The sequence below is a fragment of the Carica papaya genome, chromosome 9 (genome assembly GCF_054855325.1).
Source record: "Carica papaya isolate Zhongbai chromosome 9, ASM5485532v1, whole genome shotgun sequence".
NCBI classification, from domain to species: Eukaryota; Viridiplantae; Streptophyta; class Magnoliopsida; order Brassicales; family Caricaceae; genus Carica; species Carica papaya.
In genome coordinates this window covers 6120075-6241970 of record NC_142317.1, presented here as the reverse complement: position 1 = coordinate 6241970, position 121896 = coordinate 6120075, and the positions used below count along the sequence as shown (strand labels likewise).

Below are 121896 nucleotides of genomic sequence, written 5' to 3'. Positions count from 1 at the left end.
CATGGCAATTTTTCTATTACAAAGTGCTTTAACTCGACTATTTTCTCTAACTAGGAAAACCTAAGAAAGAAATTAGCATTCGAGAGATTTTGGTAATCCGAAACTTCCTGGATGTATTTCCTGATGAACTACCTAGACTGCCAGTGGATAGAGAAGTTGAATTCACCATAGATCTTCAGCCAGACACCCAACCTATCTCACTTGCCCCTTACTGCATGAGTCGTGTTGAAATGAAAGAGCTAAGGAAACAAATTAATGAATTGCAGGATAATGGGTTCATCCGACATAGTGTATCCCTTTAGGGTGCTAGAGTCACATTTGTAAGAAATGGGGATGGGATGTTAAGGTTATGTATTGATTACAGGGGATTGAACAAGGTCACGATTAAGAACAAGTACTCCCTCCCCATGATCGATGACCTTTTTGATCAGTTGCAGGGTACCCAGATCTTCTCTAAAATATACTTGCATTCAGATTACCATCAGGTAAAGATCAAGGCAGAAGACATTCCCAAAATAGTTTTTCGAACCAGATACGGACACTACGAGTTCTTGGTCATGCCATTTGGACTAACAAACGCACCAGCCATCTTTATGGATTTGATGAATAGAATTTTCAGATAATTCCTGGATCAGTTCGTCATTGTATTTATCGATGATATCCTGATCTATTCAAAAAATAAAGAGAAACACGCTCATCATCTGACTCAGATTTTACAGATTCTTAGAGAAAGAAGTTGTATGCAAAATTGAGTAAGTGTGAGTTTTGCCTCGAGCAGACTACCTTCCTATGACACATCATATCAAAGGATAGAGTGTCAGTGAACCCCAAAAAAGTTGAGGTAGTGCTTGGTTGAGAGAAATTAACTTCGGTCAAGGAAATTTGTAGCTTTCTTGGAATGCCATATTATTACCACAAGTTTGTAGACGGATTTTCTAGCCTACCTACTCCTTTGACTCGGCTCACAAAGAAGAACATCAAGTTTGAGTGGAATGAGGACTGTGAAATGAGCTTTTCGAAACTAAAAAAGTGGTTGACTACTACACCCGTGTTGGCTTTGCCGAGTGGGACATGTGCATATACAATTTATAGTGATGCCTCATATATGGGGTTGGGTTGTGTTCTGAAGCCGCATATGAAAGTCATAGCTTATAGGCCTAGGTAGTTGAAGAGTCATGAGAAAAACTACCCCACCCAAGACTTAGAACTTGTTACGATTATTCACGTCTTGAAGACTTGGTGTAATTACTTGTATAGAGAGACTTTTCAAATCTATACTGACCATAAGAACTTGAAACACATATTCACTCAAAAGAATCTCAACATGCATTAGAGATGATGGATTAAACTCCTTAAGGACTACGATTGTAATATTTTGTATCACCCGCGCAAGGGCAATGTGGTAGCTGACTCACTCAGCAGAAAAAGTACAGGTATGTTAGTTCACCTAATAGTTTCAGAATGCAAGGTAATAAGGGTCGTACAACAGATACGACTTCAGGACCTGAAGAGAGTTCCAACTGACTGTTCAACCTGAGTTGATCCAGAGAATAAAGGAAGCTCAATTTGCTGATTCCATCCTAGTAGCTCTCAGAAAAGATGCAGAACAGGGAGAAAATTCAAAATTCGAGTCTCTACCGATGGGTTGCTCAGATTTCAGGACAAGGTGTATGTTCCATGTGACAGTGAATTGAAAAGGGACATCATGATAGAGTCTCATAGCACAAAGTTTGTAATGCATTCATGAAGCACTAAAATGTATCAAAGTATCTGATCCTGATTTTGCTAAAACGGGATGAAAAGAGATGTGGCTGACTTTATTTCCAAGTATCTAGTGTGTCAGCAGGTCAAGAGAGAACATTAATGCCCAAGTGGGCTACTTCAGCCATTACCGATTCCGGAGTGAAAGTGGTCATACATCACAATAGATTTCGTGACAGGATTGCCTAGGGCACGCTCGGGACATGATGATATTTGGGTAATTATTAACCGGCTCACCAAGTCTTCTCACTTCTTGGCCATCAAGATGACCAACTCCTTGGACAAGTTAGTAAGAATATATATCTGGGAGATAGTCGGTTACATAAAGTACCAGTGACAGTAGTATCTGACAGGGACCCTAGACTCACTTCTCGATTTTGGTCTAGTTTTCAGCAAGTTATAGGAACAAAACTGTCTCTTAGTACTGCATTCTACCATCAGACCGATGGACAATTAGAAAGGACGATCCGCACATTGGAGGATATGCTCTGACTTTGTGTTCTTAACTTCGGGGGCTATTGAGATGATAATTTACCCTTAATAGAGTTCAGTTACAATAACAACTACCAAGCAAGCATTAGCACGACCCCGTATAAGGTGTTATATGGCTCCCAATGCAGATCGCCAATCTGTTGGGAAAAGGTAGGTGATAGAAAATTGTTCAGCCCAGATCTTGTGAAGGAAACTACAGCTAAAATAGTTAAGATTAGGAAGAACATCCAGACAACTCAGAGCAGACATAAGAGTTATGCGGACACCCGGATGAGGGATTTAGAATTTGAGAAAGGTGATCGAGTGTTTCTCAATGTCACCCGTTTCGAGAGAGTCAGTAGATTTGGTAAGAAGGGGAAACTAAATCCCCGATTTATTGGGCCATTTGAGATCTTAGACAGAATTGGTACCACTACCTACAAACTGATACTACCTCCAGAACTATCCAGAATTTATAATGTGTTTTATGTGTCCATGCTATGCAAGTACAACTCGGACCCTTCTCATATCTTAGCCCACGAGCCATTTTCACTCCATGAGGATCTATCCTGAAGGAGGTACCAGTGGGCATTGTAGACCAAAAAAGCATAGTACTCTGCAACCGAAAAATTTCTTTCGTTAAGGTCTTATGGCAGAATCACACATAGAGAGAGGCAACATGGGAGCTAGAATCAGACTTCAGAGCCCAATATCCCAACTGTTTGATTGAGTGAGAGGGAGACAAATTTGAGGGATCAAATTTCTTTTAAGGAGGTGAGACTTATAATACTCGGGCCTGAAATTTGGTCTGAGATTAATTTTAACATTCTAAAATGTATAAAAAATTTATTTTTGAAATTAATAAATTTTAATTTAATGTGGAATTATGAAAAAATAGGTTAGAAATGAAATTGAAAATAATTTTTGGAATTAGTGAAAATTTGGGTTCGGATGGTGTTTTTGAAAGAAAAATAAGAAATTGTAGGTCAAAATACAAATAAAAAAAATTTAACCATGTAGGACCATCTAGTCAGCAGCCTTGACGAATCAGAGCGCGCCGCATGTCAAGGCACGTTGACTCAGTGCCATGTAGGAGGTCATGCTAGTGATCCGTGTGCCCCGCGATCGGACGACCCAGAAGCGATCCCGCACGCATAGACGGTCCGGATCTGTTTTTTCCTTAGGCGTGATCGGACAGTCGAGATCAAACGTGATGAACGATCCAGATTTATTTCTTTATTAGGCGCGATCGAATGGTCGAGATCAAATGCGATGAACGACCTAGATTAATGCGAGCTAAGTATAAATATTTTGCATCACACTGAACTCATGTGGCCATATCGGAGTAAAACAAATAGTGGATGAGTCAGAAACCGCAAACAAAGCTCGACGGAGCCACCGCATGCAAAATCTGCAACCTCCTCCGATGAGCCCCTTTTTGTTTTCTATTTTATGCGATTTTTTCACTATTGTGTTCACTGTTCTATTTTCTATAGGTTGACCGAAGAAAAAATTCCAGCTGTGAACGTGAGCCGATGGACCCGCTGCACCTGAAAAACTCCACCACCGATAGGTTTCTATTTTCTGATTTTTTCGGCCAACCGATGCTCTCTAATGTGTTTTTTTGCAGGGATATGTATAAAGATTGCCGAAAACGACCAGACCGAGCCAAACCACCACTGCAGGCGGTGGTGCCGTCGCCGGAGCACGACGGTGCCATTGTGCCGAAATACTGAAATTGGCCATAAAGGATTTTTAATATCGATTTTGAATTTTTGTTATATTTTTAGGTACATGAAGCGTGTTTTAATTTTCGTAGAAAAATTCAAGAAGTCCGGGGACCGCTAGTAGGCGTAGTAGAAAGTTTGGTATTTCGGACACCGATTCGGATAAAAATTCCTCACATTATTCTCTGTTATGGAATTGAAGATTAATAATCAATAATATGGTATTTTATAAAATTTAAAAAACTTTAAGAATAATTACAGGTCACTAATTGAGCCAAAACCGATTAGTTATTTATTTGTCTTGTTTAACTAATTATTTAATTTTACAACTTTAAATACATGATACTATATTAGAACGGTTAAATGATTCAGTTGTGCTTCTTTGATGCATATATCGCTTGTCTTGCATGATTTACGGTTGATTTGTAAAATTTAGAATTAATATCCAAATGGAAAATTGATTGGTTATGTGAGTTAATGAATGATTGTCTTACTGAATATTCTCGGAGATGGTGGACAGAATGGGTACATAGGGAACCCTACCGTGACGTTACATCATACTGGACGAGGTATCGAGGGATGATATTTTTGGCGCTCATACCGGACGGAGTATGAGGACGACTCGATTCACCCTCATATCGGATGAAGTATCGAGGGATTGTATTTTTGGCGATCATACCGAACGGAATATGAAAGCGGCTTGTTAGTTGACAAGTTTAAAAATTAGGTCATCCCTATAGACTCCTAGAAATACCAGTAAACAAAATAAACAAAGAAAAAGTTGTTGTTCTTGCTCACTTGAATATGATATCATAATATTATTTGAGTTATTGTCTCTATAGGTCAATTTTGAAAATCTCGCAACGGTAAATATACAATAAATAATTTTTCTTATAATAAATAAATTTACTTAAATTAAGAGTTTCATTGGTTGTTTTTATATTTTTTAGCAACATTCAGTTTCTATATCAGTGAGTAGTGTAATATTCTTATTGGGTTAGTGTACCTCACCCTCTTCTCTATTAATCATTTCATATCAATAAGATTAAAATCCAGATCTTGATCAGCAGAAGGACTGTGAGTAGGTATCCCCCCGGATCCTATTAAGAGGTAGTGGAGGTTAACCTTCCTCCAATACTTATTTACTATTTTCATATGTTATTACGTTTTTTTTATGAACCGCAGTGAAATGAACATTTCTGTAATTCTATTGGGCATGCTAATTTATGTATAAAGAATGTAAACTCTATTGTTATTATACACTTCCGTATTTAAATTATGATTTTATTTTATCAAAGGTTCCGAATTTTTATAAATAATCTTAAATCTTGGCTTGATTAATTAATTTTTTTTAATATATAAAACTGATAATATTTTTTGTTTTATAAAGGAGAGAGTTAAAAAAATATGATATAACATTCAAATAAGTTAACAAATATACGTCAAATTAACAAATTTTAAAACTGATATGACATGACATGTCCATATCACATACTATGTCGTTGCTATTAAATACCACTAAAAAATATGACTAAGAGAAATTTTATCATTTTTAAAATGTGCAAAAAAATTTAAACATGTTCATATAGTTAATAAGATATTTTAATGTTTTAGCCATTTGATTTGGAATGGAATAAAAAATTATATCCCAGATTGAGTAGATCAAATTTGATTCAATTAAATATAGCCTACTTTGGTTTCTAATGCATGATATTAGAACTTAAAAATTGGTCTGCTGATTCTAATTTTTTAATCTGAATTAGAGGTTATTAATTTATAAAACAGAAATTTATGAATTTATTATTTTTAAAATTTAATTTAATATTTAATAATAAATTAAAAATTAACATTTTCAAACTAAAATATTTTCAGAATATAAAATTTGATTAATGATTGTTATAAATTTATGATAAATAATTACAAATTCGGTAATTTTATCATCTTATTTCTTATATAAAAATGAAAGCACGTACTATACGTCATGTATATCTACGTAATTTGATTATTTAACATTGTCTACTGACTTCAATCATAAACTGTTTTTCTAAATAGCTAGTTATATAATCTAAACAAATAGATAATATAATTAAAAAATAAAATTAATTGATTTTAACTTATAAATATTATTTGATTACCACGTTTCATCTCCATTTGTTTTTGAATTAATAAATTTCCAATGTATTTTAATGAAATTAAAAAAAAAAAAAAAAAGGGACGCAATTTCCAGTTCACTTCCTCAATTGACAACGGGGTATTTGGACTCAGTGGTTTGACTTTGATAGAAAAAGTGAAGGCGCAGCGCCCAAGAGCACATTCAATGCGCGCAAAGTGTCAACGAGTTGCTGAGTTGACACGTTCTGTCAACATTTTGCCTCTTATTTTTCATATCCACGCCCACTCACTAAATCCGCGTCACATCCGAGTATTGACTCATTAGTATTTCCAGTATCGTTTAGCTCAAATTTGAATTGTATTTTTCTCTGTCTATTTTTCACTCACTCTCTCGTTATATCGTTTTCTTCTTGTAATATAATTTTTTATTAAAAAATATTAAATTAAATTTTCGTTTCGTTATAATTATTTTAATTAATATAAATTAATTTTCACATAATATTATTTTTATCCGAATATATTATAATTAAATGAATTTAATTATCGCATGTTTATTAATATATTACTTAATCAAATTCTTTTTTTTTTTAATAATTTAATCTGATTAAAAAATTAAATTAAATTAAATAAATTCAAATACAAAATGTTATCCATATATAATGAGTAGGCACAGTTATTTTCATAGCAACAAAGATAACTCCAAACCGATTTCCACTAACTTTTTTTTAAAAAAATAATTTTTTACTCATCAAATAAAATTTAAGTATAGGAGCCAATAAAGGTGTCTTATAAATAACAAATTTAATTATTTATTACAAAAATTTAATAATAGCTGCCATCAATCCGTAAATGATTTTATTTTATTTGTTCTTTATAAAAATGGTCGTACAATGTTGACTGCAATTTTTAATTTAAGTGCAACTTGAGAGGACTAATTAAGAGGTAACATATGCTAAACATCCCATGTGATTCCAGAGTAATTACTTGCATTAATAATTCTTACTGCACTTCAACACATCCTGAAAATCCTAAATTATAAAACATATATTTCTATTGGTAATTTTAAGTATAAAAAATATGATAATTGATACTAATGATAATATAGTTTTTAATAAAAAAAAATAAAAATGATTATATAAAAATTAAGCATATCTTAAAGAGTATATACAAATTAATTCACCAATTTTATCGTTTATACAGCCATAAAAAGCAAAAAAAAAAAAAAAAGAATTAATTTATTATTATATTAATTATTATTTTTACATTATAAAGTACTTGAAAATACCAATAATTAATTATTTCGTAACAACGAAAAAATAATCTAAAGAGAAAGAATTCTTGTAATTTTTATATGTTATTATTCTTCTAGAACCTTGCATGTATCTAGAGTTTGATAATTGTGGATCCACCAAAAATATTTATTTAAGAAAATATTTGATGAATTGATGACTCTCATAAAAAAAAAAAAAAGTTACACATTTCATTATGGTAAAAGAAAATCTGAAATGATATAATAATATATAAAGTGAATATATTGTTACTATTAAAAATATAAAATGTAATTCACTATAAATATGAAAAATGGTAAGAATAATATTTTTATATTTAATTTTTTGGAAGTAGCCTTTTTATGCATGTGATACAAATACAATTTGTTAATTCGTTAATCAGAAAGATTACCCACGCAATCAACGGTCCCTATGAAAAGGAGCACAAACCACATGATGAATTCCCCCACCTATATATATTGTGAGAAATACAACGCGGGAGATCATAATTCATAAATTCTTATCAAGGAAAAGCAATTACCTACTTTTCCTGTTAAATATTTTAGACATAATCATTTCTCTCATTTCATAATCCATTATCTTCTTCAATTGTTCTTCTTTCTGAATATCCTGATCTCAAACAGATTTTCATTTGCTTTTCATCGCTGCAACTGTTTCTAGTACTTGAAATAAGTAATCTGTTAGTTGAATTTCATTTTCTCTACAGATTCTGCTTTTCTGTTCTGTACACGGAAATCTCGGAAGTTGATGCAGGGAATGAGCACGGACGAAATGAGAGAGCATAACCACCATAATCATCACCACCGGCACCATTCTGATGCGGAGATCGCGAGCTCGGAGAGAGTTCCGTATAGTGGTCCTTTAAGTGGACCTCTCAACAAGAGACCAGCGGCGGGGAAGAAGAGTGCTAGATTCAACGTGCCGGCGGCGACGGAAGTTGGAGGATCTTCCGGCAACGGTGAGGCTTATGTGGAGATCACGCTCGACTTGCGCGAGGACTCCGTGGCTGTGCAGAGTGTGAAGGCCGCAAACGGAGAGGATTTAGGAGAGGATCCGGAGCTGACTCTGTTGGCAAAAGGTCTAGAGAAGAAGTCGACTTCGTCGGTGGTGAGGAATGCGTCGGCTCGTTTCAGGCAAGTCTCGCAGGAGCTGAAGCGCTTGGCTTCGTTCTCGAAGAAGCCGGCTCCTGCTCCTCGCTTTGACAGGACAAAATCCGCTGCTGCTCACGCCTTGAAGGGCCTCAAGTTCATAAGCAAGACCGACGGTGGAGCTGGCTGGGCCGCCGTCGAGAAGCGTTTCGACGAACTCACTGCTTCCTCAGACGGAAACTTGCATCGTTCGCAATTTGGCGAATGCATCGGTATATTACTAACAGTTACTACATTATTTCTTGAACATAATTGCAACAAAAACATAGACGCTTTAGTATTACTGAGTTAATTCTAATTGCAATTTGGTAACGCTTGCAGGGATGAATTCAAAGGAGTTTGCATTAGAGTTGTTCGATGCTTTGACTCGGAAACGAGGCATTAGCGGGGATGCAATCAGCAAGTCTCAGCTAAGAGAATTCTGGGACCAGATTTCCGATCAGAGTTTCGATTCAAGGCTACAAACTTTCTTTGACATGTAAGTTGCTTATTTCTTCTTTTTGTTTTATTACTTAATTTCCCTCCACTGTTTTTGGAAGGTTAATCAGTAAAGTTAATGCAGGGTGGATAAAGATGCAGATGGTAGGATCACTGAAGAGGAAGTCAAAGAGGTATCATTAACAATGGCTGAACTAACTTAAAAGTCTAAAAGTGAAAAAGCGAGCTAAATTTAGGAAGTTACTTCATATCTATTTTGTGCTTTGCGATCCACGGATCAAGCGCAGCTCTGTGTCCATTAAAACAATAAATGAAGAAATTGCTCTGTGTCTAACTTGAACTTGGGACATGTTCAACCACAGATTATCAGCCTTAGCGCTTCTGCAAACAGACTGTCTAATATCCAGAAGCAGGCAGAGGAATACGCCGCTTTGATCATGGAAGAGTTAGACCCAGACAATCTTGGATACATCATGGTAATGAGAGTTCTCACAGTTTATTACTCTACGCTATTTCTAGCTGTTGATGATGATGATTTATTATTATATTTCGTAACATGGAACAGATAGACAACCTTGAAATGCTTCTATTGCAAGCACCCAACCAGTCTGTGAGAGTGGGAGAGAGCAAAAATCTGAGCCAAATGCTAAGCCAGAAGCTTAAGCCTACGCATGATAACAACCCAATAAGGCGGTGGTGCAGAGGAACCAAGTACTTCTTGCTAGATAATTGGCAGAGAGTTTGGGTAATTGCTCTATGGATCGGGGTCATGGCTGGCTTATTTGCGTATAAGTATGTGCAATATCGACATAGAGCTGCATATGACGTGATGGGACCTTGTGTTTGCATGGCCAAAGGTGCAGCCGAGACACTTAAATTGAATATGGCTCTGATTTTACTGCCAGTCTGCAGAAACACCATCACCTGGCTCAGGAACAAGACTAAATTGGGTATCGTGATTCCGTTCGATGACAATCTCAATTTTCACAAGGTAATAGACAGTTATATAATTCATTTGTTTTGGGTAGGAAATCAGTTATAATATAATCTAAAACTGAAGTGGTGGAATTATACATGGTTGCAGGTAATAGCAGTGGGAATCTCAATTGGAGTTGGAATACATGGCATTGCTCATTTAGCTTGTGATTTCCCTCGCCTGCTAAGTGCGAGCAAAGAGAAGTATGCGCCTATGGTGAAATATTTTGGAGAACAACCAACAAGCTACTGGCATTTTGTGAAATCAGTGGAAGGAGTGACTGGAATCGTGATGGTAGTTCTGATGGCAATAGCCTTCACGCTGGCTACCCCTTGGTTCAGGCGAGGCAAACTTAATAACCTGCCCAAACCGCTCAAGAAGCTCACCGGTTTCAATGCCTTCTGGTACTCTCATCACTTGTTTGTCATAGTCTACGCCCTGCTCATTGTGCATGGTATTTACCTATACCTCACCAAGGAATGGTATAAGAAAACGGTTAGCACTCTCTCAAAATTTCCTTAATTTGGTTTACATATTCTTTTTGTTTTATGGTCTAAAATAGTCCATAATTGTGGAACGTAAGATTAAATTTTTTCATGGCAATCTCGCAGACCTGGATGTACTTGGCAATACCAATCACCCTTTACGCCTGTGAAAGATTGATTAGAGCACTAAGGTCCAGCATCAAGGCAGTGTCCATACAAAAGGTATATAATATAATATATACAGCTTTGATTGAATTAGTCAGGTCAAATTAAATGGAATTTAATTCTTTTGGGTTCACAATGAAGGTGGCTGTTTATCCTGGAAACGTGTTGGCACTATACATGTCAAAGCCTCAAGGTTTTAGATACAAAAGCGGGCAATATATGTTTGTCAACTGTGCCGCAGTATCTCCCTTTGAATGGTACGCAAAATTGATCGATAGTCATATCCACTAAGACATATGTCAAAATTTGCAGCTTCTTAGATTCTCATGCATATTAATTATGGTTGCTGGTGGTTCGCATGTCAACAGGCATCCATTTTCTATCACTTCAGCCCCAGGAGATGACTACCTCAGTGTTCACATTAGAACTCTTGGTGACTGGACACGGCAGCTGCGAACAGTATTCTCAGAGGTGTGTGATTCTTAATCATAACAACTACATTTTTTCACTATATAAATTAGAATCGAATTCAAGAACTAATTAATTAAGATTAGAAGGTCCAGCTGATGAAGTTTAGCTGCCTTACTAGTTTGGAGCTTTATTTATTTGTCCATTCCTTTTTTCAGGTGTGTCAGCCGCCTCCCAATGGTATAAGTGGACTCTTAAGAGCCGACGGCTTGCAAGGAAACTGCCACCCCAAGTAAGTAATTTATAATTAATAATATAATCAATAACTATTAATATCTAGGAGTTTTAATCTAGAAGGTTGGTAGTTCATCCTGAAATACGTGATATCAACTACTAAAGTCAACTTCTTAGCCAAGTGAATCGTAGTTGTTGGGATATATATACAACTATTTCAATTTTCACCAGTCTTATTGGCATTTCTTTATTGGTTAAGTGATGGCATCACTTGGTAGACAGCTAACATGCACCCACATGCCTACCTTAGGCTTTGGCTTTGTGGCCTTTTTTTTTTCACATTCTGATACGAACGAGTAGCTCACGTTGTAGATCTGCAAATGTCAGCGTTGAAAGCTACCTAGACTGGAGATGAGGTCTCCCGTATTGTTTCTTTGCGTCAAATTAAGATAGTTACTGTAGATAAGCCATAGGAAAGAGCCATTGTACTTTATGGAAGTAATCTGAGAAAGAAAGGTAAAATGCAGTTTATTCTAGTGTCCCTTTTACATACATAGAATTTTTTATTGTGGTTCAGATAATTTTAAAATCTTAGCTATCCGATTATTAAATTATAAGTATATAAATATGATAAACCGTTTGATCCAACAATAAAAGAACTTGAACTCAAAAAGTCTCTTTTGGCTTTTAAAAAAGTCTTGCTTCATGGTAGAATAAAATGTTTTGAACTTTTGTCATGTGAACAGTTTCCCAAGAGTGCTGATCGATGGTCCATATGGGGCACCAGCGCAAGACTACAAGAAATATGAAGTACTTTTGCTGGTGGGTCTAGGAATAGGGGCCACCCCAATGATCAGTATTGTAAAAGACATTGTGAACAATATAAGGGCCATGGAAGACGAAGAGAATGCTATAGAGAATGGAACGGCAGGAACCCCAACACTTAGCCCTACCACGCCGAAAAGAAGAGAAAACTTCAAGACTAGAAGGGCATACTTTTATTGGGTGACAAGGGAACAAGGGTCATTTGATTGGTTTAAAGGGGTGATGAATGAAGTGGCTGAGTTAGATCACAATAATGTCATTGAGCTACACAACTACTGTACCAGTGTTTATGAAGAAGGTGATGCTCGCTCTGCTCTCATTACCATGCTCCAGTCCATCAATCACGCCAAGAATGGCGTAGACATTGTGTCTGGTACACGCGTCAAATCCCACTTTGCCAAACCTAATTGGCGCAATGTGTACAAGCGCATTGCTGTTAATCATACAAATTCTCGAGTTGGTGAGTCCACTAATTATTAATACCAACTTTTTTATTTATGCATCTCTTTTTTACTTTTTGAATAATACCATTCACATTCCACCACTTGCATAAATATATATATAGATTCTTTGGCGTCTTTTTCATTCTTTTTTTAATAATGGAAACAAAAATGAACAGATAATCTCTAGTTTTAGGGAATCTTTTTCTCATGAGCGGGCATTATTGATAACGTGGTTTACTGTATAAATCATAACATTTTGGTAAAGCGAATTGCTCGGAGATATTTTTTTTTTTTTTTTTTTTGAAGTTTTTAAACATGCGAACTAAAATAGATACTTTGGATATGCAGGAGTGTTTTACTGTGGAGCACCGACGCTGACGAAAGAGCTACGTCAGCTGGCCTTAGATTTTTCTCACAAGACCAGCACCAAATTTGACTTCCATAAAGAGAACTTTTGATAAAAGAAGAAGAAGCCCACTTCCACTAAGAGTTGTTTGTAATTTTATCTCCCCCACTCTCTACACTGTGTAGTTCTTTCCTCCTTGCTTTCCCACTTTGGCAGCCATTATAAATAGAAATAGAAAATTATTCAACGTGATGGAGACAAAAACATTGACTGTGGACTGTGGGGGCCCACCAACACACAAACAATCGAAAGTTGGGTTGGGTTTTGGAATATGAAGCGTGTGAATGTGCCAAAATTTTCCGGTCCATGCTGTGCAACTAGTCCTGCCCGCCCTGCTGCTGATTCTCTCATTATCAATGCATAAATTCTAAATTGCCGACCAGATCCTGTTAACTTGTTATATCACTATCTTTTAATATCCACTCTCCTTTTTGACAACTAATTGTATGTATCACTTTCAGCTCTATTAATTGGATAATTTTCAATTCTAAATCGAATTTATAAAATTTTGTAAGGTCACTAGCAAGTATGGTCCCTCCCCATTGTAATTGTGTATTCAATCATTGTTTGTAAATATCATCTCCTTGTTTTGATGTTTATTTTGGTGACCATTAATAATTATTGGGGCTACAATAAATACTTGATGCCAGAACTTGAATGGAATATTCTCTTTTTTCTTTTTTCTTTTTTCTCTTTACCCGTTCAGAGTTCTATAGAATATAAATGTATATACGAATATACATTATTCACTTCTTTGTAAGAGCCTTTTTCTTTTTTACTTTATATTCATTCTGAATCTCTCCACATTTATCTTTCATTCCCCCGAAAATTCTTGTAATAAGAAAGGTAAAAGCATTGGAATTTTCTTTTTCACTTTTAAGCCAATTAAATGGGTCACTTAAACTCTCTGTCTCTTGGAGATAAAAGATAGTATCAACCACCTGAGCTAATTGGTCGGTGCAAGAACATTGGAATTGATCGAGAAAAATTGAAAAAAATAAAGGGAAAAAACTGCAGCTACCTTACGTTCTTTGTCTAATTGAAAGGAAAATTTAAAAAGAAAATATGAGAATTAAAAAAAAAAAAAATAGCAGTCAATTTTTAAGATAACGGATAGTGACAAGTTAGTCATGGACGTAGTGCCGTGTCTTTTCTCATTTCAAGTTTTCAATATATCTATCATTCACGTGAAAACCATACCGCAAATTGTTTGCCCATGATATTTACAACATGGGTGATATAGATGTTATGTCTCATTTATGTTTTCTTTTCAATCTCTGAAAGTTCGGTTTCATAAGCTGGCTTGAAGACACTCCCTGCTCTGAACTGCCAGTTGCCAAGAAAGGTATCAGAGGCTTCTTTGCTGGCATACACGCATCTGAATTGATGCGGCTACTACCTATGATGGTTGGAGAAACTACTTTTGCCTTCAACTGCCTTGGAATCTCCAGTCTCTCCAATATCCTTGACGTTTTTATATCAATCTGCTTATTAGAGTCTGGTGGAGATAAAATTGATTGATCCAATTTTGGTTTCAATGTGCAAGTTGGAGAATACTTCCTGGGGACTTCAGTGACAACTAGCTGTTCCCATTCTTGGGCAATGCAAGCAGAGTTTATGTCCTCTCCAGATGTCGGATCCTGTTGCAGGGTTTCTTCTTCCAAAACCACGAAATCTATCTGTGAATTTGTCTGTCCTTGTTTAGCCACTTCTAAAGAATCTGGTAGGGTTGCATTTGGTTCAAATGTCGTGTCTTTCAGTTTCAAAGGCAATGACCTGGAATTTTAAGTTGACAAGGCAAAAACTTTCAGGGTCTTTGAGTGCCAATAATCATGATAAACAATAAATTTACTTGACTTTAGAAGAGGGATCGAAATGGGCAGTAGAGCATATAAAAAAATGGAATCTTTTCTGCCTAATTTTCTCTGCTATCTGACACATTGTGCAACATCTAAAATAAAAGATATAAGAAAATGATGCCTCCTCCTTAATAATGCTGAAATTGAAGTATGTAAAAAAAGATCTTACTGCCTACAGTAGCAATCATTTATTTTACTTAAATATTTTATCCATCACGTGAAATACTAGATTACGTGGAGACATTCAACCTTATGAATAACATTCTTTCCCTTCTAAACAAAAATAAACAAGCAGAAGGCCATATTTTTGCTAAGCTTCAAAATCAAGTTCACTAGAAAAGTAACTTCTTCTAGACGTAATTTAAACAAGCAGAAGGACATACTTTTGCTAAGCTTCAAAATCCAATTCCAGGAAGTTCACTGAAAAAGTAACTTCTTCTGGACGTAATTAATGACTCCAGTATCAGATGGACACCGTACAGGATACAGTTAGTTAAGATGACCAAAAGAAATTAAAGAATAGTTCATAATCCTAAGTTAGGAGCAAATCCAAAATGTATGTCGAATGGAATTTATTTGCAAATATGTACTTATTTTACTATGAGAAATACAGATTCTATTAGAGGAGACTAAAAATTGAACTCACATGGATTTGGAATTCATCATTCTTATTTCCCGTGAAGTTCCATATGAGCTCAATTTTTGTTATTTTTAAGTAAATTTTTTGTTATTTTTTAGTTGAGATAAATATAAATTATAAATGAATTCGACATATAGTTTGGATTTATTCCAAACATATCATAAGAGGTAATAGCTGTATCATACTCTAATGCTGAAGGGAGACAGAATAGTACCCAAAGTGTAAGCTCTCCTTTACAAGCAAGCTTAGTTTTTGGTGGAAGCCCCTCTCATGCAGTAGTGGATTATAGTCTTTTGATGCAATCTGGCAAATCAGAAAGAAAGACGAGGGACAAGAGTGAGTATGCCAATTACTGCATGCGTACTCAATCCCCAACATGCAGTGACCTCAAGGCCTCTATTACCATATGAAACAGTCACAAAACTCTATGTTTTTATTGGATTAGTCTAAAGCCATCAAATATAGCCGAAACCTGAGTTTGATTGTTCATTTTCCTTTCAGGGTCTCATAACTGACAAGTTTTATTTTTTCAGAAGTTTGTGTATTAATTCATCCCCACATTATCCACCACTGATGGAACTAACTATTTAGTGACATAAATATTTTACCCCCATCTAGGCCTGATTCAGTTGTACTTGTTGGTCTATGGAACCCAAAGATAAATCCACTGTCAATCATAATCTCATCAAGTTGTCATTAAAAAATCTCTGATGCTAATGGCTGTTTATAGTGATTCGATGCAGCAAAATCATACGTCATTAAGAAAGAAAAAGCTGTTGGTAAAAGATAAAAAGTTAAATCTCAAAAGGAAAAATGAAAGAATGAAGAAAGCAAAAAAAGAAAGAGGCTAGTAAGACAAAATTCAACCTTCAACAAAGAGTTTCGAATAGAAGTCTCGATCTCTCCAGGTGGTGAGGATTCGACGAACCGAGTGGCATCAGGAATAGGCAGAACTTCCTCTGATGCAGCAAGTCTCTGCAAGTCAAATAATAGCTAGTTAAGATAGACAAGGCAGGAAAAGAACACAGGCTGAAAAGAATAAGAAGCAGATAACTACCACACATGCACACATATTTCATTAGCCATAGGGCCTTAAAGTTTACCCTTAGAAGCATCGGTCCATTATCTGAAGGTTGAAGAGCATAATAGCAGTGAAAGGCAGCCTTCCCCATAGTTTCTATGTTACAATTTGAAGAGCACACCAATCCTTGGTCCAGTGAACGTAGAGCACCACAAAGGCCCTGAAAAACTGCCAAATAATTGGTAAATCTCAGCAACTTGCAAGAAATGCAGCACCCACAAAGAATTCATTACAAAACCCAGGAAGAATACCAGATATGAAAACTTAAAGAAAATAACTATAAATCATTTCTACAGAAATCCAAATTTTCAAAGAAAGGTATTCAACAGACGTTGAGCATTCAACTCTGACTGATCTGTTTCATCTGAAGCAGCTTCCATTTCGTGACAAGATGCTGGAGTAACAACATAGGAAGCCCCCATTATGACACCTGTGATCAAGTTTCAGAAAAGGGAAATTAATAATAAAAGCATGACTAATCTAAGAAAAGAAAAGAGAGTTGAAAGCAGATCCTTATGGCATTGAATTTGTGGCAGAACCAGTGGATGTGGTAGACCATCATAATAAGCTGAGAGCTCGATCAGAGTTGAAAGATAGGCAAATTCAAGGGAAAGAAATAATTCTTCCAACACAATAGAAGAGTTGAAATCAGATCCTAGCAACATTGAATATTTAGCACAGGCCACAAATTTGAAAGTTCATAAAAGTGAGGCTAAAGAAAGCTTCAGAAATGGAGAAATGGCAAAGGGTGAAGAAAAGAAACTGGATGTTGGTTGTTTGCTCATACTTTTATATAGCATTCCTAGTGCATGCCCAACTTATTTTACAAACATTTCAACGAAAATTGAAGAAGAAACTGATAATTGATTTACATTCAACTAAAGAATTTATACAAAGTCAATCCATGAAGCCAACAGTTCAAACACAAAGCAACAGTTAAATTGTAAGATTTTCAGCTTCCACTTGCATGACCATTTTCCAAGACTCAAACACAGGATTTGGACGAGCAACAGGAGGCACCTTCTCAAACAGCTAAGCACAATTAGAATAAGCTTAATTCATTAATTACGCTGATTAGTTATGCAAACTAATACAGTTCCTGATATTGTCCTTTTACTTTTCCCTTATTGAATTGTCTGTTATCTGTTGACCTGTTATTTCGATTCAAAAGAGAAAGTAGTAGAAAAAGGATGATCACAAGAAGAAGGGTATGCATGGTAATTCCAGAATTCTCTTGTGAATGAATCAGCAATTACCCTCAATCTTCTTCTTCTCTTCTACACACTCGGATTCTCTTCTCTCTGTTTCAATCTATTTCTATCTCTATTCCTACTTAATTCTTCTTCACTCATCTGATGTACATGTCTATGGTACATGAAACCATCTTAGCTATGCTTCTAATAGATATTCTTTTTTGCTGATAACTTGTGCATGAGCATTAAGACTTTCTAAAATAAGGTGCCATAACATGTTAAACAGAGGATTTTCACATCCATGGAAATTTTGCCAAAACAAGCTAAGTGAAAGTGAAATTTAATTATCCGAAATTGTAAGTAGATATTCGCTAATACATAGAAAGTAAAGGTATATTCACACTTGAGAATTACCTTCACTTAGAGACCCCAAATTAATCCTCTCAATGACATTGAAATCAATGGGTGAAGAAACTTGCTGGAGAATAATAGAGCTCTGGAAGGAGGGCATGAACAGAATTGTCTTCTCTCCAACCTTTACAGAATTTTCATTTACCTCAAAATTTCCAAGATCATGGCCAGTGACTGAACAAGAAGGCCCTTTAATCTTATTTTTTGCGTCATCACCTAATACAATGCCATGGCATCTGCATGTCTACAGGCAGTGCATGTGATTAAAAATGTTCTACATCTAGACAGGAGTTGAGCAACTACAGAAATAGGTAAAGAAACAAAACATTATTGCAGTACAGAGAGACTATAGACGTAGCATAGCAAAAAAGATTTAGAGAGATAGGAAGACTAAAGGAAGAGAAGATACAATTACAGAGATTGGCAACAAGATTATCAAAACCACTATCACAGAGTTCACAGGCACTCAATTGAATGCGAGAGAATCAATAATATTATTCATGAGCAGTTTACTTAATAATGATGAACTACCCGTGTATCTATGGGTGTTTATATAGCCTATTGTGACTAGAATCTTTAAATAGGAAAACAATAACAAAAGGAGACTACTAACAAAATAAGAACTAAAATCTTAACAAAATATAAAAGACTAGCTAAAACATAATGACTATAATAATCATAGTAGTAGTACTATATTAGTAAAAACTATGTTAGATGGTACCATATCAGCTTCTGCTGTCATGCACTGAAGATATAAGAACAGAATAATGACACATATATCTGAATAGCAACAGATATGAATGATGTTAAAAAGTCTCAACAGTGGCAATTGAATATTTAAATGAAGAGCCATCTTGAGTGCCTTGCATTTAGAACCCAGATGGTTATACTGAAATTTGCACATTTTCGTAACACAAGGAGTCACATCTGAAGTAGTTGAGTTTGTAAATTTTATGAAGTCCAATTTCTCATAATTAATCAAAGCGTACAAATCCAAGGCTATTAGTCCATATATAATACAAGTATAGGTAGAACTCTACATACTGTAGATAACTATCTACGATAGTAGATACACTATGACTAGCGAGTAATGAGGCTTTATAAATACTTCTGGTTGAGATGATAGTAAGTGCGTATAATCTTCTAATCACTGGTTCACATTGTCAAAATGGTTGAGGATACTTTAGTATCCATTAATCATATCTGCAGTCTTGCAACATATATGATCCTATTAATAGTAACTCGCAGTTCAAAATTCCATGGCATGGTTATTGTGCAATGTGATAAATTGAATAAGCAAATCAAAGTGGAAGAGTAAGAAGACGAAAAATTCATGTAGTTCAGTCACAGCACTCTCACAAATCTCACAAAATAGCTTGGATTTCAGATTTAAGGTAAAATAATATATATAATATAGTGTTAAAGGGAATAACAAATCCTAAAGTAGGTTGTATTGTACTGGCTAGGCTTCACCCTTGCATTCCAAAAACTCTATTGACGGCTTTAACAGAATTTGAACCTTCAAATGGTACTGGAATTGCTCACTCATTCTACTATATGAAAAGACTCTGCTTAGTGCTTGCTAGTATTTAATTTTTCCAAATAAAGACACATTACAGACATGCTTAACTAACAAGATCAATCTTGAGCATAATGCAGAGGAAGAATGATAGATATTAATACCTGACAAGGGATGAACCCATCAATTATATGATTGGAGGAAGCATACAAGTTGCAGGTTATCTTGTTCACAAAGCCTATAAGGTCATTTTCAAATGTGAAACGAGCTTGCAATGCTTTCTCCATATCCTCCCTTAGATCCTGCAGCCATCGCTTTACTAGGCCATGAAATACTTTCGCATCTGCATATTTTAAAGCAATAGCACTTATTTGTAGGATATCCTGGAGTCTTGTTCTTTTCATGGATCTTATTCTAAGGTGTTATATAAAAAGCTATTGCAGCTCATATGAGTTCAACTAAATTGCAAAAAGAAAATGATTTTTTTTAGAAAGAAGTATCGTTAGAAAGAAAAGGAGGAAGAATACATGAAAATGTTACGGGAGGGTAAGGTTTCCTCCTATAATCATCGGATAAGAGCCAAATTCTTAGCAAAGAGAAAACAGTTAGTCCTAGGCCATAGCATGCAGAAGCAACAAAGACAGACTTACCTTCCTCCTCATTTATGTATGTCCAGTATTAATAATCCTATGACCAGTATCATTCATAATAAAAGAAAATTGGAAAAATTTAAATGAGAATATTCGAATTGCAAATAGAATGTATTACCGTAATAATCAGAGTAAGTAATTATGACCTAGATGCATCTTAAGCAGGCTATTATTTATTTATTTATTTTTTCTGAAATAACTTAAGCAGACTATTACTAATCCTGATCCAGGACAAAAGCCAAAACTACATGGGAAAATAAATATAACAAAAATGTTTTTAGTTTAAACCTGGGTGAAAGATATGAAACGAACAGTTTTCTAGTTCAGATATACTCCTAACAAAACAGTTGATCTTCTCTTGCGTATCACTGAGATGGCTAGATTTTCTCTCGAGGAAAACAAAGTCAACTGAAACACAATTATCTGCTGCATCCTGTCATAAAACAATTGGATGAGCCAATTGCATAAGGAAGTTTGTTTTAGCTAGAGCCAATTGGATGAGCCAAAATTAAAGTATCCACAAGATTTGGCTCACCATTAGTGTCTTTTTCAACTCGGAATCAGTATTATCAAACAAACACGAGCTCAATACAATCACTTTCCTCACGATTTCTTTGTTCTCCCAAGAGTACAAAGCTCGATCACTCAAAACACTTGAAAGTTTTGCATCTGCCACCAACCATCGCGCCAATCAACACAGAAACATAATTGAAAATGTGAATAAACTTGTGTGCTCACGTGCATAGGAAGGAGAGGCGTCTACCACGACAACAGATAGCGCCTGATTCATTGACTTCAGGCAAGAATTCATTGGTAGGCAAGTTGTTTACAGCGTGGTGGAAGTCTCGAAGATTAAAGTTTCCTCTCGGACAGTAACCAACTTTTAGCTTTTCAGACAGTCAAAACTAAATTGATTTGCTCAATTGTTTACTTCATAGATCATAATACAAACATACTCCTGTAGTGCAAATTAATGAGTTGGAAACCAAACCAGAGAAAAAATTAAAACCGTACCTCATCAGCGCAAGTGATACGATTTTTTAGGACATAGCATAAGCCGATCCTATCACTGAGAGAATCAGATTGAGGAATTGATATGGCATAGAAATTAGCGAGCCGCAATAAGGACTGAGAAATCAAAAACCAAATTCCATAATTCCATCAATCAAAAAATCTTCCAGTCAGCCAATTAGAGCAACGAGGAGCATATCGTACTCTTAATTTTCAGATCTCGTCTTCTGTATTTCGATATGTTAAAGAGAGGGAATGCGAATGTACCTGCTTTAGGTCCCTCAGCAAAGGAGGAGAAAGACAGCGTAGATCCAAAACGAAACAAATCAGCACCATTGTTTCTCCTTCACTCTTGTTCCTCTTCTTCGCTTATGATGAATTTCCGCTCTGGTCTTTTGGCGCGAGAATGGTTTTGATAAACTGGCGAATTTAAAAAAGGGGTATTTATAGTGCCTCCTTAACTTTAATATTTATAAAAATGCCCAAATGTTTCAGAAAATAGAGTTTTCCCCCCAAGGTTTAAACTTATTCGAATTCGAACCTTGTTTTTTTTTTTCTTCTTCCTTTCCGATTTTAGTATCAATGACTTACCAACGGCCTTAGCAAAATGATATTGACTGAAAGTTTACGTAGTATTCATATTAAAGATAAGACATTTGGACTCAAAAACATTCGTTTAAAAGCTAATTTTTCTTTTCTATTACTTAAACATCAAAGAAATTATTGAAATATCTCTTAATTAATTTGCAAATTAGTGTGAAAAAATTTTACAGTCACAATAATTAGTGTCATCTATAAAATTCTTTATATGTTGTATAAAATAAGATTGTGTAGTCATTATTATTATCATCTAATCATTTATATGCAATCAAAAGTTTAATAAAAAAATATATATCTATTAAATTTGGCACTAACGAACAATACGTGATATAATAAATTTATTATATTTATTTTGCGATGCAATAAATTTTTTATTTTCAGAGTTCTAATTATTTGTATCTCTGTATGTATGTATGTATGTAGGTGTATTAAGTGGCCACATAGTAAATACTATTGCCAACGAATATCATAGTGAAATTTTTTTTAAGATAACAAAAACATAAAATATTGATTTCTATCTTGGTATAATACTACAAACAAAGGTTCCCATAGCATTAATATGGTATATCAAAGTAAGACTATATTTTGGATGAAGATACATGTCTATATATAAAACATAATATTATCTTTTTTAAAAAAAAAAAAAATTGGGAAAAATAATTATCAATTATTAATTACTATAAATACGTGAAAATCCAGCCAGACTGAAATTTCCAAGGCCATTAGCCTCCTCGGTAGAAAGAGAGAGCTGTATTCTCCTGAGCAGGTATTTTATATAATTCTGATCAGGATCAAAATTCGCATCACTTATACTCACCACCCCTGGATTTTGACTGTTATGCACCGAATAAGCAGTGGCAAACTCATATCCACCGTTCAAGCAAAAATGTAGCAGTCCTCTCGGGAAGACGAACACGTCTCCTTCATGGAGTACCTTCTGAAAAAGCTGGTTCTGGGTGTCCACAAATCCGGCAATGACGACGCCTTTGTTGATAAATATCATCTCCGATGCTCTCGGGTGAGAATGGGGCATCACGATGCCACTCACCTCGAGGTCGGTTCTGCCGATGGAGAGACCGAGAGTGTTGAGGCCGGGGAACTCTGCCGCCGTCACCATTGTCACTGAGGATTGAAGGAAGTTGTCTGTGTCGCCGGGGTGGGCGACTTTCGAGGTCTTGAAATCTGGGGCGCTGATGTCGGCTGGGTTTTTGCACGGCAGGCCGTTGAAGAAGATTGTCTGTTTGCCTGGAGCTGCGGGACAAGAATCTTGGAGGTTGTCGCGGTCGGCTTTGCAGATTGTGATGAAACTGGAGAAGAGAATGGAGAGGATGATCAATGGATTCATTTTGGTTTTTATGGGAAGAATTTATGAATGTTTTTATTGGGTTATAGTGTTGGTTTTGTATATTATATATAAGCAGAGGTTTAGAGGTGCAAGAAATGGAAGTCAATTTTTTTTTTCAGGCTTGGAGTTCACTACTAGATTTGAAATTGATTGTGTTTAAAGAAGCCCATTGCTTTGAAGGAAGATCACTAGAAATTTATCTTTAAAGAAATAACTCTTTCACTGTAATTTTTTTTTTTAATTGCCGAAAATACATATATTTTATTAACTATGTAACAAATATATGTAAATTATAACACAAACTTCTAAAGAAAAAATAATACTTTTTAAATTTGGATTTTCTTATAGAGAGAGTCAAGTATTAACTTGTCAATTAAGAAATGACTGGTTTCCCGAATGCAAGTTAGATTGCTGTTAATTATTAGGAGCTCGGTTTCTGTGATTAGGGTGGAGGGGCCTGTAAGGATGAGCCTGTCTGCAAGCATCTTAAATCTATATATATTTATGTATTACACATATAGATGTCAAGGGAAAGCAATTAATGTGAATTATGTATGCATAAAATTGAAATTTAAACTGCAGCTTGATAGCAAAAGAAATGGAGAAGGGTAGTTCCTTTAAAATAATGCTATTAATTAAATCAGACTCAATCACAATGATCTATTGAATTCTTTACCGCACTTATCAGTACAGACAAATTTCTTCGAGTGATTACAAGAAATTAGATAGCCAACCACTGGTGTCTCAGCTGCAAAAAACAGTTGTTATTTCGGAGTATTATCCTTTACAAAACACATCGAAATTCTGTGCCAGCTTGATGCAAAATAAATGCAGGGGTGGATATCTTTAACAGTCATGCCATTCACTGAATGGGAGTCATCAGTGACAGTCAACAAAATCAAGTGTCATCAAGGACTGCCGTTTTCAGTACAAATGGATTTATTCCCAGAATCTAGTGAATACGATTTGGTTGAGTACTCATCTGGACTGGTAAGTATTTCGGAGACAAACTTAATCAAAGAGCACAGTCCACCCAAGAAGTTATGATCAATAACACCTCCTCCTTCCACAACATGTGCAAAATCCACAAGTTTAATTTCTGGATGGCCATTCTTTCCTTGCAGGAGTGGTTCCTTCTCATAGATCATGAGAACTGAACAAGAATTGAAATGATAAATTGTTTGATCCTCAAACCATGCCTTCAGCTCCAACAATTGTGCCAAAATCCCACTAGAACCACCATAAACACTTTGTGCAAAAGAACAGTCAGGATCCATATCTAAATTGGTAGGTGAGTTAGATGAGACATACTTCCTCAAAACTGATCTAACATCATCCACTGTAAAACCCAGGACAAGCTTCCTATCTGGTTTCCAGAATCCTGATTCTTTGCTGACATATATCTGCAAACCTGATATTCTAAATCCCAAGGACAAGCTGGTGGTTTCCCTATCTTTTTTTAGACATTTTTTGTTGTAATCCTCTGAAGATTGGGGATACCATGTTCTAGAACCAATTTTAACATCCATAATGGATGGATTGATGCGATCTGAAACAACATCTTGTAACACAAGGTGAGGGCGCAGACCAGACCCATCAGATGCACCTATAAGTTGAGTGCCATAGAAGACAGGAAAGAATCTGCGGATATGATCCGGAATTCTCTTGTTGGAAGAGAATGATGTATAGAAAGCCACCTCTTTGGAGCCTCGTTCATCATCCTGGAGAGGTTTGTAGAAGCGGCCCGAGTCATCTATGAGGGGTCCAAGCTGCCCATCACGGGCCTGGTGGCCAGCAACCTGATGATCTGGAACCTTAAGCATGGTATGGAATGTGCAAAATGTCCTCAATGGATCTTATACTTTTGAGACAATGCGTGGACTATGAAATTCACCCACCAACCTCCAGAAGCAGAAATTGAACTTGAAACAAAGATTAATCACCCTTGTAAAGAGAAGTGAGAATTGAAATGCTAACAAGTACTAGAAAGTGAGGAAGGAAATTGAGGCACAAAGAAACCTGTGATAGAGAAACAATGTCAAATATCCCTCAAATATTAACTGTTAAAACATTTAATTTATGGATAGCTGTATGAAAATAGAACAGTTTTGAGTATTGAGCTTATCCCTCAAAAGAATATCCAGTACCAAGGCCACCTTAACGTACCATGTTGAATCAAACCCCCGCCCATTTTTTCATTGTGCTTCAATGTGAGGCTGATTTATATCATCTGTGCTATATAGTAGATTTAGCTACTTAGTTTCCTAATCAATTAGGAATTATATTTCAGTCAGATATAGTGTTTATTGAAAGGCTAGGGGTAGGATATTGATTATGCTTTAAATGCTTTTAATTTTCTTATGAGAATTATTTAGTTCTCATTCAATTAGTATTATATTAAAGTTAACAAATAGATTTCACGCAAGCAAATGGATTAAGAATATTAGTCCATCCACATCAATCCTAATAATCAACAAAAAAAAAAAACCAACTAAACTGATTTATCCAAATAATACAGATCCAACAACCAACCACCCACTTAAGTTGATCTACTCATCCATCCAAAGAAGATAGAAAGCTAAGTACCCAAGAAAGAATCCAAGAACAAAGGAACCTTATCCAAGCAAACCAACAATCAAGGATTCTCTTAAAAAGGTAAGCAAAGATTTTTTTTTTTTAAAAAAAAAACCCTCAAAAGTAAACAATAAAAAAAAGTCAAATACTAGTGTACTAGTATGCAACACAAAATCAGTCTTTGATAATGCAACACCACAAAATAAATAGTTGCAAAACCTGCTTTTATTTTCTATTTTTAAGAAACAACTTATTTACCCCATGATCTGCTTAATATACTCCAATAATAATACTAGTGAAGTACAACATACTGAGAAAGGAAAAATGGGACTATACAATAGTTAAAGAAACAATCATTTTCAAAGGCCATTCATCAAACACATGCTGCAGGGTCTGAATCAGTGTCTTCTTTCGGATATTTGTCCCCAAGGCCTTAACATACAAACAAGGCAGGTGATTGAGCCATACTGAATATACCAGATTACTTAAGAGAAACGAGAACTTAGAAATAAGCTACTGGCAACCGCATAAAAAAACTTGAGAACTTCTGAATGAACTATGCAAATAATGAATCTGGAAATCAACTGGCTTCTCATTAGCATCTTGCCTTTTCGGCCATACTCACAAAGAGAGATCGTGACCACAAAGCGAATGCTCTGGTCAGCCTATCAGAAGCCTTTGTTCCAACATTAATCAAGCAAAACAAGACCTTGAAATTTTCTAGACTTTTTGATGGAAGCAACTTTCAAGACTTGATTAGTTAAATATACCAAAAGGAAGCCAATTTAGAACGGAAAACCTAACTCTATACAGTCCCAAACATAATGAAGATAAATCATTGAAGCCACCGGTTATTTTATGCCATCAGGCTGATTCCACCAAGAAAAAACAGTAAGCAAAATGGAAATAATCAAAAGTAAAGAACAATAATCACAAACTAAACCGGGATATGGAGACATACTCCGCCACAGTTACCAATTAGAATGTGAACAAAGAACATGGAGAACCATTAATCAAGAGATACAAATATTACATTAGCATTAATTCGAGAAAACATAGTTACTCACGATTGCCGATCGAATTGGGGCGCGGGTGTGCGGAAGCGGGGATGAGACGTGCAAATCGTGACACGACAGCAACTTCGGCAGAGAAGACAGTGTCTCAGCCCGCTGCCGAGGTGAGATCGAATAAACCTCGACGTGTTGGATCTTCGGTTAGCTAGAAAGTCAGATGGTGCTACGTTTCGCCTGAGAGAGTGAGACCTGTTCTAAGTAAGGAATAGAAATTTTAAAGAAAAGAGGGAGAGGAGAGAGGAAATAAGGTAGCGTACATCTCAGGTCATTGGTCGGCCCTACATGGTGGTCAGTGATCAGCTCTGCTATAAAGGCTAAAGCTGAGAGTGAAATGAGTTGTCTGTCTCATACGCTGCGACTCTGCAACAGAAGCAGAATCTTGTTCTTGTTCTCATAATTTTTTGTATTTTCCTTATCGTGTTTCCGATGGGCTCAAATCTCAATAAAGTTTAGTTGTCAAAATGGATTTTGAACTTTTAACGTGGGCTCTTTGTCACGGGCTTATACTTTTTAATAAATAAAAAATTAATTTAAAATTTTAATTATTTATAACTATTTCAATTAATTAAATTTAACTTTCATATAATATTTTTTTTTCATATATTTTATTAATTATAATTATAATTTAAAAAAAAAAAAAATTGGGTGTAAAATAAACTGTAATGTCTTGAATATAACACTAATTTTAACCATATTTCTTTTTGCTATTTCCTTAAAAGAGAAAAGAGGTCTAGAATTGTTCTCTCTCGTCTAAAATAATGTTCAATAAGATTTATTCCCTATTTTTCATATATTTTTTAATTTACTTATTTAATAATATAAAATAATAGTCACAAGGACTTGCCCCATTTTTGTACATAAATCTTTGTGAGAGTGTCACAAAGTTTTAGTAGTTTTTTTATTTTTATGATAAATTTTTTTTACTTGTGCCTTATAAAAAAAATTAGCAAGTTAATTAATTATTATTCCAATAATAAAATGATTCGTTTATTTTATTCGATAAAATAAGATAACAAATAATAATAATAATAAAAAGTAATTGAACAATGGTACATGCATTTTTTGTGCATTACATAAGATTTTATAATAAAATTCATACTTTCATCTCTAATTGAAGAAAGAAAAAATATAAAATTTATTAGACCTAAATCGATAAATAATTTAATTTTTTTTGAAATAGAGTTAGAATAGTACTATGATGGCCCATCGCTTTAAAATTATTTTAAAAATGACTTTAGTAGCATAAAAATTAAATTATCTTCCTCACTCAATTTAACTAGTTAAATTAAATTTTAAGAATAGATTTAAATAATATCTTTTTTTTTTCTAACAATAATATGATTAAAAAATTTAATGAATTATATTGAATAAAAAAAGAATTATTTGAAAAAATAAACTAAAAATTTAATTACCTTTTTTTAAAATAAGGTATTAAATATTAAAATTCTATCCATTTGAATCTGGACCGGCTGAAAATTACTTGCCCGACCTGAAAATTAAATTAGTTTTGTTTTTAATTAAAACTTTCAGCTTTAGTCAATGTTTGATTTGATCGGATCCAATTCACTTTTAGATTGATAAACTATGAAAAGAAAAAAAGATCGCAAATTCAATAGCTTCACTCCTCAAGTTCCACGCCGGCTGAGGAAGGATTGCGAGGAATGGTTTTTAAGAATTTTCAAATATATTTTCTAGTTTCTCACCACAACCTTGTTACTTAAACCATAGGGCGGCGCTGACGGAACGCCGCCGCTTACTTCTTCTTGAAGCTCGTAAAGCCGGCACCAATGGCGATGACAGATGGAAAACCAACACCCTCATCCAGCAACGTGGCACGTTCATGGCTCTCCACGCGTTCGTCATCTCCCCTACGATGGACGCGAATCAGTTTATGCTTCGCATTCCTACTCTTCTCTCAATATTTTGCAAACTCCACGGTGTCAATTTGTCAACTCCACCATCGAGTTCTTGCAGAGACAGCTATGGACATGGTATTTCTATTTCGATCTATTTGTACTCTTAGTATGTACCTTAGCTGTTCATAAATTAAAATTTCGTATCTATTCCGTCTCAAATTTTGTGATACTTCCATGGTAGCTTCCTTAGTTTTGTTGCTTCAATCCCTGTGTAGAGTTAGAAATCATTTCTGATATGACTGACCAAGCAGCCTCAAACAACGAAGCTTAAAAATTATTTAAAAAAAGAATTCCCTGGAGAAGGAAAAGAAATTTTAAGGAAAGAGGAACTGGTAAATGAAAGAAACTCTGACTTAGGCGCTTTTTTTTTTCTCGTTCTTTTTTCTTTTTTCCTGTGAGCAAAGCTGCTGTAGAGTGTACAGAATACTCCTAATTCTCAAAGGCATCCGAAGGAGAGACGTGAGTCGTAAGGAAGGGAAAGAAGAGAGGGATAAGAAAAGGAAAAAGAGGGGAATACTGAGAGATTAAGGAGACAGAGGAGGGAGAGTTACTGTAAAAGATTGAAAAGTTTTCTGCCAGGGTTTTGAAGCAAATGAACGGTCAAGATCGAAAGCAGAAAATGAAGGGCTAGATGAAGAGCATGTTGGGATTCAAGACAAATGGACGGTGGAAATTAAAAGATGACATTTGTTGAGGACAACTATAAAAAATAGGTTTTGGAATTTTTTTGTTTTTGGGTTGTTGAGTATTTGTTAGGGTTTGTTTTCTCATAGCATTCCTATTTCTTTATGTGTGTATAAATGCACATTTGTACACAATAAAAGTATAGATGAAAATATTATAAAACTTTTTTTTCGCTATCATTTCTACATGGTATCAGAGCAGTACCTGTACTAAGTACTGTTCCACTAAATTTTTTACTACTAACCTACCCTTACAATGGCCAACCCAAATACTGCCAATGATATACTGACCCTCTAAAGCTCAGATTAGGCTTGAATGCAGCTGGTCTCTGCACCTCTTGATGGCTCCAATTATCTCTCTTGGAGCCGAGCCATGATGATTGCTTTAAGAGCTAAAGACAAGTTAGCTCTTGTTGACGGCAAATTCGAAAAACCAATTCCCAATACAACAGAATATGAACGGTGGTAAAAGGCCGATAGCATGATGGTGTCCTGGATCCTTAACTCAATGACCAAAGCGCCAATGCCTTCCTGTACATCACATCTGCAAAAATATTGTGTGATAAAATCAAGTAAAGGTAGGGAGAAAGCAATGGTCCTCTGCTCTATCAATTAAAACGAGAAATTAGTTCAATTATTCAACTAAGCCTTTCAGTTGTTGCTTATTTTACAAAATTAAAAAAGCTTTGGGATGAACTAAGTTACTTAAGACCATTACCTGCATGTACCTGCAATGCTGCTAATCTGCATAGTGAAATTGACAGCACAAACAACTTAATCCAATTTCTAATGGGTCTTAATGATACATATGATCATGTGAGGAATCAAATCTTGATTATGGAACCATTACCCACTGTTAACAAAGTTAGCTTAATGGTGCTCAGTGTTTAGAGAAAAGGAGAAGTGCAAATCAGCAATGCATCCGAGGGGATGCCAACCATTTTTTATGCCAACCAGAAAGAAACTCTGAAGCCACAGAACCGAAGAAGGGATAAAGACAACAGAATATGCACTCATTGCAGGAATACAGGACACACTAGAGACACATGCTTCAAACTCCACGACTATCCCGAATGGTTCACAGAACTCAAAGGGAAAAAAGGAAAAGAAAAAGTAAATGCTGTTTCAAATGGAAATCCCACTGACATTAAAGGGGAAACGACGATCACAACTAGTTGGAATGCAAAAATGACTAACATTATACAGTAGGAAATCAGCAAATACATGAAAAGTTATGGAGAAAGCACAATGGAATCGGCAGAATGCGTGGGCTACTATGGCGCTGCAGGTAAACAGTCTAACTGCTACTTTTTACACACCTCGAATGATATAAGTACATGGATAATCGATATAGGTGCAACATTATACATATGTCATGATTTTAGCTTGCGCACTAAAATCACTAAATTAGAACCTATAGTATCTGTCTCTTTATCCAATGGAACCCTGAGGTATTCAACACATAAAGGTACCATAGAACTACGCAATGACCTGACCCTACATGATGTTCTTTACATACTAAAATTTGCATGTAACTTGATCTCTGTCAGAAAATTGACTCAAGTCTCAGATATCTACGTTTCTTTCTATCCAAACCATTTTTGTATGTGCAGGATTTGATAACTAACAGAAAATTAAAGAAGGGTAGAATAAAGGGAGACCTGTACACCCTGAGCAAAGACAGAGAACCAGAAAAGGCATGCACCAGCCACACCCTACAACTTTGGCACAAAAGACTCGGCCACACATCAATGAACAAGCTACTTCATTTTCCCACCCTGAATTTTTCAAACAAAATGGATTCATATATTTGTAAAATATGTCCCTTAGCAAAACAACAACGTTTACCTTTTTTCAAGAGTAGTATTACTACTAATGATGTTTTCGAATTAATACATGTTGATCTTTGGGGTTTTTATTCAGTTCAATATATTTCAGGAGCTTCTTATGTTTTACAATTTTGTGTCAAATCAGTTTAAAAAAACCATTAAAATTGTTAGAACTGATAACGGTACTGAATTTGTAAATAAATTATGTAAAGACTTTTTCCAAGAAAGAGGCATTGTGCATCACAGAACTTGTGCTTACACGTCACAGCAAAACGGTGTGGTAGAAAGAAAGCATAAGCATCTTTTACAAGTTGTTAGAGTACTAATGTTTGAGTTAAATTTGCCAAAAGTTTTTTGGGGGGGAATCCATTCTCATGGCTACATATATAATAAATATTTTGACTATGAAATCTTACATAAAAAACAACCGGATTATTCTATTTTAAAAACATTCTGTTGTTTGTGTTTTACTACATACATACACCCTCAAAAGACAAAGTTCGATGCACAAATTTTAAAATGTATTTTTTTGGGGTATGAAATCGGTGTCAAAGCATACAAATTATATGATATTTCAAACAAAAAATTATTCATGTCAAGGTATGTTATATGTCATGAACATGTTTACCCATATCAATCACAGTCACCGCAAACCAATTATCAAGATACACCATTACCGATATCCAATGTAATCATATCAAACGCCAATGAAGACCAACCACATAACAGAAGGGAAGTTACCTTACCTAAACCTAGAATTCAAGAACTAGAAATTCGAAGGAGTACTAGGGTGAGGGTCAGGCCTTTCTGGATGGAGGATTTTGTGGCACACATGACCGAAACACCATCTCCAGACTCACTTTTCTTTATGTCAAACCCACCTGTATACAATCATAACTATGTTAATTTTGTTGCACATGTCTCGATTACACAAGAACCAAAATGATATGAGGTTGCTAAGAAGGATAATAGGTGGGTTAAAGCTATGCAAGTCGAACTAGCTGCGCTAGAAAAAAATAAAATGTGGGAACTAAACTTGCTGCCTGAAGGAAAAAAGACAATTGACTCAAAATGGGTGTACAAAATCAAACACAATCCAGATGGAACAGTAGACAAATACAAGGCGAGACTCGTCGCCAAGTGCTATAGTCAAGAATTTGGAATCGACTACCATGATAATTTTTCACCGGTAGCCAAAATAGTAACTATCCAATTATTTCTTGCCATAGCGGTTGCAAATAGTTGGTCTGTCCATCAATTGGACATAAATAATGTATATCTACATGGCTACGTAAAGGAAGAACTATACCTAAAACCTCCAGAGGGCTACACTAAAGCAAGTAAAGGACAAGTCTGTTGCTTAACCAGAAGTCTATACGGGCTAAAGCAAGCTGGATGCCAATGGAATAAAGAGCTCACTTCAAAACTTCATTCCATTGAGTTTACAAAATCTGAAGCAGACCATTGTTTATTTACAAAAGAAAGTAAAGAAAATTACCTTGCAATAGTCGTTTATGTCGATGACTTACTTATCACAGGGTAAGATGAGAAAGAAATTAGTGAAATAAAAAAAACACTGAATGAAGCATTTACGGTGAAAGATATGGGATAGACACGAACTTCTTCGGTGTTGAAATAGCTAGGTCAAAAGGGGAATTTATATCAGCCAATGAAAATATATCAAAGACGTACTACAAGACACAAGCATGCAAGGGGCAAAAGGAAGTCACTTCCCTTTACCAACAGGGTTGAAATTAAACACGGAAGAGGGTGAAATCTTACCGAACCCAGAAAAATATAGACGCTTGATCGAAAGGCTGCTTTATCTCAACTTCACCAGACCGGACATCTCTTACTCCACTCAATACTTGAGCCAATTCATGTAACAACCTAGGAAGTCGCATTTAGACGCCGCACTCCATCTTGTCAGATACTTAAAACAGTACCCAGAGCAAGACTTGTATTTTCCAAAGGAGAACAACTACAAGATTCAGGCCTTTTGCGACTCGGACTGGGCATCATGCCCGATGACTCGTAAATCCACCATGGGTTTTTGCATTTTTCTTGGGCCATCAATGATATCCTGAAAAACAAAAAAAACAAACGACAGTCAGTAAATTATCCGTAGAAGCCGAATATAGAAGCATGTCTTCAACTGTGTGCGAGCTACAATAGATTACCTATCTACTCAAGGACTTCATGGTCCTATTTTCTTTGCCTATCATATTACACTGTGATAACAAAGTCTCAGAGCACATCGCGGCAGACCCTGTGTTTCACGAAAGAATAAAACACATCGACATAGATTGTCATATTGTTCGCAACAAAGTCTTAAGTAGTTTTATCAAAACAGAGCGAGCAACTTGCTGACCTACTCACAAAACCACTAGGCACAACAACCCACCATCATCTTCTTTTCAAGATGAAACACTTCTAAGGCGGATTCAAACATGGATCCATTTGAGAGAATGGGTGTTCAGAGAAACAGAACTACAAGCGTATTTCACCTTGAGAAGCGGCTGTAAAAGATTGAAAAGTTTCCTGCTAGGGTTTTGAAGCAAATGAACAGTCAAGATCGAAAGCAGAAAATGAAGGGCCAGATGAAGAGCACGCTGGGTTTTAAGACAAGTGGACGGTAGAAATTAAAAGATGTCATCTATTGAGGACAGCTGTAAAAAGTAGGTTCTGGAATTTTTTTGTTTTTGCATTGTTGAGTATTTGTTAGGGTTTGTTTTCTCTTTCCTCGATCAGAGCATTCCTCGTTCTCTGTGTTATATAAATGCACATCTATACACAATAAAGATATAGATGAAAATATTACAAAACCTTTTTTTCACCACCATTTCTACAGTTACCAGCTCAGGGTCGTGCGGTCAAAGTAACACCAGCGAGAGTGAGAGGTAGCGGTGACTGGCAGTGGAGAGAACCTAAATGGGAAGGAGGCTTCTGTTACTCAAGAAGGCGGCTAGTCAAGTAGGTAAAATGAGAATTAGAGGAGATGAGCAAGGGACAAAAAGCAAAAAGAGAAATGAGTATGGGGAAATAAAGAAAACTATTAGGGTGAGCTTCAATTTGTTCTGCCGATGGAGAGACCGAGAGTGTTGAGGCCGGGGAACTCTGCCGCCGTCACCATTGTCACTGAGGATTGAAGGAAGTTGTCTGTGTCGCCGGGGTGGGCGACTTTCGAGGTCTTGAAATTTGGGGCGCTGATGTCGGCTGGGTTTTTGCACGGCAGGCTGTTGAAGAAGATTGTCTGTTTGCCTAGAGCTGCGGGACAAGAATCTTGGAGGTTGTCGCGGTCGGCTTTGCAGATTGTGATGAATCCGGAGAAGAGAATGGAGAGGATGATCAATGGATTCATTTTGGTTTTTATGGGAAGAATTTATGAATGTTTTTATTGCGTTATAGTGTTGGTTTTGTATATTATACACCGGCAAGAGTGAGAGGTAGCGGTGACTGGCAGTGGAGAGAACCTAAATGGGAAGGAGGCTTCTGTTACTCAAGAAGGCGGCTAGTCAAGTAGGTAAAATGAGAATTAGAGGAGATGAGCAAGGGACAAAAAGCAAAAAGAGAAATGAGTATGGGGAAATAAAGAAAACTATTAGGGTGAGTTTCAATTTGTTTTCACTGATTTTTAAGATTTGATTGAAGAAGAAAATTGTGTTTGTATGGGAGCCCTGATATGTACGATGATCCCCTTTAAATGGAAAATCCAGGTTTTGTTCCTATCATTTCTAAAGTAGGTTAAATGGGGTAAATACATAAATATATTCCCTAAATTGGACCACGAGATCATTTATTGTCATATCATGTCCATGAACTTCATTGTTATTATTATTTTTTTAACGGTCTTTTCATCAGGACAGCAATAACAATACCAAATATCCAGAAGATGAAGCTTCGCAAATTAGAAGGGCTTTTAAGCTATTGGATGCTGATTTCTTCAATGATACCAAGGTGATTTGGTTCATTTTATATAATAGTGCATAAGGAATTAGGTGAACTATTTTGATTATAGAATTCTTTGATGTTGTTTATATGAATTTCTTTTCTGGTTTAGATTCTGGAGATTGCAAGGGGAGCAACAGAGTTCAATATACCTATAATAAGAACAAACAGGAAACTAGTTGCTTCTGTTGATGGAGGATTAGAGAATCCATTCCCCTTGGTTTTTAATCCTAGGTGGGATGAGGAATATGCCGGAGAAGAAAGCAAAAGATTTACTCACCCTTCTATTTCTGGTATACAAAGGCCGAAAAGTGAGGAAGATATTGCCTTCATGAGTGTATGTCCACTGCTATAATAATATTACTAATATCCTGTAGTACACCGGATCTTTTCTATCATTTTTTTGACTTTGTCAAAATCCTAACCAGGTTCTTGAACTTGGTGAAATCATTAAGACCAAGCAAATTACATCTAAGGAACTCACTAGAATTTATCTTGAGAGGTTAAAGAGGTAATTGGGAAAAACACAAAGGAGCTTCTTTTTGATATGCAAGTTCTTTTTAAGATAATAATAATGAATCTCTTGAAAAACCCAGGTATAATCCTGTTCTTGAAGCTGTGGTTACTTATACAGAAGAGTTAGCTTACTGGCAAGCAGAAGAAGCTGACAAATTGCTTGCTCAAGGAATATATTTGGGTACCATTGTTTTGTTTAACATTGTCATAATTATCTGAGAGTAGTTATAACTTCATTTCCTAACAGTGAAAATTTTTTTATGTCAATCACCTGTTGACTGTCTCCAGAACCTGAAATATTTGATTTGGTAAAAATTTTATATTTCTGCTTTCGAGTTAAAATTGTGCTTTACAGGACCTCTCCATGGAATTCCCTACGGGTTGAAGGATATAATATCAGTACCCCATTACAAGACCACTTGGGGTTCAACAAGTTTTATGTCTCAAATTCTTGACATCGAAGCCTGGGTTTATAAAAGGTCTCTGTTATTTATGTTTTGTGATGCTTTTAACTTCTTGTGGGTAGGTTGAGCACTCATCGGTCTCATTTAACCAACTCACTTTTTAATTTTGTTGAATAAGATTGAAGTCTACGGGAGCAGTCCTTGTTGCAAAGCTTGTTACTGGGTCATTAGCATATGATGACATCTGGTTTGGGGGTAGGACAAGGAATCCCTGGAACATTGAGGAATTCTCTACAGGTTCCTCAGCTGGACCTGCTGCCTGCACCTCTGCTGGTATTCTTTTTTCTTTTTTTTTTTTGGCTGAACCAATATGTGTTCTCCTCTCTAGTATTGTTTTTTTACTATTCTCGAATAAATCTTCCTTCACACAGCCATGACAAAAACATTTGATCACCGAATGAATTTGCAAGAACAGTAACTGATACTTATTCATTTATATTCGTCCTTGCAGGAATGGTTCCATTTGCAATTGGTTCAGAAACAGCTGGGTCGATAATCTACCCGGCAGCTCGTTGTGGTGTGACAGCATTACGTCCAACTTTTGGGACAGTTGGTAGAACTGGAGTAATGAGCTTATCTGAAAGCCTGGTAATATCATGCATATCTTCCTCTTTATGTTGAGTGTCCCCTCAACCAGATGGCTGTTGATTAATTTACAAATCATGTCTGTTTAACAGGATAAGCTTGGTCCTTTCTGTAGAAGTGCTGCAGATTGCGCAATTGTTCTTGATGCCATTAGAGGGAAGGATCCAGGTGATCTCTCATCAAGAAACATTCCCTTTGATAATCCATTCTCAGTTGACATCACAAAGCTAAGAGTTGGATATCTTAGTGATGCTGAGATGGAGGTAAGTGTTTAGTGCTCATCAAAAAAGGAAAGAAAACCGCAATAGGAGTAATTAAATTTCCAGCATTTTGTTGAATCTATTTTATTGTGAGATTGTTTTGTGGCATGGACAGTTGGGGTTAACACCAATGTTTCCAGGATAGCATGGAACTACATGAAATTTAGGCCAGAATATAAGGATAGGATAAAGACAGAGAAAATAGTATATGTTGAGAAAAATCGGGAGAGACAGATAGAGGGAAGAAGAACTGAAGAAAAGAAAGCAGCAAGCCTAAACAGGAGACAGAATCTTGGCAAACGATTCAATTCAATCTTATCTATTATTTTTCAAAAAGCCTAAAATATATTTAAAAAGGAACTGAAAATGGTAGCATCTGGTCGTTTGAGGTGACATTTAGCTTTAAAAAATCTTGCCAGTGCCAATTGATAGCCTTTGTGCTTTATGGTGCGGTGGTGGCAGCTTAACAGTGGAGAAGGATTTTGGAAAGTAAAACAGCAACGGTAGCTAGTCTTTGCATTTTTCTTTTTTCTTTTCTAATTTTTATTTTTTCCCGTAATAGAAGGATTTTGTTTTATAGGGTGGGGGGGAAATGGAAGAGTGGCAAGTGGGATAAGAAAGTAATACCAATTGATATATGATACTGTTTGAATCTCGAAGGGCCTAGAACTGAAGGATCTTTTTCATTTTTTTATTGTTTGCTTTTCTTTAGGTGGGTGGAAAGTGAACTTATGCTCTAATACCAATTGATATGGGACAATGTTTGAAATCTAGAAAGGTCTAGAACTAAAGAAAGTTTTGGTGAGAAAATATATGAATTGGAGAAAGAAACCAACAGAAGCTAAGGAATTAAGATGGAGATATATATTGAGAGATGATGGAATAGTTAACTCCAAAGAAGAAGAACCAAAAAGAAAAACACTAGTAAGAGATAAAACTGGGACTGGATAGTAGCAAGTTATTCTCAATTTGACATTTTTTATTATTGTGATATCTCTTATATAGGCACTAATTACAATTGACAAGAAAGTTGTCAATATATAAACATAAAATTGAAAGTTTCTAAATCCTAATTGAATTTAGAATCAACTAAAACCAACTAAATAATGCAGAAGTATTAAATAATCATAGTAATTTCAAGAATATTTCTTATCACTGAATTAGTTCTTCTTCTTCTCTCCATTCGTCATCATTTAATGTTTGGATGTTGAACTTTTTTTTTATTTTTGGGGGGGTTGGAATGAAAAAAGTTGAAACAGAAAAACTGAATATTGAACTTTTATTTTCAGGTTGTTGATGTCCTTGCATCGAAGGGTGTAAAGATGGTTCCTTTTGAGTTGAATTACACAGTAGAATCAGTTCAAGGTATCCTAAATTTTACTATGGATGTTGATACATTGGCTCACTTTGACAAGTGGCAACGCTCGAACCAGGATGATATTTATGAATCTCAAGACCAATGGCCTCTCGAATTACGCCGTGCACGAGTCATTCCGGCAGTAGACTATGTGCAGGTTTTGTTCTTTGTTATCTCATCACTATTTTTCTTGAGTTTCTGATGTTCATGATGGTGTTTTGCAAGACTATCTTCCAGTCTATTAAATGACAGAGAGAACGTCCAAATACTTCATTCTCCAAGATGCATCATTTTGTAGGATGTTGACAATCAACACACATCATTTTTTATATCCTTAGTATTGAGATATGCATGATTGTCTACAGGCACAAAGAGCTCGGGGAAAATTGATTTGCGAAGTGAAGAAAATTTTTTTTGTTGATGCATTCATTGGCAATGCAACTGATTGGGAGAAAATTTGCTTGGGCAATCTTGTTGGTTTACCTGTAATTGTCATTCCAACTGGATTTAAAAATATTTCAGATCCTCCTCCTGGAGGAACTCTTAGAAGGACCACTATCAACACTGGCATTTATGCTCCTCCGGATCATGATCACATTGTAAGCTCCATTCATCACCATATCCATCTACCCATACCATACACAAAATTACTAATTAATATTTTTTTTATACATCCCACTGCCCACCTTTCTTACTCCAAGTTTTTCAAGCCAAGTGCCGTTGGGAGCCATGAATTATGTCATACTGTGGAAGCTTACCTCTGCTAACATGATGCTGACACTGTTATTCTCACCCTAAATCTCCCTCTTACGAATGCAGGCATTAGCATTGGCCATGGCTTATCAATCAGTCACAGAACACCACAAACGCCGCCCACCCATAGATCGATTAGGCCCAAATGATCCAATTCCAAGCCTGTCGACAGCTACGGTATGATTTTCTATTTTGCTTTGCTATAGCTTTTTTCTGTCATGTTATCAATGTGCCAATGCAACTAGTCCACTAGTTGGGTGAAAGATTTGTCCTGCCGAAAAGGGAAAACTAGGGGGATTTCCAAAATACAATTTGGAAACCCTTTCTTGTTATAGTAGGGACCATATTGATGAACTTTTTTTATAATCTTCCTGTATATAGAAATAAAAATTTATGATGCACACAGGACGTATTTCTGGGAAAAGTTATGTGATGGGTCTCTCGCCTTTTACCATAAGATTCTCCGAGTAATTCAGTGCTTTTTTAGGTGAACAAGTGCCCTTTTTTTTACTCTTTGAAGATAAGATTTTTCGATATTTTGCCACTACATAAGAAAATTGTGCAATGAAATGTTTGGAAAGTGAAAAACGTTCCTAAAAAATTATTTCTTTAAGGAAATTGACTTCAAATCTTAATAGTTGTATGTTAAATAATTTAATGTAATTCTATATTTGATAAGATATTTTTACTAATAGTTTAGTTTAATTAAACTATTAAATTTGAAAAACAGTGCTACTTTTTTTTTTATTTACATAAATGCGTAATGGGCGTTGTGCAACCGTGGAGTTGTAACATTTTGGTAGTGATGTCAACAAAACAAAGCAAAATAAATAAATAAATAAAATTCACAAATTAAAATAAAAAAATTTAGAGACTAATATAATAGTTTATTTTAATGTTTAAATAGATTAATTATATAACTTTTAATTACATCAGTTTTAATTTAAATAAAATTTAAACTAAACAATCAATTTAGTTAAACGTTTCTAAACTTTATTTTAGAGTATGATTCTAATAACTTGTATAACTATGGTATTCCTTTATCTTATAGCCAATTCAAACGGCTACTTAAACGGAAGTGGAACTTTCGTGCCCCTCGCGCTTACAACAACGATAGAAGAGTCTCCAATTTTGGTATGTTTCATCATTTTTTTCTTTTTAATAATTAAAAATTACTCAACGGTGTTCATATAAATATTTACCCAGATAAATGGTATTATCCTATTTGCAATTAAAAAATAATTAGAAAAAAGATTTAATTTTTTTTAATTCTCCATTCTTTTAACAGAAGAAATCCAATATAAATAAACACCATGGTTTCCTTGTGATACCCAGCAAATTGATTTGTACGCAATTGACACCACTCTCACATGCGCGGCACGTGATTACAATATTACAATAAATAAATTTAATTATCTTTTTTTTTTCTTTATAAAGAGACGTACGATAAGTGATTATAATTTTCTTTTTTAACAAAAAAAAAAAAAAAATAGTGTGGCACGTCACACATGAATTTTGGGCATGCTGTATAGCTTAGACTATAATCATTTAATTTAAACAAGAGAAAACTTTAACCCACGGATTAATGGGTTCAATTTCACTTCTTTTAATAGTGCTTATTACCCTGATTTTATTATTATTACACATAAGATTATGATTTATTTTGGTCCTTAATTAACTTAGGTAAATAAAATTACATTTACCCATATTACATAGTTTGCTTAAATAGTTGTAAATCATTTAGATTTTGTTATTATTGCAAATCCTGTTCTAACAAAATGGAAATAATCATTCAATGCATCAAATCTTCACTTTATTCCTATTATTATCATCATTATTATTATTATTATTATTATTTTACACTAAGCTCACTTAGTTAAATCATATATACTTCATTTTTACTCTTAAATTTCAAAACAAAAAAAAAAAAGATTTATTTGATATGCGCCAATTAATTTTAATTAACCAGAATATTATAAACACCAATTTTAGATCAAAGAAAATGAACACCAGATATTAGTGTCCAAAATTAGAATATTGAAAATGGAAACAAAAAGGTGGTGAGATTAGAGTTGACGACAATGCAATTTAAAGAAAGAAAGAGAGGTGAATTAGGAAAGTAAAATTTTACCGTGCATAAAAAAGGAAAGTGGTTTGTTGCGGTAAATGGTAAATTAACTGCTTAACCAACGCAATGCTAATCTACTACTTATACCATTCTATTTCTAGCTACCACCTCACTGACACGCTATAACTGAGGTGGAGCACTTAAAAGCACCACCATATTCCACTCTCAAGTTTTTATATATATATATAAACTTGGTCAACAAAAATCCAAAATACAGATACGTATATTCAGTAATATCTCGCCCATTACTTTTCTTTTTTTTTTTTTTTTTGAAGAAAGAAAAGTCAAATATGGAGAATCAATTTTCTCTCCTAAATAATTTTTAGGCGTAACATATAAGTTGACATACATACAACGGTCTGAGTATTATTTGAGATATTGTCAGTTATACATATATATTTATTAAGAAATTAATAAATTATATATTTTTTCTTGTACTTTTACGTATGATAACAATTGATGGAGTTCAAAATAGGTTTTGTAAAACTCTAACACCAATTTACACTAAAAAAAATATAAAACTTTACTAAATCCATCTAATTCGTTGAGAAACTAAAAATTAAAATTAAAAAAAAAAATTTGAGGTTAAATAATTTCGAGCATTAGAACAATGAAAAATTTATTAGGTTTAAATAAGTTAAACAATTAAAGAATAGACCGAATAAAAATAATATTATAATTTAACAAGATTTTTTCTAACGAATGATAACAACAAATATTTCTATTATACATTACTTAAATCAAGAAAATTACTCTAATAGAGCATCGGAGTAATTGAAGACTTATTAGTTATAAACAAATAAAAAAAAATAGATGGAATAAAAAGAGAATAAATTAAACAATATAATAAACCAAAAAAAAAAAAGAAAAAGAAAAAGAAAAAGATTAAACAGATATAACAAAATAAAATAAATAAGACGGCTCACAAATAATCCAACGGGCGATCATCTACTAATTTTTGGTAGCATATATTTCATAACATGAAAATTATTTTAGTCGAAAATCAATAACAGTTAATATATATATATATATAGAGCATTTATGTATTAATGGCTAATTCTTTTACTCGACCCTGTTTTAAAAGAAAATTAAAAATTATGAATTCGTTAATTAGTCAAATTAGTCAGTGATCTGGTCGATTCAGACCATGGGTCTGTTGAAGAAAAATAAAAAATAATTAATCATTTTACTAATAATAATTAGCACTAACGACCGGCTCTCGTTGTCCAAACAGCTCGTCGTTGAAGGGGACCCGTCGACTCGCTGTCCGTCTCGGTGTCTCAAAGTTGGGTTCAGATTTGGATGAATGACTCGGCGGCAGTCAGTGGAGCATTCATTTTCCCAAGTCTACATAATATATAACCCTTTATAATGGATTTATTTATTTTTTTCCTCTAATGGTATTTTAGTAATTTTACAACTTTATGAGGGTATTTCGGTCTCTTTACTCCCCCCGCTTCTTGTTTATATCTTCCTCCTCTGCACGCCCCACCCGACCTCTCTCTTCTCTTGAGATCCGCCGACCCCGTAAACAAAACCTCTCTCTCTCTTTTCTTCTCCTGTTAATCTAGGGAGATAAGAGAGAATAAATTAATCTCCGTTTTTTTTTTTTCGTTCTTTTGTAGATCCAATAAGGCTCCGACTCCGATTGTATTCTGAATAATCCAGGTAAAATTATCTCTGTTGTTTTTTTTTTCTCTCGTAGATCTCTCTGTTTTACATCGTCGCACTTGGTTATGGATGTGGTGATTTTTTGGAGTCTTATCTGATTGTACGATAATGCATGTCGTAATTATGCGCGAACTGATTTGGATTGCTCTCTGGTTTGCTGTTCTCTGTTTTCGTTTTGTTATTGCACGTATTCATTTTTTTCCATTTCTCTCTCGGAAGGAATTGTAGTTCAAAAGTAATGGAGAAATTTTGTTTTTATCGTTGATGGATGGATCAGATTCGATCGGTGTTTGAACTTGTGTGTGATCGGCCTTACGGTGTTTTGTTTATGTATGTAGTGATTCGTGTGGTTTAATGATAATTCTGGCCGTTCCAAGTTTTTTTATTGATCTGCGGTGATGGATCTGATTACTGTCCTTGTAGTTTTCGGCCTTTTTGTTTATGAATGCATTTACCATCGTTTTGGTCGATTCTGTTTGTTGATGAATTGTTATTTTTCGTCGTTGCCGAGGTTAAAAAGACTCAAAACTATGTTTTCCGTTTGTTGAATTGTTCTGTGGCATAAGTTTGTTTGCAGGCTGAAAGTATTTAAAGAATGTCCTATGATCAACCAAAAGAAAGTTAAAATTTTTGTTGTTAATTTGTGAAAGTTAAATATTATTCGGACTTTAATTGTTGAAAAATTATGTTGAATTAGCTTTCCTTTTGGTTGTAGATCTTCGTTGAGATGGCGTCATCAGCAACTGGAGCCAAGGCAGTGTATAGAGGGAGAGTGAAAGCTGTTCCTTCAGGGGACAGCTTGTTGATAATGTCCTTGGTCACCAACAAGTCTGGTCCCCCGCTGGAAAAGACTGTAACTTTGTCGTCGCTTATTGCTCCAAGATTGGTATGCTACTTTATTCACCCGCTAATACTGTTGATATTTATGTTACTGCTCTGGAGTTAATTAATGGGAATTTGTCAGATGAACACGTGTTTAGAAGATTCACGACTGCTTAAATTGTATTGTTTTGGCAAATCTGTTGTTTGCCACTTGTTTGAATTCGTAGTTACCTTTCTATTAATCTTCAGTTCTCTCACCCCACTTGTTTGCCGCTTGTACTCTCTCTCTATTTGTCGTAGTTTTTGCTAGCCAGTATGATGGTCGCTAACTCCTGTTGTAGTTCCAGCTTCTTCAGAAAACATCTTCATTTTAGCTTGATTATAAAAGATTTTAAAAGTATTAAAAGATCTTCTGTTTTTCGGATTCATTTTAATATTTGTAGGCTCGTAGAGGAGGACTTGATGAGCCATTCGCTTGGGACAGCAGGGAGTTTTTAAGGAACCTCTGCATTGGGAAGGTGCTTATTTATAAATATTCTGCTTGGTTGTTAGATGACAACCTATTCTTTTAGAAAATAATTGTAATTAGAATTAATATGCGTTTGAGCAGGAGGTGACTTTCAAGGTGGACTATACTGTTCCCTCCATCGGCAGAGAATTTGGCACTGTATTCCTTGGTGACAAAAACATTGCAATGCTGGTTGTTGAGAAAGGCTGGGCAAAGGTTACATCCTTGTTTTCCAAGTAGAACGCGAAGCTTAATTTTTGACATCGTTCTTTGTTGCATTAGCTGAATCTTCTATATTCAGGTCAGGGAACAGAGTCAGCAAAATCAGCAGAAGGGGGAAGCCAGTCCTTACCATGCAGAGTTGCTTGTCCTTGAAGAGCAGGCTAAACAACAAGGTCTTGGTCGTTGGAGCAAGGTTATCTTTTCTAATCCCTGCTTCCAAGACAACAAATCCAACTTGTTACGCCATATATAAAAGCAACTATTTATTTTTCTGAATTCTTATCAAATACTTTGGCTTGTGATTACTTGTGTTAGATGGTCCTCTCTTTCTCTCCTTGTCTCTTTCTAGTCTCTTAAAGAATTAGTATCATACCATGAATGGCAATAGATTTCAAATTGGTTGCCATGTGGCACAGAAAAGGTTGGGGTTTTGGTGGGAGATTGTTAGCAGTTAATTTGCTCCCTTGTTCATATTACACTTCTGATATATGAAAGCATTCTGGATGGTGTTTATACTTGCTTATAGGTACCCGGTGCAGCCGAGGCATCTATCAGAAACCTTCCTCCATCTGCTATTGGTGATCCTAGCAACTTGGATGCTATGGGCTTACTGGCTGCAAATAAAGGTCGTTCCATGCAAGGTATTGTTGAGCAAGTTCGTGATGGCAGTACCGTCCGGGTCTATCTGCTTCCAGAATTTCAGTTTGTCCAGGTGTTCATTGCTGGAATCCAGGTAGAAGTTCTGACCATGATTGCCATATTATCTATGATGAATTGCATTTTGAATGTCTCGTCGCTAATTATAAGATGTTAATTTTCAGTATTTTTGTTCTTTCTTTCCCCTTTTGAATTAGTCCCCATCAATGGGTAGAAGGCCTGCAGCAGAAAGTGTCGTTGAAACAGATGTTACCTCTGATGAACAAAATGGAGATGTTTCTGCCGAATCACGTGCCCCGTTAACATCTGCACAGAGACTTGCAGCTTCTACATCATCTGTTGAGATTGCTCCAGATCCATTTGGTCTGGAAGCCAAACACTTTACAGAATTCCGTGTTCTTAATAGGGAGGTAAATTGCTGCTGCTGGAAATTGACGCTGAGATTCCTATTCTTTAACGACCTAAACTTAGTATGAACTTTATAGGTCCGCATTGTCCTGGAAGGTGTCGACAAATTCAGTAACTTGATTGGTTCAGTATATTATCCTGATGGGGAATCAGCAAAAGACATAGCATTGGAGCTTGTGGAAAATGTATGTTTCTGAACTTTGTTGAGTCATGAAGTTTCATGTGTGTGTATGACTAAACACATGTTATCCGTAATGGAAAACAATTAAGCTATCTTGTTGATACATTTTTGTCTTCTTGTATGAAAATAATGCAGTTGTGTTTATATTGTGCATCTCTTTATACATTGCTTATATGTAGGGCCTGGCTAAGTATGTTGAATGGAGTGCAAATATGATGGAAGATGATGCCAAAAGGAGGCTGAAGTCTGCGGAGCTTCAAGCCAAGAAAAACCGATTGAGGATCTGGACGAACTATGTACCACCAGCCACAAATTCTAAGGCAATTCATGATCAAAATTTTACAGGAAAGGTAATAGTTCATGCTTTAAGTAAATCTCTCTTTCCAGCTTCCCCTTTCTTCCCTTCCTATTATATTCTTATTAAATTATCTTTGCTTTCTTCTCAGGTGGTGGAGGTTGTAAGTGGGGACTGTATCATTGTTGCTGATGATTCCATTCCATATGGCAGTCCATTGGCAGAGCGGCGAGTTAATCTTTCAAGTATTAGGTGTCCAAAAATTGGCAATCCACGTAGAGAGGAGAAGCCAGCACCCTATGCTCGTGAAGCAAGGGAGTTCTTGAGGACACGTCTTATTGGCCGACAAGTATGCATATTCACTGATTTTGTCTTCTTAGTTTGCTATTATAGTAAACATGCATTATCGTTTGGCCTTTTTCTTTCAGGTGAATGTTCAAATGGAGTATTCCAGGAAGGTTGGTATGGTAGATGGACCCACATCTGGTGCTGCTGATTCAAGAGTATTTGATTTTGGATCAGTTTTCCTCCAGTCTCCTGTTAAGGGTGATGGTGAAGATGCAACTTCATCTGTTTCTTCAACTGCTGGCAGTCAGCCTGCTGGGGTGAATGTTGGCGAGCTTGTGGTTGCTCGTGGCTTTGGCACTGTTATTAGACATCGTGATTTTGAGGAACGATCAAACTATTATGATGCTCTTCTTGCTGCTGAATCACGGGCCATTGCTGGGAAGAAAGGAATCCATTCTGCCAGGGACCCCCCAGTCATGCACATAACAGATTTGACCATGGTTTGAAATCTGACAATAATAGTTGAGCTCTTCACTTCACTTTATTATTTGTGTTGTTTGTTTGATTATTTCTTTTATTTATGTGAATCTTTCAGGCATCAGTTAAGAAATCTAGGGATTTCCTGCCATTCCTGCAGCGGAGTAGGAAAATTCCTGCTGTTGTGGAATATGTGCTCAGTGGACATCGTTTTAAGCTTTTGATTCCTAAGGAAACATGTAGTATTGCCTTTTCGTTCTCTGGTGTCAGATGTCCGGGCCGTGATGAGCCGTATTCTGATGAAGCGATTGCTTTAATGAGACGAAAGATTATGCAAAGAGATGTTGAGGTAATTCTTTCTGTATGCACCTGATCATCTGCCACTTTGCCTTGTTGTCTTCTTTGATAGAATAGCTCTATAATCTTTATGCACAGATTGAAGTGGAAACCGTTGATAGAACTGGAACTTTCTTGGGATCTCTATGGGAGTCAAAGACCAATGTGGCAGTGGCACTCCTTGAAGCTGGTCTTGCCAAATTCCAGACTTCCTTTGGTACTGACAGGATCCCTGATGCTCATCTTCTTGAGAAGGCTGAGCAATCTGCCAAAAGGCTGAAGCTGAAGGTAAGAAACAGAACAAATCTCATTCATCTGTTATTTGTTGCAGAAACAAGTTAGCTGAATTTTTTTCTTCTCAGGTTTGGGAGAATTATGTTGAAGGAGAGGAAGTTTCCAATGGGGCTCCTGTAGAAAGCAAGCAGAAAGAAGTGCTAAAGGTTCTTAAGATATGATTTTGCACGGATTATCCTCTTTGGTTTTTTTTTTTCAAAAGTACCCTTCTCTTTTTCTGCAATCTTGTCTTTGACATAGAAGTTGCAGATCGTTACTTAATCTTTTTCTTTTGTTTTCAGGTAGTTGTAACAGAAGTCTTAGGTGGCGGTAAATTTTATGTCCAAACAGTTGGTGACCAGAAAGTGGCTTCAATTCAGCAACAGCTTGCATCTTTGGATCTGCAAGAACCTCCTGTAATTGGTGCTTTTAATCCTAAGAAGGGTGACATTGTTCTTGCTCAGTTTAGTGTAGATAATTCCTGGAATAGAGCAATGGTGAGCTTCTTTTTTGATCTTCTTCTCTGCTTGTTTGCATTTACACTTGCTACTGTTGCATGCTTTGAGTTTGGGCTTTTTTGTCGGATGTCTCTCCATGATTGCATATATTGCTTGTGAGATTAGTTGTCCCATGAGATTCTAGCATAACTTTGATGGTGCCATCTCTTACAATGTCTTAAATTAAAACCATGTTGTTCATCCTAGTGACTTGAGGAAGTTTTTTTCATTAATTACATTTGGAAGCAGGGTTGGTTGGCCAACTCTCTTATATTTTATGCTATATTCCAAATCATCTTAAATCTTTCGAGTACTTGTGTAGTTGCCAGAAAATATATGTCATCTCTATATATTAATACCGAAATCCCTATTTCAAACCTGGGGTCTCAGCATGTTTTCCATCATAAGGCATTCCTATTGGCTCTAAATTTAATGTATTCTAGTTTCTAAATAAATTTATTTGTTTGCTATGTGAAGATTGTAAATGTACCCCGAGGAGTTGTTGAATCCTCAAAAGACAAGTTTGAAGTGTTCTATATCGACTATGGGAATCAAGAGTGCGTCCAGTATAGCCAGTTACGCCCTCTTGTTCCTTCAGTATCCTCATCACCAGGCCTTGCTCAGTTATGCAGCCTTGCGTACATCAAGGTTCCAAGCTTGGAGGAAGACTTTGGTCATGAAGCAGCTGAATATTTTAGTGCTCGCACACTAGAAAGTGGAAAGGAGTTTCGGGCAAAAGTTGAAGAAAGGGATACTTCAGGAGGAAAAGTCAAAGGACAGGGAACTGGGACAGTTCTTGTTGTTACGCTCGTAGACGTTGATGCCGAGATTAGTGTAAATGCTGCCATGCTGCAGGTTTGAACACTAGCTTTCCCTCTTGTTTTGTTATTGTTAATCTCAAGTGATCGCTACTAGAAAAAGAAGAACCTAATCAGATGGGAAATACAGTTATAATTTATAAACCAAGGCAATGAAAAATGCTCTTAGGTTTCTTATCTTAGGCAATAAGATTAAGGTTGTAGTCTAAGATGACTGGTCCTCTATTAGGTTTGTTATCTAAGATGTATGCATTAAACATATATCTTGAATCTGTTTTTAACAAGTCATGATGTCTCAACTTATACTGTTCTTTTTTTCCTCTCTAAGTTTTAGTGTTTGTGTTTATGACCAAGACTCATGAATGTCTTAGCTGGGACTTTTAGTTCTAATATTTACCTCATTGGTTTCCAGGAAGGACTTTCTAGGATTGAGAAAAAGAAGAGGTGGGACTCGAAGGACAGACAAGTCGCCCTTGATAATTTGGAGAAGTTTCAAGATGAGGCGCGGACTGATAGACGAGGCATGTGGCAATATGGGGATATCCAGTCAGATGATGAGGATGTGGCTCCCCCAGTTAGAAAGCCTGGTGGTCGCCGATGAATGTAACCTTAAATCACACCAGAGGTAAACTTATGGTAGGAACAACTCAAGCAACTTAAAATGAGTTAAATTATAGGCGTGATTACCCTTTTTGGAGTGAGAACAGAGTAATTTGCAGCATTAACTTCTGGAAGTTTTTAGTAGCCAATTTCATTTTTGGGTTTTTGTAGGCGAGTGGACAAATTTTGTTTTCATTTTATCTCTTTTATAGATTTCGTAATAAGGTAAACTCTCCCAGTCTTTCCTGTCTTTATGCGGAAACAATATAAACAAAAATTCCAAAGCTTAGTCGCTGCATACTCGATCATTATGCCTGGTTATTTATTTCTTTATTTTTGTAACTGTATCAGTTCTTTCTTTGGCTAAACCGTGAAAGGATCTTTTGGCAGCTGGCCTTGCTCATTGCAACCTTAGCTCGAACTTGACCAAGTTCTGAGTTTATATTTAGACTTGTTTGAATTGAAACTTGTCCGAATCTTGATTTAAATATAGCGTTTTAGGTATTCAGTTAAAACTTTTTACAAACGCCATGATTTATATAGAGAAAATGTATACTGTATATTTTTGCACATGCATTGATATTATGGATATAAAGTGTCGTGCTTATACTGTATTTGTTTATATAAATAAAGATATAAATATGGAATATAATGTGGTTTATTAAATTATTAAAAAGATAGATGCTGAAATTAATTTGAGTTAGGAACTTGGTAAGGCGCACATAACGCGTGCAGATACATGTTGCAGTAGCGTTTTGGGAACACAGTTGTAGATTAGAGCTGCAGAACCCTCTCGGTGGCAAATGATTTGTTTTCGTAAATTATCATTTCAACGATTTGTTTTCTCTCCAATCTTCTATAGAGTTTGATTTTGATATATATATATATATACACACACATTTATTATGTCATTCTATGCAAATTTATAATTATTAAACGAATCTTTTTTTGTTTGTGAAGGGGTCTATTAATAATGTTTCTTTTCTTATCTCCAGTCGTGGAAAATAATATTCTTCTCCAGATGACAATAAATCGTTTTTCAATTATCTATTAAGTAGTTTTTCAATAAATTGTTTTTTGCAATTCTGTAGGTTGGGTATGTATGAGCTTCTAGTTTTTGTCATTTCCTACGAAGGAATGAAACACATTTACTGTCAAACTGCCATTTTTGTTCGATAACATGTTAGAGCCTATTATAGCTGCATGTCTCCAACAATGGTCATAACTAATTCATTGCAAAAATGGAATTTCTTCAACACCCTGTGTCTAGAGGAGGCAATCTGCGAAGAACAAAATCTCAGATTGATTAGGACTCACTCAGCAAATATAACTTCACTGTTGAGCCCAAAACTAACCTTTCAAAATCCTAATATACATATACGTATACGTGTGTCATATATACGTACTAACCTTTCTAAATCAATAAAGGAATTTCAAAAATACCGAAAGATCTTTAGCAGTAGGAATGTTAATGACTGTAATTTCACATTAACCAAGCATCTTATCTACTGATTTATATATTTAGAAGGCAATTCTTTCTAATATCGTATGATGTTTGATAAGATTTTAACATGTTATGACAGCTACAGGATCTTGTATTAAAATCTTGATTGCCCTATTTCTATCAAAAAATTAATTTTGAAAAAGGTTCAATAAGTCTGCATGTTTGAAGATCTATACTAATAACTACAAGAAACGCGGCAGAATTTGGGCAGGGTGTCTTCTGCACTTTTGCAGCGACTTCTAAAGAAATTGCCGGTATCTTCTGGTGTGAAGCTGTCCCGATCGAAGTGGGAAGAATCAGCAAGAGTTTGAATATTTTCTAATTGCAGTGAGAAGATGATACTGTTTGGGTTGTTTTGGAAATAACTGATCTCCTCTTTTATTCATCTACAGTGCATTTAAATACAAGAGGAAATAACCAAAACTCCTACTTCTACATTTACACTATTAAAACAAAATCAAAGGAAATCACAAAAATTCCATAACGGCTAAAAATCCTAACTGGGCAGATCTTTTTAAGCTGACTGGGTCCTGCTTTTCTTGTTCTTCGTGGCTGCGTCATGGGTCTGCAACATGGATAGTTCAGTCTATATATTTTGGGTTCCGACGTGGTTGCCTTTGTGATCGACGGGGCTTATGATCGCTCTCCCTTTTTACAGGAACTTTGTCCTCAAGGTTTAGTGAGACAAATTGTTCCAGCAGATCTTAGGTGTTTTCCCACATGGCGTCTTCAGTAGGTAAGTGTTTCCATTTCATCAAACTTTTCTCAATGAGCTTAGACCCTTGTTTTAACCCAGCGTGTGTCCAATATGGTTTCTAGATGCAAGATAACATTGCCATCTTCAGTAGTCGTTGGCAGCTCGTTGGTGTGGAAGGTTGTTAAGTCCCCAACCTTCTGTTTGAGCAATGAAATGTGGAAAACAGGGTGAATGCGGGATCCTTATGGAAATTTGAGTTTATATGCTACTACACTGATGCGTTGTTCAATTTGGTAGGACCTGTAAAAGCGACATGCTAATTTTTGAAGTACTCTTTTGAAAACAATCTGTTGGCGGTAAGGTTGGAGTCATAAGAAGACCCAGTCCCCTTGTTGAAATTTAATATTGTGCTTTTTTGTGTCGGCGATTTGTTGCATGCGGTTGTTCGCAGCATGGAGATTAGCTTTGAGTTGTTGGAGGAGGTCATTTCTTTATGTTAATTGCTGGTCAACATCATTAATAATTGTGCTACCCTTATGATAGAACGAAATGCTTGGGGGTGGCCGATCATAGAGGACTTGAAAAGACATCATTCCAATAGAAGAGTGGTGAGTGGTGTTATACCAAAATTCTGCCCATGGGAGTAGAGAATGCCATTTATGGGGCTGCTGGTGGGTTAGACATTTTTGGTATTGTTCCAAACATCTATTGACAACTTTAGATTATCCATTCGTTTGGGGGTGATATACAGAACTCATTTTCAATTGGGTTCCTGACATTTTGAAAAATTCATTCCAAAAGTGACTGATTAAAATTTGATCTCTGTCGCAAACAATGGTTCGTGGCATGGCGTGGAGTTTAACTACTCCTTAAACAAACTTTTCAGCTACTGATATGGCGGTGTAGGGGTGGGATAGTGCTAGGAAATGTGCTAATTTGCTCAACCTATCAACTATCACAAAGATGGTATCCTTTTTATTAGAGTTTGATAGCCCTTATATGAAGTTCATAGAGATGTCATCCCAAACTTGACACGGAATGAGAAGAGGTTGTAGTAATCCGGCAGGTGCAAGAGTCTCAGATTTAAGCCTTTAGCATGTTTCACGTGTTGCCACATATTGTTGTATGCCTTGTCTTATAGTTGGCCAATAAAGTTTTTATGCCAGCCGTTTGTAAATCCTTAGGACCCCGGAATATCGTCCCAACGGGGAGTCATGGTAAGCTTATAGCAACTGCAGAATGATTTTGGACCCTAAATAGATTATTACATGGTTTTTGTAGTGCAGGAGACCGTTTCTCCATTAATATGGACTGTCGGGGTTGGCTGTGGCTAAGTTGCCTATTATTTTCTGCATATAGGGGTGACTTACTAATTCCTTTTTTATGTCATTCCAAATATGATTTTCACAAGCAAATAAAGCATCCAACGAGGGTTCGTCAGGTTATCATGAGAGGGCATTTGCTGCTTTATTTTCCTTATCAGGCTTATAAACAATTTCATAATCATACCCAAAAAGTTTAGATATCCATTTTTACTGTTTAGGTGTGGTGACGCTGGTTCAAGAGATGTTTTAAGCTCTGGTGGTCAATTCTTATCACAAATTTATGCCCCAACAGATATGATCTCCAAGTCTGAACGAAAATGACAACGGCTAACATTTCCTTAGCATATGTGGACCACACTTGTTTGGTCGTCCCTAGTGCCCGACTCATATAGGCAATTGGCTTCTCATTTTGGTTGAGGACGATGCCAATTCCTTTTCTTGAAACATCTATTTTTATGGTGAATGACTCACTGATTTGGGAGAGTCAAAGTAAGGGTGGATGTCATGGTCTGTTTAAGTTGTTTGAATGTCATTTCAGCCTCCTCAATCTATTTGAATTGTCCATTTTTTAGTAGCTGCGTGAGGGGCTTGGCCAAGATTCCATAATTGAGTATAAACTTCCGATAATATCTTGTAAGGTTTCTAAATTCCCGTAGCTCTGTAATAGTTGTTGGTTTATGCCAATCTAACATAGCTTGCATCTTTTCTTGATCCACCTTAACCCCTTGTGGAGTGATGATGTGCCCCATGTATTCCAACTTTTGTTGTCCAAACACACTTTTTTATCTTGACGAAGAATTTATATTGCCTTAGGATTTAAAAAGTCTACCTTAGGTGTCCCTAAGTGAGAAGTCCAGTTAGGACTACATACCACTATGTCATCGAAGAAAACCAAGATAAACTTTTTCAAATGTGGCCGAAATATGGTGTTCATAATGGCTTAAAATGTAGATGGGGCGTTGCAAAGACTGAATGGCATTACGGGGTATTCGTAGTGCCCGTTATGAGTTCTGAAGGCTGTTTTTGCTGTGTCTGGTGGGTATACTCGAACTTGGTGGTAGCCTGATGTAAAGTCCAATTTGTTGAAGAAGGTAGTGCCACGCAACTCTTCTATCATGTCCTCGACTGTTGGCATGAGGAAACGATCTTTAATGGTGAATAAATTCAGCATGCGATAATCCGTATTGAATCTCCAAGTACCATCCTTCTTCTTCACTAGCAGGACTGGTGATGAAAAGGGACTGATGCTCGGCTTAATGATACCCATATCCAGCATACTTTGTACTTGTTGCTCAATTTTTGCCTTCTGAAACTAAGCATATCGATAGGGTCTAACATTAACATGTTATGTCCCTTCTTTTAGTGTAATATGATGATCGATGTCCTGGGTCAGTGGAAGTGTGTTGGGTTCTTGAAAAATATCGGCAAACTCATCTAACAGCTGCTGGATATCCTTTTCAGCCACTGGCACAATCCTTGCCTAGGTGGTCTGTATATTAACTGCAAAGAGGGAGGAAGGTTGTCGTAACTCCTTGGTTGACACCATCTGTGGTGGTTGTTTCAGTCTTTGTAGAATTTGTGGCGTACCATTCCAGATAAATTCCATACTCATTTTTTTCCAATCATAGATTACTTACCCTAATTATTTAAACCAATTGATCCCTAGCACCAAATCAAGATCAATCAACAACAAAGAGTAGAGATTCACAGTAAAAGGCATACCTTGGATGTCAACCTTGACATTTTCAAACCTCTCTTGCCATTTTAGTGGCTATTCGTTGGCTACTTTAACCTAGAAGGGAGCGGTCGGCACCACCTGAAGCTGCAATTGGTGCGCGACCTTATCACTGATAAAGTTGTGCGTGGACCTGTTATCAATGAGGGCCACCACCTTTCGCCTTTGTATAGTTGTTGGGACGCGTACCGTCCAGGCTTATGACCACCCAATGAGTGCATGGAGGGAGATCTCAGGTTCTTTGGTCGCTGGCTCTATTTCATCTTCGATTTCGTTCCCCCACCATCGAGCAACAGTAGTTGAGGTTTGTGGCAACAATGGCCGATTGTAAACTTCTTATCGTAATTGAAGCACAACCCTTGGGATCGCCAGCGTTGCATTTCCTCCCACGAGAGGCGTTTTGGTGTAGGTGTCGTAACGATCAGGGCACATGGGGCTTGTTCAGGTAAAGCTGCTGTGGTGGACAGGTTTCAACCCGACCGAGTTAGTCTGCTTTGCCGGTCCAATTGTTCTTTCTGCATATAGGCCAGACCTATAGCTTTTTTTTAGCGTATTGGGTCTGAACATATGGATCCCATCTGCAATCTCAAGCTTGAGCCCACCAATGAAGGTCCCAACCAGGACCTTTTGGGTCCATCCGCGAACACAATTGCCTAGGCACCTGAATTCCTTCTGGTACTCATGGAGTGGGTCGAACTGGTGGACGCAGGACATGGCTTCATTAAAATCTTCGAATTCGGTCGGCTTAAAGCGGGCCCATATCTCGTCCTCAAAAACGGCCCAAGTAACCTCCCGACCCTCTTCTCTGTACGCACTCTAGAGCCACTGCCACCATTAGTTAACCTCTCCCTCCAGGTAGAACGCCGCAAGGGAATCCTTGTGTGATGTGGAACCTAAGATCAACCAATGTAATTAATAACTCACATAATTTTATTTAACAGCATCAAAGGAATTGATCCTATAAAAATCCTTCATACTGAAATCCACTATCAAGAATGATAGGAACTAAGGTCATTGGAAATGAAAGAAATAGAACGGAAAAACGTCACAAAATCATACATTGATAAGTAGATCTACTCCTTACTCAACAAGATGATAGAAAAACCTCTCTTGAAAAGAAATGCTATTATTGAAATAGTTTCTGAATGTTTTACAATGAAGACTTGGTGACATATTTATAGGTTAAGCTAAGAAAATAAAAAGAAAAATAAAATCTCTTAATTTAATTTGCAATTACATTAGAAATAAATTAAAAATTAATTTTTAAAGTAAAATAGATTTAATCTTTCCCTTTAATTAAAAGAGATTGCGGTCAAATTAATAAGAAGACATAAAAATTTAAGGTCATAAGATATCCTTTTTGGCCTATTTCCTCCCCTTTCTTTGGATTGAACATTCTATTTCTGATCCATGTCTATGCTCACATCATTGTATGGTTCAGCCGTGCCTTCAAATTCAAAAAACTGAGCGGTACAGTTAAACCATTTTGTAGGGTCGTCACCGGAGTAAACTGGGAACTCCAATTTGGCAAGCTTGGAGTAAAACAAGTTTTGCCCCGTCTCTTCTCTCTCGGGGCCATCGTCGCGAGGTAATCACGTCCGGTTTGATCGGCTAGCCGAGTTGCTGCTGGAACCTTCACGATTTGTCGTCATTGATTCGGTTAGATGCCTAAGGGCTTCTTTGATTTGTTGGAATTTATCAACCATCCTGACTTCAAGTCGGCTCATGCTGTCTTGCAGGCCACGGAGTCCCATATCTATATTCTCGATACGCTCTTTGTTGGATACCATGTTATTTCTGTTATAATACCAATGATAAGTCCCAATCAGAGTGGGAAGAATCAGTAAGAATTCAAATGTTTTCTGGTTGCAATGAGAAAATGACATTGTTTGGGTTGTTTTGGAAAAAATTGATATGCTCTTTTATTCATCTGCAGTGCATTTAATTACAAAAGAAAATAACCAAAACTCATACTTCTACGTTTGCACGATCAAAACAAAATCAAAGGAAATCACAAAAAATCCTAACTAGGTAGATCTTTTTGAGCTGACTGGGTCCTGCTTTCCTTGTTCTTCGTGGCTGCGTCGTGAGTCTGCAATGTGGATAGTTCAGTCCTTATATTTCGGGTTCCGATGTGGCTGCCTTTGTGATCGACGGGGCTTATCAACACACTATTTACGTACCCAACTTCATAATTTTTTGCTATAAAATGTCGATAATTTTCTTTGAGAGTAAGAACTACATGCTTTTCAAATATCTATTCACATTAATAAAAATAAAAATTAACTTTCATAAAAGTCATAGACAAATAAGATAATTTATGGATAAAATTCTATCAAACTTATTAGGAATATCCTACAAACTTTTATATAAATGTTAATTCACAATATACATCAATCTTCCATTAATGTATGATAACTTGCATTCAATGATCTAACTACCAGTCTCTTAATAAATTAAAAATATAAATATTTTAGTTAATAAAATATAATATAATAAATTACAAAATTATTAAAAATATAAACTGATAATTTAAAGAAATATATCGAATAAAAAGATAAACATGATTTACAAATTGTATTGTTTTATTCCTTTCGGATTGATCATCATTATTTCTACTTCACTATGCGACAGTTGCATTGAGTTAAAAGATAAGCTTTTATGCAACCATTGTAAAGAGTTTTATATATATATATATATATATATATATGGGATCGTAAGACGATATATATGCTACCAATGCCTTTGTGATTGACAATTTATATTTTGAAGTTGAGATTGCTTGCTGTTTTTACTTATAACTTGGACTATATTATCTATAAGTTTTTTTTTTCTTCAAATTTTCAAACAATAAACAATAAACTCATCAGCCACCATTTCGGCTCTCTTTAACAACGGAAAGGCACAAGGCTACGAAAATGGAAGCTTGAGAGCTCAAGGTGACAGACAATGCCATCTTAACAATATTTTTTTTTAGATAGACAGACGTATACATGCAGATTTCATCCATATTTTCAGATGGCTTGGAACCTCAGCAATTTCAAATTAGTTTTGTCCACTTGAAACACTGGAGAAGTAGTATCAGTCTGATAAGAGACTGTCTCATTTACACTCTTTCGTACAATTTAATGTCTCAGACAAAACCTAACCAAGAATCTTTCATCTAGAACAAATCTAACCTCAAAATTTTACCAAAGGTGAAACTAATAACAACTGCTGCTTCTCCTTCATCACTTCAGTTATCGCGTCTCCTTCTACGTGGAGCAGCAGCTTCCTCCTTCTCGCTTTCTTCTGTCTTCTCCTCCCCACTTCCCTTGTTGTTCGAAGACTCACCAACTTCAGCCTTTTTGCTCTCAACTTTTGCCTGCAAAATCTCATCCATCAACTTCTTCTATATGGAACAAAAATCAGATACATCAAGAAATCGAGAACAAAGAGGACTTAGGACTCACCGCTACTTTCTTCTTCCCACCAAAAAGGATTTTGAAAAGAATTGTGAGGGTTATCACCAAAATGGAGACAATGATGCCAATTGTGAGATTTGGCTGTGTCTCTCCCTTTTCAATGAGATCCTGAAAGACAGTTTGGCATTCAGTACGAATCCATAAACGTGAGTTACAGAACAATAATGGTTACCTATTACTTACAAGAATCTTAGACTTGTGGGAGCTGAGGAAAGGAATATCAGCAACCTTGTACAGGACGTCAAACACTTTCTTCTGCAAAAATTTGAAGCCAAATGGTTATATGGTTATAATAAACTCATATGTATATCTTAGGAAGGAGACAAAAGGTTCCTCAGCATTACCTGGAAACCTCGTAAGCCATCTGATCCTGCACTTTCATCCTCAGCCTTCTGTTTCTCTTTCTCAACTTGAAACTTTGGCTTCCAAGTAGTCTCCCTATATGACTCTGCAATCTTCTCGTCATTGGCTATCAATACATTGTCAAATAATATACCATCTTGCATTGTCCAAATCTCAATCCCAACAGCAGCAATAGGCTCAAAATCAGGTTTCTCAAGGTCAAAGTAGTTTGGATTTGGAATCTCCCTAGGCTTCCAAATACCCTTGTAATTGGGGTTGTCAATAAGGGGTGCATGCCATTTTCCCTTGTATGCTGGATTCCGCTTCATAGGCCTCTTCCACTCACCACAACCAGGGGCAGCTTCACATTTTGGGTTATCAATCTTTGGAGCTTCCCATTCACCATCCTCCTCATCATCCCAATCCTCTGGCTTGGTTGCCTCAGGATCATCTATCTCCTCAGGCTCATCATCCAACCATCCTTCAGGTTTCACAGCATCCTCATCTTCAATTTCCATTGGTGCATTCTCATCCCAATCATCTGGCTTTGTAGCATCAGGATCTGGAATTTTTGCCCTCTCATCCCAGTCCTCAGGCTTCTTATCATCAGGGTCAGGAATTGTCTTGGGAGGAATAAGGGCAGGCTCAAAATCGTCAGCTACGAGGAAATTTGCTTTTTTCTTCTCCTCCCCATCAATCAGAATTCGCAGCTCATTGTCAGGCTTCAGAATAGCAGTGTATACATGAGAGAGCTTGTCAGATGGCACAGTGGGTGGGAACTTGAGATGATGTTCAACATACTCCCCGCTCTTTGGATTCTTATGCTTTAAGATGAAGTGGACCTTATTTGTGGCTCCACACTTGTCAGGTCCAAACATAATAGAATATGGGGACTCGTTATCAAATTCCTTAGCAATCCATCCAGCTTCTTGAGGACGGAGATATTTAAGATATGCACCACCACATTCAAGCCCATTCTGTAGCCGGGTCTCAAATTGCAAGATAACAGTCCCATCTTTGAGCTTAACAGGCTCATCAAGCTCTTTAACTATTGCGTACTTCCTGGCCTTCTCACTCACGAGAAGTCCATAATCATCATGTCCCTCACTCTTTGAGTGCTTCCATACACCTGAAACCAAAATAGCACCTCAGCGAAGTCTTCTTGTAGACGATAACCGGCCACCAAATGGTAAAGAACAAATAGGAAAGAAAACAGAACCATTCATTACAACAGAAACCTAGTTTCACTCTTCATTGCACTGGAGAGAAACCATATATATAAACATATCACCCCTAATGTTCAAGATATCATATTGATGAAACGAAAGCTTTAAAAGAATACTGTAAATTTAATCTCAAGTAAAATCCAGAAGAAATACAGTGGCTTTAAACAAGAATAAGTACACAAAAGCTCTGTTCCCCAGAAACATACATGAAATGGCACCCTTCCCCCCTCCCTACTGCTTCTTGGGTAAACAATAATGTAGATCACATAATTGCAACTCTTAAATAAAATGTTGAACTGATTATCCAAAATACTTAAGGTGGTGGGAAAGAACACAATTTATAACTTATATGTTAAGAGCAAGCAGATTTTTTTTATCTTTCACTTAGTGCGGGTTTGAAAATGCAGAAAGCATGAAGGTACAAAAGCATGATACAAGTAAAATAGAGATTTAACAAACTTTGCGTAACTAGATGCTTGAATTATAGGCAAAGAAATAAGTGAACAAATAATAGGAGAGAGAAAGAGAGTTCTTAGAATTTGAAAACACAGTCTTTAGCTCTGGTACCATTTTAAATAATAAATTGACCGACCATCCCAACAGTTAAGCTGATAAAAATAAACACAATCTATTTTTGATATGTTAAAAGGTAACAATTTAGAATCAAATAGTGAAAGCAGCATGTATTTATGATTTTAGATCAATATAGAGAAATCTAACAATATTTTATTATCTCATTTCTTAAATAGTTGATACTACTGATTAAGTAAAACCTCAGGCAAAGTCCGAGCCAAACAAGAAAACTACTTATGCGGACTCCATAGAAAGATACTCTACATTAGTATGAAGTAAGCACTGATTTTAGTAGACATTTTTTTAATATGTCATAAATCCAGGTCCTATTACGTAGGAGTTAAACGAGACCAATATCTAAAGACAAGCATATAAAACCATGCATGGATTGAAATCCCTATCAATGATGTCATCAAAATCACATTCGTTAGAAGAACATTAAAGATATTATTAATGGTGGCGCTAAGTTGTTCTGTACATCAAACCTAAGTATTCATTTGCCACGTCTTTCAAGCACGAATTTTCAGTCCCATGCTCAAATTTACTGATCTAAACACGTACGTTTATGCAACATTGATACAGAGAACATGCTAACAGACAATTTTATACGGCAATTTAGTTTTTCATTTTAGCTTAAATTCCATAAATACTGCTCAAATAAGAGGACAGGCAAATAAAAAAGGTCACGTGTGTCAAACCTCTACCTTCATTAGACTTACCATAAAAGGCAAGGTAACATTAATTGTTAATGACTGATATTAAGAACTAAGTATTAATCATCATCCACTAAAAAATTAATTATGATCATTATCCATTTGAGTAACAACAGAAACAGCAATAAGAGAAGAGAATAAACTATATAAATAGATCATCAAGACTGCCGAATCTGAGAGAATAAACTATATAGATAACAATCGGCAGATCCAGAAGAATCACTCACCTTTGTAGTCGTCTTTCTCAGAAACAACCCAGCGACCTTCAAATAACTCGTCAAAAGACTCATAAAAGATCTGCACCAGCTCGAAAAATAAAACATGAGAAAAAAGTAAATAAAATATAGATACCGAAATGATTTGGAGAGCTAGAGAGGAGCCATTACCGCATCGTCGTCACAGTAGCATAGCTGCTGAAACGAAATGAGAGCAATTAGAAAGAACAGACTGAATCCAAGCCTCCCTCCTCTCATCTCTCGCCGTAAACGACGATCGATCTGGATCTGAATCTAAATCTGATTTGAAATCCGAAGATAAAAAGATGAGAGAAACGAACAGGTTAGCTTTTACCCTTGTTGGGTCCTTCTAGATCGTTTTATAGAACAAAAGGGCGAGTAACCTGGTGGTGTTTCGACCAATGGTATTATGCGCCACGTGAAATGGACCAATCGGAGAATGCCACGTATACAAAATACGTGCATATATTCTTTTATGATGTGTATAATGTTGTGCGTGAGACTTTCATTGAGTCAGCTGTCGTACTTACAGGGCTTGACTCATTCTATGGGCTAAATATTTGTCCTAACCATAAGTAGGTCAATCATAGGCCTTGGCCCATTTAAAATAGACAAGGGATAGCCCATCATAATACATCTCATAACTTACATATATATATATATATACACGTACGTAATATATATTTTTATACACATTTATGATTCGTTGGAAAAGTAGTCATATGGATGAACTTAATTCATAGTTATTTTTAGATTAAAATATATAGTTATATGATTTTTTTTTTATCGGAAAACAATTAATGTTATTTTATTAAAATTTTGACATAAAAACCTTATAATTACTAAACATTTCATAGAATTGTAGAGTTTAAAAGTTAAATAAAATATATTTTTCTGATAAAAACTACTACTTAGGCAAATGGTTAATCCGTTATTTCTTTTTATAAGTGATTGCGAGTTTGATCATTATCGTATATAATATATAATCATTAAAAATTATTTTTATTGTATTATAATGATTAATATATGTACATTACTCAATTAATAAATATATAATTGTACTAATTACTTTCAAGAGTTATAATTTTTATTAATTTTAATGATTAGTTACATTTAAAAGTCACGAAATCAAATTATTAACTTCAATCCCCGAAATTTAAAGCATATAATTTTATACACTTATAACCAAAATAGATTTGACATGAAAAGTTCATGTTGTATGATACGATAAACTGAACAATAAAACTAAGAGTAAAAAATAAACAAATACAAAATTTATGTAGCTCAATTAATATGATAATACTTTATAAAATAAATAAGATTGAATTTAATATAAATAATTCTAAAATAACTCAAGTCTCAATACACTCAAATATCATAAGATAAAATTAAAATAAAAGTTAGGTATAAAGGTTAACACACATATATTAGCACTAATGAAAAAAAAAAGACCCTAAAATAGGGTATAGTATACGTGAAAAAATCTTAATTACTGATATTTAATCTTAAAAATTAAAACATGTGCAATAATTTTAAACATTGGAGAGAATTGAATAATAATTTTAAATAGACAGATAAATTGAAAATTAAAATAAAATAAAATAAAATTATCAGCTTAATGTAAATATGAAAAATATTATTTACAAATAAAGATAGTTGAGCAAAAGAGAATCAAAGAAACTAAGAAGGGTACGTACTAGGGTTTACGAGTTTGTAAGACTTTTTATTATTGTTCTTAATATTAATAGAATATGTTAGAATATATGTATATATATATATAAAAGTAGAATGACATGCAAGTAAAATGGTATGGTTTTTCTTTTTAACATATATAATTATAATTTGTAATCCACCCAAAAGTTATACTAATATTTGTTGCATGAAATTATGGGGCAATTTCTTGGAAATATGTTCTGAATAATTAACTAGATTTACCTTGTAATTTTGGAGATCGGCCATTGTAGACACGATCACCTGCTTCTTTTTCTTCATACGGTGAGTGTCCTCAAATGATCAACGCCTGCAAACTCACACACACACACGCTCTCTGATTAAGAAAAGAAACCGGGAGAGAAATTGTGTCGACTGTAACAATTGCTATATTTACACGTGTAAGTATTAATAGAGACCATTATATACATGTGTGCAAAGACATCATATACACATACATAGAATATGTATTAATCATGGCCAAAGCCAGCGGTTTATATATATATATATATATATATATCACTAGTTCATGCGTCTGCCTTGGGTTTAGCAGTACCTAGCAAGATGTAAACCATAGCAGGTGTATATATCTATCTATACATATATATTATATATACTTATGGCTGGTTGGGTGATTAGGAAGAGCTGGGAACCAACACTTTCTGTAACTCTCTTACCTCAACCGCTCCTCTCGGGAAGGAAGCCGAGTGGAGCCATTGAGGAAGAGAGTTATAGAATGTGGGCTCCCGATTTTTCAGATACAAAGTTTATATGAACGAAAAAACAAAACCCTCATCCTCATAACACACACACACACATATATATATATGCTCTTGGTTGGTTTTCTTGATGTAATGAAAGCAATTTACAAAGAAACTTTCGGGAAACAATATTTCCATAGTTGAACTAATATGATACACACGATGTCTTTGATGAAGTTGCCTTCAGTAACATCGCAATATAATATATATGTATATATATATATATATACACATATATTTGCAGCAATTTCCTAGACATTTGATTATTAATATTATTTTGGCAATACTTAATAAGATCAACATTAGAGATACTTCCACTCTTCTCTAGGTTCAAATTGTATTGTGTCTTCAATATATGTTCTTTTAGTAGATTAATTATTTTGTTTTGTTTTTTTTTTATTATTAGAAAGTTAAAATTTTATTATTAGTGGGTGAGTATTAGTAAATTTAAACAAAATTAAAAAAGCTAATTGTGTTATTAACTATTTAATTATTAAAATATATAAATATGTACTCAAAATCATGTTTAAACTATAACTAATAAATTTTACTCAAAATCATGTTTATACTTTTATATGTCTGTTTTAGAACTTGGAATTTTTCTAGTTTTAACATTTGTATAGACAAGAAAGGGGAAGAAATAGATAGAGAAAAATCCAAGATGGTGAAAATGAGTAGGAGAAGGGAGATGGATGGTGTATGGAAAGTATGAAGAAATTTTCGATTTGGCCCATATGGGCTTAAAATCAACTTAGGGTTTTGACAAGAACAAATATTCCAAGTGCTTTAGCATTTAACCCCTCCAAGATTGAATTGACGAGGATGTCAAAGTTTGGTGCTTTAAACTATTGGGTTCCAAAAGTAATTGGAGTATAAGGTGACAAAACTTGTTTCTTCTCCGGGTTTTCCACAAGGATTCCTCAATATTTTTACCCAAATTATTATTAATTACAATTTGATGCTCTTATTACCATCACAACCATATCTTCTTTAAATTACACAATTAAAACCTACATGTACCCTAATTTTGAGTGCCTTTGTCGTAGTAGTTTTATTAATTTTATATTCATATTTTTAATAATTTATTGAGTATAAACCTCTGAATTTCTTGTTCGTTTAGAAAATAATTCTAAAAATCTTTATATTTAGATATAAGATAACATATTTATTTTGTGTATAAAAAAATCAAAAAGGTGAACTTTTAAAATAATCGTGTGTGCAGTAAGATTCTATGTTAAAGCTAATAGTTTTGAGAATTTTCTACACTCGCAATGTTGTTTCTTTGGTGCTAGGGCTTGGCCCAGGGACAATACCTTGCACGACTGTTTTAGATTGGATAGTTTAGACCTCCAAAAATGGGAGCGCATCTGGTGTAGTGGTATCATAGTACCCTCCCACGGTACTGACCGGGGTTCGATTCCCCGGATGCGCATACATTTTTCATTCAAAAATTTTCCTTTTTTTCCTGCTCTCTTCCAACTAAGTCCCCGCGCTACATTAACTTACAAGTAGTTCTAAGCATCTACACAAGCAATTACATTAGCTTTTATACATACAACATTATCCAAACATGATTATTTCTTTCGTCTTCATCTACCAAACCGACATGAAAAGGATTTTCCAAAAGCCAAAGTAACAGAACCACCAAATTATATGGTAATACGGATCAATGGAGTTTAGGATCGACCCCAACAGACTTGAGCGTCTCAACATGACTTCTGAGAACAGAATCATCAGCACAAATGGGATCAATTGCAGGTATCTCAGTGAAATCATGTTGTTGCACGTGTGCCAAGTTCCTGAAAAAGGATTTCCTCACAAATTTATCTGCCTCCTCCACCACCTTATCTGGGTCCTCCACCTCCGGGAGCGTCTCCCTCATCTTCTTGCTTACCCGCACTCCCGGCGAGTACATCAGTTGCTGCTTCGCCGTGTACAGTCCCATCATGGTCGACATGGCTATCATGCCTAGAGCCACGTAAACCGGCACGAAATCACCTTTCCTTGCTCTTCCCTTGCTCGCCTCCGCCCTTCCGATCAGACCCACATCGCCGATTTGTGAGAACGCCTTTGGTTTCGGTGGTGTCCAGGTGGCGTACTTTGCATTTCCTCCCAACTGGGTTGCCACAAACTTATATAACCTCTGCAACTCGTTAATCAAATATGAAAAGATTTAAGAAACATGAGTTGAGAAGAATAAATTTTGAAGAAAAGAAGATTGCTTGCTTACCGTTGATCTGAATGCCATGTTTATGTCACAAGATTCTCACTTCGCTTTGCTTGTTTCCTTGCTGTTTGGAGAAAAGTTGTGGACTTTTTGGCCTATAAATAGAAAGTGTCACTGCAGGTAGAGATGGATAAGAGAGGGTTCTGGAGCCACGTAGCATAGTGTAAAGTAAGGGACACTTGTCGAGATTTAACAGAGTGCAGATCAACGTAGAAGCCTCTTGAAGCTCCACGTCTTGTCGCTACAGTATAGTTTAATTTTATACTGATATCCTGTAGGGACAGAGAGAGAAACCGACTCAAGGGTATGAATAAAAAATAACAGACGGTTGCCATGGAAACTGGGAGTTGTTTCGGGTCATGCTTGAAGTTGATGATCTGTAATTCCATGTAGAACTAGGTATATCTCCTGGGTTTGAGGATGCAAATCATCTCCTGCAACAAACTCATGAGCAATACCATTTAGTTTAATCGAGCTCCAACCAGCGTTCCTTTTCACCCTCTTGCAATCCATGGATTTCCTAATCTCAACTGGGAGTTGTTTCGGGTCATGCTTGAAGTTGATGTTCTGTAATTCCATGTAGAACTAGGTATATCTCCTGGGTTTGAGGATGCAAATCATCTCCTGCAACAAACTCATGAGCAATACCATTTAGTTTAATCGAGCTCCAACCAGCGTTCCTTTTCACCCTCTTGCAATCCATGGATTTCCTAATCTCAACTGGGAGTTGTTTCGGGTCATGCTTGAAGTTGATGTTCTGTAATTCCATGTAGAACTAGGTATATCTCCTGGGTTTGAGGATGCAAATCATCTCCTGCAACAAACTCATGAGCAATACCATTTAGTTTAATCGAGCTCCAACCAGCGTTCCTTTTCACCCTCTTGCAATCCATGGATTTCCTAATCTCAACTGGGAGTTGTTTCGGGTCATGCTTGAAGTTGATGTTCTGTAATTCCATGTAGAACTAGGTATATCTCCTGGGTTTGAGGATGCAAATCATCTCCTGCAACAAACTCATGAGCAATACCATTTAGTTTAATCGAGCTCCAACCAGCGTTCCTTTTCACCCTCTTGCAATCCATGGATTTCCTAATCTTAACCACGTCTTCCCATCTCCCTACATTGGCATAAACACTTGCCATGACTGAATAAACTCCACCATCTTCAGGTTTTAACTCCATCACATGCTCTGCTGCCTTCTCTGCAATCTCAACATTTCCATGTATCCTGCATCCTCCAAGCACACCACTCCATACAAACACATCACCCCCCATAGGCATCTTCTTTATCATCTCCATAGCTTCTCCAATCAAACCAGCTCGCCCAAGCAAATCAGCCATGCATCCATAATGTTTCAGCTCTCGAGGAATCCCGTGGATAGTTTCCATCTCATTGAAAATCTTCCTTGCTTCATTGACTAGTCCTGCATGGCTACACCCCACCAAGACTCCTAAGAAGCTGATCCCATCAGGTTTAACTCCAGAATCAATCATTCTCGAGAAGTAATCTAACGTAACCTGGCCATGCCCATGCATTGCAAGACCAGTAAGCATAGCATTCCAGGTAAACACGTTCTTCTCTAAACTGGACTCGAAAATTTCCATGGCAATTTCGATAAAACCACACTTTGCATAAAAATCAACCAGCCCAGTTGACAAAAACGAATCTACACGAATCCTGTTCGTTTTTATATAATTATGGATGGCCTTGCCTTGTTCCAATTCTCCCAACCGAGCACAAGCAGAAAGAGCAGCAACCAGAGAGATATTATCAGGTCGAAAATCTGAAACAATCATTTGATTGAAAAGCTCAATCGCCTCATTACACTGATTTACTTGGGAATACCCGGCTATTAACGTACCCCACGAGACTGCATCACGAGAAGGCATGCAATCAAATAATTCACGAGCACGTATAATCTCACCAGCTTTAACAAAACTATCGATCAATGAATTATAGGTAACAACATCTCTGTGAGAACTTTCATCGAACACCGTGTACGCTTGCTTTACGTTACCACTAATCGAGTAGGCCCGGAGGAGAGAATTCGAAACAAACAAATCAGAAGTAAAACCAAACTTGAATGCTTGACAGTGAAGCATTTCTGCGACGGAAAGCGCACGGGTTTGAGCACAAGCCTTGAAAGCAAAAGGGAAAGTGTGAAAATCAGGAGGGAGAGAAATACGGCGCATGTGGGAAAAGAAACGCAGAGCGGGGAAAGGAGATGAGAGGATGATATGTAATCTGATTATAGCATTGTAGCAAAAGGTTGATGGGTTGGGGATGGAAGTGAACACAGAGAGAGCGTAGCTTAAAAGTGAAGTTGAAGAAGAAGATAGTGATGATGTGGGTGAGGTGGAAATAGAAGCAAGGTTGGTGATAGTGTAGAGGATTTTGGTTAGGACATGAGGAGTGAGAAAGAGAAGTTCTGTGGTGATGGTGTGGGCATGGAGTTGGTGAAGCTGGTTAATGGTTTTACATTGTTTTACGAGATTGTTAATAGTGAGATATAGAATAGATTGGTTTCTTGTCAACATTCAGCTTCGCTATTTGTTTCTGGTTCTTGAATTCATTCATCAGCGATTGGTGAAGATAACTGAGAAGCAGAGCTGTGGATGAAGAGAGAAGCAGAAAATGGAATATGGACGAGGAAAAGAAGAAAAAAACGTGAACGGCAGGATTCGAACCTGCGCGGGCAGAGCCCACATGATTTCTAGTCATGCCCGATAACCACTCCGGCACGTCCACAGCTTTTGCGTTGAACTTTTCAAATATAATATATTAGCTATTAAAACTTTTAAACGTGGTATAAATCATTAATAAGTTACTATTACTATTATTTACTTTTTAGTATGATAAGTTATGGCCTATTAGATAATTGCTATATTGAATTCATTTTAGTTTGTGGTAAATCAGAAATAACTTAAATTAATTCAATAAATCTTAGAGGGTCATCATAGAACTCATGCTTTAAGGTGATTAAATATATATTTTGAAAAAAAATAAAATGTCAAATAAAAATATAACATGAATAAACTTTACTTTTTGTCGTATTTTAAAAGAAGAAAAAAAACATATAATTTTTTATATATGAATATATAAACTTAAAAAGTAAAGATTATGAATATTTTTATGTATCGAATAAATTTTGTTTTTTAACTTTCTTAAATATTGTGTAATTATATTAATATGTCCATGGACGGACTCGATTTATCATAAGGTGTAAAAGATTTTAGAGTAAATTCTCAGTTCGCTCTTTGAATTATATAACCTATAGCAATTCATAATTATCCAAATTTATTTTTCTCTCTGTAAAAATAAAAGTTTATTTGGTTTAATATTTAGTTAATACAACTTCAAACTAACGGAGAGAAAAAAATTTCTTCATTTTCTTTCAAAGAAGAAAAAAGAATAAGCATCATAGCTCATTAGAAATTCATCATTTAAATTGCAAACTTTTATTCAATTCATCATTTAATAACTCATAACCAGATCTCTCTTGTAACTTGATAATTTAAATCAGATTTTTGAAGTAATTAAATATTTACATACAGAACCCGACCAGGCAAAGGCATTAATGGTAAATATCAGAACATTCCAGCAAAGATAACCCACCATCCTCTCAAGTGGGGTATATGGAGAAACCAAAACAATTCAAGAATACAAATTCCGTCATCACATGAAGAACTAATCCAAAACATCTTCATTTAATCCCATGAGAAGAAAATAAATAAATGAGACTTTAAATTTGTTGAGCAAAAACTGAAATTGGTAGTGCGATTTCACTTACTGGGGAATGAAACAAATTCTCAGTGACAGTCATAGAATTTGCTGAACTCACAATATTCTCATTCTCACATCTTGAACATGCTGAAAGCTTCGGATACAACCTTACCTTACAAATGCCTCATCGTTAAAACAGGACAATTTTGAACAATATCTCTGAACCAAAAGTTTCCTTTACGTGTATGAATCTGCCACTCTAAAAACATCCCTCTCCTTTTTTCTGGTTCAACTGCATGAATCATGCAACAAAAGGAACTGTTAGCAACCAAAAGTTCTGAAAATTTTTTAGTGTTGCAATTAAAGTTGTAATCCTATAATGTAATATCATTTATTCTCATCATCACGAAATACAAGATAAAGAGAAGAGGACCCCATAGAGAAACAAGCAAACAATACAATACCAAAGATTTTCCACAATCTGCCTCTGATGATTAACAAGTTTACATGCATGTTTCAGCATAAAACACTTGACAGTCAAATTCACTTCAATTTCGTTAGAACGCTACTACTATGGGTCTTCGTCATTTGATTCTAAGGAAAAGAAATCTCAGACCAGAAGAAAGCCAATATATTCAACTGGCTAGAACATACAACACATGATAAAATAATTTATTTTACAAGGCCTAACTGCAAATGTGTTCATCCAGCTTAATTGTGTGATTTTTGGTACAAAGCCAAAATGTACATTGCAAATCAGAAAATTGCAATCTGTTTGTTTCCAATGCCTTTATTACTAACATCCCCATTTCACGATTCGACAACTATTTTCTCATCATATCCTGCTACTACAATTTGAACACATTCATTAAAATTTGACACGCACAAATAAATAGCTAAGAACATCTCAGCTCACCTGGCATCATCCAGATACCAATTTCACAAGGATGCAAATCAAGTTGAGTAGTATTAGAGGAACTCTCAAGTACTGAGTAGCATAAATGAGACCAATAAGCTGCCCCTTAAATGACTTCGTCTGCCCAGCAGAAAATTCAGAGAAACTCCATCCTCTAGGTGCAAGAAAGCGATCTTCATTTAATATTGCCAATGCATTTGCAAGAAGCAGACAGCCTTCCAATAATGTCCACAAACCCATTTCCTGCAGATAAAGACTTATAAGTAAATTTCGAAAGAACCTTCAACAGATGCGTCTTCTTCCCCTGCCCTACATATTTCTAGATGATTATTTCTCCCTCTATTCTAAATACATCATAACATAAAATTAAAATTCCAAATAAACATCATGGCATCTAAATAATTTTGCACAGAAATACCACAAACTCGAGAAAAAAAGGTTTCTAAGCTTCCATTTGCAATGTGGGTATTGAAACATGTGATGAGTGAACAAATTCTTGTAGCCAAGTTTTTAATCCAACTCATTTACCAAACTTTATGGCAGCGTTAACAAGCATTTTCTCAAGAATATGCTGCCAAGGAGTTTCCAATGATTTACAAATAAACAGGCCTGCGTCTTGGCCAGTTTTCCAGCAGTGTTGGAAGTTTGTGGATGTATATGGAATCTCAGAGTCAAGATGCTCCAAAAAAATTCCAAGAGTGTTAAAAAATCCGCTGCTAAGATAAACACGGATATTTCAAGCCTGTACCAAGTTATAACAATAACTTAATTGCAAGAAACCTAAGCTGTCTCACTAACAAATTTACAAAGAACAGATGAAGCTGGAGCTAGCATCTCCAAGTCGTAGGTAAATAAACTCCAAATAACGACATCAAGGAAATGGAAAATTATTGGTCAATGTCTAGAAGATGAATGTAACTGATCCCCTTGATGGGAACTCAAATTTGTTAAGATTTCGAAGAGAGCGATAGAGAGAGAGAAAGCGCAGAAACAAGATCGATGGATCCACAAAATATATTCATAAAAATGATACGACAAAATCATATATACGTAGAAGATAGAGTGAAGGAGATCAAGCAACCAAGCGATTCAAGAAAAATCTGCAAAAAAGAGGATTTACCTATTACGACTGACAGCTGGAGAAGGTAAACGGATCGACGTTTGTAGCTGGTGGTAGGGCTGATAGAACTGGAATCTACCTGATTTCGAACGTGCTTATGAACGAAAACCAGGAAAGCTTTGGTGAACGAAATTAGAAGCGGGCTGATCCGAGCTTTACACCTTGGAGTAAGAAGCGGGGAAGTGGGTGTTGCGGAAATCAGAAAATGTGAAGAAGCTCTGGCGTTGGAGAGAAAATAAAAAGGTTTTGGTGAGGGATTGGAGGTGTAAAAATGAGGGTTTGAATCCTAGATGGAGAATAACAGAGCAAGCAAAAGAGGAGGGAAGAGGTAGAAAAAGGACTGAGATCTCATTTACCGACGATTATTCAACCGGAATTCACAGTGATGACGAGCTTCCTTGGATTGAATTTCTTTTTTTGTTTTTTTGTTTTTTTTCCTAAAAGAAAATTCCAGGTTGCTTACTGATTAAGTTTAAATAAATATTTAATTCTACAGTAAAACTTTTAAAAATTAACTAATTAATCAATATTAAATTTTATCCAAAGTAATTAGTCAACAATTTAATAAAATTTGTATTGCTTATATGAGTTTTTTTTTTTTTTTTTTTCAATACTTCAGTACTGAAATTAATTATTAGTTTTAATTTAATATAAATTTATATTTTTTAAAAATTAGTACGAAATATATTCTTATTTATTAATAAATTTTTGGTCCAGACGACCGCAAATATTTGTAAAAAAACCTTTTGTAATTAATTGTGTAGGAGTCTTATGTTTTTTATTTGATAACCAGTAGTTTTAAAATTTCAGAATTTGTTCGAAATATTTAATAATTTATTCGTTACTTTGTGTGCTTTTCTATTATTTGAATCCCAGTTGCTAAACCTTTTTATTTAAATTAAATGTATGTTTACACATAATTTTATTTCTTTTAAGCCGTGCTCCCTACTCTTTTTTATTTCTTTTAAAAAGTATAATTTTATATATTTTAGTAATTATATAACACAGTCAACCTCATAAAAAAAAAACTACTAATTATTCAGGGTTGGTATATTCTAATTTTACTTCAAATTTAATTTAATAATATAAAATTTACTAATTTTCAAATTCAAGATAATCAATTTAGTGATAATAAGATTAAATAAATCTTAATTAATTATCTAATAATCTTCTTAATTCTTAAAATTTGTAGTTTGGATATTTTTCCTACTTGAGAAAATTAAATATTTTATATGACTCTTGGTCTTAAATAGTCCCTTAACTAATAAAGAAAAAAAATATCATCATATCGTAAATAAAGATAGTTATGCGAGATGTCGAGGCTAAACTGAAACTATTATTTATGTTATCAGATATTATTTCAAATCTAAATATGTATGAATTAATTAAATTAAAAAATAACTATATTAATTTTTTTTTATTCTCTTTCATAAGTGGATTAAATGTAAGAGTATATGATATTGTTAGTTAAAAGATGATCTTTCTAAAAACTGTTTAGTTCATATAGAAAAAGATAAATGAGTTCATTCATGATTATGAACATGGAATTAAGATGTTGACTAGTGAGATGAGTATTCCCATAACTTTGGAGTATCAAGATAGACGCAAAAAACTTGGTCAATACCCCAATGAGGGTGACCATGCTAGAGATCCCAGAAAGGTCCCCTTAGAAGGTAGTACAATTTTTTCGATAGTACCCTGACTCATATAGTAGTAGAGAGACTTATTTATAATAAACAAAGAAGATAAAAATTTAGCTTTACGTGTAACATTGTACGAGCACTTCAACATCCATTAAATCGCACAGTATAAATAAGGTGGTCTCAATCTCGCGTGGGACATTGAGATTAAGAAGTTTATTATAGAGGTGTATTCCTTCAGGTTAAGCATATTCTCCATATAATTTTAAATGTAATCACTCTATCAGCATGATAAGTACCATATCAATGAATTTTTTAAGTAAGGATTAACACATCCATATTATTTGCATTCATTGGAAAGTAAACACTTGTAGTGATTGTTTTGCTTGCATGATCCACAATACCCTTCAAGGAACCCAAAAAATAGAATTATATAAAACTTGAATTATCACTGTTCATCCAAACTTTTATAAATAAATTTTATAAATTTTTTCTAATTTATCTTATTAGTTAAATGAAGTTATTAATACTAATCGACATTATCATAAATGAAATTAAAAAATTATGAGATTTGTTTTGTATAAATTGAAATAAATATCAACACATATTTAACTAGAAGTAACATATATAATCAAAAGGGTAACAGCATATATTTTTAAAAAATAGAAATTAATCATAGTTTACTAAATTTAGTATCATTAATTATTCACATGCAAAGCTAGAAATATACATATACACACATATATATATATATATAATTTGTTAATTAAATGGATCGAGAAGAGGAATGGAATAATACCAGACTTATGATGGCCCTCGTTAAAGTTACCTTATAATTTATATTATATGGTTTTTGAAAGTCTATCTATGAATACACGTATCTCTTACTTAAATGGGATTAGTGGTATTTGACACATTGATTCTCACAAACAATTTTCCAATGGGGAGGCAGTAAGTGGACGGTCCAAAATGTTTGAACCCTAAAAAAGTAAGCGTCATATCCATTTCCATATTCTCCCGCCTTTACACTGTTTAATTAATTAATTAAGTTTTATTTTAATTAATTGCCCGTAACTACTTTCCTATTTGTTTATGGTTTTAATTTTCTTCTTTCCAGAAAAGGAATCCTTCATTTTTGGTCTTAATCTTTATCTCCTTTCCTTTTTTCTGCTTCTGCTCACTAACTTCTTCCTTCCTACACCTACAATTTTAAACCTCTTTTATTTTTTACGAGTCACACAACCTACCAATCTGATTGAAATCTAGAATCCCAAAAATGTAGGGCTGAAATTTCTACACGTTGAATTATATATATATATATATAGATATCTATATGTCCCTATATTTTTATTTTTATTTTTTTTTTGCTTTTCGAGGCGGCTATATTATATGATAATAATAATATATTTATGGTAAAGCAAAGAATAACATGAGCATATAAAAATGACCCAATGAGGGAATATCAGAGAGGGGACCATTTAGAAACGTGGCGGCTAATGATCTTTTTAGCTTCTTTATGCTCTTATTCTTTTAAGAAGCTTTTGGAATAAACAATTCATATAATTACCTATTGTGGGTATGCTAATGGTGATTATATACACACAAGCTTACCAAAACAAGCACAACTTCCCCACAACTTACCCATTATTGTTTCAGTTTATATATACTATATAGATATGCTGTATGTGGTGGGTGAAGTTGTTAGAAAATCTGCTGCAATGGCCAAGAAAAAGAAGAGGAAGAAAATAGGGCTTATGAGAATTTCATGCAGTACTGGATAATGAGTACGTAAAACTCATCATCTTCTTCCTCTGATCGTGAGTAGTGGAGGAGGAACAAAAGGCAAGTCATGGAGGCAAAGGGAAGGCAACGCCTTTCTTCAAGTTTTCTTTTTTGTTTTTCTTTACAATAATTAAAGAATATTGAGGGGTTTGAAGAGAGATCAGAAAAGGAAACCAAAGTGCTGCTGTTTGTGGGTCAATCCAAGAAAATATTCTCAGATGCTTGTTTGAGAATAATGTAGGGTAGAATATATAGATCGTGCATGTGTATGTTAATTTTGATTTAGTTTGTTTCTTGATCTGTTTTTAATGGTTTGATCGATAGAATATTGACTTTGTATGGTGATCGGACGCTTGAGATCATTTCTATCACTAATTTCTATTGGATTATCAGTTTTTAGTTTTAATAATCATGTATGAATAAACTGTTTTATTTTTCTTTCAAGTGATATCACGTGTGTATATATATATGTATGTACGTACGTACATCACTACTTGATTAATTTCTCTTTTCCGTTTTGTACAACATAATACAAATTAAAGCATCATGTGTGTACGCATCACACGTATATCTATAACATCATCATCATCATCCTCCTCAAGTTCCAGCAAATCGCTAAGAGGATGTAGCGAGGTTATGTTTGATCATGCAGAAAAGAAAAAAGTTTCAATTAAAAGAAAGTTAACTCAACTTCTAATGGTTGTTGGTATTATTGATAAATTCACAAATAAAATTTAATATTTGGTTTTTTAAAAGTAAAAGTTGTGAAGAATATATATATATATATATTTTTAAATGTTTTAATTAACTTTGGAGTGAATTATCTATTTATAATCAAATATAAAAAGTTAATTTTATTAAACTAATGACTGTCAACAATATAATTGGCAGAGATTTAAAGAAGTCAGATTATACTTCATATAATTGGAAATTAATTGAAATTCATGAATTATGGTCTTTATTTTCAAAAAAAAAAAAAAAAAATGAAGAGCAGTGAGAAGCTTTTTCATAATCATATCTATATACATATATATATATATAATTAAAAAATTAAAAACAAGGGCTATACATTTTGTAAGTTTCTTCTTCAAATGCAAGATAGACCAGAGTTTTGCCCTAATGGTTATGTGGTAACAAATCAATAGCTTTGTTGAGTCAAAACTCAAGGTATGGTTAAAATTAAAAAAGAAAAAAAAAAACTGAATAAGTTAAAGAAATTAGCTTCGTTTATTCCGGATTTATCGATACTCGTTTTCAGCTAATTCGATTAATTTTCAATCTCAGAAATTCGAAATGAAAACCTACAGAGAAATCAAGTATCTCGTTTTACTTTTATATGTACGTATTTTTATATTATTTATAAAAAATAAAATTTCAAAAATTATTTATTACCTTTCTCGTTAAAATCCAACACTCAGTTCAATTTTTGGCCTTCAGCAAATTCCCATATATATGTATATATATATATATAACACAAATGGTCACCCCTGTTATAAGCCATAGCCTTATATGAAGCAAAAAGGGCAGGAGAGTGAAGAAGAAGAACAGATTCAGATAAATGCTGCATCTCTTGTATTCATTGTAGAGACAAATTGTAAACAGAGAAGAAAACTGACTATACCCTAATCACTTCACAGTCAGACAATAATTATTCCAAATTAACCTTGTTTTTCTCAACATTTTAATTCAGATAAACCCCGTAAAAGAAAAGAATTATTTGACTACAAAATTATGTGTCCTCATATTCTCCAGAGGAAATATCATCATCTACCTCAAAAATAATCTCATGCGTATCACCTAATTCTTTTACTCAAATCATCTTATTCTTCGTTTCTTTTTTTCATCATCAACATCCAGCACCCTTAACCCTCCCCTAACTCAACTCAGACCCACTCACAGGTCTAGACTCTTTTTCATGGCTTCATAAACCAAATATGTAATGCTTGCTGCGGGCACAACCTTCAGCAGGTTTGGAAAAAGTCCCTTGTAGAAACCCCTATAACCTTCTTTCTTAAACGTTCTCCAGATTACATCAGACATCCCCTTATATGCTGTAGCTGTATTTGCCGGTTGAGCTTGCATTCTGATAAGAAATAATAAAGTTGACCTCAGCAAGCAGAAAATATAAAAAGGATGTATTTGCAAGGTTCAAAATCACTTCAGGTTAGATTCTAGAAGCAAAGGCCTTTTTTTGTCAAGTACCTGGTCCTGATAACTTGCAATGGGTAAACACATGTTGCCCCAAGAGCTCCTGAGATTGTTCCGCAACCCAGTTGCACAATAGGACCAGGCTCTACAAAAAAGAATTAGCAGCTTTCATTAGATCTCAAATGCATAATTTTCAGAAATTAGCATAACTAGAAGCAAACGAAAACAAGACTTCAAATCCAGAAAACTGTACCATTGTCATGAAGAATATATGTCTTTGACAAGTCTTTTAATGTCTCATATGCAGCTAGATCAATGCCAGCATATGGAATCATCCCAAGAAGAGATGGAACAAGACCTTTGTAAAATGCCCGGGGTCCCTCCTGAACCCAGATATCCTTGGTAAGTGCCCCCAGCTTGGGACCCTGACCACTTTCACATGGATAAGTCTGTAAACGAGTTTTGACGAGATCCAAAGGGTATATAACAGCTTGTGCAACTGCACCGGCCAAACCACCCGCCAGAAGTCTCCCAGTGCCACCTATATCACATGTGTTTTCCCCCATACTATTTGCAATGACAGTTTTCAACATTTCATAAGTGTAAAACTTGATGGCACTCTCAGGTGCCACTTTCACAACATTTAACCCATTACCTCTGAAGAACCCTAGCAACCCGTCTTCCTTCAATATTTTTCTGATAGCTGGCACAATACTAGCACGTGTTGTCTGAACTTGCAAAACCACCTTTAAGCGATCAAGAGGAGCAGTTGCAGTGCGAGATGCAGCTCCTGCTATCCCCCCAGCAATGAAAAATTTGGTTCTTTGAACATGTTTACTGATGCCCTCAGGAATAACAGCCTGCTCCCCAATATCAACTAGGCATAATCTTTCCCAGTGGTGATATATGTTTTCAATGGTAGCCTCATGTGGGTAAAGTAGCAAAAAATCTCTCCATTCTTCAAATGTTATAATTCCATTATTATCCTTGTCAACATGCTCGACAAAACGAGCAAGCTCCTCATCATCAATTTCAATTCCTGCAAACAAAAACTGCCAGGGCTTATAAGATGAAAACACCAGTAAACTGACGAACAGGGAAAGAAAAATGTTTCCACCAAATATAGGAAAAGAAAAAAGAATTCTGAAATATCTTATTGCAAAGGCTCACTGAATTCTTATGGCATGAGATAAAATCAGGCAAAGAATAAAAGAATGGAAGTATGGAAGAACACACTGAGAACCAAGAATTTGATCCTACTAACAGCAATCAAATGATGTGCAAAGCAGCTTGCGACATGGTATGCTCAGATTGAAAAAGACCAGATTTGGTCATCAAGAAATTTCATTTATATTTCTGGCCTATGTCCTTGGAAACTGCAATATAGAGAGAGTATCTTGAAAACATCATGGATTTGAAGTTTTGGTAAAGATAAACCATAACAAATTTATGATAAACTTTGAATTTATCTTTTGTTTATTGCACTTAAATTCATTAAAAATATATATTTCAACACAGTATGTGTCCCTAACATGCCATAGAGACCCACTTTCAAATAATTAAGATTCCAATTTGGATGTGCCATACATCCTTTTCTGTAGAGATCTGTAGATTAAGAACAAAGCCTTAAATTTACTGTATGACAAGACCAAAAAAGAATTCTTAGATATGAAAGCCCCTTCCAACTATTGCAAAACTTTAACAATCTGCTTTCATGTACGCTATTAGGAGAGAAAGAACAGAAATCATTGCAAAATTTTAACAATGTGATACAACTCAACTCAATTGTCATGCTTTCCTATTTGGATTTGCATAAGCGATGTGCCTTGGCAGGTCAACAGAACAATCATGGATTACATGTGAAACTCAAAAAGGAAAAGGGAAAAAGAAAACCAGTTCCCTATTCAAAGCATATCTTAGCTCCTATGTATACCTGCTTACAGAACCCTAACAAAATTTAACCACAACTGGGGAAGCACACATATAAAGCCTGCAAATATACAATGAACTGCCAAACATTTATTTTTCAAAACATTCAAACCGAATCTCATTCTTATCTTGCCAGACTCTGAAACGCACAAACCATAGAAGTATGCCTGCCTGAGATTTGTTTCTAGTGGAAGATAGGGGAAATTTTTAAAGCAACAATGATCGACATTATGATTTGTTCCCATGAGCTGCCATAATAAGAAACAGAATGCAAAAACTGCCTACTTCTTAGTAAATGTTTCATATTTCTCTCCAGCCTACTCATTGCAAATTTAAGCGCGTAAGTTTCTTGATAGTTCCCTATATTATCCTATGTAGATCAAATACCCATTAGATCACTATAGTTATGTACGAACTTATCCTCTGGGATCTACATATAGGCCTACTTGCTTTTATAACAGCAATCCTCTCTATGGCTTTACAAATCAAAAGTTCACATATAAATCAGAAGACTGTATCTGTTTGCAATTGGCCAGGCAAAAGGATCGATTAATTTAGATGTCAACTACCTAAAGAAAAATACCATATGAAGTGATAGAGCTAAAGCTACCTCCCTTCACCACCTCCATGGGGGTGGTCTACAGGGTTCATAACTACTCCTACTACTCCACTCTTTAAAGACTTGTCAAAGCAGCAAATAATGCAGTAACCTATGTGATTCTGCTCCAAATGCAACTGCTTCACTCACAGACTTCTAAATATGTCAAGACACATTTCAACCTGAGTCTGGCCATCTTATAAATTTTTAAGACAAACATTAGTTGACTATATATTTTACCAGTTCTCATGAGAAAGCATCAGAAATCAGCGTTGAATCTGCAAGGAGAGATAAGATGCCTCAAAGCTACCAGTTCAGATACATATCAGCAACAAAAATTATTCGTGTGGTTATATTTTTAAAAGATGAACTGGGGACAATCAGATACGTCCAATGAGAAAGGACCAGAAATTAAAGTTAAATAGCAAACAGAGATAACATGTCCCATAGCAACCATAATAACCACCCATTTGTGACACAAATTATTCATATGACACTGTCTTTTACAAAAAAAAAAATGGAGACGGTCTGACTGAAATTGATGAAATTATCACCAAATTTCTCTTGAAAAGCTGCATTCACAAATTGCAGTGAAATCTAATACTAAAGCACCACACCATCATAACAAATTATTTATAAATGGATATTGATGTTGATAAGAAGTCAAATCACAATCACCAAATTTCTCTTGAAAAGCTGCATTCACAAATTGCTGTGAAATGTACTACTAAAGCATCACACCATCATAACAAATTATTTATAGATGGATATTGATGTTGATAAGAAGTCAAATCACAAGAGCAACTGGTGATCAAGTACTGATGCAAACCCAATGCACAGACCACCAAAGTTTCTCCCAATACCCAATGGGTAACAAGCGCAAACATAATGGACAAAACTATTAAACCAGATCACCAGTTGGTTTTTCTTAAGATTTTTTACCATCTTCTTTATTATCATTAATTAACAATTATGAATCTTTTCAATGCTGATGTTGAGTTCTTTGATGCAAAAATCTATTGCCCCCACTATATGTTATTTCATACCTGATTCTTTAAGATCTTATTTTCTTTCTTTTCTTGGCATTACAGCATGCTAAGTTTTCCAATCTAACAAGGTAAAAACAACTCCCTCTAATTAAACTAGCAACATTTCAATCAAGGAAAAGGACAATGACATGCAAAAGCAATAAAGCAAACACCTTCTGCAATTAATAAGCATTGAATAATTACAGTCTAAATACGCTCCACCAAGAAAATTCACTATCAATACGATCACGTAATTCCCAAAAAGTAAAGCATTGAAAAGCATGGTGTACCAGCCTTAACCAGGGCGTCCCATAGCTCCTCAGGCAAAATGCAACCGTTATGCTCCACATCAATAGCCTGAAATATCCTATAGAGCTCCAGCTCCTTATCATCCATATATCGACGAAACTCTTGGTAATCCACACGCCCATCTCTATTCGCATCACAGACTTTCAACAAATCCTTAGCATACTTATACTCTGCAGGAATCTGCAAAGCAGACAAACCTTTGTCGATTTGGGCATAATCCAAGTATCCCAAATTCGCGGAATCGAAGAAATTGAACAAACTCCGGATTCTCATATCTCTTTCTTCCTTGGTCTCACGCAATGCTAGAAGCACATGTTCCATTGAAACGGGACCCGATTTCTTAACCGGGTTACAACAATCGGGTTTGGATTTAGCCTCCATTTTGGGCAAGCCTACATGCTCCACGCCATGTCCTGCTGCCCCAGACATGATACCACAAATAACACCAAAAAAAATCCCAAACTTCTATGAGAATTCGCACCAGGTTTCAAGCATGGATTGCCCCTTCAGATCTATACAATGGACATGAATATGATGAAGCACAGATACAGGTTTCCATTAAAAAAAAGGACCCAATCTACCCAACATTTAAGATGGCTTGATTTGAACCGAAAAAGAGAAGATAGATTCAAAAATCTTGACTGAAATAGTGAGACAAAGATAGGAAGGCAGCACTGGACTATTTCCCAAGATGGGTCAAAAGCGCAAGGGTCAAAATTCCAAATGGACGTGAGGTAGGTTTATGGGTATTTGCTGATTTGAGATCAAACAAGAAAAAACAACAGTATAATAAAATGTGAATGCAGAAGAAGAAAAGGTGAGGTACCTTTGTTAATGGCCGGTTTCAGGCGAAGAAAACCGGCTTAACCCATGCGGCAATCGCGGAAAACAGGGACGAGAGAAAGGCTAAGAAGGATTCTGCGTCTTATTTACCGCTAAAAAGGAAACAAAAATCGGCACGTGCAAAATCGTTGGTACCCATGAAAATTTTTGCCCAGAAAAAAATCAAATCAAATCAAATAAAAACAGTTTGCCCACAAAAGGAAATTATTAAATATGCACATACAAAGAGGAAGGAAACTGAAGATTGTGTGATGAGATAACAGAGGAGGGAGAGAGTGAGAGAACCAAAAATATCCTGTTGGATTGGCTCTGCAACCTCAAACAAATTTTTGGGCTTTTTTTTTTTTTTTTTTCTTATTTATTTTCTTTTTATAGAAGGTGAATAGGAGCAGGTGGACAATTCGAAGGCATATTCTTCGCTTGTTTTTTTTTTTTTTTTTTTTTTCTCTCTCTCTCTCTCTCATTAAAATTTGGCACCTTTGAATGTGTTCTTCACTTTTTTACTTTTTCTTTTTTCTTTTTTGGGCCGGCATTCTTGCTTATTTGCTAATTTACCCCTGCCTTTTCTGTACTCTACCCATTATGAGTGGGCACGAACCATTCAAATTTACACTGTGGCCCAAAGCAGCTTCTTTATTTATTACCATATATTTAAACTACTTATATAAATATTAGTTGGCAGTTTGGTACGTACTGCTAAAAAGACTAATTAGCATGATCGAGTGATTTGAAATCTCTTATAAACATATTGTTTATTATTAAAAAAAATAATAATAATTTGTATTTAAGACATAATATATATCAAATTAAATGCAGTGATTGAGTGACCGTCAATATCATTTTATTAAATAAACATATTATGATATTTTTGTAGCAGAAAGAGATAAATACGTAAAATCAAATATTATATTCTATTTTATAATATATATCAATTAAGACCCAAAACTAAAGAAAAAATGTAAAAGTAAAATATTTGGTTGTATGTAATTTTACATTTCTCTTTTTATAAAATGTCTAAAAGACCATATTTTGCTTGGGAGGGAAACTTTCTGTTACCCCAAATTTGTTTATTTTTTTGTTAAGTTCTTCAAAGTCCTTTAATGCTTTAGATTGACTAACTAACTAGTAGTGTCAGAAAATTCTAGTGAGCCTCCATTAATTGTACTTCATCTGTCACTAATAAATAATCTTTAAAAATAAATAAAATTTGACCATATAATATACAATTATATTATTTATATTTTAATCAAAATTTAATTTAAATTGAGCAAGTCGGATTAACTTTTTTTTTTTTTTTAAAAAAAATCATATCGAATATATAAATTAAATAATTAAATCACGTTCAAGTCTATCAAAAATTGACTCGAATTTTATTCGTTTCAAATTAATCAGATCACGTTGAAGCCCATCAAACTTCTACACGAATTCAATCTCTTTTCATATCAATGATAGTTGGTTCCTATCTAAAGCTCTCCCCTTCCCCGCCTTTATCCTCTTAAGCACAATCCAAATGATTAATCTCAAGCTTTGCTTTACCATAAATCCCTTTTGGTGCGCCTCTCTCAACCTTACAAAAGATATTTTTAATCACGCTTCTGAATTATTCAATCAAACCTGTAATGTTTTCTTCTCTCAAAAACAAAACTCTAAATTAGTGAATGAAGGATTAACGACTCGCAGGACAAAAAGAGGCAGTCTGACATCCACCTCACAGAACGAACAGAGGCGATCTTGTCAGTAATGGAATTATAGCATTCTAAGAATGACAAAGGATAAAATAAAGAGAGAGAAAGAGAGAGAGAGAGGATGAAGAGGGAAAAAGGGTATCAATTCTGTACTTGGATTTTGAAATAAGAACTTATGTGATAATTGTTAAAAAGGAAGAAGAAGAAGAAGAAGAGGAAGAGCAAAAAGAAGAAGAAAAATCATATCAAATTCTTTTATCTTTTCAAAACAAAAAAATATAATCAAATATGAAAAAATCATTTATACATTACTTTTATTATTTAAGGACAGACTATCTGATTAAGAAAATTGAGTAAATCTTAAAATTAATTACTGTGACTATTTTTATAAATTTAATCGTCTAGACTTCTTTGATTAAATAAAGTAGTTGAATTGAATGATGGGGAAAAATATCCGAGGAAGATGTGATTCAGTAATTTCATATTGGGATGTTATAAGGAAAATCCATGAAGATAAACAAGTCTCCTCCGTTTATGGCTACTTGCAAAGATAAGGATTGCCTCAAGCGATAAGAATTTTTATCTTCCAATATGGACCTCCTTCTAGCCCATAACTCCAACCGGTTTTGAATTATTCAGTCACATGCTTTTTACAATAATTATTGAGAAAGAAGTAGATCATATCACAATACATATATATATATAACTACTAATGGGTTTTATGAATCATACATGCATACATATATATATATATAGCTAGAAGCTCATATAAAAGTATGTCCTATGCAAGTCTATATTGGAACTGATAATTATACGCGTTGAAAGAAATATGTTTACAGCACAAGTGACTGGTAACCACCTTGTTCTTTGTTCTGATGTCGGTATTGCATGCCAATCGCAATAGCTATTACTGCCACACCCAACAAAGCCACTCCCAACCAAAGGGAAGAAGAAAACTTCATGTTATCTTGCATCTGAAAAGCAATAAATGTTTAGTGTTTAACAGTTAACAATCAAGAATGCTAAGCTTGTTGTTTAGTAATATCAAAATTATGAAGCATTTTCAAAGGATACCCTTTTTTCAAAAGCTTAACATTTCTTCTCAAGGAAGGGAAAAAAAAGTTTGGGACTTTACTCGGGAAGTGAATCTTACTTGAACAAGTGAATAGAAGGAGTGGACAGGCTTCGGCAATTGTTCTGCTACCAAGAGGTAGAATAGCCCCATAACTCCTGTGTGATCTATGGTGCTACTGTAGTTAGATTCCAGAATCAGAGTTTCATCATTGGTTATTTTTATAGAGCCGGGTTGAGGAAAACATGTTGACATTCCAACAATATAGCCCGCCTCGTTCCCTGGTTCATCTCCTTTTCCATATGCTGGTATAGAAGAGCATATAACTTGACCATCCTGAGATTATTGAAAGATTGCAATACCAAAACTTCATCTCACATAATCACATATAAGTTTGCAGTTTGGTTTATGGAAGATGATAAAACACAATTTGTCACAACAAATGCCAACTGAAAAAATGCTAACTAAAGCACATTGGTGATGGCCAAGGCAACCAAAGGTTCAACAATCTTTGTTAAGGCCAAATTGGCACTGATCCACGAATATAAACCACAGAAGCTAGAGAATGTAAATGGCGTCCTACATCATACCAAAAGAATTACTACTGACCTAAAGCAAAAGGGTAAATGGATAAAAGACAAAAGCATGTTATGATGACTTTTAATTAAACATTAGATCACCTCTCTGTAAAGGGTGGAACCAATGCCACCTGAATGCTGATGGGCAACACCATATATAACATAACCGCCAAATGGCATGACAAGACTTATTCTCTTGGAGTGAACACACGCATCACCAACCATTCCGGTGCTGCTGCATGATTCAACTTCATATTCGACCTGCACAAAGAATAATATGTTTAATACTGAAAGAGAGGAATTTTACAAGTACTTGTTGGATAATCATGCATGAATTATCTGTTGGCTTCTGAAACAGGCAACAGTTTTAACTACATAGGATATGTTGACATCCAATCAGCAGGAGTAAAATGCTAACTTACCTTGCAATCATGCTCCATTTTAAGTCCAGAAGAACCATCAGATTTTTTCCATGTATCGGTGACATCAAATATGTAGATTTTAACTGGCACAATGAAACTATTCCAATCAACCCACTTGACTGTATATCTCAGGTAAAGGCTCCTTCTTGCACCCACAAAACCTTGTTTTAGTCTACACTGAGTACCATCGTAGCAACATTCTAAGCCCCCTTTGTATCCTGGTTTCAGCGGTCGGCCAAATTCACTGACTGTAACATTATATAGTTCACACCTGCATTCAGTGCATCCCAACTTATCTTCTGCACCACGGGTATCTATTGCATGGACATTAATCATCCATCTTTCCTCATAACCGTCAGGAATTTCAGCAGGATTGCCAACCTCTATCCCATAAGGATCGGGAATATGCGTTGCAGTTTTCCGTGTTTCAGATCCAAGGCCAAAATACTGTCCAAGAAGTCCTTTCTGGCATATCCCACTGTTTCTCCCAGATATATAACCTGGTCTTTGAAGCTTCTGATTTCCATTATAGTTTAGAACTTCCTTATCATCTTTAGGTGCATAGTATCTCGCAACAACCCAGTGGTGCAGATAAGTTTCTTGCAAGGAAACAGGATTTCCTGCCTCGTCAACCACTTCTGCATTGAAACTCTTGAGAGCAATATGACCTTTTGGAAAGTCAATGTTGTAATAGAATTTGTTCTCTACAGAGCCTGGTCCCAATACAAACTTAGGTGACAGAAAAACAGCAGACTTCATCTTACTTGCACTTTTTGAAATGGCATGCGCACATGTTATGCTTAGTGCCAGTAAAATTGGCACCAGAAGCAACCATCTTTGAGAATGATTTGCCATTTTTCCCTGTAAGTTTCAATATGTTGAGTTAATAAACATAAGCAGCAAAATCAAAATACACAACTAAAAGAATCGCAAAATCATCGAGATGCTTTCAAGAAATTGCTGTTTTCCTCCAGTGAGTTTCAGTATGTTGAGTTACTAAACATAAGCAGCGAATTCTATAAACAAAAAAATTGCAAAACTACAGAGATGCTTTTAGATTTATTGAAGTCGATGATTTAACATTCGCAGGCACTAAAATTTCAACGAATTGCTTCATTTTCAAGAGGTAAATAACCAGCAGTATAGATCAACTTTTCTCTTTACTTCACAAAAGAAAAAAAAAGCAGGAAAGGGAGAATGGCAACAGCAAGGCAACCAAGTTAAATTGACTCTACTTCAATTCAGTCTTCAAAACTCATAAGTTATAAAGTGTAACTACTAAGAATTATCACAGTGCATATCCAATCAATTTTAAACAAAGGGGGAAGAAAAATAGCTGTACGAAGTAACAAACAGAAATTCAGGAGTACAGTCAAAGAAATTAAAGCATGTGAACTCAGCAGCCAGGTTATAAAGCACCTAGAGAGCTTTTCATGCTAGAATCAATGGAAAAACAGAAAAAATACCATTTGATTCCGTAGTTGCCTATGATAATTATATTTCACCTACTATGTGATGCTTACCCAGAATGGATAACTCATATTTCCTTTCATCCGTATATTATCGAAAAGCAATATTAGCTCTTACTTCATCAAAGCTAAAATCATTAATCACCCGTATTAGTAGGAGTATAGAGCTAAAGATGGAATTTAATTTAATTGGCAGAAAACTTCTTCACTTTTAGTTTCCAATCTTAAAACTTATATGTATAAGTATATATATATATAATCCCATATTCTTATTTCCATTCTGCAGATAATGAAACAATATCGACCTTCATCAAGTTCCATAAAAATAAATTATCACTTAGTACAACAAACACTGATCATCAGATGAGACTTGAAAGTGGGTAAGAACACGAATTTTTTCCTCAAAAGAAAAAGTCAAAGAACATGAATCTCAGTCATTAGATATGCAAGAAATTTCATCCGGGTCTTCTGAAACCCTCTCAATTTTTCCAAAAATGCACCATTAAGTATGCAAGGATTTCAGATAAACTTACAAAATAAATGAAGGGGGAAAAGTGATGGCGCCTCAAACTGCAACTTCACTGGGATATTGTGAGAGAAGTTTCTTCCTTTTAAGCTTGGATAAGAACGAGACAGAGAGTAGTACATGGACAAATGTGAGGAGCTTTGCCGACGACATTGCTTACGTCTATGGACGGAGAAATCCACTCTATTCCGTCTGAACACGACACGACTGTAAATCTAAAAAATAAGGAAAAACATCTCCTCGCCAATTATATAATTTTTTGGTCCACATATTTTTGTTTTTATTTTTTAAATATATATTTATGTCATATAATTAAAATAATAATAAAATAAAAAAAAATTAAAATATTATATCACGTGTTATAATTTTAATAAGTAATTATATAATATATAATTTCTAGTTAATTAAAATTTAAAAATATATCATATTAATTTTATTTTTAAAATTTTAAAATTTAAGTAAATAATAATATTTTAAATTTGTTCTTAATATAATGCTGATGTGAATATTACTTAAATATATATATTACTAAAATTAGGTTTAATTTTAATTTAGATCTAATCAAATACCTAAAAAATTAATAATGAGAAATAATTAGATGAAACGGCACTTTTTGAAATTATGGTGTGATATTTTATTTTAATTTTTATAGAAGTTTTAGTCTTAGATATTATCTAACACCTAAATAACTAACAATTAATTACGTAAACTCATCAAAGAGACACCCACATTCCGTACTCCCACTCCAATAATTTTTTTTTTTTTTCAAATTATCGTCTGATATTAATTTTAGTTTGACTGAAATTTGGTTTAATTTTAATTTAGATATTTTAGTTAATTAATTATGTACACCCGTCAATAATTTTTTTTCCTTTTTTCATATTATCGTGTGATATTAATCTTAATTTTAATTTAGTTATTATCTTAACACCTAAAAAATTAGTAATTATAAGTTAGTTGTGTAAATTCATCAAAAGTTAGGAATTAAAGATTAAAAATTATGGTATCTTACTCCTAGTAGAAAATATGTATGTTACATCATGCACTAAAAATAAATAAAAGATCAAGAATTTATATAAAACATAATCTTAGAGTTTGTAATTAATTAAAAGTTTAAATAATTAATTATTATATATAGATAAATAATTAATAAAAAAAATTATGAAGAATTGGCACGTGACAGTCACTCGTTTTAGTTTGATGATAGGTATTTTATGTTTGGCTCATTTTCTCATTGTTTCTCTCTTCAAATTCTACTATTAACTATTGCATTATTTGGTGATGCTCAATTGATGATAGTATTTACATTAAAATATTTTTTAAAATCAAACACTAACAGAATGATAATATACTCTTTGAGTTCTACTGAATATCAAGAGTTCGAATTTGGTTAAGAACGTAAAATTTATAATTTTATAAATATGTTATAGATTGACAGTAATCAATATATAATACTTAAATTAATAGAACTGAAATTAGTAAATTAATAAAGTTATGATGACTCAATTGAATTTAGTTTTAATAAATTTATTATATTTTTTTCGTAACTATAATAAAATAATTAAAATTCTTCATAATAATTAATAAATAGACAATACTAATATATTAGTGGAAATCTTAGAGGTTTATACATTGATGATAATAATATAACTTAGCAAATGTTCAATAAAGGAAAACAAAGCAAAATTAGATTTCAATATGTGATGGGATCCACTTGAAAATGATTTGCCAAAACCCAAACAAACTTCTTCTGCTTCCCAACAATTCATTCAAAAAGCTGATGCCTTCATTTCCTCATCATTCTCCAGCTTATTATTATTATTAAAACAGTAATCAGGCACCTCCCACTTATCCACATCCTCAAGCACTGCCCCCACATTGAATGTAATCACATGAACACTTTGCTCTCCTGCAAAGCCAAAGAGTTTCTCATTTTAACTTTTATTTTACCATATATTTGTATGGATCGAACTTACAAATTATCTTCGTTTGCAGATTTGCGAAATTACCTGGAAAAGGGATCCAAGACCAATGAACAGGCGTCTTAGTAACCGCGTCTTCATAGTACCAAACCACGCCAACCTTCTCCCAAACATTGCAGAGGAAGCCATCAACGTATTGCTGGCCGTGGTAGATGGCACCTTCCATCCAATTGGGGCGGAGGATACCGGGTGGAATATGCATGAGCCAACATGGGCTGTGGATCTCTGAAGGGTAGAGGTAGGAGGTGCCATTATCCCATGACCGCTCATAGGTCAGCTTCGCCAACTGGTTCTGGGTTATGCGCAGACTGCCTCCTCTCGACCAGTCATACCAGAAATCTATTACGTGGAGCTTGCCACTGCTATTCTCAAACAGAAGTGCATTGAATTTGGGAGGCCATTCAGCTGGAGTTGGCTCTGCAGGTTCTGACCATATTGACAATGGCAAGAGATGGAAGAAGAAAGATAAAAGGAAAACAGAGAGAGACCAAGAGATGGCAGATACCCTTCTCATCTTCCTAGCTTACAAGCATTTACATGGAACACGAACAACCAGAGAAAATATAGGATAAAAAGAGCGAACGAGATAAGACCTCTGCGGATAGCTTTCACTTTCACCCTATGCAATAATTGTTCTATAAAATACGGCCCAGTATTATATCTAATAGTTTCTTGTATTTCTACCGCTGCCCCAATATTACTTAATTTTTGCTATTCAGCCCCCTCCCCCTACAAAAAGCCACTCAACGGTTTAAAATATTTTCTTCATAAGAGTTTGGAACAAAAGAAACACATACCAGGGAGCAGTTAGGTATCAATGTTTTCATTATTACAGCTTCTTAACACATAAATGGACCTTAAGCTTTCACTATAGCCTCTCTTTATTAATATATTACAAAATATTTTTGGTTGCATTCATTACAACACACTCTAAAAGCATTCTAACTCAATAACAAAATCAGCTCTACTGGTTCCCAGTTATTGGGCTATCACGACCTTTCTTGAAATCATCCCATCCTCTTACCCAAGGTTCCCCGGGCATTGCTCGTGTCCCAGGAGCTGCATGATTTTTTAGGTTTTTCATTACCTTGTCATGCACGGCAAAGAACACCTGTAAAACATCAAGATAGGAGAACATATAATGAAGAATTTCTTTTAAAGGAATAGTAACTTCAAATGTTAACGATGATTCTCACAGGATTTCTGCTCACAGCTTCTGGGGGTTGCTCCTGACCTGTTAGCCACTTCCAGAGATCTGGGTTTTCCTGCAGGAAAAAAAAACAAGCTCAGACGGCAACACACTAATCTGGACAAGCATCACTCTTTCCCTTATCAAACTATTTGTCCAACAGTTTCCAAATCTTTTTTCTCTTTTCAAAATATCATTTTTCATATCAACTTTGTAACTTTTGTGGCAGGGAAGAACAAAGATGCAATATGTTACAATGACAAAAAGAAAGTTTGAGGCCCTAATTTCAATTTTATAAGTAAATTTATTTTTATGAAAAGAAAAAGTATTTCTAACTGAAATTACAAGACAGTTTCTTCAACAGAATTTGTAGTTTAAACATTCCAAAGTCAATAGGACCAAGCGCAGAATCCTGCTTTCTTCTCTGTGAATATAGAAAAGAAACCACAGTAGCAGATGCAGTTACAACTTGAAAGACATAAGAGAAAAGAAGCATATTAGCTTTCTCTAAACTGAATCTCAATAGATTGGCTGCTTTTGATAATCTGTTCATGCATGCTGGAACTATGGCCACGTTCTTCCCTTCAATGGTTTAATCTCAAGTCAAATGTTCACCCCAAAAAAGTATTAAAATTCAGGGAAAAAACTCCTTGTATTTTTATTGTTTTGTTAAGTTACTTCTTATATTTTCAATTTAATTAACTAGTCCATATGTTTGCAGATTGTATTAAATCATACCATGTAATAAATCTGCTAAGTTTTAAAGATACCATTTATGAACAAGAGCATATAGACATGATAATTGCATAATAGGGTTTACCAACTCGAGTTTGAGTTTTTTTCCTATCCAATCTCAGAATATGTGTGCACAACTACATTAAACAAACAAAATGATAAAATAAGAATGAATGTAGTCAATTCAACTCTCCATTCACAGTCATGGCAAAGAAAATCTCCATTCACAGTACGTATATATAGTGTTAGTGTAAGGAACCTGGCCTGATCTGGGAAGAATTAAAGAAAGAAGAAGAATTAGAGCAGAAGCAGAAAAGAATTTAGAAGAAGATGAGAGCAAAATTAGAATCTACGAGAAAGAGTAAGGAAGAATAAAGAGACAAGACGAATTATTGTAGAGAGAAGTTGTAAGTTCCATTCATATCTTTTGGATACAAAACAATTCCCAACTCTACCTTTTAATTAAAACTAATTCTTAACTAATTTTCCAGTAATCCCATAAACTCCACTAATTATTTTCAACAATTACTAATTGGGTCTTGACCAGTTAGTCACAGGCATCAAGGCATGAATTCATTTATTTTTATTTTGCCAGCCCTCATAGGGCTTCTAAGAGTTTAACTCCCAACTTCATGGAAAAAAGGTGAGGACCATACCAACTCACCTAGCTGAGTTGGTTATCAAGGCATGTATTCTTACCCAAATTAAGATTCCAACTTGCTACTAGTCAATCCATGTATGGAGTCAAGAATTACCACTAAACTATAATGATAATAAGAAACAGAAACTGTGTCATTTTCAATTCAACTTATCCTCCACTTAGATTTAGGACATAACTGCATCATTTCCTTAGATGAAACAGGGAAACACGAAATTTCAAAATTACAAACTGGATTTAAGCAAATACATTAAGTGGATAAGAATTTACCAAATCAAGGACATGAATAAGGGCTTTGATTCCATTTTCATCCATGGAATGAATGTTCTCCTCCACCCATTTTCCCAAAACTAAATCCAGTTCCAGAAATCCTCTCTGTTTGCTTCTATACAACAATCTATTTACACATAAGCCACCCCAAAAAGGGAATATAAGTTGCATGATTTATGATTGAAATGAATAAAAAATCATAAATACTAGGCTTAGAAAAGAAGCAAGCAAGAAAATCGAACACAAAGAAGGAAAAAAGGACCTGTTAACTAGACGCCGCTTGCTCTCTTCATTGGATAGATCAATATCTAATGATTGAGCATTTGAATGCTTCTCGGAATAAAAGCGGAAAAGCCAAGAACTTTGAGGACTTCAGTAAAAAAGAAAGTGATCACAATGCTGCCAGACGACAAGTCCTTCATTTAGAAAATCAAAAGAAAAAAAAGAACTCATGAGCAATTAATTACCTGAAAGGCGTCTCTGTTCGAATAGGAGAGGCAGCTAAGATAGCTCTCTGATTGGATACAACTGAAGAATTGAGGACCCTGCCGACTTTAAGCACAGCTGTCCTAACGCTTGCCATTTACTTGATGAATGGATAACTTTTCAGTTAAAAGAAAAAAGAAATCCCTTTACAAGAAGCTTTCACCAGAATCACAAAGCGGAAATTTATATAACAGATATGGGCAACAAACAAGTGGGCCAAAGTGAAAACTCAATGGAAAAAGAAGAAATCTTCCCTAGAGGTGAACTAAACCCTATTTCCATTAAGTATTCGACGAGTAAAACAAAAACTGATTAACAAAATGGAAGAGTTCAGACTTTTGACAGGTTAGTGTGTGTGCATACATACATGTACCCCTTGAGATCAACAAGTTAAAACAAAATAAAACCGGTTAAAAAAACAGCCATAGGTTTTCCCATATCAAACTATAACAGAGAACCCATTAGGATGACAGAGGCTGCAAAGCAAAAAACTTAAGAACTATATTCCAGGAGATTTATACTAATATAAATTTTAGGCGATTAAGTTGAAAAGATAGTGCTTGATATATCACAAAATTAGCTAATCCAGAAAAAATTCGAAGAATTAGATATCCAAAAAAAATGCTGTTCTCTAACAAAAATTATAGCGAAGACCTCATTCAGAAATATTATCGAACACATCATGGACAAGAAGAATATTTACCTTTATCAAACTTAGACTTCTCCCTTTCACACTTTTCCCCTGAGATGACAATCCTCTAAACGGCTAGCAAATGTTGTCGTCTGGTCGATATCCTTCGATCTGTGAGATGGGGAAGAAATTCTTGTTTCCCAGTCAGATTGAAAACAAATGCCCGTGCGACATTGATGATGAAAAATTGATGTGGAGGAGAAAGGATGACGTGGTTCAAAACTGAGCGTTAGATTGATGGCTGATAGAATCGTCTAGGATTTGGATCTAAAATGACCAAATTAGCCCCAACTATCAAATAATAAATAATTTAATTAATCAATTAATTAAAATTAAGTTTTGTTAATTAATAATTAATAATTAATTAAAAGAAAAATGACCCACTGCAACCGTGAAAAAGCTAAGATGGTGGAAATCCCCTCAAAAATTTGCAAAATTTGACCTAAATTTTTGCTCAAAATTATTTGACCAGTGACAAGGTAAAAGAGAAAGAAAGAGTCCGTACAACCAGGAACCAGTGTTTGATTAACAAAATCCCCGCCCCCAAAAAACCAGAAAGGAAATTCAGACTACAAGGAATGAAATGACGGGAAAACACAAGTCCAAGGAGAGAAGAGAACAGAGACGCCAACAGATTTCCCTTCTCCGCACCATTCCCTACTCCGATCACCAAAGGTACCTATTCAAACTCCATTGCACTCTCTCCTCTTCATTACTTTCTGCCAATTCCAATTCCCATTTCAGATTATGTTGAATGCTTCTTCTTCGATTCGTTTTTGTTCTTTCTAAATTTTCCTTGTCTGTGTTGGAAACTGTATTAATTTCATTGTTCCGAGTAATGTGTATGCATGTTTTCTGTCTGCAACTATTTGTTAGCGTCTAATTATATTAGGTACTTGTTCTGAGTAAATGGTTTTTGTTTGGATCTGCATCATTAGGGTTTGTAAGGAGGGATAGAAATGTATTGATTCTTGTAATGTTGGGGGCTTTTAGGTGGTGGTCACCTGAAACTGTTGCTGTGGTGACGGGTGCAAATAGAGGCATAGGATTTGAGATTGCCAGACAACTTGCCGGCCATGGACTCACCGTTGTACTCACAGCAAGAGATGCCCCTGTTGGCCTTGAAGCAGCTAAAGTCTTACAAGAGGGTGGTTTGAATGTGGATTTCCATCAACTTGATATCTTAGATTCCTTATCAGTCTCCTCGTTTGGTGAGTGGATCAAGGAAAGATATGGATTCATGGATATCCTGGTAAGTTTTCTGATGGTATTTTTATTTTTGGTTTGTTTTAATTCAACTCTGCATTTTATGATCATTTGAAAAACTTGTGTCTTCTGCAGGTAAATAATGCAGGTGTTAACTACAATCTTGGATCAGATAATTCTGTTGAAAATGCCAGGATGGTCATTAATACCAACTACTATGGCACCAAAAATATTATCAAAGCTATGATCCCATTCATGAGACATTCTGCATCCGGGGCTCGTATTGTTAATGTTAGCTCTCGGCTAGGTAGATTAAATGGCCGACGAAATGTAAGTAAACAGTTTTTTGTATTATGTTACATGGATTTAGAATTTCCCCCTTCATTTGCAAATTACTTGCGGGTCCTCGGATCCTTCTAAACTGGTGCTGCCTGGTAGCAGAACTTACAATAATCTACCCATTGAGCAAACGCAACTTGCCCTTGAGAATACAAGGGATGATCGTTGTCCTTTAAAATGCTCCTATGAGATGCTTAAGTTTCTGTAAAGTTAGGATAGGTTGCTTTCTGGTGAATTAGATTTCCTTGTCTCCTGCACTTCCTGCAATTCTAATTGAGAGAAATCAATACTTGTGTTGGTTCTTTATCAGACAGCACCAAAACTGCTGAATTTTTTGGGGGTGTTACTAACATTTTGATCACAATGTTATGAAGGTCCTACATTGTAAACGCGCATCTGTCTGTTTCGTTCCAAAAATTTGTCACTGGATTCTATCTTACTTTATACTGAAGCACTAGAATATCCTTAACATGTAGAAATAGATAATAAATTTTCATATTTGAATTTATTTTGCTCCTATGTCCTATCTAGCCATGAATTGGGAACCCATCAATGAAGCATTCAAGTTAAGGATGGAACTAATTGAAACAGTAAAGATCTTATCATAAGTGAAAGAACAGAACAGAACTTAAAACGCTATATGTTGTTTCATCTCGAAAGGTTTCTGATTGGAGTACTTGGGAATTGACTGATTTCTTTAGTTTTGCTTTTCTTCCATACTTGGGAATCAACTGACTTATTAGGTTTTACTTTGTTATATCCTGCTTCATGAAAATGTTAATATTGGTTTATTCAAATTCTGTCAGAAACTCGGAGATGTGACTTTAAGAGAGCAGCTGGGTGATGTAGACACTCTCTCAGAAGAACTCATTGACAGGACCATGTCAACTTTCTTACAACAAGTTGAAGATGGCACTTGGCAAACAGGTGGATGGCCTCAAGTAAGCACAGACTACTCATTATCAAAGCTTGCTGTTAATGCTTACACGAGGCTACTGGCGAAAGAGCTCTCTGCCCGACCAGACGGTCAGAAGATCTACATCAATTGCTTCTGTCCAGGGTGGGTAAGGACTGCTATGACAGGTTGGGCTGGCAATATTTCACCAGAGGATGGAGCAGATACTGGAGTATGGCTTTCTCTGCTTCCAGACCAGGCTATATCGGGGAAATTTTTTGCAGAAAGACGGGAGATAAGCTTCTGATGGGGACACTACAATTTCAGCTACCATCACAGAATCTGAGAACAAGTTAATGTTTTCTTTCAGAAGGAGTTGCCTGTTAATAGGCAAGTGGAAAAAATGGCAGAGAAAGTGTTTCAGGCTTTTTGTTACAGTGGGAAAAGAGAAAAAGTTTGGAATGGATGGATGGGAATGTAATGTGTGTTGAAATGTAGAAAGCAATGATTGGGAAATTAATGCTACTTAATTTTTTAACTTACTAATAATACGTCATTAATTTTTTTATTTTTGCAGTTTGTAAATGTTGTTTAATTAAGAAAAAAATTGTTAATTCAGTGAAAAAGGGAGAGCTTTTATAACAAATGGGGGCAAACAAGGAGAGGAAAATTCAAAAATAAATAACTAAATTTTATTCCATAATCAATTAGTTATGAATACAAAAATTAATTAATTGTAATTAATAAAAAAATTAAAAGTGTTTATGGTGCTGGAAATTATTATTATTATTATTATTCTAAACGTTGTTGGAGGAGACTGATGAGGCAGGAGGAGGAGGAGGAGGAGCCGACTCCTTTTTATTGTCGAAACACTTTATGACGGCCCACAACAGAAGCACGATGACAGTAAGAATTGCAAACACAATTGAAATCATCCATAGACCAGGATCCTCGAAAAACGACATCTTCTAAATCCTGTTCATCAACCCACCAAATTCATTAAAACATATATATATATATATACACACACATAACATATATGCATATTATTTTCTATGATTTTTAACTTAATAATGTATTCATATATATATATATATATATGTATATGACCAATATAAGATCAACAAGTGAAAGAATTTCATGACTGTCTAAACAGATTATAATTTTTTTTTATTATAAAAAAAAAAAACATGACCAAAGAATATCTTATGTATATTAGTTATTTAACACAATAAATATATATAAAAAAAGATGGTATCAGCTTTTTATTTGCAGCTCTTATGATCTCGACTGCATATATACATACATGTATATAAACAAATTATATTAATTTGTGGACATGCCTATTTTATTAATTAACCTTTGCATGCACTACGATTATATAGAAAAATAAAAGAATATTACATAGTAATCATAAAAAAAATCTTACCTAGAAATATGATCTCTGCAGACGTACGGGTAGTTAAAAGGCTCTTTAGAAATTTCAGTTTATTCTTCAACGTTGACGCATCTCATGTGTGTGTGTGTATATATATATATATATACAGTGTGGGAAGGTGGTATACTGCAAGCTTGAAATCAAAATTTTCTTATTTTAGAATAAATCACTGAATTACGTACCTTATTTTTCTTTGATTTCCCAAATTTATTTCTTCCTCATTAGTTTTTACGAATAATTATTTCCCAAGTTGGAATTATTTCTTATTTAACAAATTTATTTCTAATTTCCCCATTAGTTTCTTTTTTTTTTTTTTTTTTTTTTTGTCCAATTTAGGCTTGGAACTGGTTTAGGGTGTTTCGGAAACATCACGCAGCTTTTTCTGCTCTCTCGAATTACGAATTTTCACAAACAAAATTAACCACGATATGGTGATGTTTATACATGTTATTCTATTAATATACATATACATATATATACACTGTAGAAATATATAGAAATTTTAATTCAATGGAGAAAGCATGTATCTGGGAAATTTTCTGCAGAGAAATGGTAGAGAAGGTGTTTCATGCTTTTTATTACAATGGAAAAAAAAAAAAGAGAGAAGTTTAGAATGATCGGATGGGAAAATATTGGACTGGTAATGCGATTTGTTGAAATGTAGAAATCAGTGATTTTGGGAAGGAAATTTCAAGTTCATATTGGTCATGGTTCGAGAGCAGAAATTAAACTTTACGAGATTTATTTATTTATTTATTTTTATTATTCTTTAATAGTTTAATGATAGAAATATCGACTATAAACTGATTATTTATAGATTCGAATTCAGAATATAACAATGAACATGTATACTTTAACTGTCATTTGTTATGTTTTTATTTCTATTATTTTTTATCTCATCATATCGTATTTTATTTTGTGATGTTTGAAAATTACCGTCAATATTTTGATGTAAGTTCCGAATAAATAATGCTACTCAATTTTTAATTTAAATAATTTAATTTTTTAATGAATTTATAAATAATAATATTTTTTAATTAGTCAAGACTAAATATTAAACAAGGGCTTATAACAAATAATCAGTCCATAAATTTTATTGAACGATCAAATAATGATGTTGAACATAAAAATTAATAAAAAAAATTAAAATTGGTAGAAATGAATGAGATTATTATTATTATTCTAAACGTTGTTGGAGGCGGCTGATGAGGGAGGAGGAGGAGTAGGCTGTTCTTCATCGTCGAAACACTTGAAGACGGCCCACAACAGAACCACGATGATGGTAAGTATTAAAATAACAACCGCTATCATCCATAGACCGAGATGATCCAGCATCGACATCTTCTAAATCCTGTTCATCAACCAAACAAACATACATATAATATATATATATATATATATGCATGTGCATATTATTTTCTATACATTTTAGCTTAATCATGTATTTATATATATATATATGTGTGTTTATAATTATAAGTAAGTCATGCATTTGAAGTACTTTACCAGTATCAAATCTACTAGTAAAAGAATTTCATATTAAAAACATAATAAAAAGTATCATATGTATATATATATATATATATATATATTATTTCTCAAATTATTATTTTAATTGGGAGTTACCCAGAAAAAAATATAAAATATAGATGGGTATCAGCTTTTTATTTGCAGCTCCTATGATCTCCATAACATATATATATATAATATTCATATATATAAACAAATCATATTAATCTTTGAGCATGCATATCTTATTAATCAACAAGTTTGCATGCACTCAAAAAGAAAAAAAAACAAAACAAAACAAAAAGGCATGCACTCACAAGTATATATATATATATATATATATATATATATATATATATTTAAGTACCATTGTATTAGCTTTTTTTTTAAAAAAAAAAAGAAATTGAAATTAATTAATTAGTTTTAAACATGTTTTACCATGGATCATATATATTATAATTATACAGCAAAAATCATTATAAACAAACTTATTATATAATAATCATAACACAACCTTACCCAGAAAATACGATCTTCACACACACGTACAAGTAGCAAAAGGCTCTTTAGAATTTTTTCTTTATTTTTTGAAGTTGACACCTTTCTCATATATATATATATATATATATTATAGTGTGGGAACGTATACTACAAGCTTGAAATCAAAATCTTATTATTTTAGAATAAAATTTAGTTTTTTTATTTTTTAATTTCCCAAATTTATTTTTTCCTCATTAGTATTTACCTGTTGGAACATTGAATTATTCTTTTTTAATTTTTCCCAATTTAGGGTTAAAAACTAATTTAGGATGATTTCAGAAAGATCGCGCCGCTTATTCTGATCTCTCAAATTAAGAATTTTCACAATCCACATCAACCACGATATGATTATGTTATAATAATAATAATATATATATATACTGTAAAATATGTAGAATTAACTGTTTTAATTTTTTTTTTAAAAAAATATATATATATAGATCTCAATGACAATCATAGCCTTGAAAAGGAGACGTAATCTTGTAGTTTAAGTTAATTAAGAAGCTTTTAAGAATAAAAAAGAAGGATATTTAATAATTTAATAAAGAAGAAGTTGACTGAATAAATTCAGAAAATAAAAATTAATGATAATAAATTATTTATATTTTTATAATAATTCATCAGATAAGAACAGGAGAGCAGTAGCCTTACAGTTGTCTACCTCAGCCACAAAACCCTCATCCCCTGCATTATCACATATGCCGACTATGGCGTCTGCAATCAATTTCATTTCCCTCTTTCTCCACATCCTTTTCCTCTCTCCTTCTCTTTATTTTCCACTAACATCATCGAAACCTGCCGAACCAACTCCATCGCCATGGCCTCCCCAATTCCACTCGATCCTCGTAATTGTCAACAAGAGCTCCAGTCTTCAAAAAGTGGACCTCTGGTACGACTGGCCTAACGGCCGTAACTTCAACATAATTCAGCATCAGCTCGGAAAGCTCCTGTACGACCTGGAATGGAACAATGGCACCTCCTATTACTACACATTTGGCTCCAAACCAGAGTGCGAGGTTATCCATTTCCCCGTCGGTATACTCCGCCCTAATTGGCTTGAAGGCGCCAAATACCTAGGCCAGCAATCCGTCGATGGCTTTCTCTGTAATGTGTGGGACAAGGTGGAATTCATTACCTATTATGAAGATGTAATCACCAAGAGACCTGTTCAATGGGTATTCTACACAGGTATCTATACATATTATTCTCAGCGACAATCATGATTTATTGTTGGATCTATTGGTGGACATTTCGGTTTATATCTAAATTTTAGTGAAACTGGGGAAGATTTGAAGGAGACAGAGTTAAAGTTTTAGTTTGTTTTTGTGGATTGCAGGGAGGGCTGTTCATGTAATGACATTTGAGGTGGGAGCGGTGCTTGAAGATTCTGCCTGGCAAGCGCCTGTATACTGTTTTGATGGGCGTCAGAAGGAGCATTTCTTTCAAGCTTCGTCTGGTTCTGATCATGAGAAGCTGACGAGGGTTCTGATGGATGTTGAGTGATTATCTGATCGTTCAATGGAGAAGAATATATATATATATATATATATATATAAATAATAAAATCACTTGGGAAAATTGAATTAACTATGATAATCTCCTTCTTCATTGCTATCCCCTTAATTTTTTTAATCGTTTGCAGGCACCATCTGGGATTTTTTTTTTTTTTTCTATTTGAATTATGACCTAAGCAACCAATAACTTATCTACTTGAGGTTTAAATTCAAATGCCAATAAGAAATTATACGTGTGATGGTTAAATCAGTGGGTGGGTAATTAAAGGGTTAATATTACATTGTGTAATGTAAACATTGTTGGGGCTCCTAATTATCCCACTCACTAATCATAGTCTTCATTATTTTTCCAAATAATTTATGATTCTGCCTAAATATACACATATTATATATTTGCTTAGATGCATGTAACTTTCTGGGTTAGTGTTTGTTGATTATTACTTACAAGACCTTTTTAGGAAGTAATATCATATGTACCGAGATTTATACATAAATTTTATGCCAACATACACGACGACACTCCATGTAAATAAGTTCGGCCTACAAAGAATTAAAATTTTTGCTACTTGAGCTTATTGTCAAATAGAAACGTGTAAATTTTTCCAAGTGTATCTTATTTTTGTATGTTTAGCTATCTGTTTTTCTATACAAATGTTTTTTTGTTGTTGGAATATATATATATATATATTCTCCCTATTCATATGGGAGAAAAAATAAAGATATTTAAAGTTGGAGCTCCATATTTTTTATGTATAAATAAAAATTCATACATTTCTTAAATAAATTTTTTGTTTGACTAAATATCATTCGTATTCAACTCATAATACATTTACAAAATAATAAATTTTATATTTTTAATGAAATTTGAACACGTGACATTCAAGTAAAACACAAGATCTCAACTATTAGATCATTGTGTTGTCAATAATTAATAATATTTGATTCAGTATAACTGAGAATTTATAAAATGTTAATGAGATTATATGTAAAATTTTATTTATAAATAAAAAAATATTATATAATAATTAAAATTTTATATTTAGAATTATCATATTGAGTTAAAAAAATACATTATTTATTGTGATAAAAAAAATAAAAAAAACAAAAGTTGGACTTTAGACGTGCAAATTGGCTGGTAAGCAAGCAAAGCCATTAGCTGAAGGTAAAAGTTAATGAAGATAATTTGTTACGCGATCCTCCTACGGCCCCCGCAAATGCAAGCAAGATAGTGTGAGACCTCAAGCCACCACCTAGTTTTCGTTGATTCAAAGGAAACACCAATAAGTTTAATCTACTTTTAAATTGAAAAAAAAAAAAATCATCTTAGTTTATAATTTTTTCATTTATTAAAATTATATAAATTAATATAAAACTTAGCTGGTCCCTACCATTTTTAATCTTTTTTAAAAGAATTTAATCGTATAAAATATTTATTTTTTAAAAATTTATTAATTTAAACTTATAACTTATAAGTTATCTAAAAGTATGTAAAATGATACAAAATATTTAAATATTTAAGCAGAACGAACTAATAAAACATATTATATTTCATTTAATTTTTTATAAAATTTTAAATTATTTTTTTCTATTTAAATAACTATAAAAAGATAACAAGACAAAGTAGATAAAAGTATTATAAAAAGCCCAAATTCCAATCCGGAATTTCGAGCGTATAATTCAGTAACAGTAAAATAAACAGTACTAAAACTTATTATTTAGCAGAAGCAATTAAAGTTTGAATATTATATTCCTTACACGTTTACTTAAAATGTCCAAATAGAGGTTATGTGAATGCTTTTGAAACTCAAATATATATATATATATATTAACTATAAATATGGTTAACCTCTACTCAAAACTAATGAAATAGAAGAGTTAATTCTTTAATTAGTCTCTTGTTGTTCAGGATCTAAATTTTAATCGTCCTGATCTAAAATTATTAATAAGAAATGAGTAAACTACACAAGTTTAGTAACAATATTAGCGTTTTACTACTAATACGGAAATCAAAGGGTTATAAAAAACATAAAACGACCAATGGAGCTAATTTTTAATAAAACTCAAAAGGTAGTGCATTCGTTATTCGTTTAATTGAAAATATTAGTATTTTCTTCCCTATCTCGTAACTTTTCAAACGTCATATATTAAGATAAAAATCAGAATAACAATATAATAGTATATATTTAAAAATACGTATAATATTTAACTCTTCACTATTTTTCCAAAGTTAGAATCCTTCCATGTCCATTACTACTCTATCATTTTACCTTTCCTTACCGGTGTCACTAGGGGTCCATAGATCCCCTGCTACACGTGGATATAAAAACTTTCTTGCAATCAAACCATCGTTCCCATACCCCGTCCAGTATTGGGTGTTACAGCTAAAAACCGCCTCAATGGTCTGTTTGGTATTACCGACACTTATAAACTCCTAACTTCATCTGGTATGGGACTTCCTAACCCCGTACAGTTAAAGGTAACGTCCACGATAGAGTTCACCTTATGTAGTTAAATTTGTACACTCTTTTCTATGACACCCAATAAGTCATTTCATTCAACAACATTAGTTCCCGTGTATTTTTTTTTATTATTTAATTTTTAGCCTCAAACGACAAGTATGCTTGTATTCCCAAACAACACAAGAATATGAATGATATTCTGGATCTAGATAGATATAAAAGTAAGAATAACAACAAACATATTATGCTGACTGAGTGAACGTAGATTAAGACAATTAGATTGAAGTGTTTAAAATGGTATGAGTAAATAAATAGGCACAAAAAAGGGATTGTAGAAATAGCTAACACAATTAAATTAATGACAAATATAAACTGACTGGTTACTGACTCTATCGGCAACCTATACTTATTGATCAAGGAATCGCCAATTATTTAAAATTTCTGTTTATTATTAATTTAGCTTTAATTTAACCGTAACAGAAAAAAAACGTGAGAGATTCTTACACTGGGTCAGTGTCTAGAACAACATCTTTTTTACTACAGTTCTTGACGGTTCTCAATTATTAGATTTCTTGAGTTTTCCTAATAAGATTGAAAATGTATGTCAAAATGGCGTAACATACGCAAGGAATGGCAAAAAAAGGGCAAAAATCTAACCGAGGACTGGGTTAGTGTTTTGGCGGTGCGTCGCCACCGTACTTTACCATCTGGTCCTCATTCTATGACAGTTCTTCCTCTTGGTTAGACCGATTTCGGCCAGTTCTTGGTTAAAATATGTTTAAATCATGTTTAAGAGGTGTTTCTTGGCGAAAGAAGGGGAAAAAATAGGTGCTTACTAACAGTTTTGGTTTTTCGGTGTGGCAGCTCAACTAAGTTCCATCGTCCCTCCCTCGCAGTTTACAACTTTTCTCGGTCACCCTGCATCAAAAACATGTTAGGCAATTAAGGGTAGAGAAACGGGAAGAGCATGAATAAAATTCGACTTACCAGAGTGTTTTCGGTGTTCCAGCACGGTGGCATCGACATTCCTCTAGTGGATGAGTCCTTTTCTGGTCGCTCCTATTCTTCTTCTCTGGCGTCCCTGCATCAGCTAGGGTTTTTAAACGATTGAAGAGAGGTTTAAATACCTCTCTTCGATCGATCTCAGCCATTTATCTTGGGAGATGTAGAGTGCGAATAGTCGTTCGATTAGGCCTAGTTGGAAAGCCAATCTGGGTCATTCATCTGGGTTCGAGTGGGGTGATAGGAGTTGTTCGATTAGGGGCCTATTTGGGAAATTGATCTAGGTTGTTCGTGCACACAGGAGTGGATACGGACTGTTCGATCTCCCTAGCACACGGATCGCCAACGTGGCTCCCCGCGTGGGAAGGTCTGTTGTCATGTTTGTCATGCAGTGCGTCTTGATTCGCCGTGCTACTGACATGGCCATCCTACGTGGTTCATTTCTTCTAATTTGCGAAGTGGTCCCATTTTTCAAAAATTCTTTCAAGCAAGCTCCCTTTTATTTACATATTGACCCCAAATTTTTTAATAATGTTTCAAAATGATCCAAAATACATATTTCTCAAAAGAAAAATAATTAAAATTAACCCTACACATTATTATTATTATTATTATTAAAATAGATTTAATCATTCCTAACCTAATTTTTAAGCTCAGAATGTTACAACTCTCTCCCCTTAAAGAAAATTTAGTTAATCAAATTGTTGTCTCTTAGTCAAAAAATTGAGGATACCTAGCCCTTAAGTCTGATTCTAACTCCCATATGGTCTCGTTCTATGAGTGATTTCGCCATAGAATCTCGATAAAGAAAATTTCTCCATTGCGAAACACCCTACTGTTTCGGTCCAAAATGCTAACGAGTACCTCCTCATAAGATAAATCTTCATGAAGAGGAAGTGCCTTGTAAGACAAAACATACAAGGGGTCAGGGTTATACTTGCGCAATATTGACACATGGAAGACGTTATGGACTCTAGATAGTTCTGAAAGCAGTGACAGTTTGTAGACAAATATTCCAATTCTTTCTAAAATTTCAAATGATCTGATGAACCAATAATTCAATTTTTCCCTCTTTCTAAACCTAGTGATGCCCTTAAACGGGGTGACTTTAAGAAAAATCAGATCGTTTGTCTCAAATTCTGAATCCCTTATTTGGGTGTGTACATAACTCTCATGTCTGCTCTGGATTGTTTGAATATTTTTCATAATTTTGGCAATCTTCACTGTGGTCTCATCTATAAGATTTAGGACAATTAACTTTTTATCACCTACTTCCTCCCAACAGATTGGTGACCTACAAGGTCGACCATACAATATTTTATATGGAGTCATACCAATATTTGCCTGATAACTATTATTGTAAGAGAACTCCACCTAGGGTAGTTGATCGTCCTAGTGTCCACCAAAGTCTAGAACACAAGCTTTAAGCATATCTTCTAATGCACGGATAGTTCGTTCCAATTGTCGATCTGTTTAAGAGTGAAACTGATGTGGAACCCCAAGAACCTTGCTTGAATCTTAGAACTCTTCAATTGGTCTAAAACAGAATTTAGATCACAAGTAAAAATGAATCAAATTTGTTCAATCACCCAAATAGTAGAAGTTAAATAGAACTCAAGAAGATAAATGATATCCCTTGAACCCAATCCAAACAAGCACCAAGAACAATTGAAATAGGAAATCAAAATTGAAATACAAGTGATAGCAATTGTATTCCAAATCAACACCTTGTGCATAAAGTGAAAAGAAAGCCAAAATGTTCTTAACTCAATTCTGAAATATTTGATTACAACTCTTGATGTCTACAAAGAAGAGTTCCTTTAGTATTTATAGTGTAACACCCAACTATTTTCATTATTTTATTTTTATTAATTCTATGTAAATATAAATATGTATTAATTGAATTGAATTGAATTTATTTTATTTTAATAAAAATAAAAATAATAATAATAATAATAATAAGAGGTAAAATTTTTTTAGGGATTTAATTGAAAACAATTTTGGAAAAAAAGGGTGAAAATTTGGGTTCTGGGGGTATTTTTGAAAGAAAAATCAGAAACTGGGGGTCAAAATATAATTTTAAAAAGCTGTGCCACGTCAACTGCCCGGTCAGCAGTCCCGATCAACCAGGATGCGCCAGGTGGCAGAGACGCTGACGCGAGAGGCCACATGGGAGGGAGCCACGTGGGCGATCCACGTGCGCGCGATCGAATGGTTCAGATAAAAAACGCGCATGGACGGCCTAGATTGCATCGCGCACGGACGATCCAGATTGAACCGTACACGGACGGCTCAGATTGAATCGCAGGGACACTCCTATGGATCTCCATGGATATAAGTGGGCTGGTGAAAACGAAAAACGGTGATAATCAGTTATTGTTAATGAGTACAGATTTATGATAGGTTTTATGTTACTGATTATGCATGAAATTGTGATTTGTATGATGTTATTGTCTTCATAGGTTGTTTTCACAGGTTCTCCAAGGGTAAGAGAAAGGGTAAATGATTTTATTTTAAATAAATGTATTGCTTTAAAATTTGTGCTCTATTTGTTTTTTTTTTTTTATTTTCTACCAACCTTTGCTTCTGTGACGGTGATATAGTGTGATGTTCTTACTGGGCTAGTGTAGCTCATTCCTTATTTAACCATTTCAGATCAGGAGGACCTGGTTCCCGGGCCCGATCCACAAGAAGACGACGAATAGATGTTAGATGCTTTAGAGTTTCTTTTATTTTTCTTATTTCTCGTATTTCTTTGAGAGAACTTATTTTGTGATTTTGTTTAGTACTTTTAAGTTATTGTGTGAGGGATGTTAACCTTAATCTTTTATTTCACTTCTGCACTCAGATTATTATATGTATTTTCTTTTGAATTTCTGAGGCCGTTAATGTTGGTATCAGAGTCGTGTTCCTCGGACCCGTCCCTTACACAATAATACTTAGAGAAACACCAAACAATGAATTATCACTCAACTCTTCCTTGTGAAATGAAGGTATAAAGAGATGAGAAGAGAAAGAACCCCACTAAACCGGGCAGTCCGAGAGGATTCGCTCAGGGAAAACGTGGATAGGACATTTGAGATGTTAAAAAGACTCATTACGGCCCAGCAGGGCCGAGAGGAGATGGGGAGGGACCTGATCCTCTCCCGCTACTACAAGTTGAGCCACCACTGCAGCGAGAGGATCCTGAGCCACCTCGGTACGACTCTGCTCTTCCATAGTACCACCTGGTGCCACCATTGCAGTATAATCCAGTGCTCCGGCCATAGTACTGCCTGAAACCGCCACAGTATAATCCTGTGCCCCCACCATATCAGCAAGTACCACAGGGCCCCCCAGTCTATCCTCAGCGTGGCCCAGTCCCTCTTCTGCGGGACCCAGCTCCTTCTATGATTGACTCAGGCTACATAGAGAGGTACAGGAGACTGAACTCATCTACTTTTGCAGGGGAATCCTCTTTTGAAGATGCCCAGTACTGGTTGACGGAGACAGAGAAGGCCTTCAAGACCTTAGGGGTGACTCCCGAGCAGAGGGTCACCCTTGCTACTTACATGCTGGTGGGAGAAGCAGACTGTTGGTGGGAACTCAAACAGACCACCCTGCCTGTTCCAGTTACTTGGGAACAGTTCCTAGCAGCCTTTCATGTAGAGTACCTCTCAAAGCACATCTGATATCTGAAAGAGATGGAGTTTGTCCAGTTGGTCTAGGGGAACATGACGGTGTCATAATATGCCCGTAAGTTCCTGGAGTTGGGCCGATACTCCCCTAAGACGTTGATGGATGAGGGTAGGAAGGCTAGGAGGTTCCAGTGGGGCCTCCACCCAGAGATCAAGTAGCATGTATTTGTACTGGAGCTTGGGACTTACTTGGCCGTTCTGGCCAAGGCACAGTTAGTGGAGAGGAGCCTTCACACCCTCCCTCAGTTAGCAGGAAACCATAGACCCTCAGCTCCACCCTGCAAACCAGCGCCTGTCCAACAGAACAAGAGGCCCAGACCGGTGATCCAAACTCCCCCTCAGGCTCTAATAGCAGGACGTGGTAAGATTTATCAGCATTGCGGCAGGGATCATGGGGACCGACCATGCTACTGCCTCAACAACACCTGTCGCATATGTGGTAGTGTTCAACACTATGCGAGAGAGTGCCCAAGGAACCAGAATTAGGAAAGACCTCCTATCCAGCAGGGCTCACAACCTCATCCAGCAGGATGCTGAAGCTGACCTAGACGTGGTACAGGGTATGTATACTATCTGTAACCATCTTGATCATGTTTTGATTGACACTGGTGTATCACATTCATTTGTTTCACCTATTTTTGCATCCAATTTTAATGTATTACCTGATAAACTTGATTCAATATTATTTGTGTCTATTGCTAGGAGTGTAACACTATTGGGAGAAGTTGTCTACAGGGCTTGTGCAGTGGAGATAGCAAATAGGAAATTGGATGTAAACCTAATAGAATTAGACACGGGGGATTTTGATGTAATCTTAGGGATGAATTGGCTAGCGGCATATCACGCCACCGTAAATTATTTTAACAAGAAGATTGTATTCAATCCTCCTAATGAGGAGCCATTTACAAATTGATAAATTCATTTAATACTTGTTCCTTGATGACAAGTTTTCTTATTTATCGAGTACCGTAACCTTGCTATTTTCTCTAATTAGGCAAACCGAAGAAAGAGAATTGTATTCAAGAGATTCCAGTAGTATGAGATTTTCCAGATATATTTCCGGATGAACTACCCGGATTACCAGTAGACAGGGAAGTCGAGTTCACCATAGATCTACAGTCAGGCACCTAGCCTATCTCGGTTGCTCCTTACCGCGTGAGCCGCGTTGAGATGGAGGAGCTGAAGAAACAAATTACTGAATTACAAGACAATGGTTTTATCAGACATAGTGTGTCCCCTTGGGGTGCCGGAGTCACTTTTTCAAGAAAGGGAGATGGAACGTTGAGACTATGTATTGATTACAGATAGTTGAACAGGGTCACAATCAAGAACAAGTATCCCATTCCCAAGATTGATGACCTCTTCGATTAGTTGTAGGATGCGCAGGTCTTCTCCAAAATAAACCTGCGATCAGGTTACCATCATGTGAAAATAAGGATAGAAGACATCCCCAAGACGACTTTTTGAACCAAGTACAGACATTATGAGTTCCTGATCATGCTATTTGGGCTAACCAACGCCCCAACCATCTTCATAGATATGATGAACAGGGTCTTCAGACAATTCTTAGATCAATTTGTTATCGTGTTCATCGATGACATCCTGGTCTATTCAAAAAGCAAAGAGGAACATGCTCACCATCTAGTTCAGGTTTTGCAGGTTCTCAGAGAAAAGAAATTGTATGCAAAGTTGAGTAAGTGTGGATTTTGGCTTGAGCAGACCACCTTCATGGGACACATTATATCAAAGGATGGAGTATCGGTGAATCATGAAAAGGTTGAAGCGGTGCTCGGCTGGGAGAAATTGACATCAGTTAAAGAAATTCGTAGCTTTCTAGAAATGACGGGCTATTACCGCAGGTTCGTTGAAGGATTTTCTAGTCTGGCTGCTCCCTTAACCCGACTTACAAAGAAGAATGCCAAGTTTGAGTGGAATGAGGACCGTGAAAGAAGTTTTTCATAAATAAAGAAGTGGCTGACTACTGCACCTGTGCTGGCCTTACCGAGTGGATCGGGGGGGTATACAGTTTATAATGATGCCTCCTATCTAGGTCTGGGTTGTGTTTTAATGCAGCATAGGAAGGTTATAGCCTATGGGTCTAAAAAGTTAAAGAGTCATGAGAAAAATTATCCCACCCATGACTTAGAGCTTGCCGCAATCATACATGCCTTGAAGACTTGACACCATTATTTATATGGAGAGACCTTTCAGATCTATACCGATAATAAGAGTTTAAAACACATATTCACTCAGAAGGATCTCAACATGCGTCAGAGAAGATGGATAGAACTTCTTAAGAACTATGATTGTGACATCTTGTACCATCCGGGTAAGGGCAATGTGATGGCCGATGCACTCAGCAGAAAAAGTGCAAGTATCTTAGTCTATTTAATGGTCTCAGAATACAGGCAAATTGGGGCCACACAACAGGTTCGACTTCAGGACTTGATGAGAGTCACATGTTTGGGCCATCTGACCGTTTAGCCTGAGTTAATCCAGAGAATAAGGGAAACTCAGTCAGCTGATCCCACCCTAGTAGCCCTCAAGAACAATGCAGAATAAGGAGTTAGCTCAGAATTTCAAGTCTTCGCTGATGGATTACTCCAATTTTAGGACAGGGTGTTTGTTTCAGGTGACAGTGAGTTAAAGAGAGACATCATGACAGAGGCCCATAGCTCAAAATTTGTCATGCATCTCGGAAGCACTAAAATGTACCAAAACATGCGACCCCGGTTTAGGTGGAATGGGATGAAAAGAGACATAGCTGACTTTGTGTCTAAATGCTTGGTATGTCAGCAGGTCAAGGCAGAGCATCAATGCCCAGGCGGGTTACTTCAGCCTTTACTGATCCCATAGTGGAAGTGGAAACATATCACCATGAATTTCGTGATAGGGTTACCTAAGGCACGCTCAAGACATGATGCCATTTGGGTAGTTGTTGACCAGCTTACCAAGTCTTCCTACTTCTTAGCCATCAGGATGACCGATCCCTTGGACAAGTTGGCAAGAATGTATATCCAGAAAATAGTCAGATTGCATGGAGTCCCAGTGACAGTGGTGTCCGACAGGAACCCTAGGTTCACTTCTCGGTTTTGGAGTAGCTTTCAGCAAACCATGGGAACGAAGCTGTCCCTCTATACTGCCTTCCACCCTCAGACTGATGGACAGTCAGAAAGGACAATCCGTACACTTGAGGATATGCTCCGAGCTTGTGTCCTTGACTTTGGGGGCTATTGGGATGACCATCTACTTTTGATAGAGTTTGCCTACAACAACAGTTACCAAGCGAGCATTGGCATGGCTCCGTATGAGGCGTTATATGGGTGCCCATGCAGATCGCCGATTTGTTGGGAAGAAGTGGGCGATAGAAAATTGTTCGGCCCGGAGCTGGTAGAGGAAACTACATCCAAGATAGTTAAGATCAGGAAGAACATTCAGATGGCTCATAGCAGATAGAAGAGTTATGCAGACACCCGGAGGAGAGATTTAGCGTCTGAGAAAGGCGACCGGGTGTTTCTTAAGGTCACTCATTTCAAGGAAATTAGTAGGTTCGGCAGGAGGGAAAAACTGAACCCCCGATTTATTGGACCATTTGAATTCTTAGACATGATTGGTACCACCGCCTCCAGACTAACACTGCCTCCAAAGCTTTTTAAGGTCCACAATGTGTTTTATGTGTCCATGCTACGCAAATACAACCCGAACCCCTCTCATGTATTGGCCCACGAATCTCTCCCACTCTAGGAGGAATTATCCTACGAGGAAGTTCCAGTCGGCATTACAGATCGAAAGAGCAGATTACTCCGCAACCGAGAAATATCCTTTGTAAAGGTCATATGGCAGAACCACACACCAAGAAAAGCTATATGGGAGCTAGAATCAGACTTTAGAGCCCAGTACCCCCAGTTGTTCGATCGAGAGTAAGAGGCAAATTTGAGGGATCAAATTTTTTTTAAGGAGGGGAGAGATGTAACACCCAACTATTTTCATTATTTTATTTTTATTAATTCTATATAAATATAAATATGTATTAATTGAATTTAATTTATTTTAATGAAAATAATAATAATAATAATAAAAAGGGGTAAAAATTATTTAGGGAATTAATTGAAAATAATTTTGAAAAAAATGGATGAAAATTTGGGTTCTAGGGGTATTTTTGAAAGAAAAATCAGAAACCGGTGATCAAAACGTAATTTAAAAAAATTATGCCACGTCAGCAGCCCCGACCAACCAGGACGCGCTAGGTGGCAGAAATGCTGACGAGGGAGGCCACACGGGAGGGAGCCACGTGGGCGATCTGTGTACGCGCAATCGAATGGTTGAGATCCATTCCCACGCGTACGGACGGCCCAGATCAAAAATGCACACGGACGGCCCAGATTGAATCGCGATGAACAGTCCAGATTCACTCTCTATTTAATCACGAACGGACGGTTCAGATTAAAAGCGATGAACGACTCAGATCAAAAGCGAATGGGTATAAATAACCTCATCTGCACCCAAACCCTAACCCTAGCCGCTAGAGCCCCTCGCCGGAGAAGACAACCCAGCCGTCGAGGAGCCGATCGCCGCCACCCGCCACCGTACCAGAGCAATTTTTGGCCGCCAAACGAGGTAAAAATTCTACCCTTTGCTCAGAATTTGATTCTAAACCCACTTATGACCAAATCGGAGCGAAAACACCAGCCAATTGGCCAAAAAATGCTGCTAAAGCTCAACGGTGTCGTCGGGGGGTGTTTCGATGTTCGTCTCTGATGAAGCCCTTTCTGATTCCCATTTGATGTGATTACCGTTTCCTTCTCTACAGGTTGACAGGAACAAAACACCCAACCGCAACGTGAGTCGGAGGAGCCGCTACACCGAAGAGCTCCACCGCTGGTGAGTTTCGGTTTTCTACGTTTTTTCAGCCCACCAAAGGCCCTAAGTGTGTTTTCTCACAGGAATTGATGCAAGTTTGGCTGAATTTGATAGAAAAATGGCCAAAAACAGCCAACCCGAGGCGAATCGCCGCCGTGAGCAACGATGCCGTCGCCGGAGCACGGTGGAGCTGTCGTGCCGAAATTCCAAAATTAGCTGAGTAGGCCATGGGTATGATTTTTGGATTATTTGGGACATGTGTAGGTACCGTAAGCGCGTTTCAGTTCCCGATGAAAAATTCAGGGAACCAAGGGACCGCCCGTAGGCGCAGTGACAATCTAGTTTTCGGCGTCGAATCAAGTAAGGACCCCTCACCCTATTTCCTATCATGGAATTAAAGTTTGAATAAATGATAATACTGTATTTTGTGCAAATTAATAGATATACATAATTAATTAAGATTGCTAATGGAGCCCGAACAAGACATTATTCTCTGTCGATTCCTGCTTGATTTATTTTATAGTTTAAATGCATTATGGTATATGGTCTATCTATTCTATGGTTTTAAATACATGTGTTACTGTCTTATTTGACCACTGTGTGATTTTGAAATTTAAGATATGATTGTATTACCGGGTGCATGTTTATTGTTTATGTGATTATGTTTAACTTGGTAACGGAGACTAAGGAAAAACAGATAAGGTGACAGCCTCACTAGATATCCTTGGAGATGGTGGACGGACCGGGTTCATAGGAAATCCTACCATGAACGTCGTCTCATACCGGACGGGGTATGGAGACTTGGTCATTTGGCGCTCATATTGGACGGGGTATGGGACCGGCCCGCTTCACCCTCATACTGGACGGACTATTGAGATTTAATGTCTTGGTGCTCATACTAAACGGGGTATGGGGACGGCCCTGGAATTAAGATTGTTAAGAATAAAGGTTCACGTGTAGCGGAAACACCCCTATAGATCCCCATAGATATTAGTGGGCTGGTGAAAACGGAAAACGGTGATAATCAGTTATTGTTAATGAATATGGATTTATGATATATTTTATGTTACTGATTATGCGTGAAATTGTGATCTGTATGATGTTATTGTCTTCATAGGTTGTTTTCACAGGTTCTCCAAGGGTAAGAAAAAGGATAAATGGTTTTATTTTAAATAAATATATTGCTTTAAAATTTGTGTTCAATTGGTTGTTTTTTTTTTATTTTTTACTAACCTTTACTTCTGTGACGGTGATATAGTGTGATATCCTTACTGGGCTAGTGTAGCTCATTCCTTATTTAACCATTTCAGATTAGAAGGACTTGGTTCTCGAACCCGATCCACAAGAAGACGACGAGTAGATGCTAGATGCTTTATAGTCTCCTTTATTTTTCTCATTTCTCGTATTTCTTTGAGAGAACTTATTCCGTGATATTGTTTAGTACTTTTAAGTTATTGTGTAAGGGATGCTAACCTTAATCTTTTATTGTGCTTCCGCACTCAAATTATTATATGTATTTCCTTTTGAATTTTCGGGGTCGTTACATATAGCCAAAGAAATCAATAATAAGTTACAACACAATAACTACAATTATAACTCTCATAATACCTAGGCTTATTATGTGATAATTACAATTGTAACTCCAATAATAACTAGGCTAATTATAGGCATGTAATTGTTATGTAACTTCAATCTTCTTAACCAATACCACTAATTGTTTGTGGCACCATATAGTTATGGGCTCATTCTTGTAATAACACTAAGACAAGACTTAAGCTCAAATGAGTTACACTTGACTATATGGGCTTACTTAACTCAAACTAAAATAAAACAATCCAAAATACTTAAAACAACTCAACTAATCCAGCCCATACACAAGGTTTATTCACTCATTACCAATAAGACTCAAACAAGCCCAAATTATCCCAAATCATTTAAATCCAATTAAAGTTATGAATTTGGGTTGTTCAAAAAGCTCATATTTGAACTTTTCATAATTGGCCAACCCATCATCCACATGTTTTTGAGTGAAAACTTGGAGCAACTCTTTAAGCTTTTTTGCCTTTGATCTTGTTACTGGTCCGCTGAAACTTTTTAAGTTTGGAACTCTATATGTGTTCATGTCATTAAAAATTTGCTCCAAGTCATCTTTTGATGCTCTTTGAGTATCTTGAGTGTTTTTAGCCTTGTTTGCATAATTCCCCCTCCCCTCAAAATGATTTGTCCTCGAATCAATTCATGCATCAATTTTAAAAAAGGATAAATCATATATGTTAAATGTAGCTGAAACACTATACTCACCTGGTAAGTCCACTTTGTAAGCATTTTCATTGATTTTGGCTATGATTTGAAATGGACCATCCCCACAAACATCCAACTTAGATTTCCGTTTTGATGGAAATCGTTTTTTACGCAACTGAACCCACACCCAATCTCCGGTTTCAAATGAAATCTTGCGCCTTCCTTTATTGACATGGGATGCTACTTGTTCATTTTCCTTTTCAATGTTCTGCCTTGCTTTTTCATGAATTACTCTAATGATTTTGGCAACAAATCAAGTGGAGTTAAGAGATTAAAACCATACACAATTTCAAAAGGAGAAAACCCAGTAAAAGAATGTATACTCTGATTACAAGCAAATTCAATAAATTGTAGCATATCTTCCCAAGTTTTAACATTCCTTCTAATTAAAGCATGTAATAATGTACCGAGTGTTCTATTTACTACTTCAGTTTGACCATTCGTTTGTGGATGTGAAGTAGTAGAAAATAAGAGTTTGGTGCCAAGTTTGGACCACAAAACTCGCCAAAAGTGGCTTAAAAACTTTACATCCCTATCGGAAACAATGGTTTTAGGAATGCCATGCATTCTAACAACTTCGCGAAAAAACAAATTCGCTATGTGTGTGGCATCATCTGTTTTGTGACATGTTAAAAAATGTTATAAACTGTTTTGTGACATGTTATTGAGTCTCAGCCTTTTCTAGTCCTAGGCAAACCCAATAAAAAGTCCATAGAAATATCAACCCAATAATGTGTAGGAATGGATAATGGCATATATCGTCCATGTGGTTGAACTCTAGACTTACTTTGCTTACATGAGATGCACTGCACAAATTTTCGCAACATATTTGCGCATATTAGGCCAAAAGAAATGTTTATGTAAAATGCTCAAAGTTCTATCAATCCCAAAATATCCCATTAAACCATCACTATATGCTTCATGAACAAGCAACTCCCTAATATAACTATTCGACACACATAATATTCCCTTTTTAAATAGAAAACCATCATGCCTATAAAAGTCTTGAAATGTCGCATGTTCACAAGCCACATAAACATTTGAAAAATCACTATCATGCACAATCATGCACATACAATTCTTTGAAATGCTCAAATCCCAACAACTTTGTAGAAAGAGTAGAGATAAGACTGTACCTTCTTAAAAGCGCATCAGCTACCACATTTTCTTTTCCTTGCTTATATTGGATCACATATAGGAAGGACTTTATGAATTTCACTCATTTTGTTTGTCGTTTATTAAGCTTGCCTTACCCTTTCAAATGCCTCAAAGATTCATTATCGGTGTGAATCACAAATTCTTTTGGTAACAAATAATGTTGCCATGTCTCTAATGCTCTTATAAAAGCATAAAACTCTTTTTCATAAGTGGAATAATTCAATTGTGTACCATTGAGCTTCTCACTGAAGTAAGCAATGTGTCTTTTATCCTGCATAAGAACAACACCTATCCCAAGCCCAGAGGCATCATATTCAATTTCAAAAATTGAATCAAAATTAGGCAATCTTAATAAATGCATATTACATAACTGTTCTTTCAATAAGGAAAATGCATGTTATTGTTCTTTTCTCCAAACAAACCCCTTGACTTTTTTTATGATTTCAGTTAAAGGGACAACAACGATGCTAAAATCTTTTACAAATCTCCTATAGAAACTTGTCAAGCCATGAAAACTATGCACCTCACTTACACTTTTAGGTGTTGGCCATTCTTGAATAGCCTTTACCTTTTCACTATCTACCTCGATTCCTTTTGCACTCACGACATATCCTAAGAAAATGACGCGATCAATGCAAAATGTACATTTCTTCATGTTAGCTTACAGTTGAAATTTGCGCAATTTGTCAAACACTTGCCTCAAATGCATGATATACTCATCAATAGATTTGCTATACACAAGAATGTCATCGAAGTAGACAATCACAAACTTTCTAATAAATTCACATAAAACATGGTTCATTAAACGCATGAAAGTACTTGGCACATTAGTTAACCTAAATGGTATAACCAACCACTCGTATAACCTTTGTTTTGTTTTAAAAGCAGTTTTCCATTCATCTTCTAGTTTTATTCTTATTTGGTGATAATCACTTTTAAGATCAATTTTAGAAAATACACAAGCACCATGCAACTCATCTAACATATCATCAAGTCGAGGTATTGGGTGTCGATATTTTACCGTTATTTTGTTGACGACTCTACAATCAACACACATACGCCAACTACCATCTTTTTTTGGTACTAATAAGATGGGCACTGCGCATGGGCTTAAACTTTCTCGAATGTGCCTCTTTTGCAAGAGCTCCTCCACTTGCCTTTGAAACTCTTTGGTCTCCTCAGGATTGTTCTTATAGGCTGGTCTATTTGGTCTGGCAGCCCCGGGAATGAAGTCAATTTGATGCTCACTCCCTCTCAAATGTGGTAAACCTTGAGGTAGATCATCGGGAAAGACATCACTAAATTTCTACAAAACTTTAAGTACAACACTTGGCAAAGAAGGGTCAAGTTCGTTACTTGAGAAACAAGCTTCATTGTATATTAGTACAATCATTGGCTTGTTAGAAAATAAAGCTTTTCTCACATATCTCATTTTAGCATAAAAACTCATTTTCTTTCCCTAATTCTTTTCTATGGTCGAATGCACCTCTCTTTCTTTCTCCTTTTGATCTTTATTTTTCTACTCTAATTTTCTCTCACTCTCTTTTCTTTTCTCTTTTTCTTTTTCTTTTCTTTTTCTCTCGGCCTCTCTTTGTGCGAATTCATCTTGGGACTTTTCAAGTTGCATTTGGTCTTGAAAAACTTGTTTAGGGGTTAAAGGAAGAAGTGAATACTTTTTGCCCTCTTTTTCTACCATGTACCTATTGAGATACCCATCATGCATCACTCTCCTATCCCATTGTCATGGTCTAACCAACAAAATATGACTATACTTCCCAATAGTAAAAGGTACCCTCACTTGCTTATTAACTCTCACCTCCCCACTATTGTTAAGCCATTGCAGTTTATAAGGTTTAAGATGTTTTGTAGTTTCCAAACCCAGTTTATCAACAAACAAAGTACTAGCCACATTTACATAACCACCCCTATTAATAATCATGCTACATAATTTTTCATTCACCAGATATCTAGAATGAAAAATGTTCTCTCTTTGCAACTTAACCCCCTCATCATCATGCCTTACTTGCGTATTCAAAGCACGCCTAGAAACCAACAATCTACCTTCCATAGGCGTTTCCCCATCATAACAAACCTCCAAATGAGGCATTTCATCCTCCACATCACTTTCATCATCTATTTCAGCACCATCACCACGCATCACCATTACCCTTTTATTTGGGCATTGAGATGCAATATGACCAAAACTCAAGCATCTAAAACACTTGATATCTCTATTCCTAGGAGTTTGGGAGTTAGAAATACCTTTATTTTTATTATCATTAGCATCTTTAGCTTAGTTTTGTCATCTCTTTTGAATTGGACAGCCTTGTTATCTTTCCTCCAATTCAACCTCCAATTGGAATTTTGAGCCGAATAAGTGTTGGTTTGCCTTGTGTTCCCCCTTTTGCTTTAATTATCTTTCAATCTTTATTGCCATGTGCACCATGTCATCAATCTTCACATAATGTTGAAGCTCTACAATGTTGGCTATGTCTTTGTTAAGGCCATTTAAGAACCTTACCATAGTAGTTTCCATATCCTCTTCAATATTAACCCTTATCATGGCTATCTCCATCTCTTTGTAGTAGTCTTCTACACTCTTGTTCCATTGTATAAGATCTTGCAATTTTTTTATGTAAGTCCCTATAGGAGTGAGTATGAACAAAACGCCTTCTCATGATAGCCTTCATTTTGGCCCAAGTGGAAATAGGTCTCTCTCCATTTCTCCTTTTACTTATGATGAGTTGATCCCACCACACAATGGCATAGTCTCCAAACTCCATGGCCGCAAGCTTTAGCTTTTTCTCGTCCAACTAATTGGGGCACTCAAAAATAAGTTCCACCTTGCGCTCCCATTCAAGATAAGAATTCGAATCATTCTTGCCTAGAAATGATGGAATTTTTATTTTGATGCTCCCAATGTTTTTATCAAGATCATTTCGACCCCTACCATAATTTCGACCTTCATTGACCAAAGTAGCTTGGTCATCAAATTCTTCCCCCACTTCCTCATCAAAAGGTGGTGTTGGAAGTCTAATTTTGCCCTTGGATTGGTTTGGGAAGCTTCCCATCTCATGGAATTTAACTCACTTTGTTGTTTTTCTAGTTTCTCATTCATGTTACCAATAGCTAGTTGAATCCTCTCAAATTGTTGTTGCATTTCTTTGAGAACGATTCTTGATATTTTGATGTCCTTTCACTCCTTTGTGGCTCCATCTTCAAATCTGAAATTTTAATGATAAACAAAGTAGATTGCAACCTCACAAATCATTCCCTCACTTGTTTACTCTCGTAGTGTGGGCACTCGTGTTTCACTCAATTTTGGCTTTTATCCTCCTTTGAGCTCACACTCTCTTGCTTTTTACTACTCAAGCAATCTTTTATAACTTTATACAGAAGGGTCAATTCAAGCAATAATTAATTATCACTATGTACTCAATTTTAATTAGAGATAATAAAGAATTCCTAAAGAAACAAGATACACAAATTCAACTCTAGAAGCAAACTAGAACATTCTAAACAATGAAGAACACACACTTGATATAGAAATAATTGTATGATGATTTTTACGTTAATTAGGCAATAACGAATCAATATTATACCTCAAAATATAATAAGAAGCAAATGGGCAGAAATATTAAATGAAAACTAAAGATGCAAGAAAAAAAATGATGAATCTTAAATTTAATGCACGAAACTTGTAATTCTCTAATAGAAGTGCAAATTATGACCCAAAACACTCAAATTAAATGAAACAAACAGTTTTTGATGAAAACACACTCAATTGAGGTGAGTTATTTCTAAACAGCCCCAAAAATTACACAAACAATCTCAACTAAACAAATAGCCTTGAAACAAGTTTCCCTTTTAAATTTTAAATGTATTTGAATGTTATATGAGATAAATAAAAGAAAAATAACAACAGGTGTTTCAATTACACAAGGTAGAATTGGTTGAAGTGTGTTTTGCACAATTAAGCAAATTAGGCTAGTTTGATTTTTTTTTTTACTGAATGCAAAGTTGTCTCTTTTTTTTTAGCAAGAAATAATGAAAATAAAGATAATAAAATAAGGATAGAATAATTTACTCAGTGAACCTGACTATAATACAAATGATGTGGAACCCTAAGACCCTTACTTGAACCTTAGAACTCTTCAATCAGTTTAAAACAGAATTTAGATCACAAGTAAAAAGGAATCAAATTTGTTCAATCATCTAAATGGTAGAAGTTAAATAGAATCCAAGAAAGATAAATGATATCCCTTGAACCCAATCCAAACAAGCACCAAGAACAATTGAAATAAGAAATCAAAATTGAAATACAAGTGATAAAAATTGTATTCCAAATCAACACCTTGTGTATAAAGTGAAAAGAAAGCCAAAACGTTCTTAACTCAATTCTAAAATATTTGATTACAACTCTTGATGTCCACAAAGAAGAGTTCATTTAGTATTTATAGCCAAAGAATCAATAATAAGTTACAACACAATAACTACAATTATAACTCCTACAATAACTAGGCTAATTATGTGATAATTACAATTGTAACTCCAACAATAACGAGACTAATTATAGGCATGTAATTGTTATGTAACTCTTTGTAACTCCAATCTTTTTAACCTACGCTACTAATTTTTTGTAGCACCATATAATTATGGGCTCATTCTTGTAATAACATTAAGAAAAGACTTAAGCCCAAATGAGATACACTTGACTATATGGGCTTACTTAACTTAAACTAAAATAAAACAATCTAAAATACTTAAAACAACTCAACTAATTCAGTCCATACACAAGGCTTATTCACTCATTACCAATAAGACTTAAACAAGCCCAAATTATCCCAAATCATTTAAACCCAATTAAAGTTATGAGTTTGAGTTGTTCAAAAAGCTTATATTTGAACTTTCCACCTTATATTTGAACTTTTCACAATTGGCCAGCCCATCATCCACATGTTTTTCAGTGAAAACTTAGAGCAACTCTTTAAGCTTTTTTGCCTTTGATCTTGTTACTGGTCTGCTGAAACTTTTTAGGTTTGGAACTTTATTTGTGTTCACGTCATTGAAATTTGGTACAAGTCACCTTTTGATGCTCTTTGAGTATCTTGAGTGTTTTTAGCCTTATTTGCATCAAGAACGCTATACTAAGAGATAATATCGTTTCCATCACTTGTTGAAGACTTGTCCAAAACCTAAAAGTAAACATGTCCGTGTCTGATACCACTATCACCGGAACTCCATGCAGTTTGACTATCTCTCAAATATAAATTTTAGCTAGCTTGTTTAAGGGATATGTTATTCTGATAGCTAGGAAGTGGGAGGACTTGGTGAATCAATCAACATTTA

At 35.2% G+C, this 121896-nt stretch overlaps 15 protein-coding genes, 1 long non-coding RNA gene, 2 other non-coding genes and 1 pseudogene across 28 annotated transcripts; 6 read left to right on the top strand and 13 right to left on the bottom strand.

The window, feature by feature from the left end:
- Positions 1–7843: 7843 nt before the first annotated feature.
- LOC110820415 (respiratory burst oxidase homolog protein C-like) lies at positions 7844–13571 on the top strand. Its single transcript, XM_022049864.2, has 12 exons — positions 7844–8720; positions 8830–8986; positions 9071–9119; positions 9309–9422; positions 9512–9937; positions 10031–10417; positions 10534–10629; positions 10714–10829; positions 10941–11043; positions 11199–11272; positions 11961–12499; positions 12831–13571. Exons 1-12 carry the CDS (start codon positions 8108–8110, stop codon positions 12938–12940), a joined length of 2784 nt encoding a protein of 927 aa, XP_021905556.2. The 5' UTR covers positions 7844–8107; the 3' UTR covers positions 12941–13571.
- A 134-nt stretch (positions 13572–13705) lies between these two features.
- LOC110820539 (uncharacterized) lies at positions 13706–21679 on the bottom strand. Its single transcript, XM_022050030.2, has 12 exons — positions 21520–21679; positions 21256–21369; positions 21005–21128; positions 20777–20910; positions 20530–20674; positions 19756–19934; positions 18076–18316; positions 16800–16898; positions 16491–16636; positions 16255–16362; positions 15602–15690; positions 13706–14664 (listed from the first exon to the last, which is right to left on the bottom strand). Exons 1-12 carry the CDS (start codon positions 21586–21588, stop codon positions 14142–14144), a joined length of 1971 nt encoding a protein of 656 aa, XP_021905722.2. The 5' UTR covers positions 21589–21679; the 3' UTR covers positions 13706–14141.
- Positions 21680–22499: 820 nt separating this feature from the next.
- Positions 22500–23225, bottom strand: LOC110820537 (RmlC-like cupins superfamily protein). Its single transcript, XM_022050028.2, has one exon. It carries the CDS (start codon positions 23195–23197, stop codon positions 22523–22525), a length of 675 nt encoding a protein of 224 aa, XP_021905720.2. The 5' UTR covers positions 23198–23225; the 3' UTR covers positions 22500–22522.
- Positions 23226–23809: 584 nt separating this feature from the next.
- On the bottom strand, positions 23810–27251 carry IPK2A (inositol polyphosphate kinase 2 alpha). 2 transcript variants are annotated; one of them, XM_022049962.2, is made up of 3 exons: positions 27102–27251; positions 26839–27018; positions 23810–25216 (listed from the first exon to the last, which is right to left on the bottom strand). In XM_022049962.2, exon 3 carries the CDS (start codon positions 25018–25020, stop codon positions 24106–24108), a length of 915 nt encoding a protein of 304 aa, XP_021905654.1. In that variant the 5' UTR covers positions 25021–25216; positions 26839–27018; positions 27102–27251; the 3' UTR covers positions 23810–24105. The 2 variants fall into 2 exon arrangements, with proteins under 2 accessions (XP_021905654.1, XP_088068256.1); XM_088212130.1 differs by having other exon boundaries at positions 23810–27018.
- Positions 27252–28358: 1107 nt separating this feature from the next.
- LOC110820477 (Amidase family protein) lies at positions 28359–42938 on the top strand. Of its 6 annotated transcripts, XR_015816606.1 has the most exons (14): positions 28370–28835; positions 35134–35229; positions 35333–35557; positions 35649–35731; positions 35817–35917; positions 36092–36215; positions 36319–36473; positions 36652–36788; positions 36878–37048; positions 38335–38559; positions 38768–39001; positions 39222–39332; positions 40207–40289; positions 42518–42938. XR_015816606.1 is itself a non-coding variant. In XM_022049955.2 (13 exons), exons 1-13 carry the CDS (start codon positions 28645–28647, stop codon positions 40225–40227), a joined length of 1869 nt encoding a protein of 622 aa, XP_021905647.2. In that variant the 5' UTR covers positions 28370–28644; the 3' UTR covers positions 40228–40424. The 6 variants fall into 6 exon arrangements, 4 of the variants coding, with proteins under 4 accessions (XP_088068255.1, XP_021905647.2, XP_021905646.2 ...); XM_022049955.2 differs by lacking the exon at positions 42518–42938 and having other exon boundaries at positions 35139–35229; positions 40207–40424; XM_022049954.2 differs by lacking the exon at positions 42518–42938 and having other exon boundaries at positions 40207–40424.
- TUDOR1 (TUDOR-SN protein 1) lies at positions 42793–49625 on the top strand. Its single transcript, XM_022049856.2, has 17 exons — positions 42793–42951; positions 43670–43840; positions 44220–44294; positions 44387–44500; positions 44586–44699; positions 45033–45239; positions 45361–45573; positions 45649–45756; positions 45932–46102; positions 46199–46396; positions 46476–46835; positions 46931–47161; positions 47248–47436; positions 47511–47588; positions 47724–47918; positions 48396–48773; positions 49149–49625. Exons 2-17 carry the CDS (start codon positions 43682–43684, stop codon positions 49335–49337), a joined length of 2979 nt encoding a protein of 992 aa, XP_021905548.2. The 5' UTR covers positions 42793–42951; positions 43670–43681; the 3' UTR covers positions 49338–49625.
- A 1964-nt stretch (positions 49626–51589) lies between these two features.
- On the bottom strand, positions 51590–55779 carry LOC110820510 (uncharacterized). The gene is made up of 2 exons (XR_002540913.2): positions 54585–55779; positions 51590–54362 (listed from the first exon to the last, which is right to left on the bottom strand). It is a non-coding gene; the product is annotated as an uncharacterized LOC110820510 (long non-coding RNA).
- Positions 55780–57616: 1837 nt separating this feature from the next.
- LOC110820439 (calnexin homolog) lies at positions 57617–61497 on the bottom strand. Its single transcript, XM_022049906.2, has 6 exons — positions 61302–61497; positions 61143–61212; positions 58406–59532; positions 58245–58316; positions 58050–58169; positions 57617–57961 (listed from the first exon to the last, which is right to left on the bottom strand). Exons 1-6 carry the CDS (start codon positions 61386–61388, stop codon positions 57833–57835), a joined length of 1605 nt encoding a protein of 534 aa, XP_021905598.2. The 5' UTR covers positions 61389–61497; the 3' UTR covers positions 57617–57832.
- A 3486-nt stretch (positions 61498–64983) lies between these two features.
- TRNAG-CCC (transfer RNA glycine (anticodon CCC)) lies at positions 64984–65054 on the top strand. The gene has a single exon. It is a non-coding gene; the product is annotated as a tRNA-Gly (tRNA).
- A 19-nt stretch (positions 65055–65073) lies between these two features.
- LOC110820563 (NFU1 iron-sulfur cluster protein) lies at positions 65074–65993 on the bottom strand. The gene is made up of 2 exons (XM_022050070.2): positions 65853–65993; positions 65074–65765 (listed from the first exon to the last, which is right to left on the bottom strand). The coding sequence occupies exons 1-2, from the start codon at positions 65868–65870 to the stop codon at positions 65289–65291; spliced, it is 495 nt and encodes a 164-aa protein (XP_021905762.1). The 5' UTR covers positions 65871–65993; the 3' UTR covers positions 65074–65288.
- Positions 65994–66776: 783 nt separating this feature from the next.
- On the bottom strand, positions 66777–68554 carry LOC110820562 (Pentatricopeptide repeat (PPR) superfamily protein). The gene has a single exon (XM_022050069.2). It carries the CDS (start codon positions 68385–68387, stop codon positions 66777–66779), a length of 1611 nt encoding a protein of 536 aa, XP_021905761.2. The 5' UTR covers positions 68388–68554.
- TRNAS-AGA (transfer RNA serine (anticodon AGA)) lies at positions 68517–68598 on the bottom strand. The gene has a single exon. It is a non-coding gene; the product is annotated as a tRNA-Ser (tRNA).
- Positions 68599–69647: 1049 nt separating this feature from the next.
- LOC110820478 (uncharacterized) lies at positions 69648–72003 on the bottom strand (annotated as a pseudogene). Its single transcript, XR_015816491.1, has 3 exons — positions 71610–72003; positions 70490–70732; positions 69648–69865 (listed from the first exon to the last, which is right to left on the bottom strand). The product of XR_015816491.1 is annotated as an uncharacterized LOC110820478 (transcript).
- Positions 72004–76580: 4577 nt separating this feature from the next.
- LOC110824901 (calcium-dependent mitochondrial ATP-magnesium/phosphate carrier protein 2-like) lies at positions 76581–82290 on the bottom strand. 3 transcript variants are annotated; one of them, XM_088210745.1, is made up of 5 exons: positions 81870–82290; positions 81025–81456; positions 77433–78218; positions 77234–77324; positions 76581–77114 (listed from the first exon to the last, which is right to left on the bottom strand). In XM_088210745.1, exons 2-5 carry the CDS (start codon positions 81422–81424, stop codon positions 76925–76927), a joined length of 1467 nt encoding a protein of 488 aa, XP_088066871.1. In that variant the 5' UTR covers positions 81425–81456; positions 81870–82290; the 3' UTR covers positions 76581–76924. The 3 variants fall into 3 exon arrangements, with proteins under 3 accessions (XP_088066871.1, XP_088066870.1, XP_088066872.1); XM_088210744.1 differs by having other exon boundaries at positions 81025–81555; positions 81870–82287; XM_088210746.1 differs by lacking the exon at positions 81870–82290 and having other exon boundaries at positions 77433–78231; positions 81025–81167.
- Positions 82291–84252: 1962 nt separating this feature from the next.
- On the bottom strand, positions 84253–87843 carry LOC110820553 (stress up-regulated Nod 19 protein). Its single transcript, XM_088210747.1, has 5 exons — positions 87646–87843; positions 85644–86504; positions 85324–85482; positions 84725–84979; positions 84253–84545 (listed from the first exon to the last, which is right to left on the bottom strand). Exons 2-5 carry the CDS (start codon positions 86496–86498, stop codon positions 84405–84407), a joined length of 1410 nt encoding a protein of 469 aa, XP_088066873.1. The 5' UTR covers positions 86499–86504; positions 87646–87843; the 3' UTR covers positions 84253–84404.
- A 1375-nt stretch (positions 87844–89218) lies between these two features.
- Positions 89219–90256, bottom strand: LOC110820473 (uncharacterized protein At4g14100-like). The gene is made up of 2 exons (XM_022049948.2): positions 89648–90256; positions 89219–89547 (listed from the first exon to the last, which is right to left on the bottom strand). Exons 1-2 carry the CDS (start codon positions 90132–90134, stop codon positions 89408–89410), a joined length of 627 nt encoding a protein of 208 aa, XP_021905640.1. The 5' UTR covers positions 90135–90256; the 3' UTR covers positions 89219–89407.
- Positions 90257–90363: 107 nt separating this feature from the next.
- On the bottom strand, positions 90364–93802 carry SDHAF2 (succinate dehydrogenase assembly factor). 2 transcript variants are annotated; one of them, XM_022049950.2, is made up of 6 exons: positions 93662–93802; positions 92940–93058; positions 92735–92842; positions 92473–92599; positions 90817–90885; positions 90364–90731 (listed from the first exon to the last, which is right to left on the bottom strand). In XM_022049950.2, exons 2-6 carry the CDS (start codon positions 93053–93055, stop codon positions 90585–90587), a joined length of 567 nt encoding a protein of 188 aa, XP_021905642.1. In that variant the 5' UTR covers positions 93056–93058; positions 93662–93802; the 3' UTR covers positions 90364–90584. The 2 variants fall into 2 exon arrangements, with proteins under 2 accessions (XP_021905642.1, XP_021905641.1); XM_022049949.2 differs by having other exon boundaries at positions 92940–93074; positions 93662–93800.
- Positions 93803–94056: 254 nt separating this feature from the next.
- LOC110820325 (NAD(P)-binding Rossmann-fold superfamily protein) lies at positions 94057–96657 on the top strand. Its single transcript, XM_022049776.2, has 4 exons — positions 94057–94324; positions 94643–94901; positions 94991–95185; positions 96001–96657. Exons 1-4 carry the CDS (start codon positions 94233–94235, stop codon positions 96394–96396), a joined length of 942 nt encoding a protein of 313 aa, XP_021905468.1. The 5' UTR covers positions 94057–94232; the 3' UTR covers positions 96397–96657.
- Positions 96658–100214: 3557 nt separating this feature from the next.
- Positions 100215–101172, top strand: LOC110820484 (uncharacterized protein At4g14100-like). Its single transcript, XM_022049966.2, has 2 exons — positions 100215–100764; positions 100913–101172. Exons 1-2 carry the CDS (start codon positions 100275–100277, stop codon positions 101077–101079), a joined length of 657 nt encoding a protein of 218 aa, XP_021905658.1. The 5' UTR covers positions 100215–100274; the 3' UTR covers positions 101080–101172.
- The last annotated feature ends 20724 nt before the right edge of the window (positions 101173–121896 follow it).

Excerpts from the sequence above, each read along its gene's own strand:
- LOC110820439 (XM_022049906.2), bottom strand. The coding sequence starts at position 61,388 with ATGAGAGGAGGGAGGCTTGGATTCAGTCTGTTCTTTCTAATTGCTCTC. Across the intron at positions 58,317-58,405 it reads ATGGCTTACGAGGTTTCCAG|AAGAAAGTGTTTGACGTCCT; the intron begins GTAATGCTGAGG and ends AAATTTTTGCAG. Across the intron at positions 57,962-58,049 it reads GTGGGAAGAAGAAAGTAGCG|GCAAAAGTTGAGAGCAAAAA; the intron begins GTGAGTCCTAAG and ends GAGATTTTGCAG.
- TUDOR1 (XM_022049856.2), top strand. The coding sequence starts at position 43,682 with ATGGCGTCATCAGCAACTGGAGCCAAGGCAGTGTATAGAGGGAGAGTG. Across the intron at positions 43,841-44,219 it reads CGCTTATTGCTCCAAGATTG|GCTCGTAGAGGAGGACTTGA; the intron begins GTATGCTACTTT and ends TAATATTTGTAG. Across the intron at positions 45,757-45,931 it reads CATTGGAGCTTGTGGAAAAT|GGCCTGGCTAAGTATGTTGA; the intron begins GTATGTTTCTGA and ends GCTTATATGTAG.
- LOC110820325 (XM_022049776.2), top strand. The coding sequence starts at position 94,233 with ATGACGGGAAAACACAAGTCCAAGGAGAGAAGAGAACAGAGACGCCAA. Across the intron at positions 94,325-94,642 it reads CCCTACTCCGATCACCAAAG|GTGGTGGTCACCTGAAACTG; the intron begins GTACCTATTCAA and ends GGGGGCTTTTAG. Across the intron at positions 95,186-96,000 it reads GATTAAATGGCCGACGAAAT|AAACTCGGAGATGTGACTTT; the intron begins GTAAGTAAACAG and ends AAATTCTGTCAG.
- LOC110820484 (XM_022049966.2), top strand. The coding sequence starts at position 100,275 with ATGCCGACTATGGCGTCTGCAATCAATTTCATTTCCCTCTTTCTCCAC. Across the intron at positions 100,765-100,912 it reads TCAATGGGTATTCTACACAG|GGAGGGCTGTTCATGTAATG; the intron begins GTATCTATACAT and ends TGTGGATTGCAG.
- IPK2A (XM_088212130.1), bottom strand. The coding sequence starts at position 25,020 with ATGCTTAAGGTTCCAGATCATCAGGTTGCTGGCCACCAGGCCCGTGAT.
- LOC110820562 (XM_022050069.2), bottom strand. The coding sequence starts at position 68,387 with ATGTTGACAAGAAACCAATCTATTCTATATCTCACTATTAACAATCTC.
- LOC110820537 (XM_022050028.2), bottom strand. The coding sequence starts at position 23,197 with ATGAATCCATTGATCATCCTCTCCATTCTCTTCTCCAGTTTCATCACA.
- LOC110820415 (XM_022049864.2), top strand. The coding sequence starts at position 8,108 with ATGCAGGGAATGAGCACGGACGAAATGAGAGAGCATAACCACCATAAT. Across the intron at positions 8,987-9,070 it reads CTACAAACTTTCTTTGACAT|GGTGGATAAAGATGCAGATG; the intron begins GTAAGTTGCTTA and ends AAGTTAATGCAG. Across the intron at positions 11,273-11,960 it reads CAAGGAAACTGCCACCCCAA|TTTCCCAAGAGTGCTGATCG; the intron begins GTAAGTAATTTA and ends TCATGTGAACAG.
- LOC110820553 (XM_088210747.1), bottom strand. The coding sequence starts at position 86,498 with ATGGCAAATCATTCTCAAAGATGGTTGCTTCTGGTGCCAATTTTACTG. Across the intron at positions 85,483-85,643 it reads AAATGGAGCATGATTGCAAG|GTCGAATATGAAGTTGAATC; the intron begins GTAAGTTAGCAT and ends TTCTTTGTGCAG. Across the intron at positions 84,546-84,724 it reads CCTTCTATTCACTTGTTCAA|ATGCAAGATAACATGAAGTT; the intron begins GTAAGATTCACT and ends ATTGCTTTTCAG.
- LOC110820539 (XM_022050030.2), bottom strand. The coding sequence starts at position 21,588 with ATGGTGCTGATTTGTTTCGTTTTGGATCTACGCTGTCTTTCTCCTCCT. Across the intron at positions 16,363-16,490 it reads ATGGACCGATGCTTCTAAGG|AGACTTGCTGCATCAGAGGA; the intron begins GTAAACTTTAAG and ends TTTGACTTGCAG. Across the intron at positions 14,665-15,601 it reads AAGGAGAGCTTACACTTTGG|GTCATTGCCTTTGAAACTGA; the intron begins GTACTATTCTGT and ends TTAAAATTCCAG.
- SDHAF2 (XM_022049950.2), bottom strand. The coding sequence starts at position 93,055 with ATGGCAAGCGTTAGGACAGCTGTGCTTAAAGTCGGCAGGGTCCTCAAT. Across the intron at positions 90,886-92,472 it reads TTATTCATGTCCTTGATTTG|GAAAACCCAGATCTCTGGAA; the intron begins GTAAATTCTTAT and ends TTTTTCCTGCAG. Across the intron at positions 90,732-90,816 it reads AAGCTGTGAGCAGAAATCCT|GTGTTCTTTGCCGTGCATGA; the intron begins GTGAGAATCATC and ends GATGTTTTACAG.
- LOC110824901 (XM_088210744.1), bottom strand. The coding sequence starts at position 81,472 with ATGTCTGGGGCAGCAGGACATGGCGTGGAGCATGTAGGCTTGCCCAAA. Across the intron at positions 77,325-77,432 it reads ATATATTCTTCATGACAATG|AGCCTGGTCCTATTGTGCAA; the intron begins GTACAGTTTTCT and ends TCTTTTTTGTAG. Across the intron at positions 77,115-77,233 it reads TTGCAAGTTATCAGGACCAG|AATGCAAGCTCAACCGGCAA; the intron begins GTACTTGACAAA and ends ATTTCTTATCAG.
- LOC110820473 (XM_022049948.2), bottom strand. The coding sequence starts at position 90,134 with ATGAGAAGGGTATCTGCCATCTCTTGGTCTCTCTCTGTTTTCCTTTTA. Across the intron at positions 89,548-89,647 it reads GTCTTGGATCCCTTTTCCAG|GAGAGCAAAGTGTTCATGTG; the intron begins GTAATTTCGCAA and ends TTGGCTTTGCAG.
- LOC110820477 (XM_022049954.2), top strand. The coding sequence starts at position 28,632 with ATGGCGATGACAGATGGAAAACCAACACCCTCATCCAGCAACGTGGCA. Across the intron at positions 36,789-36,877 it reads TGAGCTTATCTGAAAGCCTG|GATAAGCTTGGTCCTTTCTG; the intron begins GTAATATCATGC and ends TCTGTTTAACAG. Across the intron at positions 38,560-38,767 it reads CGGCAGTAGACTATGTGCAG|GCACAAAGAGCTCGGGGAAA; the intron begins GTTTTGTTCTTT and ends GATTGTCTACAG.